A 121,896-nucleotide genomic window follows, 5' to 3' on the forward strand; every position below is an offset into this window, starting at 1 on the left:
TCTGGTGCGTTATGGCCGCAACATACCACTCATGTTATGCACTGAAATGTCTAATTTTGTGACTATGCATAGTCGTTCTTGGGTAATGTATTGTTAAGCCATAACGGAAATGTACTGTTGACTGGGAGACCACCTTGGGGTTTGTTCGGCCACGTGGTGCAAGTCTTTCTAATATACGTCGTTTCGGCGTCTTGCACGTCTGATGGAGATGACGGGAGGTGATTAGGAAACACGAACACTCAGAACCGAGGGTAGAAAATCTCCGAGCCGACTGGGAATCGAACTCGGGACGCCGCGGCGTAGAGGCAGCAACGCTAAACATTGGACGGCAGACTTGTGACATTAAGCCACAAACACGAAAGAAAGGTGGTACCTCTGCTAGTGCGACACATGTTTTCAATCGTTTTAACGAAAGTTTTTCGATACGAGAAACAAGAAGGAAGCCTTGCTCGCAGAAGCTCCTTTGTGAAGCCAGCGAAAACTTTTCCAGAGACAAGACAAACTTTTTGGTCCAGCGTAAACATTTCTTCGTCCATTTCTGAAAAATTAATATCACGGGAAACTCTGCATCGCTCGCCACCCTCGGATTTAGTGGTAAGATGACCCAGTGGCCAGCCCGTCAAAATCTGAACACACGTCAAGCACAAAACCAGTCAGAAGTTGTACTGAACTGTGGAAAAAAAAAAGCAAAATGAAAACAGTGAACGGTCCAGGAACATGAAGTGCAATGCAGAGCAGCCTGACACAGCAATGGCGGGCGAGTCGTGTTCAGAATTCTCTCCAGCCGTTTATTTTCATTTCATTTTTTCACAACGTTGCCAACTGTCCGTCCGGTCACTGAAATGTCTGTTCTCTTTCTGTAGTCTTGGCAGTTCTCTTACTATTCACTGGTTACAGAATATGAGTCATGTGTTAAGTATACGTTACCGTCGCAGGTAAATGTGATGAATCGTGAAAGCAGGCGATATACCACACAGATGTCTCACAGAGATGAAAACAACAAATGAACGGGTGTGAACTACGTTACAACAAAGAAATTCAAGAGTAGACACTTCCAAAAACGGAACGCGACTTCAAAAACGTTAAAAACGTACGTTTTGACAGAGCACGGAGAAATTGTATGATTGTGAAACTGTTGCCTTCATTTGTTGCAGTTATGTGATGATCTGTTATGTTTTCATCATATCCGTGGGAGTGATCATATTCACATTCACACGAACACCTAAATCGGGGAACTTGCTGTATGTCGCTAATGCCTTGTATGACACACCAGACGCGTTTTCCAATGGAGGATTCTGTTGACTTGTTGCCTTGTCATCAAACGTTTGCGGTTCTCATTCGAAAGCTACTTCGTTTCGGCTGCTAATAGAGTAGTTGCGCAGAATCAACTGTCATAGTCATACGTTACACCTCGCCGTTGCACATGGGCGTTACACCACGAGACAGACAGAAATTTGAATACAGCGAAAAAAAAATGGCGCTAGGGAGGTTTGAAAACGGCTTCCCGGCTGGCAGTCCTACTCTGTGCTCACTTATTTTTGTGTTGTTTAAGCCTGAGAGGAGGGTCGGAAGCAAAGAGGGCAGAGGTCTCTCAGCCACGACGCCTTGCTGTATCAGGCTGCCCTATATTGCACTTCTTTTCCTTGGTCCGTTCACTGATTCTATTTTGCTGTTCAGTTCACCTTTTTCCTGTTTTCGTGCTTGATCTGTGTCCAATTTTTGACGGGCTGCCCACTGGGCAGACTCTAAATCTGAGGGAGGGAAGGGGGGTGCTATGGGGAGTTTCCCTTGTAAGAGGTGTAAGTGACCTATATTTCGCAGAATAATCGCAGAGTATTTCTGGTTTAGATACAGGAGATATGTAAGGTACTTTTTTATCCTCGGAAAACTTTCTGGTGTTGAACAAATTATCCTCAAAGTCACTAAGTTACCTGCGGATGCTAGTACCAGGGTTTTAGTAAACTTCTGCCACTTTTTAAAAGTTGGAAGAAGAGTCACCTCCTAAAAGGGAAAAGATAAATAAATAAAAAGAGAGCTTTAGTGTGGCACAGCCAAGTTAAGGAGCTTCAAAGTGAAATTCAGTATTTTACCTCTAGCAACATTTAAGTAAACATCGTTGAGGAAGCCTTTATGTCTAGTTCTACAGCCAGCAATTTCTCCACGTGTGAAGTGCGTACTGTGCTGGGCTGGGCTGAGGTACCATAGAGTGACAAATCCCCCCACCCTTACCCCCTTTCCTTACTTTTCCGCTACATTCGTCATTTTTCTCAATATGTACGAATTTCTCTCATTTTATCTTCTTAGTCAATAAGAAAGATTTACGTTGGTGGTGGTAACATCACCCCAGATAAAGCATGGGGTCTCGTGAGTTCCGAGAACGTAATTCTCCGCATTTCGCAATGACTACCATGCGGTGTCTCCCATCGGGATTTATTCGGCAGTTCTGTGGCGATGTCGCTGTGCATTAACGAACGCATCAAAAATCATGGAACACTTCTTTGAATCTTCTCTATGTTTTCCGTTAACCTAAGTTAAATACGGTGTCATGACATCTTATATATATATCGAGGCTCAGCTACCAATTTTTGCACCAACGTCTCATCTCTTGCATGCCTCTCTACATTTCGCAAAATTTTGTAACGGCGTGACCTCCCTGTATGCAGATACACCAGATGGTCAGAGGTATCCGAACACTCCTGTGTTACGCAGAGTTGGCTACTAGATGATACGAGATGCGCAGCCGCCAGTGTAAATGGGGCACGGAGTACTGTGTTGTCGGCAAAGAAACGATAACGGCAGAATGAGTCGATCAGCAAACTTCAGGGACTTCAAACGTGAACTAGTCATTGGACCTGAGCAACAAATCCATCAGGGACGTTTCAACCTTTGTGAAGCAACCCAAGTCGACTATTGGTGACGTGACTGCGAAACTGCAGTCGCGAAGGAACAATTACAGCTGGACCGAGACCAGGCAGTCTCATGTAGTTACGGGCAGGGATCATCAAGCATTGCGGAGGGTGGCTGAAAAAAGTAGCATGTAATCAGAGGAAGGAATCACTTGAGAGTTCCAAAGTGCTACCAACAGTCGAAAAATCACATCACTTGGGCAGGGAGTTAAAAAGAATGTAGTACAATATACGTGCCACTCCTCATAAGCCACACGTTTCTGCACTCGGAGATAACCGATGCTTGAAAAGCTCTAAGGAGCGACTCCACTCAATAGTGGGTAACTGGAAACGATTGATTTGGAGAGATGAATCACACTACACCCTCCGGCAATCTGAAGGAAGGATTTGGCTTTTGGAGACAGTTACCTGCCGCCATGATTAATGGAGGATATGACGTTGCGGTATGTGGGTGTTTTTCGTGGTTACGGTGTGGTCCCCTTGTTGCTCTTAACAAAACGCTCTTTGGAGAAAGATATGAACATATTTTCCAGCATTGTGTGGTGCTTACAGTAGAGGAAGTGTTCAGAGGCGATTGTTTGTATCAACATGACAGTGCACTGTGTCCTAAAGCTGCTTGTGTAAGGCAATAGTTTGTGGGCAATAACGTTCTTGAAATAGACTGGTCTGCCCACAGTCCTCACTTGAACTCACTGGCACATCTTTGAGAAGAGCTATGACGATTTCTTCACTTCAGGCACCAGCGTCCAACATTATTATGTTGACTGGTTTCGGCTCTTGAGAGAGAATGGGTTGCCATTCTTCCACAAACATTCAGATACATCATCGAAAGTGTCCGCAGTTGAGTTCAAGCCACCACAAACCCGAAGTGTGGACACTCTCCATATTAATGCCCACTAATGGATGACCAGACAGTTGTGATCAGATAGTGCACACTGTAGGTTAACAGATGCAGACATTGTATGCCGTCCGTTTATCCACGTTCTTATCATGTATTACGCAAGCATGTATTATACAGAACGTTTCCAGGACGACTGCACAAACTTTCAAGGATGATGGAAACCGCCAGATGTATCAGTTTGAGATAAAAAATAATCTGGTCTGGAAAAGAATGAATTGAAAGTTACTAAACCAAACATGTGGCATATTTCAGGCAGTGGATTCCGTGAAAATAATGCGGAATGTCAAAGAGTTACATAGGAGCATATTTCACCCCTTTCTGTGCCAAAGTTAGATTCATGAAAGGAAAATCTTTTTCTTCTTGATGTTGTACTTGTGAACATCTCTGTTACGCCCTAAGTCAGCTAGACTATGGATAACAGTCCGCAACTCGTGGTCTTGCGGTAGCGTTCTCGCTTTCCGCGCCCGGGGTCCCGGGTTTGATTCCCGGCGGGGTCAGGGATTTTCTCTGCCTTGTGATGACTGGGTGTTGTGTGTTCTTCATCATCATTGACGCACGCAAGTCGCCGAAGTGGCGTCAAATAAAAAGAATTTGCAATACGGCGGCCGAACTTCCCCGCTTGGGGCCTCCCAGCCAACAATGCCATACGATCATTCATTTTGTGGATAACAAATTTCATGAGTAAATAAATTTACTCTTGTTAATATCCTTAGCTGCTTACAAAGGTGCCTGCAAGATGCACGTGTGGAAACCCTGCAGATAATCTAATTACTTTCTTTTTGTGAAATGAATACTTTTGTGAAATTTAGGATTTATCAGGGAATATTACACCAGATGGCATCAGTGAATGAAATTATTAAAAATATGTTAACTTACAGACTTTTATTATTCTTACAGAAAAAGCAGCCAAACTTACACGGTTTATCACGCCCGGTCTACGGTTATCTCAGTTCAAATTTTCATCGATTTGCACACAGCATAGAAATTTCTATCCTCTTTATCATTTCCAGTCTGTATACTAGGTTAATAAGACATGCTATGTATCTCACAGTACAAAAACGGACGAGCAGTGTTTATTCAAATTACAAAGGTAGCCCATTGGTGGAAAAGCAAAAAGTCACTTTCACAAAAAAAAATCTTTTACTGCTTTCGGTGTTTATGTTTCTTTTGTCAGCTTTTCAACAGTGCTAGTTTTATCTGCTAATAGAAATAATTCGGCCTCCTGCCACTTGCAGGCTGTAATGTAACAAACCGAGAAGTAGATACTGTAGGATACGATACGTATGTTTAATGTATTACACGATACATGGACGCAAGTATTTTAATGTCTTGTAACTACAGTTTCCATTTTGTCATTTGGGGTACACGTATAAGGGAAGTTCAAAAAGTTTCCGTTCGAAGGCCTCACTCTCCTTGCCTACATGTCGGTGCTTATACACCCGCATGAGGCTCGCGCTAGGTTGCATATCCACTGCAAAAATGGTTCAAATGGCTCTGAGCACTATGGGACTTAACATCTGAGGTCATCAGTCCCCTAGAACTTAGAACTACTTAAACATAACTAACCTAAGTACATCACACACATCCATTCCCGAGGCAGGATTCGAACTTGCGGCCGTAGCGGTTGCGCGGTTACAGATTGAAGCGCCTAGAGCCGCTCGGCCACAGCGGCCGGCCATATCCACTGCTCTCAGTATATAAATGGCATCAGACTTAAAATTATATTGATACGTGGGTAGCGGCAAGTGGTTGCCTGAGGGCGTGGAAGAACCAGAGAGGCAAATCTGCAGAACCCAGGAGCGAGGCGTGAGCTGTAGACCCTCACCGCACGGCTCACTATTATTTCGGTGCTGCAGTACCGCCAATTTTGTGTAAAATTACTGCTTAAAACTCTGTCAAACGACATAACATCATCTTTGATAATGAACAGAGGTCGAAGCAATGAATTAACATTTGCACCAAAGCCGGGATTCCATCCACGTCGCCTGCTAATTAGGCAATTGCGTTATCTGGTACGCTACCGTGCAGCTTACTCTGAGACAACAGTGGTTAGCACATATGCTACAAGAAACTCCTTGAGTGTGCGGCCACAAGACCAGTCTTTAGTAAGGATAATTTGAGAGCATTGTGTTAACAATCATGACAGGAAAAATATTAGCTGCTAATGACTCACCACATACCACAGTAGCGCTACAGAAAATCAGTATCCGGAAGGTGCAGAGTTCCACTAACTTGCACCATGAACACCGAATGGAAAATGTATTTATCCAACTGTGCACAAAGTACAGCTTCTATATACATATAAGAATGTATAATACTCCTTTCAGTACTGCCAGTATCCTCCTTCGTACTTGAGTTCACTAACACACGTCTGTGCGGTTGCGCTTGACTCGAAGTTGGTGATGCCTGAAATTTTCAATCCCCATATTTGGTCGGCAAGGGAAGGAGAGGCTGTGGCGTGAACTTTCTGATCACCAGACCGCGCACCAGTGCCCTGGGTTAAATCAGAAACGTCTCCACATTGTCTCACGAACTGAGAGCACATGACGCTGATGATGTAGATCCGCCCGAGTGACAGGAATGTTGAGCTCGACGGCCTCTTGGTGCTGTTCGAGAGGAGTAGACTATTTGCGGTCCCCGATTTGCACCCTCTCGCTTCTGCTATCATCATCGCTTCATCATCATCATCTTCATCACTATACAGCGCAAACACAACTGCACACCATTTACCCTCGTCTACACTCCACAAATAAACACAAGACGCAACTCTCACACGTCCGCAAGGAAAGGATCCATTACGCGCGGCGGAATGGATGAATCTCTTCCCGACTTGGCGGTTGGAACTACCCGGTGCGACCTCGCAGCCAACAGTGACACAAGACTTTATTTACTGTTAGTGCCGTCAGTTAACGCTAATGTTTATTCACCAGTTCAAGGCGAGACTTCAACTTCTTTCGATATCGATGTTTGTCAAATATATGCATGCCCATGTCGCATGTGAATTTCACGATGCAGAAACATCCTAACCCATCTGCTGACACTGGCACACTTTAAAATAAAAGATATTGAAGCATTAAATCGTTGACTTTTTCGCGCACTATCTAATCAATCGTAGCCCGTGGCATCCAGTCAGTTGTCAGGGCTGACAATGCGCCTGCAGTCGAAAACAATAATGGGAATAGCGTGTCTGGTAGTTGTGGTGGCTGGCCATTTCGGGTGTAGGGCGCTGCGGTGCGCCCTTCTGGGTGTGCAGTCATCAGGTGAGCATACACACAGCTGTGGCAACTCGTCTTCGATTGGTTGGCGCGGCGAGAGGCGGCAACATGGCACAGCCCATCACTGTACGTCGGGAACCGCACAGACTCGTTACCGAACGGCTTACGGAAGTGCACGGATGCTCGGTTGGGGTAGCCGTACCGCTCAGTGCCCTCGTCTACTACCGAACGGTCGGCTGAGCGACCGAACGATACAGAAGAGGCTGCAGAAGCAGGCAGAGCCATTTAAACCTGCTGGAATGTTCCGTGTGAAGAAAGCCACAGACATTTGACCTCGCCACCTGCGGCATTCTGCTCGTCGCTGTCAGCCCCTCTTCCTCCCACAGCTGCATGGACCTCCAACTCACCAGCGAAATGACAGAATGCAGGGGAATGGCACACTGTCTAACGTCATGTTCCCTGCAGACCTCCTTGGTGATTTTGTCTGCCTGTTCATTTCCACAAATTTCCATGTGGCCTAGTACCCAGCAAAAGGATACCTGTTTCTTCCGCAACTTTAGAACATAGAGTCATCGAGGCACTTCAAAAACTAGTGTTACGTGTGTGTGTATGTGTGCGTGTGTGTGCGTGTGTTAGTGTGTGTGTGTGTGTGTGTGTGTGAGAGAGAGAGAGAGAGAGAGAGAGAGAGAGAGATAGAGACTTCCTGAAGGACGAAAATGCGAGGTCATCAGTCCCTAGACTTACACACTACTTAAACTATCTTACACGAAGAACAACACACACACACACCCATGCTCGACGAAGGACTCGAACCTCCTGTGGGACGGGCAGAGCAATCACTGACATGCCGCCTCTAAATGTGCGGCCACACTGAGCAGCTTTATACCTGTCTTCCCACGCTAAAACCGTTGTGCAACAATCGTCTTGCACGTCATGGTTTTTGAAGACAAAATTCTGGATCAGTACTGATAACACATGCATCACAGTGTGGGAGTGAAATGTTGGTGCAACTGCAAATGTTCTCCAAAGCTGAAATACGTGGATCAGTGTGATTCTTGTCGAGAAAACATCTTAATTGCACGAAGATTGGCCGTGAATTTCTGGCGATATATAGACTAAACGTAATGTCATGTCCAGTTGTAGTGAAATGGTGCCAACAATTTGGGCAAAGCCACGCAGACATGGACAATGCTGATTGGGATGGAAGGCCATCGACAGAAGTCACAGATGACAATGTCGAGGAAACTGGCAAACTCAAAGAACATCTGGAGAAAAAGAATTCCCAACGATGAGAATGTAAACACAATGGTTCCGGAAGGGTCACATGACCAAGGAGTGGATTTCTATCGTTGACGAATTCAAGGAATAGTAGAATTTTTCGACTGTTGTTTACAGAGACATGGTAACTATGTTGGCAATTGGTGTCATGAGGCTCTATCACTTTGAAATGTAGTGCAAATTCAATAAAAGTCACTTGACCTGCCATAGTAATGTGTAACTTACTTTTTGGAGTTCCCTCGTACATTCCGAATGAGAACATGCTGACGGAAAGCAAACCATTGACATTTTCGAGTATTTAACAATGCCTTAAGCCATTATTTTTCCACAGTGAGATGTACAGAGTGTTTCACAACTCATGTTACACACTTCTGGAGGTTGTAAAGCGGACCTGATCTAAGTTTTACATAGAAACCCATGTCCGGAAACGTCATTCAACGACGCTACAGAGTATCAAAGTTATAGGCGCTGGCGTCTGTAAATGTAAGGGTAATTCCGTGATGACGTTAAAACCTTCCTAGGGTGATGCAGAATGATAAATGTGTGAATTTGAGGTACGGGTCCCTGTACTGGAAACGAACGAGTCTAAAGTTATATGCGAAAATCGTTTTGATACCATTGAAACTAAAATGCATCTACCAGTGCTGTTCTTGCTAAGATTATAGGGTAAGCAACTTTCAGAGGTGCAGTATGGATGGAAACAAGAAAAAATGTCTTTTAAACATAGGCTTCCTAGGTATGCATTTTAGAGCCCATGTTTACTGGACTCGTTTCCTTGTTTTGTCCATACTGCCACCTCTTGAAGCTGCCTTCCCGATAGTCTTAAGAGTAACAGTATCGGTCCATGTATTCCACTGTCAGTGGTGTCAAAAAGGTGTTCGATTATAGCTTTCCGCTCGTTCGTTTCCGGTAAAGGGGGCCCTTACCTCAAATTCACACATTTATCCAGGTCTATCATCGCAGAAAGTTTGTAACATATTCACGGAATCTTCCCGCATATACAAGGCGGCGCTTACAACTTTGAAGCTCTGAAGCGTAGTTTGATGTCGTTTCCGGACATGGGTTCCTGTGTAAAACGTGATCTGCTGAGTCCGCTCTACAGCCTCTAGAAGAGCGTAACTCGAGCTGTACACAAAAAACTACGAAAAATCACAATACTAACAAAGCAACGCAGAATTAATGAAACTATACACTATGTTAATCTATGCAACTAAATGAATTTGTATAAAAATTCGGACAGTATCTACACAGTCAAAGAATCGCATTCTCAGACCGAAAGGGGAAGACGCATCCAGTTAGCGAAGTGTGGCAACCAAGTACCAGAGCCAGCGAGACCAAAAGTCTTCTACCATTTGTGTAAGAAACACGAGCGAGGTGTCTCTACGACGGCAGAGGGGGGGAGGGGAAGACGGTTGCACCTGCTGGAAAAGCGAGCTCTTCTACGTCCGGGATGACATATCTATGGGGAACAACTCCGATTGCACAACGCACGCACTCTTTGCTGTACTGCTGAAGCCTCCATTTTCCTGTTTTCAGTACGACTGGGTGTCGTGGGTGTGCTTCTGTGTCCCTCTAGGCAAGAGTGTGGGGCCTCGGCGCTCGCATAGGGACCACACCGTGTTCCGTAGGCAATGGCATTGCGATCCCTTCAGCAGTTCCCATTTTACAGCCCCCAGCTCGATTAGTTTTTAAATGCACCTGATACAATGGTCCCGAATATGTTTAAAAATCGAATGAAACCGGTGTTCATTATAAACACAAATGCGATTGTACACTCCCATAAAAGTATTACAATAACAGTTGTCACTGATGTATAGCTTCACTTGACATTATGTCATGCTTTTACTAAAATAATTACGCTAGATCATTTTCTTGCTTTGCATTTCACAAAATTTTTAACTGTCTCATCACAACTGATAAGCTGAAGGAAACTGGACATCTAAAGAGAACTTTTAAAGTTGTTTGTGGAGGTCCCCAGGAGCTGCAGTCTGCCGCCAGATCCACCGCTGTGTGAATCCTTCTCTTTGGCATAATTCCTTGACACTGCATATTACTTTGAGAAAGGAAGTGCTACAGTTGTTAAATGACTTCGGTGTAATTACTTTTCTTTCATCTGATCTACTACTCACACCTTTCTTACTTATTATCTACACTTATACACAGTCGCGGCTCGTGGGTATACCTTCTGGGTGTTCACAATTTCAGATAAATTTGAGAGTGTGAAATTAACAACATCTGGTGTATAACATGCTTATTAACAGGCTTATACAATTACAGTCACTGTCAATAATAATAATAATAATAATAATAATAATAATAATAATAATAATAATAACAATAACATGATGCATAACTTTCCTAACAAAAAAGAATTTTTTGTTTTGTACGTAATTAAGTTACAATTTAGGGCAAGATCGAAATACTATGTAAGCTTTCGCAACTCTCCGTTTCACATTTGTTCAAAATGGTTCAAATGGCTCTGAGCACTATGCGGCTTAACTTCTGAGGTCGTCAGTCGCCTAGAACTTAGAACTAATTAAACCTAACTAACCTAAGGACATTACACACATCCATGCCCGAGGCAGGATTCGAACCTGCGACAGTAGCGGTAGCTCGGTTCCAGACTGCAGCGCCCAGAACCGCACGGCCACTTCGGCCGGCTTCACGTTTGTGTGTAAGTGAGAGTTTTCATGCTTTTCCTTTTCGGACAAATGTACAAGATCCTTAACAGATGCATTAATCGACGAATTTACTCCCGGGATGAAAAACAGATATTGTTACGTTGCACCCACACAAAAACTTATGGTAATTGTAAACTTCCTTGTTAACTGTTCACTTGTAGTCACGCTTATTTGATTTTGTCACTCTCTCAATCAACGGAGGTGGTTTTGGAGGTCATAGTTCCTTTGCGGCTAACTTTTCCTGGTAATTTACTTTTCTGTTCCAGAATGAGATATTCACTCCACACCTGAGTATGCACTGATATCAAAATTTCTTGCAGATTAAAACTGTATGCGAGACCTAGACTCGTACTTGGGACTCTTTGCGGACAGGTACCCTACCGACGGAGCTACCCAAGCAAAACTGAAGATTGGCCCTCATAGCTTTATTTTTCTGCTAGCGTTTAAAATAGAATCAACACAGTTCATGTTTACGCTGCACACGAAAGCCGATCCCTGCACAGTAAACAACCAGCTCCAAGCACAAACTGCCGTTAATGGAAAATTCCAAAAATTTGACTGCAGAGGTCATCGGTCCCTAAGCCTACACACTACTTAATCTAACTTAAACTAACTTACGTTATCGACAACACACACACCCATGTAGGAGGGAGGTCTCGAACCTCTGACGGGGGGAGCCGCACGAACCGTGACAAGGCGCCCAAGACCGCGCGGATACACCGCGCGGCGCCATTTATGGAAATGATTCAACTCGAGTAGTAACGTCTACCGACATGGTCACTGTAGTAACCACAACCAACAGCGGGAACGCCTTGGGCTGCGGATCGGAGCCGCCAGGCGGGGAAGCCGCCGGCGGTGGAGCAAGCACCACCGGGTAAACACAGGTCGAGTCGGACGACAGGCCAACGACAACTGACAACAACCGACCACGACCGACTATGACCGACACAACAAGGAAGAGATAAACAACGGAGGCTTGTGGAAACCACAACACCAAACGTAAATCCACTCGGAACCAGAGCCAGGCAAATGTCAACAACGAGCAACAACCAGAACGCAGTACCGCCGACATAGAAACGAAATCCAGAGCGAGTACCAGACTGGCTGGACTAGGGATTTTTTTTTTCGTTATTGATTTTCAATTCCCCCCGAAGGGGGCGGGCTGGCAGCAGCTTAGTACGCTGCTCTACAGCCTACAGACTTTGTTTTTAAAAACGGAAGAAGAAAAGAAACAAGAAAAACAGGCGATAAAACGGTGACTTAAAGTGTAAAATAGCGGAAAAATGCGGAAAGTTAAAACAGAAAGCAAAAGGGGTTGGCAATGTTAATAAAAGACACAGGAATCAGACAAATAACATAGTACACCCACAATTAAAAAACACGGCGACAGTTTGGTTTCTGTTCGCAAGAGATAAAAGGCATACCCAGCGACAGTATGATGGCCGTTCGCAACTTCCCAAAAAACACAACACGGAACACTCACTGTAAAACACGCACTGTAGAACACTCACTGTAGAACACTGCACGAAAGTGGCGGTACAAAGATGACACTCCCGAGCCAAAGACAGATGGGGGGGGGGGACCTGGCAGAGGGGGAAGAACAAGGGGGGAGGAAGGAAAAAAACGAAAAAGGGGGGGGGGAACCAAGGAGAGAGAGGGCTAATAAGGGGGGAGAAGGCAAATGCGAGAGGGAATGAGAGGAGGCAGAGGAGGGAAATGTAAGAGGACTCGGGGGAGAGAAGGGGGCAAAGAGAGGGGAGGTGGGGAAGAAAGAGGATGGAAGGGGGGAGAGAGGGTGCCCAGGAAAAGGACAGAGGAAAGGAGGGGGAGTGAGGATCAGAGTTGATAGGAGGGATAAATGGAGGGAGAGAGGGCATCATCCGGGAGGGGGAGTTGATAGAAGCCACCTTGGGAAAGGAGATGAAAGGTGTAGAGATGGAGAGTAGAGGGGACACAACAGTGAAGGCGTGGCAGGGGGCGGGGATGGGAGAGGAGTGGACTAGGGCAGAGCGGATCCCTATACACGAAACCGGAGGGAGCGGCTATTGGCCGCTGTCTGCACGTGGCTTAGCGGTGGCGCCCTCGCTGCGCGGAATAGCCGCCGCGGAGGCGGAGCCCTCTATGGGCTGACTACGTCCGTTTGTTCTGGCGCGTGTTCGACTTTTGCGGCGGAAGGTACTAGAGTCACTTAACTAGAATACAAACAAGGCGCTGACGTCCGTAAGGGCCTAAAGCACACAAGTACATTTGAGTGAGTATCAGAGAAACCAGTGATCAGCTTTTCGTGAATTTTCATACATAAAATGTGGATCTACACCACAAATAAGCCTGACTCAAAGTAAGAAAGGAGTTCAGAGGCATGAATAAGTGCTACAATCTCTCAATCGACTGTGAAGTGCTTTAGGGCCTTATGACACTCAGAGTTCAACCAGATTACTATACGATGAAGTTCAAAACTTTATATACTATAACTCATTCAGAAACCCACAAAATAGGTTTTTCTGTCAGTATAACTATAACATATACTGACATCCGATCTAATTTTACTATATAGTGAGTGAATTGGCATGTCTGAGGAATGTGCTATCATCTAGCGGGATTTATGCCGGGCGAACAGGGGTAACTCTCTGCCACAATGCACCACCAAGATCTACACAGTGGCACTGACGTAAACCAGCAGTTGTGCGCATCGCGAACTGTTTACGTTGTTTATCAATTCCGTATCTATTCCACCCGTACGGCAATTACGTCACCCCAATTGCACATGTGCGTAAGCCCCTTAAAATGTGCACAACTGCAGGTATGCTCGCGACCCTGATGCCAAGTTTCATGGAGTCTAGAGGAGCAGTAACGCTGTAGATCAAGTGCTCCACTTTTCAGATTGCAGCATCTATGTTACGTTTAACAGCATCAAAGAAAAATAACCAATAAATCCGCAAGATGTCGAAAGTTAGGGTGTTCATGTACTCTTGTGCCTTTACTCAACAGCCGTCACTGCTTACACACTAGTCTATGTTATTCTTGCCTTCTACATGTTTACACTACTGGTTGTGGGATATTACTTGTTTTCTTTTTCATTATACTCTTGTACGACTGACTAGTAATTTTAAAGTAAAACTTTTACTCTCATCTAGTATCTAGGATCAACGCTTTATGTGCACCAGGTGAACACAAATTTAGCATTGGAGGGCAGCGTGGAGGGTAAAAATCGTAGAGGGAGACCAAGAGATGAATACACTAAGCAGATTCAGAAGGATGTAGGTTGCAGTAGGTACTGGGAGATGAAGAAGCTTGCACAGGATAGAGTAGCATCGAGAGCTGCATCAAACCAGTCTCAGGACTGAAGACCACAACAACAACAACAACAACACATATTAGTAGGTGGAAGGTTGAATTCGCAAACCTGTACGTGGAAGTCAAGATTTATGCATAATGGGCGGTGGAAAAACTGTATTTAGGAAACGAAGGTTTCATGCAAATCGGTTTACCAACAAAAAAAAAGAGGAAGCAACTCGAAATGAAGAACATAAGCTCTCATCTTCAGCATCGAAACTTAGGACAGGAGAATTGTGTAGGTGCGTGAATGATGTTGATATAGATTCCACTGGATTCAGACTTATTGATTTAGAGCTTCTCTGCCAGGCTATAAAGTTTTCATGTTCGTGTGTTAACTGTAAAAATACGGAATGCATGTTAGTTGTTGAAGAAAGAAGAGTGGGAATAACTTGTGATTTTACACTAATTTGTAATTCGTGTGGCTATGAATTTTCATTTTTCTCCTCCAAAAAAACTGACACTGGTACCAATGAAAGCAATTTTAGGTTAGCATATGCTCTAAGATGCCTTGGCCGGGGCAGGGAAGGAGGTAATTCATTGTGTGGTTCTCTGAACATGCCTCCACCTTGTGAAAGGTTTGAAAAACCGTACGCGATACTGCCAAAGAATCTATGAAGAAAATTGAGGAGGAATTGGTGGTAATAAACCAAATATAAATAGAGCCCGAGGTATATATTCATGATAGTGATTCTTCTACAAATGTTACTGACCTGTGTGTGTCTGTAGATGGGACCTGGACGAAAAGGGGTCACACATCTATCCAATGACCAATCATCAATGCACAATCTGTTATTGGTTTTGACTCAGGTAAAGTTTTAGATGTAGAAATTACGTCTAAATACTGCCACCAGTGTGCAAGAAGGAAAATGTCCAACAATAGACAGTGAGCAACTGTGGCATGAAAAGCATGCAGTGGTATGCTCTAAAAATTATAGTGACTCAGGTGGGGGCATGGAGGCTGCTGTTGTTAGAATGTTCTCCAGATCTGAGGACCAGTATCATGTTAGATATACTAAATACCTTGGTGATGGCACTCCTCTTCGTTCAGAGCTGTAACAGATAAAAATCAGTACAATACAACAATAGAAAAGTTGGAATGTGTTGGCCACATCAAGAGAGGCTTGGTGGTAGGCTTCGCCGCTTGCTGAAAGAGAAGATAGGTGAATTACTTTATGATGGAAAACCACTAGGTGGAAAATACAGGCTTACTCTGAAAGGAACTGATTCTCTTAAGTTATTTTAAGGGAGAGCTATCAAGAAAATCACACATAATTTAGAGGCAATGAGGCGTGCTGTGTGGGCAATTTTCTTCCACAAACTATCCACTGATCAAACACCAATGCACAATCGGTGTCCGAAAGAGGATTGGTGTAAGTTCAACAACAGAAATGAGACGTATTCACATAAACACTCATTACCAGAACCTGTTATGAACGCAATTAAGCCCACATTCAGGTTTATTGTAAACACTGATTTATTGAGGAAGTGTCTTCACGGAAAGACATAATGTGCAAATGAAAGCCTCAATAATTTAATTTGGACTAGATGCTCAAAAAGGACATTCAGTGGACTTGACTTACTCAAAATAGGTGTCTGTGATGCAGTTTTATGTCACAATAACGGAAATAATGGCAGAATTGAAGTGCTGAAGAGAGTTGGTATACATCCTCGTGTGTTTACAACAAAAGCGTTTTACACCATCGACGAGAACAGGGTCAAGAAAGCTAACACATCAGTGTGTTACCTGCAAATACAGGCCAGGCAGATTCGAAGAGGAGAGAAGAGAAACCTGGAAGATGAGGAGAATCAGTATGGAGGATTTTAAAATTGAGGTAAGCTTATTACATGTAGAAATATGAGAAAAAAATCTTTGACCTCATTTTCTCTGTTTTACATTTTTTACGTTATTAGGAGCATTTTCTCAAAAAGTATATGCGCTAATGCTATGAAATTTTCAGGAACTGTTTGCAACGTATTTCTGTCTCCCTGGAACTAAACAAATACGAGATCCTGCAATTACATTCTGATTTTTAAATGACTGTATGCAGAGAAAAAGTTAATTTTGGATGTGCAAATTAAAAACTCTGTTAATGATACAGTTTGTACCATAAATTATTAACTGTAGTTCAGTGGTCTTATAACCTTCTCAGGACACTACAATAAAATTTTCATATTAATTGCGTGATTAGAATTTGAGTTATGGATTTTTACAAAAAAGACAATAAAAAAATTAAAAATTCAAATATCTGGCAAAATATTAATCCCGCATATTTTATTACATTTTTGTGTTAAACAAAACTCTTTTGCTTTACATATGCAAAATTTTAGATTTGAACATTAATAAGTATGGCTGTAATAATTTTTAAAATAAATGTTTACATTTTCCGTTACATCCCCCCTTAACTTATATCACATTATGTAACTGGATTTTGTGCATTTCTAGTTGTTTCATTCTTTGTTTTTATGTATGAAGATATCGTGATGATGATGTAAGCCATAATCGGTAGTTATAATAAAAGACAAACGGCTGAGTGTCATGCATAAAAAAATACGTTACGGCAAACGCCTTCAAATAATGTTCAAGAGACTTTTTTCTTTTCTAGATGATGGTTGCTCAATTATGTTATTATCTTATTTTCACACTTTTTAAGCATAACTATCTTCCTAAGTTAACAACTTGGTGTTCAACTTCAGTACTACCACTGCCTTGTGGTTGCTGATGGCTATTTGTACATTCACTGAGTCGATAATTTCGGACATACTTGCTGCTATCAGATCTAACGTTACCTTCGCTATTAAGGTATCTAATCAACTGCTGAGATAATTTTCGAAAGAGACAAAGAAACTTTTCCCTGCCATCCGTTCCGAAGGCTCTGTCGATATTTCTGTACCGTTACGCTTTACTGTACTCTCTTCGTTATCATTCTTATCTGGTAGATAGCGCGCTGTGCGGATGAGTTCTACTGTCTAGTGGCATGCCAAGTCCACGGGAAGCCCTGCATCGTTCCCATCGGCTGACCTCCTCAAGCAATGAATGCGCTGTTGCGCAATGACAGCGTGGTCTCTTGCTTTTACCGTGTCAGGAATTCTTCACAAAGACTGGTTTTCCCTTATGATCACTCCCTAACAAAAGACGGCTATCTCCTAAGTACAGTGAATTACCAGGGTTGTAAGAGGTGGCAATGACCAATCACTTTGCCTAGAGCTGTCGTCTGATAAAAAGGTAACCATAAAAGAACGGTGCGATGTCCGCTTAGTGCAGTTCCTTCGTTTACCAAGATGCTGCTGCTCTCGTTAGTAATGAGCGCCCTAGCGCTGGTGGTGCATGCGCAGAACGCCACCTTCCCAAACGACTTCCTCTTCGCCGTATCGTCTGCAGCCTATGAAATAGAAGGAGGCTGGGACGCAGATGGTGAGCACTAGCCTAGTTCGTCTCATGCACTCTGCTGTTTTGTTAGCTAATGAGAGACATGTTGAGCAGGAATATTCATGAAAAGTGAACCAGATTGAGATGGCTTGTTTCGAAATAGTGTTGAAACCCGTAGTCTGGGGTAAAGATCTGCCTCTGAAATTCCTTCCCCAATCAGAATTTGTACCCTGTCGCAGAAGGGATGTTAAGCACTGCTCCATTCCTTTTGTTCTAATTTCACAATGCTTTCTTAGGATATCTTTAGTTAAGATATTCAAAGCAAATAGATAATGAACAAGGAAACACTTTGAACGCAAGCTCACTGCATACGGACACACAACTACACTGAAGCGTCAAAGAAACTGGTATAGGCATGCGTATTCAAATACAGAGACTTGTAAACATACAGAATACGGTCCTGAGGACGGCAAGGCATATGTAAGAGAACAAGTGTCTGGCGCAGTTGTTAGATAGGTTACTGTTGCTACAATGGAAAGTTATCAAGATTTAAATGAGTCTGAACGTGGTATTACAGTCGGTGCACGAGCGATGGGACACAGCATACCCGAGGTAGCGATGAACTGGGGTTTCCCATACGACCATTTCACGAATGTACCCTGAATATCAGGAAACTGGTAAAACATCAAATGTCCGACACCGCTGAGGCCGGAAAAAGATCCTGCAAGAAGGGGGCCAACGACGACTGAAGAAAATCGTTCAGTGTGACAGAAGTGCCATCCTTCCACAAATTGATGCAGATTTCAATGCTGAGCCATCAAAAAGTGTCAGCAGTCGAACCATTCAAAGAAACATCATCGATATGGGCTTTCCAAGCCGAAGGTCCACTCGTCTACTATTGATGGCTGCACGACACAAAGCTTTACGCCTCACCTGGCCCGTCAACACCGACATTGGACTGTTGATGACTGGAAACATGTTGCCTGGTCGAACGAGTCTCGTTTCAAATTGTATCGAGCGGTTCAAATGGTTCAAATGGCCCTAAGCACTATGGGACTTAACATCTGAGGTCATCAGTCCCATAGAACTACTTAAACCTAACTAACCTAAGGACAACACACACATCCATGCCCGAGGCAGGATTCGAACCTGCGACCGTAGTGTATCGAGCGGATGGGCGCGTACGGGCATAGAGACAACGTCATGAATACATGGACCCTGCCTGTCAGCAGGGGACTGTTCAAGCTGGTGGAGGCTCTGTAATGGTGTGGGGCGAGTGTAGTTGGAGTGATATCCCTGATACGTCTTGATACGACTCTGACAGGCGACGCGTACGTAAGCATCCTGTCTGATCCCCTGGATCCATTCATGTCCACTGTGCATTTCGACGGACTTGGGCAATTCCAGCAGGACAATGCGACACCCCACACGTCCAGTATTGCTACATAGTGGCTCCAGGAACACTCTTCTGGTTTGAAACACTTCCGCTGGCCACCAAACTCTTCAAGCAAGAACGGTATTGAGCATATCCAGCCCTTCACGATATTAGGCAGGTGTACTAGTTTCTTTGGCTCTTCAGTGTATAAAGTAGTTGTCGAAAGACAGGCCCTCTCAGATCTAACAATGGTCTACTTTTCATACGCCCATTCCACAGTAACTGTGCACAAGATATTAACGGCTTATCTTTCTCAGCACATTTATGTTTTGGTGTATTAAACAGAAACATACCCTCGTGTGAAAGATTTACAAAACGTTTTTGTCATAGCTGTTTTTTGTTTTTTACTGGCTCACCATCGGAGTTCTTGATATTTGAGCAGAGGCTTTTGTTTTTCCCAAGCTCGTCTTTCACTCTCCCATAGCCAACACTTGTCTTTCCTCCTATAGCCTTGCATTTGACCTCTAGCCACACCTGCTTTGCCGTTTTGCACTTCCCGTCAATCTATATTTTTATACTGTATTTCCTTCTTTCGTCAGTTAAATTCAGTATCTCGTGCCTTACGCAGGGATTTCCACTGAGCCCTGTCCTTTTTTCTGTATGATTCTTTACTTCGTTCACTATTTCATCTGTTAAGGGTACTCATTCTTCTATTGCATTCCTTTCCCTCGTCTCGGTCAATCGTTGCCTCAAGCTCTCTTCGAACTGTCAAGGAGTTCTTTCAATTTATCCAGGCCCTGTCTCCTTAATTTCCCATCTTTTGTGCAGTATCTCTAGCTTTAATCTGCATTTCATGACCAGTAAATTATGGCCAGAGTCCAGATCTGCTCCTGGAAATATTTAAAATTTATTTTCATAGTCCCTGTCCTACCAATATGTAATCTATTTGAAACTTATCCACTACTCCATGTCTTTTACACATATACAACCTTGTTTCATGATATTACCAATCTAGGAAGTCCCCCTACGGAAATATACGACCGGCTAATTAAGAACATTATTCAAATTTCACAAGCTGCGACATAGTCGTGAATATAAACAGTGACTGTGCGGCTGGTCCCGGTGGAGGTTCGAGTCCTCCCTCGGGCATGGGTGTGTGTCTTTGTCCTTAGGATAATTTAGGTTAAGTAGTGTGTAAGCTTAGGGACTGATGGCCTTAGCAGTTAAGTCCCATAAGATTTCACACACATTTGAACATTTTTTTTAAGTGATCCAGGTACTGTCAAATGTTTTTTATTCCAGTCTTTCATCACAATTTTAAGTTCTTCGACGGTGAGCGGTTTCAGTCAGTAATGACCATCTTCAGATCTGTTCTACACCATGTCCTAATGTGACGATGCTTTGCTGAGTATATTTCTACGTTTTGACGATGCCATTACGGCTTTATCACATTAGGACATGGTTTGGAACAGATCTGAAGATAGACTGAAACCATCCATCGTCGAAGAACTTAATATTGTGATCAAAGAGTGGAATAAAAGACATTTGACATGTCTCAAACGTTCAAAAGGATGTGTCAGTTCAGCGTAGTAGCGAAGTACATACGGAGTGTTATTACGCAGAACAGCAATATATGAATTAGTGATGCTGTTTATTATGGCTGTCGTATCTCTATGAGCCTAAAACTGTTGGTATAGCTGATCTACGCTTATCATAATCTTCGTTGTCCTCTACCGAATCTGAAGGTTGCCTGTGCGTAGTAACAGACTGTTGTCTCACTCTACAATAAACACATGAGCGAACTTCTAAACGACACCATGTTTATGAACCTGGGCTGTCTCCTGTCTCACAATGGTCTACCATCTAGGTTCGTTCAATAAATGAAATCTCTACACTGCTCGACCAATGTCGCTATACCATAGCGGCCACTGTCATCATACTGAAAAACGTCCTGTAATGTCCCGTGTATAGATGAAGCAGCCACTGTCATCATACTGAAAAACGTCCTGTAATGTCCCCGAGTATAGATGAAGCAAACAGATTGCAGGGTCGTTACTGGTTTCCTTCACTATTACTACGGTAACCATAATATTGTCAACTGCTTTGCGTTTTCCCTGGTTATTGCTGTTTCTCTGGATTTTACCGCATGCACTGACGCAACTCCATTTAACTCAGAAGCAAGCTCCCCTCTTTTGGAACATTCTGTCCGCAGTTGCACTCTTTCTGCTTTCGGACTGGTCAGATTTTCGGTTGAGGATCAAGTATTCACTGTACGTTCCTTATTAACTCTGTCCATAGGAACATTCCTGACGTTGTACATTTTCACTGGATATTGTGGGATCTCCTGAGTACAGATGGGAAAGTTCACAGAACAAGGAGTTGATACAGTTTGCTAGCGATATGTGATCTAAGGAAACACTACATGCTCCGCCACTGTCTTTGATGCTAGATGGTTCCTTGATTATGTTTAAAGATATCTGTTCTGGTATTTGGGGTGTGGCTGTTGCTGACAAACTCTTTGTGAACTGGATCACTGTGTAGAGTCGATCTTCGCCAATAGTTATTTACAGGATAACTGTAGTTCCTGCGGAGCTGAATGGAGAATAAATGAAGAAACACCGTTTGGATCAGATTTTTTTTAGGGACTACAGCCTTTGATGTGCGCTGTGTATCAGCTTCAGGACTGGCACTGCAACGTGCTGCTTGTTAACAGCTGGTGTGAGTAACATAAAAATAACTGGGGGAATCTACTGAACCAGGTCTTGGAGTTGTTCACTCCAACATCCTGGAAGATATGCCATTAATAATCTGCCCCTAACAATAGTGTGAAGTTGAGTAAGTGCTACCAGAATATCTTTGTTATGCTAGAAGTGCCACTGAAGCATATTTTGCGGTAACACAGCAATGGTTATACGGGAAAAGTACACAGACTAAGTTACGAGATACCAGTCGAGATACCAGTCGACGTACAAGGTTTGTTTTTCTGTTTCATGTAATATTATATTTAGTGTACATAACGTAATAAGTTACTCACCCGTTTACCAATGAATTTTATAATTCAGTATCAGATTACTCGATAACGAGCAATAGGAGTACAGTGATTTCTTATTTCACAACACGTAGCCAACTGTGTTAATATCATCTGAATGTATATAGGTACAGCGGGTAGCGCTCAATTCACAACAAGTGAGGCAAACGTGACTTCATTTTGAAGGCACACATTGTATCGAAGGCGGCGGGAGCCGTCTATCGACATTTGTCGTCGTTTGGAACTTGGGAGATGATGTATTGGATTTGTAGCTCTTTAGCTGAGGCTAGTAGTGGATTTTATACAATAACTTATGCCCTTTGGATAAACGCGGTTTCAAAACGCATCAAATTGAGGATCTCCCGAAAATGCGACGGTATTGGTACAATTTGTTGCAATAAAATGACAAGAAATGTTACGTTGGTGATTCAGGAATTTTCGTATTTCGCTGTTTACTTAGTATAACTTGTGTTTTGTCAAAGTAGAGAGTAGCACAAGTTTACTCTGGTGTACTGGATAGTTGCGCCCTGCGTATCGTATAGCGAGCAGGTTATTCCTACTTTCGCCTGTATAAAAAATGGCTCTAAGCACTATGGGACTTAACATCTGAGGTCATCAGTCCCCTAGAACTTGGAACTACTTGAACCTAACTAACCTAAGGACATCACATACATCTATGCCCGAGGCAGCATTCGAACCTGTGACCGTAGCAGCAGCGCGGTTCTGGAAAGAAGCGCCTAGAACCGATCGGACACAGCGGCCGGCCCGTCTGTATAGCAGTGCAGCGCCGCTTGTGTCGAATTTGGTGTACTCAGTCTTGTGTGTATATCAGCCGGTGTCACATCGCGTTCACTGCTCGCATCATATCTGTCGAGTCTCCCAGAACTATTCGCCGTTTAAGTTTTGGCTAGAGTACGCGTCATGTGCAACCTGGATCTTAGAAATACACGATTGGTTAGGTGATACGGTTTGAGTTGCATCTGATCAGATAGATACCATTCCTTTTGTTCTGATTTGTATGCATTTTTGTCGAGTTTCACGATCTCTTGCAAGCAGACCGGCTTCTCTCTCGGTGTGGTTCTCAGGCGATGTTTACACATCGTGATGGTTCCGTTAGTCCAGTCCTTCATGCAAATGCGGCGATCCAGTAGAGTTTACAGTCTTCCATCCGGTGGACGATTCATTTCTTAAGGCAGCGTTGCTTTCTTAGGGAGTCGTTCGGCATATCCGGCAGGAACGCTGGTATGATCAACATCGTTTACAATGTTACAGTGGTATTCGAACTGTAGAAATGTGTGTTCAAAAGAAGTTTCCTCCACACCTGAATGTTAATGGTTAGCGGATTCACGTTCGGTATGAAGGATAACAAGGAACCTACTTCCTTTGTGGTGAAAGTGGCCATCCCAGGTCCAATTGCCCGCGCAGCGTTGCGGCTTTACAGTCGTCCTATGAAAAACGTCGTCCGTTGGCATTAGCTGAATTAGTGTTTGCAATCTGCTGCCAATACTTCTCCAGCTTTAGAGGACACCTTCCTCCCCCCCCCCCCCCCCCCCCCCACTTCCCGCGATTCCGCTGATACCGGCAAGTTCAGATGCGGCCCCAGTTGTCGTTAAGGCGCCGGCATCTGTTGCGCAAGTTAAACGCCGGCGGACTCAGGATGGCGAATATTTTCAAGTCGCCCCTCTCCAGTCTTGCCTCTCCGAGAAGACGCTGGTAGAAGGTGCTTCTTCCAGTGGTGACGCTTTGAATACTGACGATAATAACTGTTCTTGTTCCGCAGGGATAACTAGGCTTTTTCTGTCGATAGGAACGTCCGTTCCGGTGGGTTCCGATGATTTAACGGAGACATCGTCTGCTGTTCTGCCTTCACAGTGCTCTAGTAAAATGCGATCACTTAGTCTGACATGACAGAGCAAAAAGTTACTGCGGATTCTCGTCCGGGTCGTCAGATGATGCAGACATCTTCAGACGCAGCACTGCCTGTCTCTTCTTTATCTGATGATCATGTTCATCGCTCCCGGTTGTGATTCCCGCATTCCGCTGAGTGGAGTAGGGACGCCTCCCTCCCCGCAGCCAATCTTGGCGAGCCCGCTACATTTCCGCGTTCACAAGTTACGCTGTCACGGAGTGGTGTGAGACAACTTTTCAACCTGAGCGGGCAGCGTCACTACGAAATAAAAAGAAAGTGTGGTGTCCGCACCTTCTGGTGGAGGGGATTCAAATCCTGTACCTTCGCCGTCTACCGGTGTTGTCATGAGCGGGACGTGATGCGTAAATTTTTTTCCTAGTTCTACTTTCGTGCCTCGCATGTGTTAACTAAGGCAGGTGTACACGTTTCTTGCCAAATTGGTTCAAATGACTCTATTCACTATGGGACTTAACAGCTGAGGTCATCAGTGCCCTAGACTTAGAACTACTTAAACCTAACAGACCTAATGACATCACACACATCCATGCCCGAGGCAGGATTCGAACCTGCGACCGTAGCAGCAGCGCGGTTCCGGACTGAAGCGCCTAGAACCGCTCGGCCACAACCGCCGGCCGTTTCTTACCCCGAATATTAACAGGATAAGCTCTCCATCACAACCTGCTGCGTCACGACAGTTTATGATTCCCAAGTGATGTTGTGTGTTTGTAAGAAGTGTTATTTCATGTGTTTTGTCTACCTGGGTATTCCATGTTCTACATCTACTTCTAGTAGTCGAATTGGCGTTTTTTATTTGTTTACTTCCCTATGCAGCCAACTTTTTTCAATTGATGTAATTGCTACCAGCTTCACTGACCACTAAGATGTTTCAATGACTCTTAACCATCGCCCGCAGCGGGTAAACCTTTCTCGCCCTTTTTGGGAGCTAAATAATTTGCATCCGGTGGATTTTCTTGTTCCTAAAAGACTGACGTTACACTTCCGTGGCCGCTCACTTCACAACACGTGACGCGAACGTGACGTTCCAAGCAGTAAAAGTGAACTGCCGCATTTTGTTTACCAAAAGGTACGTTAACCTCGAAATTAAGATTTTTCTTTTATAAATGTGTTAAGTTCCACATTCATGTGATGGACCCGCAGATAAGTGAGAGGCTAAAACGTCGGCAAAAATAATTTCGAAATTAACTGAAAATGTTGTACTATCTATTTTTCCTATTACGCCTGCATCAGCCTCGAAAATTAGGCGTCTTGCTGGTTTACAAGCAAAAAATGAGTTGATCCCAGCCATAATTGAATGCAATAACGTAAATACGAGTATTCAACAACGTCAGTACATTTTTAGAAAAACTGAAAAAATGGTTTCAGAAGTTGGTCTATAATTGGAAAGTGTAATCCCTCAAATGAAAAAGTGAGAAACAGTGCCACCTATTATTAACAACATAGGCCGTGCTTTCCTCAGTTTGTAGACGATACCAGTTTCTGATGAAAGTAGACATTTCCGATGGACTCTGGAGGAATTTCAGTTGTATGTTTGGGAACGACATTATAATGTTGCAAAGGACGAACTGAATTCCACGTGAGAGAAGAACGTGGATGAATGATCACGGAAGTCGATAACAGGTCCTTCAATCTTCGATAGAGGATGTAACGTCAAAACGACATCACTTTTATCGCAAGTGTTGTCAATTGAGTGTGATATTATTGCACTTGGTCTGCCGTGACCGTTATTGGAAATAAGTGATCACGTTAAACAAGTACATTTTTGACTGTACGCAACTATTATTAAGATCTGTGAAGGTCTTCTCAACAATGAAGTTACTGTTTGCTACCTAATTGTTTGTTTCATCTCGCTACGCTCGTAAAATAAACCTCCAGACTATTGCGTTGTCTTCGGGGTCTGATAGGGGGTTTCTGTCGCCCTACATTGTCTTATACGTATACGCTCGTGCTACCTCTAACCCACTTGTTCGTCCGCTACAATGAAATTACTCTTCCCCTCCCTTGCATTTCCCGACCTGCGCATACAATTGTCCTTCTGTGATTACGTAAGTGTAAAGTGTCGTAGGTCCCACACCGGTAAAGTGTGTTTCACCATCTTCGACGCTGTGTCGGCGAGCAGACAGTTGTGAAGGCAACCGCCAGATAGCAGCAGCTCCCGCATATCGGACAGTCGATTCAGACGGTACTGCGGCAGTTGCCACCAGGAACCGCTTCTATCTTATTGTTGGAAGAGAGCCGTAATGTATTCCAAAAAACGAAGGAAAATTGGGGAAAAACTCGTGTAGTTTCAAATTTTTGTACTGTGGAAGGATTGATTGCTATGAACAACATACTAAAAATCCTGAACGTTGGGGTTTCATGGTTGAGGGAGGACTGTGTTTTTCTTGAAAAACTCGAAGTTAAATTGGCTTAAATTTCCCAGATAAAAGCTGCTATTTATTTGTTCTCTATGACCAATAGTTTCCACATTGAGGGGGATAGAAAATCGCAGATTATTAAAAATATTGTTTTGATGGAATAAAGTTAATATTTAATTTTAAAACAAATGTTGAATGTGTATTAAGTGATAAATTGTGTTCTGGGGTGAAACAGAGTGAAAGGGGGGGGGGGGGGGGGGGATGGAGGGCGGAAGTGTGGGGTAGAAGCGGAAGGGAAGGCAGGTCGCTGAATAGTGTTCAGGCACTTTCCTCCTTCATAGAAGTGCAAACTGAAGACCGAGTAGGTGACTTTCCACTCCATTGAAAACTGAAGGTCGAGCAGGTTATTCCCCACTCCAGCTACCCTACTATATTACGAGAAATAACTACATAGCGTTTTACATTGTTATACCCGACCCTCGAGAGCGCGACTTATGAATCAATGGCGACACAGAACGTAGACGTGTCAGGGGGTTTGTTAATTTTCGGCAAAGAGCGTTAACACCACATGGAATACAGATATGAGTTACTAATAATATTAACGCAAGTAACACATATCTGGAAAATCTACGTAACTCATTGTGAACTGATGTACACTGCTGTAGGGGAAAGTTGAGTCTTAGTCATCCTGGATGGCAAATGGCTCTGAGCACTATGGGACTTAACATCTGAGGTCATCAGTCCCCTAGTCTTGGAACTACTTAAGCCTAACTAACCTAAGGACATCTCACACATCCATGCTCGAGGCAGGATTCGAACCTGCGACCGTAGCAGCAGCGCGGTTCCGGGACTGAAGCGCCTAGAACCGCTCAGTGCACAACGGCCGGCTCTGAATGTCAGTTGGAGTGTCTTCCGGAAAAGGCGACTTCCTCCATCACCGAGCGCTGATTCGATTTTTTTGTTTTCAGAGTTTCCTCTCTAGTTACAGGTATCTTTTGTGAATAGATCAGGTAACTTCTCTGACCATGTGTTTGCGTAGTGGTGTGTTATTTTCAGTTCATTAAATGCATACTTATTTGCAGCTGTTCAGGGAGGCCTTTCTGTAAAATACGATCCTGTAAACAACGGCTGATAGCTGTTTAATTTGTAAGTACATCGGTAACAGCATTTCATAAAGCTATGTAATTGCACTGTGGTCACCAGGTGTGAATAAATGAAAGAACAGAAAGTTATTGCATTTTTCTCGGCCATTAACTGTGTTAATGGTAGACTGTAAAAACCTTTTCTATTGAGGAATTGCTACCACTTGTAGAGTGGTCTGCACTAAGTGGGAGACACTTACCACGCATACAAAGTATGTCTTACAAGACGTGTGTGAATATGTCTGATGGAGTGGCGACAGATCATGTCGGAAGTCTAGAACAATAATCAATTGGAATGCGTTATTCGACTTCCGTTGAATTATCTGAATTTGTAAGGAGCGATGTTTCCCTTGCCTAGCTGTTGGTGCTCATATAACAGCATCGCAGCTTGTGCTGGGCTGCGTAAACGCTGCAAACAACGCTCTCAAACGGAAACTTTTTGATCTCCCCTTATAACACCCAGGCGACCAATCTCTGTTGCGGAGGGAGACTATTTAATCCTTTGGGCCGCTTTTTATGTTGGGGTGGGAGAGCTGAGGTTGTGGTGATGCAGTATCCCTCATTCTGTGATGAATATTCCAGACACTGATGGTGGAGACCATGAAATAGACTTTGTCGAATACATATTGACAGCTTGGTACACTTAGGGCAAGCTCTTCGATGTGGAAGACAGATGACAGATCCGTCGTTCGAGCGTTTCTTCAGAAGAGCTCGGTTAACAACTGCAAATGTGTATTCACGCAATTAACGAAAATAGCTCCACTATATAATGTGTCTCGAAACTCGATACTAAAACTTCAAGAATGGATTCATCATATAACAAGAAGAGAGAAAAGGGCTATGCCAGTATAGGTCTTCAAATCCAGCGTTACAGATTTATGCGACCTTTAGTTCCTACAAACCGACCTGTACGTCTGTAACGCCAGCCAGTACACTCTGGTTACTTGTCAGAGGAATGTTCAAAGTGAACTACACCCGCGTGAATATATGCCTCCATTCGACGCTTCACTGAAAACCGCACGCGATCTAAAATGCCTACTGTAGTTCGTACTGTCTGAAAGACTGCCACAACGCGTGCATGCAGAGTAGGTTCATCCACAACAGTAGTCGAACAAACGGGAGACTTTATGTTTGTCCACAGGTGGAAGTCCCAGGGGCTTAAGTAAGGTGAGCGGCGTGGCCAAGCGGTCAGTCCACCCCTACCAACCGAGCCCTCAGGAAACTTTGCATTCAGATTCCCCCACACACAGACTGAATGTACGGGAACACTTGAGAGCAGGCTGCGCATCTAACCACAGATAATCCAAAAGCTATTCATTTAACTGGCGATGACTGTAATTCCTCTGAGCATGCAGAAGGATATACAGGATAAATCACGCTGATCCACTATCAGACAATTTGGGTAACGCTTGTAACCAGCGTTGTACATTTTTCTCCGGCAAACAGCTCTTTTGTCAGGGTGCACTGCGTAACAGCAACATGCTCGAATAACTTGGTAACTATGCAATTCCGGATGCATATTGACACAGCCTTTTATTCTTCTTGTTATACGAGGGAAGCAATTACTGATATTTTGCCATTGAGTTCTGAAACACCTGTATAAACACGAACTCAGTGACGTTATTTTGTCTTCTCTGATACTAGAACTGGACAAGAAAATGCTATGGAGTTATAGCCTACCTGAAGACTGAAAAGCGTGTAGCGCTCTCATTGTGGGAAAGTTGCCTTACACGAGAGAGCGCCCTGTAGTCGCTTCTTGTGATGTTGCTGGGTAGACAGAATGGGGAATCACCTGCTCGATCTTCACTCTACAGACCTTTGAAAGGTGGAAATGCGAGTCCACAATCCAGTGACCTACCTTCCCACGTGCTTCTATCGCACATGCACCCCCCCCCCCCCCCCCCCCCTCCCCCCGACAAACCCATCTCAACCGTGTTTCACCTTCGGAACACAGTTAATCGGTTTAATACAGCTCTGCTGTATTTACACGTAGACATACATTTACCATCTGTTTTCAATCCACTTCATTTAAAGATAAACATTTGAGTTATACGGTTAAAGCATTATATTTAATAATCTACGGTTTTTACATCCCCTGCAACACGGACACTATTAGTCGTAGAGAGATAAAAATGAATAGGAAATCTTAACGAAGTTCTATTTCGTCCTGGGAAACAATTTCGCAAAAATCAGCGCTTTTCGGAATTAATCAAGGAAACACAAAAAGTGACCTTTTAACCCCTTCTCCTCTCACCCAACGCTCGCACCCCATATGTCATTGTTTTTAGTTATGTTGTTCATGGCTCTTACTCCTACCCCTACATAAAGATTTATGACTATACGAATTTTTCCCCACAGGCGTCCTATTTTTGGTATTCGTTAAGTGTCCTAATTGAAGCTGTTGGTTTTCTGACGGGTGGTTACGACCTGTTGACCTATGGTGAAGACATTTGCGCGTTTGAGGAGCAGGTAGCAATCAGTTTCAACGTGGTCGTTTTATGTCTGATGCGTAGGGTGGAATCATAGAGCCAAAGAATCTGGTACACCTGATTAATACCGTGTATGGTCCCCTGTGGGCAAAGCACAAGTGTCGCACAATTGACTAATATCTGAATTACTGCTAGAGGGAATTGACACCATGAATACTGCAGGGCTGCCCATAAATCCGTAAGAGTACGAGGGGGTGGATATCTCTTCTGAACAGCATGTTGCAAGGTATCCCAGATGCGCTCAATGATGTTCATATCTGGGGAGTTTGGTGCCCAGTGGGGCTGTTTAAACTCAGAATGTTCCTGCAGCTACTTGCATGGGGGCTTAATTATTAAATTTGAAAATCACTTTTTATTTTTGGTAGCTGTATGTCCGATTGCGCTGTGTCTCGTAAACGGTTGGCCCTGACTAGTATTATTGCGCAATCTGTCTGCATAGAACAACAACAAAGAATGAAATGAAAATTTTCGTTAACACAATTAAATAATTAAGTCCCCAGCAACTATAAAACCTACGAAACCAAAGCACAAGTGTAATTGTTCTGTGTGTGGGAGTGTGACTCAACGTACACATCTGGCACGGTTCTTCTTCAACAAGACAAGAAATTTTAAATACCATTTTATACTGACGCTGATTAAAAAAAATTAGAAATACTATAAATCCGCAAGAAAACCAGAATTACACTCTAATACAAGAACACACGCCAGATGCTTTGTTGACTGAACCTGTAATGCTGCATTATTTAAGACATTGAGATAATAAAAAGAAAAGGAAACATTTTTTTCTTTTACCTTCATATATTGACGAAAATCACTCTAATCATTACTATATATCTCCACACCGACTCGCTACTACCACATCTCAACAAGAACTTTTCAGTACCACATCTCAGCAAGCACTCCCTGCTACGAGTTCTCAACAAGCACTTTTCACTAGCACATCTCAACAAGCACTACTTACTACGAGTTCTCCCCAAGCACTGCCAGTGGAGGCGGCCTGAATAATAGTCATGGCGCAATCTCTGGCGCAGTGGCTCAGTGTAGCCACCTTTCATATGCCCCTCATCCACGGGCCAGAATTTGATGGTATTTTTGCCAGCATTGGTGGTGAAAATACCACCAAATTCGTCCACAAAAATACAGACAAAAATAAAAGATAATATTAATACGTAAATATCACATAATTAGATGAAATTTGGGCTTTGCACTAACCTTTCAATAACCTAATATATAAAATACAGTAAGCAATACAATTTCTTTCATACATGTGACTTTACATAGTAGTTCACACAATACACAAAAAATCAGTTTATACAAATGTTCACATAAAATGCTTTCAATGATTAGTTCCAGCAGTAGCACCCAGCAATGGTCAACAGGTGCAGACACCAACAAGTGACATTATTTCAGTAGAAGCAGTTCATCAGTGTCACCCAGTAATGTTGACAGGTGCAGACACCAACAAGTGACATTATTTCAGTAGAAGCAGTCCATCAGTGGCACCCAGCAATGTTGAACAGGTGCACACAGCAACAGGTGACATCATTTCAGTAGAAGCAGTTAATCAGTGGCACCCAGCAATGTTGAGCAGGTGCAGACAGCAACAAGTGACATTATTTCAGTAGAAGCAGTCCATCAGTGGCACCCAGTAATGTTGAGCAGGTGCAGACAGCAACAAGTGACATCATTTCAATAAAAGCAGTTCCATCAGTTGCACCCAGCAATGTTGAACAGGTGCAGACACCAACAAGTGACATTATCTCAGTACAAGCAGTCCATCAGTGGCACCCAGCAATGTTGAGCAGGTGCAGACAGCAACAAGTGACATTATTTCACTAGAAGCAGTTCCGTCTTTGGCACCCAACAAAGTTGAGTAGGTCCAGAGAGCAGTCCATAATATTCACTATCACTGATCACACTGTTCATCAGAGTTTATAAGCAGAAATTAAACATGTCCTAGTGGCACCAATCATGTAAAAAAGTACAAGTAACAGTCCATAATATTCACTATCCTAATCACACAGTTCATCAGCAGAAATTAATCATTTCTAAGTGGCACCCATTATGTTGAAAAAGTGCAGGTAACAGTCCATAATATTCACTATCACTAATCACACAGTTCATCAGCAGAAATTAAACATTTCTAAGTGGCACCCATCAATGTTGAACAAGTGCAGGTAACAGTTCATAATATTCACCATCACTAATCAGACAGTTCAGGCATGAACAATAGTTTGAATACACATACAAATGCTTTTACACACTAAACATACAAATCATAACAAACACACAAATGATGTCAGATACTTGTCATTTTAACTATTACAAATACTCAAATATCAGTAAACCTATAATATTTATGGGTGTCAGTGCAAGCCACTACAAACAAATAAAATAATATTTAGGAGATAGGTGGGTAGGATTAGGAAAGGAAAACACACAAAACACACTCACTCATCTTTCATCCACATTAAGTACTACTGTGTAATTGAATAGTGTCAACTGTGTAAATGCAATTTTGCCAAAATTTGATGTTCATCTTGTGTATCAAGTAGTAGTGGCAGCAATGTATAACAGTCAATAATAGTTAAGTCAACGTCATAGTCATCATGTCAAGACCAATGTTTGCCAAGCCAGATCAAAATGTACGGTTGCTGAACAACTGTCAGTGAGCCAAGATATGCAATTACTTCCTCTCTCCAAAAAAAATATATACTGCTTATTGACTTAACAAAGTGTGTGTAGACAATCTTCCTTCTACTTGAGTGTTCTAGTTTGCTATCTTCATCCTCCTTGTTCCATATAGACCAACAAAAAAACTATGCACCTCACTTACTTTACCTCTTATCCACCAAAACTCCAATAATCATCAGCATCACATAATCTCAATACTTCAATAATACCTCTTACGTCGATACATATAAATCTTATCATCAATATCATTTACCTTACCTCTTGTCCACAAAAACTCCAATAATTATCAACTTCACATAATCTCAATAATACCTCAATAATATCTCTTCAATACGTCGACACATATAAACCTTATCGCCAATATAATTTCACTTCCATAACAACTCTTTCCTCTAGTCAGTCTCCTCGAACAAGTACAGATAAAATCCTAATGCAAACCTCATCATCCTATACAATCCGAAGACACACTGTCAACACACAACCTCTGTGTAATCCATCTGACCCAAATCTTCTACTCATTATGAATTATAAACAAAAGAAATGCATACATGACCTCTAACAGACTTAGTTCGAATAACTCTCAGTAATTAAGTACGATTACGGAGTGTGAATGATCATAATATTTCACAGTGTGTACACCACTTCAAGAATTATGGCAAACAGAAGCGAACATGTGGAGTATTTCTTGTGTCAAGTGTCACTTCCTATTTCAATTGCTCACGAAAAAAGCAGTGTAATAACTGTCAATGGTCTAAACCTAGTTTTGGTATGTCATGTCGTTAGCTTCCTTCCTATTAGCATATATTTATACAGCTTTCATAAAACCTCCAGCTCATGTGATTTCTATGAAGTTTCTTGTACTAATGTCGTTTATGTCGAATTATAGCAGTTCATTTTCTTATCTTAAAAAATAAAAGGCACTGAGCGTAAGCAAAACATGCAATAGCGAGTAAATATACCAGTAGAGAACAGAATGTCAACAAGTGGATGCAGCACAATTCTTACAACGAGGCTCCGTCAAGCGAACAATCTATAATTAATACAATAGTGTGACCTAAACTCTATGTTCATACACAGTATATCAGCATTTCTATATACCAAATTAAAGAGTAGTTATGACAACAAAACAGAAATGTGTAAATATGCAATCCATAAGCAAGGCAGCAAATACGTTATCTAACATAATAAACAGGTCATTAGCATCATATCAGCATAAGCAAATAAATGTTCATATGTAATCTTAATAAGTAAACATGAAGGCGCAAGCAGATAAATCACAAAGTATAACTTACATACATAATCACAGTCAGCACAATTAATCAGGTTACAATTATAATTTAAATAAATAAGCACAGCAGGCACATAATAGAAAAATATGACATCAGTGAAAAAGCAGTGCAGCCAAGCGATGCATAATATACACAAGTTACAACCCAGTTCATTAATAATCATTGTCAAAATCAGTTAACGTACGCAAGCACGTCGCTTCACAAGTAATTTCATAGAACATGAAATTTAGCACAAAGTATGAATCACGTAATCGCGAGCAGCAAATTACGTCTAAAGTACGTACCTAAGTGGAAATATGTTACCTGGAAAATAAACTCAATTAATAGTTACCTTTTTAGTTTATTAGTTTCTTCTTGGAAATTACATTCTTTCTGAAATTTTCTCGATAGTAAGTCCTCTTAACGTCGGAGACACACAGAATTTACCTGAAGTTCTTAAATATTTTATAAAACCGTATCCTGAAAAATACTGAATGTTAATAACATAATTCATCAAGTCACTATAGCTTTATACTGAATTTAATCGGAGGAATTAAACTGTGTATTTGTTTACGGCTGTCAGTGCATTCGCACTGAGCGCTCGATCGGCTGTAGGCTCGTGACGTAGGAAGTAATTGTTTGCGGTCAACGACTGCCTTGTGCGGCGCGCAGACTTGACTGTTGCTTTGAGTATGTGCCGCCGCCAAAACACAGCGCGGTATCCTTGTATTCTCTGCATGTTTACAGGTAGCTGTTAGTTTCTCTAAAGTACGTCATTCCACAAAAATTTTAACGTTAGATATATGATGTATTCCCTTAGAGCGTCGTGATTTAAGAGTTTCTACTTCAACAGTGTTATCATGTATAATTTTGCGAATTCTATATGGACCGTTATAAAGCAGAAAAAAATTGCGACACAAGCCCTTTCCTTTCTGAGACAAACGGTGAGACTTAATTAACACCTTCTGACCAACTGACAAGATTTTTAAACGACCAGGATGTTTAGCTGATTTTTTTCTTCTAGCAGCCGCAGATGCAATATTTTGCAGAGCCATGTTCACAACTTCAGAATGCCCCAGTTTCCGTGAAGGCGGAAAAGGAACGATTTCAGATATGCGATTTGTCGGTGCTTTGTTTTTTAATATCAGTATTGGCGGTAAAGAAGTTGAGTCATTAGGAAGTTCATTCAGAATGTTTTGAAAAATATGAAGATACTGATCCCACATTCTGTGATTCTGATGACAATAAAGACGACACAATTTATTGATTTCCTTCATCCATCTCTCTGAAGCGTTAGATTGAGGGTGAAAAAGTGAAATGAAAATTGGTTTAATTTTACGACGCCGTAGAGTACGAAGCCAAATTTTAGAACGAAACTGTGATCCCTTATCTGATATAACCTTATCAACATGACCAACTTCTTTAAGAAAATGGTTAATGAAAGCATTAGATACTGAACGAGCTGTTGCTTTGCGTAAAGGTGTAAAACACACATATTTTGATATCAGCTCCACTGCTACGAAAATGTACGCAAAACCATTAGTAGAACGAACCACTGGACCGAACAAATCGACTGCAGCCATGTCCTTTAATTTCGCTGGAATGATAGGAAACAACGGTGCTCTGTGAGAAATTGTTGGCGGCTTAGCCTTTGACATACTTTGCATTTGGCCAGAACAGATCGAATACGTTTTTCCATATTACTGAAGTAGCAATTTTCCCGTAATTTATGAAAGCATTTTCTGGGGCCAAAGTGTGCATAACTGAAATGCGTATACCAAATCAGCTTATTAACCCACTCATTAGGAATACAAACTAACCAAACAGAGTTGTCGACCGATTTTCGTTTAAAAAGAATGTCATTGCGAACTAAATAATGCTGTCTGATCGCTACGCTTTCCTTTCTCCTCCACTTCCCCTTAATGTCCTTCCAGATTGGATCCTTATTTTGCTCCTTAGCAATGTCCTGGAGCGAAGACGAAATAAAGTTCTCAAACGCAACACCTTGAATATACATCAAACAATAATTGTTTTCTATGCAGTCCTCTTCAGCACTTTGTTTCAAACCCATAGGTGCACGTGATAAAGCATCAGCAACAATATTTGAAGAACCCTGTATGTAAACAATACTAAAATCAAATTCCTGTAGGTACAACGCCCATCGTGACAATCTGCCATGAGTTAATTTTGTCGACATAAGAAATTCCAGAGCTCGATGATCGGTGTAAACCTTGGTATGTCTGCCAAACAAAAATGTCCGAAATTTTGTAAAAGCCCAAACAACAGCCAAAGCTTCAAGTTCCGTAATCGAATAATTCTTTTCTGATTTAGAGAGAACACGACTTCCAAATGCAATAGTCTTCTGCACTACAACGCCGTTTTCTTCTATCTCTTGAAATAAATGAGCACCTAGGCCTTTGTATGATGAGTCCGTCGCCAAACAAAAATCTTTAGATAAATCCGGATGTGAAAGAAGTGGAGCAGCAACTAAAGCATCACGAAGCTGTTCAAATTCTGACTGAGCTTCCTTATCCCAACACCAATTACATTTCTTTCCAGATAGTTCACATAAACGAGGTGTGGCCAAATTGTCCAACCTAACAAAGCGTCTAAGAAACTTACAGACACCAAGGAAACTACGAACATCACGTTTTGTGGTAGGAACAGCATAATTACGAATAGCGTCTAATTTCTCTGGATCAGGGAGAATACCTTCTGTAGAAATAATGTGACCGAGAAATTTCACCTGAGAACGACCAAATTCAGATTTTTCCAAGTTCACTGTAATGCCAACTCGTGCAAAAATACGTAATAATGAATCCAAAATTTTGTTGTGTTCACTCCAAGAACGTTTAGCAATAAGAATATCGTCAACATATGAAGTAATATTGTCACGAAGATAAACAGGTAAGATTTCGTTTAAACTACGAATGAATGCTACAGAAGATACAGTAAGTCCAAACGGTAATTTCCGAAATCACTTTTAGGTAAAATAGTCATATCCGGTTATTGTTTATCTACTGTCTAGATAGATTGATAGTCGAAGAGTTGTTTTGACAGATGCAAAGAATAGTAAAAGAGTAGGCAGCGGTGCAGAAAACTAAAAGGGAAATAGCACCACTACAGCTCGGGGCCCTATGCACGCTACGGCACATATTAACTTAGTGTAGTGAATCCCCTGAGACTTTAATAGCCGCACATAATTTCCAGTTTGTGACTTAGTGGCCAGTTCCGTGGAAGTGCGTACATAAATTGATCTAACCATGAACATGGATGTATGTCATTCTTAGAATTACGAAAGATCTTAAATTTCCGAACAGTCAAAAAGTGCTTATAGTCAAAGTTTTCGCCTCGTGGCGACAAAGACCTACCGCGTCTGTCCCAGTCCCAATGACGATTATTGTTAAATTCACGCGACTGGCGCTCTCTTGTTGCATCCCGTAAATGAAACAAATTATTTTCTTCAAACCCCTCTGGTATCTGTGATTCTAAATTTCTTTTGCTGTCTTTTCCTACTATTTCGCCTTCAATTTGTTTGACTTGCTTTTTTAATGCCTCAAATTCCCTTTTCACGCGTTCATTAAATTTTCCCTGATTTTCAACATGCTTATTTATGTTCTGATACTCTTCGGTTTCTGCAAATGGCAATGGTGCTGTAACATCTGAATCTCTGTCCCCATTTAAACTAAGACTTGTGAGTTTATCTGAAATCTCCTCAACTCTTTCCGATAAATCACCTATTTGTTCTTTCTGTTTATTTACGTCTTCCGTAAGTGTCGCGACTCGGGTTTCAGTATTAACACATTTGGTAGTTAACTGTTCATATTGTTGTGTTAGGTTATTTATTCTGTCATTTGGTACGGATTCCTCAATTCTCTCAAATATTTCTTCCTTATCGTGCGCGCGTTGTAAATTTAACTCTGAAAATTTCTGTACTATCACGCGATCTCTTTCCTCCTGTTCTCTATCCTGTTCCTTTTGTCTGATTTCTACTGCAATTAATCTATTATTGTGAGCATTCAAAATTGGTTGTACTTCTTCTCTGATTTCTTTCTTTAATTCATCTTTCATATTTTTGAAACATGTCCCTATTCGTGAATCTAACCGTGTTTCCATTGATCCCATCTCAGTTCTAATTGTTCCTATCTGTGATCCCACTGAGTCTAACCGTGTTTCCATTGTTCCCATACCAGTTGTAATTGTTCCTATCTCTGTTTTAATTGTTCCTATTTGTGAGTCTAACCGTGTTGCCAAAGTTCCCATCTCTGTTTTAATTGTTCCTATTTGTGAATCTAACCGTGTTTCCATTCGTGCTCCCAAATTTAATATAGCACTCATCAACTGCTCCATAACTTCTGTCGTTAATCACGTATTCTGTGCATTTTCAGATTGAGAAAAATTTTGAAATGGTTCCGGACTATCTTCCCGACTTATTAAATTGTCTTCAACACCATTATTCATGATACTGTTGTCCTGTGTTGGCGAGTTCGCCATGTCAACAATTTCGTCATTCTCACTATTCATCATTTTCGCCTTTTTCATCATCGCGTAATCATTTACAAAACATACAAAACTCGTCACAATACGAAAATTACAGAGAATATAACATGTTATCACCAACAATACCATTCACACGATATGCTTCCCTCAAACACGATTAACGAACAATTGAAATAATTGCACTAAATTATCAAACCCGTAGACAAGACAACAACAAAAAATAAATTTTGAAAAATACCATTAGAAGAATGCCAATTACCAAATCTACACATGCAATATAGACTACAATTACTAAACTACAAATTACTACAACAATACTACTGTCTACTATTTTTACAATCAGAAGATTCCAAGGGACGATCCGAAGCAGCGGTTGGCACGTGCATGGGGGCTTAATTATTATTAAATTTGAAAATAATTTTTAATTTTGGTGGCTGTAAGTCCGATTACGCTGTTTCGTAAACGGTTGGCCCTGACTAGTTTTATTACGCAATCTGACTGCATAGAACAACCACAAAGAATGAAATGAAAATTTTCGTTAACACAATTAATTAATTAAGTCCCCAGCAACTATAAAACCTACGAAACCAAAGCACAAGTGTAATTGTTCTGTGTGTGGGAGTGTGACTCAACATACACATCTGGCACGGTTCTTCTTCAACAAGACAAGAAATTTTAAATACCATTTATACTGACGTGATAAAAAAAAATTAGAAATACTATAATTGCGCAAGAAAACCAGAATTACACTCTAATACAAGAACACACGCCAGATGCTTTGTTGACTGAACCTGTAATGCTGCATTATTTAAGACATTGAGATAATAAAAAGAAAAGGAAAAATTTTTTTCTTTTACCTTCGTATATTGACGAAAATCACTCTAACCATTACAATATATCTCCACACCGACTCGCTACTACCACATCTCAACAAGAACTTTTCAGTACCACATCTCAGCAAGCACTCCCTGCTACGAGTTCTCAACAAGCACTTTTCACTAGCACATCTCAACAAGCACTACTTACTACGAGTTCTCCCCAAGCACTGCCAGTGGAGGCGGCTGAATAATACTCTTTGGTGCAATCTCTGGCGCAGTGGCTCAGTGTAGCCACCTTTCATACTCTGTAGCAATTCTGGACGTATGGGATGTCGCATTGTCCTGCTGGAACTGCCCATGTCCGTCGGAATGCACAATGGACATGAATGGGTGCAGGTGATCAGACGTACGTGCTTACGTGCATTTCACCTGTCAGAGTCATATCTAGACGTATCAGGGGTCCCAATCAACTGCACGCATCGCACACCATTACAGACCCTCCACCAGCTTGAACAGTCCACAGCTGACATCCATGGTCCATGGATTCATGAGGTTGTCTCCATACACATACACGTTAATCCGCTCTATACAATTTGAAACGAGACTCGTCCGACAAGGCAATATATTACCACCCATCGACAGTCCAATGTCGGTGTTGACAGGCCCAGGCGAGGCACAAAACTTTGCGTCGTGCAGTCATCAAGGGTACACAAGTGGCTTTCGGCTCCGAAAGCCCTTATCGATGATGTTTCGTTGAATCGTACGACCGCTGACACTTGTTAATGGCCCAGCATTGAAATCTGCAGCTATTTGTGGAAGGATGGCACTTCTGTCACATTGAACGATTCTCTTCAGTCTTCGTTGGTCCCGTTCTTGCAGGATCTTTTTCCGGCCGCAGCGGTGTCGGAGATTTGATGTTTTACCAGATTCCTGATACATTGATGAAATGGCCGTACGGGAAAATCCCCATTCCATCGCTACCTCGGAGATACTGTGTCCCATCGCTCTTGCGCCGACTATAAATGACGTTCAAACTCATTTAGGTCTTGATAACCTGCCATTGTAGCAGTAGTAACCGATCTGACAACTGTGCCAGACTCTTGTTGTCTTATATAGGCGTTGCCGACCGCAGCACCGTATTCTGGCTGTTTATGTATCTCTGTATTTGGATATGCATGCCTATACCACTTTCTCTGGCGTTTCAGTGCACATCTGTGGACAGGTATAGCTATACATGTCATGCATTCGTGATTTTCTTTTATCCTGAACAGTCGATCATGGACAAATAATCCAGAAGTATCTAAACCAAAAACAATGTACATCTGTGGAATATCATGCTCGTATAAGTGGAAATGCTACAGAATGACTAATCAGTGTCCGGCAGACCAATCATTGTTCCCCTGTGAACTTAATCACGTGATGACCTTTCACTGTTGGACACCGAAGCGAAACACTGGCGCTTAGCATCAGGTTTCCTCATCGTTTGACGTCCCTTCACTCCTCTTGAGTGTTACTTCGGTCGCCTAATCCGTAAGGGTTTACTTCATAGTGATACAACGAATAGTCTCTCATCTTGCGGAGAGTCAGTCTTAAGAAATACATTCGACTTTATTGGTATAAGAAAAATGGTAGTGTGGTCACGCTCTACATCAAAGGAGGGCATGTTTAGATACGTTCCAGTATCTTTGCAATATTTATCTGTATGGTAACATCAACGAATGTAGTTCGGTGGAAAAAGCAAAGAAAAGGAGATAAGAAATAATTATTTTCCTCATTATCAGCGCCAAGAATGCTACAACATTATCCTGTTTGCTTCCTGTCAGGGACTATTTAGTCGTAGTTGCTTTTCTTCGCCTTGGAATAACACTCATTAACATTCTCGGTTGTTTGTTGTTATTTATTTTCCCCTATATTTTAACACTCAGTTGTTCCCTCCAGTACAGATAAATTATTCCGTAATTTCTCAAAACCTATAGTGTCATCCTGTCATTTTTTCTGCTTCTTTTTGTCGACACATTCCTTCCCTCAGCGATTCTGCGGAGAACCTCCTTATTTCTTATTTTCTCAGTCCACCGTCCTCCTGAAACATTCTGTGTTTCTGACAGTCCAAGATTCATTTTGATACACTTGCATCAACAAAAATTTCTTTATCGAATTAATCTCAATTATCGATACTAGCAGAATTCTTATAATGAAGAATACACTGAGGTGGCAAAGTCATGGGATACCTCCTAATATTGTGCTGGACCTCCTTTTGCCCGGCATAGGGCAGCAAGTCGACGCAGCGTGGACTCAACAAGTCGTTGGAAGTCAGCTGCAGAAATATTGAGCCATATTGTCTCCGTAAGCGTCCCTAATTGCGGATTTTGAGACCTCTTGATTATGTCTCATAAATATTCGATGAGATTCGTGTTGGGAGATCTGGGGGGGAGGGCAGACCATTCTCTCGATTTGTTCAAAATTTTCTTCAAACCATCGCGAACATTTGTGGCGCGGTGACATGACTTACTGGCATCTGTGAAGGAGGAGGAGGATATTAGTGTTTAACGTCCCGTCGACAACGAGGTCATGAGAGACGGAGCGCAAGCTCGGGTGAGGGAAGGATGGGGAAGGAAATCGGCCGTGCCCTTTCAAAGGAACCATCCCGACATTTGCCTGAAGCGATTTAGGGAAATCACGGAAAACCTAAATCAGGATGGCCGGAGACGGGATTGAACCGTCGTCCTCCCGAATGCGAGTCCAGTGTGCTAACCACTGCGCCACCTCGCTCGGTGGCATCTGTGAAAACTGCGTCGGTGTTTGCGAATACGAAGTCAATCAATGGTTGCAAGTGGTCTCCAGCCAGCCGAGCATTAACATTTCCAATCAATTGTCGGTTCAGCTGTACCAAAGAACTCAGTCCATTCCATGTAAACAGATCTCACCCAATTCTGGAGTCATCGTCAGCTTGCACAGTGCCTTGTTGACAACATGTGTCCATGGCTTCGTGAGCTCTGAGCCACACTCGAACCCTGCCATGAGTTGTTACCAACTGAAATCGGAACTCATCTGACCAGGCCACGGTTTTGCTGTCGTCCAGGGGCCAACTGATGTGATCACGAGTCCAGGAGAGGCGTTGCAGGCGACGTCGTGCAGTTAGCAAGGGCAGTCACGTCGGTCGTCTGTTGCCAGAGCCCCATAACGCCAAATTTCGCTGCCAAATTTCGTCTGACGATGATTCCTCCGGTTGTTTCACACAGTGTTGCTTGTCTGTTAGCTCTGTCTACTCGAAGCAAACACTACTATTCTCGGTCGTTAAGTGAAGGCCGTCGGCCCCTGCATTGTCCGTGGTTCGAGGTAATGCCTGAAATTTGTTATTCTCGGCACACTTTTAACACGGTGAATCTCAGAATACTGAATTCAATAACAATTTCCGAAATGGAATCTCCCATGCGTCTAGCTCCAACTACCATTCCGCAGCCGCGTGGGATTGGCCGAGCGGTCTACAGCGCTGCAGTCACGGGCTGTGCGGCTGGTCCCTGCGGAGGTTCGAGTACTCCGTCGGGCATGGGTGTGTGTGTTTGTCCTTAGGGTAATTTAGGTTAAGTAGTGTGTAAGCTTAGGGACTGATGACCTTAGCAGTTAAGTCCCATAAGATTTCACACACATTTGAACATTTGAACCATTCCGCATTCAAAGTCTGTTAATTCCCTCCGTGCGGCCATAATCACGTCGTAAATCTTTTCATGTGACTCACCGAGTAAAATGACAGCTCCGCTGATGGACGGCCCTTTTATTCATCGTTCACGCAATACTACCACCATCCGCAAACGTGCATATCGCTACCACATGAATATTGTCACCTGAGTGTAACACTGATGGTTATCCTAATTCGCAATTGCGAATTCATTTAATGTGAATTTAATTTAGTTTCTTGTTAAAATATCCTTTTACGTGTTTCTTGCTGTACTTGTAAAGCATTACTTTGCTTCCTAGATAGCAGAATTTCTTCATTTCGTCTAATACATGGTTCACACATTTTATGTTAAGACTGTCAGAAGTCTCATTTCTGCTGCTACTCAAGACTTTACTCTTTCTTTGCTGTGCCCTCAATTCGTCTTTTGGCCGGTCACGATGACCGAGCGGTTCTAGGCGCTACAGTCTGGAACCGCGCGACCGCTACGGTCGCAGGTTCGAATCCTGCCTCGGGCATGGATGTGTGTCAAGTCCTTAGGCTACTTAGGTTTAAGTAGTTTAAAGTTCTAGGGGACTGATAACCTCAGAAGTTAACTCCCATAGCGCTCAGAGCCATTTGAACTATTTTGAATTCGTCTTTTGTGCTCAGTAGATTGTTGATTAAATTCTACAATTTCTGTACTCTACCTCACTTTCACACGGTGGAAAACTGACTTGGGTGATTTTTATGATTAAATCCGTTAATCCTCAATTATAACCCCACCTCTGAATCTTTCTTTCTTTACCTCTGCCACAAGTAGACTGAATACCACAGGAGTGAGACTGCATCCCTGAATCATCTCTCTTTTAATCCGACCACTTTGGCAGTCCGTTCCTGTGTTTCCCATTAAGATCTTGCACGTATTGAATTACCAGCGGAAAATACTCCTAGAGCACAAAAAAAGGAATATTCTGTTGAAACTTTCTGGCAGATTAATACTGTGTGCCCGACCGAGACTCGAACTCGGGACGCCGGCCGTGGTGGTCTCGCGGTTCTAGGCGCTCAGTCCGGAACCGCGCGACTGCTACGGTCGCAGGTTCGAATCCTGCCTCGGGCATGGATGTGTGTGATGTCCTTAGGTTAGTTAGGTTTAAGTAGTTCTAAGTTCTAGGGGACTGATGGCCACAGATGTTAAGTCCCATAGTGCTCAGAGCCATTTGAACCATTTTTTTTTGAACTCGGTACCTTTGCCTTTCGCGGGCAAGTGCTCTACCATCTGAGCTCCCGAAGCTGTGAGGACCGGGCGTGAGTCGTGCTTCGGTAGCTCAGATGGTAGAGCACTTGCCCGCGAAAGGCAAAGGTCCCGAGTTCGAGTCTCGGTCGGGCACACAGTTTTAATCTGCCAGGAAGTTTCATATCAGCGCACACTCCGCTGCAGAGTGAAAATCTCATTCTGGAATATTCTGTTGTTTAAAAGGCTCTGACTGAAAAGTGGTGTACCAGCTGCCTCATTACCTTCCTCGCCACTTTAAAAATTTTCCAAAAATTTCGGTATGGGGACGTATTCGCGCTCTTTTTAACATGCAGCTCACCTCTCATTCTCGCGAGCTCCCTTAAGTGTGACTCGCTCACGCCTACTAGTTCATCGCAGTAAGTCGCTCATACCCACCCTCTCCCACTCTTATCCGTTCTCCCTCACTCATTCAACCTAACTCATTGTCATCATTTCTTTGTGTCTCTCTGTCACTGTCTCCTGCCTACTGTCTGCTGTCCTACTACTGCTGGCTCGCCTCACTGTCACCATCTCACTCCAGCTCTCTCTTATCGCTACTATCTCATTCATTCCTTCCCCGTTGGTTTCTTCTCACTGTCACTATCTCGCTCCTACTCATTCTCATTGCCGTAGATTGTTGTCACTCTTTATCACTGGCTCTCTCCTTCTCTTTATTCTGCTCCCAATAGCACTGTGCCCTATACTCTTCTCCTAGCACCAGCACTGTTCTCTCACTGTCAACTATGTTCCACTGCATCCCTGTCTTTCTCTCACACTGCCATTGTCTCCTTCGCTGTTTCTATACTACAATCGCAGTCTAATATCTTCCAGTATTTCTTACTTTTAAGTCTCTTTCACACTGACACTGTCTGCTTCAAAAATGTACAAATATGTTTGCATACCATAATTTTTGAGAAAATTTTTAAAAGTGCAGAGGACGGTAGAACGAGATAGATGGAATCCCACTTTTGAGTCAGAACCTTTTAAATAGCATATTCGTCTTATTTGTTAACAGATAGGCGTATTTTTGGACTGAATGCCTTCTTTTTCTTTCTACAGCTGGGCATGTCACTCATATGAAAAGAAATTTACCGGTCAGTAAAACTCTGATAGTTTACTTACGTGAAATTGAAATAACACAAACAAAAATTTTGCGTGTGCCTTATGACTACAACTCAGGATTCCAAGAACAATTATGATGATAACAGAGACGCTTTGCATCACATTTCTCCGTGTTACGACGCTTTACAAACCACGTTCTCGTCTCACACCGGATTTACCTGCGTATTTTACGTGTACATGAAATGTAACTTTGAACCTCCGTGCCCCGGAAAAGAATGAAGATATCAAGAAAATTTTCAAGGATCTTCGAGATCGAGACCCTAGGAACATATCGTAAAAATTACAGTCATTTGCTATGCGTGACCGTCTTGGAAATAACTGCTCGGTTTTGATACCCAAAAACCATGTTTTTGGGATATTTCTCGATATCGGATAAAGATTTTAGAAAATGCTTAGAGAATATACCGTTAACATTTGAGTAATCTTTTGCTGCTAGTTATCTCGCTATTCGCTACTGACGATGAAATATGGTGAAAGATGCTTTTTTCGTGTTTTCTCAGAAACCGTAAATGAACTAAATGGTACCTCCATGAGACTCCAGCGTAGGCTACATCCAATGAAGAAAGAACCAACCGATTTGTTTCATTTACCTAATCTGGAGGAAGTGTGTAATGATCAAACTTTGGCCCACTACTATAGGGTAGCTACGATAAGACGATCCTTCTGTTGGGTATGCAAATGATCCCCAGTCCAAATGGCTATCCAAAACAACTTGATCATCCGTTTCCATCACCAACAGAGCACCAGATCTGCGCCCCGGGAATATCCCGCTTTTATGCTCGGCATTTTGGAACATAAGTTTCTTTAATTTGCGTCTATGGTCACAATCGTTTTTGTTTAACAGATTACCGGTTTCGGTCTTTAATGACCATCATCAGATCTGCAGCAAAAATAGGAAAAATATGAATACACTCGCAAACTGTATACAGCTTAAGAACAATACATAGAGCATATTGAAAAGTAGTACCGACAAAATTTACATTTGTGCGCTTTAAATATGAAGAGGCATACTTGTTTCATAAAATCATTGTCCTAATGTACTGCAGCTATAGTGGAGTCGTCAAATGTTAAATGCGGAATCAGCACCAGCATCGTCAAATACATATAAACCACATCACATGCACGAGGCATGTTGTCAATAGCACTACTGTTTAAAACAAGCTGCCGTACAGTAACCACAAGATGTTTGTGTTGCAAGTTGACCAGATGTCGCTAATGTCGGCATACACTAGTTCTCAATAATTAATTGACACAGCGAAAATAAAAGGGAGATACAATAGTTAAAGTCTGTAATAAGCTTATAAAGCATAAAAGGTGTTACAGTAATAAAAAGCAATAAAAAGAAGAACACGACAAAAGTAATATTGTTAAAAAGACGAAGAGTTAAAAAACGGTGGTTGACATACGCTCTATTGTCAATATTCTAGACAATGACATAAATATTAAACACCATTGATATTGCATCGGGTAATATTAAACAACATAAAACAAATCGCTAAAGGAGCCACAAATGAAAGAAAATATAGTTCCGCACATAATCAGCGCCCTCTGTTAGCGCTAACGCCAGAATTCCGCACAGGCGGGAAGTAGTTGGAGGAACGTGAACCGGCAGAGGGTCCTTGGACCCTGCGGTACTCTGTTGCAAGAATAGAACGATAAAAGTCCGTAACAGTGGATGATCTACATTATCTGATTAATACAGTCTATGAAATGAATAAAGAAGGAACAAGAACCTACTAGAGTCATGCGTAAAACGTATGAAAACGAAGTAAATATGTGATGCGCTCAATAATAGGTGAACTTGCGAACACACTATATATAACAAAGGCGTGCAGTGATTAGGGCAAAACAATTATTGCTGTTACGATACCGCAGCTTCTGAAATTTTGGAACATATTGGTAGCATACGTCTGTGTGTCAAAGGATTTGAAACATCTTGCATCTCCTTATATTGCTGGACACTTCTCTACACTGATAAATCCTATGAAAACAATTAGTTTCCCTTGAGTCTTTCCACCATTATCCAATACGACCCCAGGACTTTTTCTCTCTGTTACCTCTACTTTCTCTAACAGATCGTCATCTGTATATTCTCCCGATCAGAAATGTGGCTGCGTGGTCTGTCAAACTTACGCAGTAGTTCGTACATTCATCTGCCCTCGCTAGCTTTCTTCGAGATTGTGTAAATGATCTCTTTCTCTCTCTCTCTCTCTCTCTCTCTCTCTATATATATATATATATATATATACACTCCTGGAAATTGAAATAAGAACACCGTGAATTCATTGTCCCAGGAAGGGGAAACTTTATTGACACATTCCTGGGGTCAGATACATCACATGATCACACAGACAGAACCACAGGCACATAGACACAGGCAACAGAGCATGCACAATGTCGGCACTAGTACAGTGTATATCCACCTTTCGCAGCAATGCAGACTGCTATTCTCCCATGGAGACGATAGTAGAGATGCTGGATGTAATCCTGTGGAACGGCTTGCCATGCCATTTCCACCTGGCGCCTCAGTTGGACCAGCGTTCGTGCTGGACGTGCAGACCGCGTGAGACGACGCTTCATCCAGTCCCAAACATGCTCAATGGGGGACAGATCCGGAGATCTTGCTGGCCAGGGTAGTTGACTTACACCTTCTAGAGCACGTTGGGTGGCACGGGATACATGCGGACGTGCATTGTCCTGTTGGAACAGCAAGTTCCCTTGCCGGTCTAGGAATGGTAGAACGATGGGTTCGATGACGGTTTGGATGTACCGTGCACTATTCAGTGTCCCCTCGACGATCACCAGTGGTGTACGGCCAGTGTAGGAGATCGCTCCCCACACCATGATGCCGGGTGTTGGCCCTGTGTGCCTCGATCGTATGCAGTCCTGATTGTGGCGCTCACCTGCACGGCGCCAAACACGCATACGACCATCATTGGCACCAAGGCAGAAGCGACTCTCATCGCTGAAGACAACACGTCTCCATTCCTCCATTCACGCCTGTCGCGACACCACTGGAGGCGGGCTGCACGATGTTGGGGCGTGAGCGGAAGATGGCCTAACGGTGTGCGGGACCGTAGCCCAGCTTCATGGAGACGGTTGCGAATGGTCCTCGCCGATACCCCAGGAGCAACAGTGTCCCTAATTTGCTGGGAAGTGGCGGTGCGGTCCCCTACGGCACTGCGTAGGAGCCTACGGTCTTGGCGTGCATCCGTGCGTCGCTGCGGTCCGGTCCCAGGTCGACGGGCACGTGCACCTTCCGCCGACCACTGGCGACAACATCGATGTACTGTGGAGACCTCACGCCCCACGTGTTGAGCAATTCGGCGGTACGTCCACCCGGCCTCCCGCATGCCCACTATACGTCCTCGCTCAAAGTCCGTCAACTGCACATACGGTTCACGTCCACGCTGTCGCGGCATGCTACCAGTGTTAAAGACTGCGATGGAGCTCCGTATGCCACGGCAAACTGGCTGACACTGACGGCGGCGGTGCACAAATGCTGCGCAGCTAGCGCCATTCGACGGCCAACACCGCGGTTCCTGGTGTGTCCGCTGTGCCGTGCGTGTGATCATTGCTTGTACAGCCCTCTCGCAGTGTCCGGAGCAAATATGGTGGGTCTGACACACCGGTGTCAATATGTTCTTTTTTCCATTTCCAGGAGTGTATATATATATATATATATATATATATATATATATATATATATATATATATATATAAAATGAATGTGCTGACGATAAATAAATAATGGCACTAAATGAATTAGTCTAATTTAAAATTATTACTGTTTCTTTGGAAGGCAATTTGTACTCCTACGTGCGCCCTCTATATTTCTGTACCTCGCTCCTTTCTAAACGGAAATTAGACTCATCGAAGATTTTTTTCAAGTTTTCTCTCTTGTAATACCTATGTCTAGTTATTCTAGCACACTAAAGAGGCAGCCTTACCGATTGATACTTAAGAAACTGAAATTTGGACCAACTCTTACAATGTACCATTGCTGCAAACAGTATTCTGACATTTGTTTAGGACTGTACCCGTATACAGCAGAAATATTTTACGGTGATTGCTGCGACGTGTTGCAGGCAAAGGAGTGAGCATCTGGGACACCTTGACGCACGACAGCTCGCAGTACATTAACGACGGATCCAACGGCGACGTAGCGAGCGACTCCTACCACAAGTATGAGGAGGACGTGCAGCTGGTCAGAGCTTTAGGGGTGAGCTGAGCACACGTGGTGCATTACATGCGTGCGGAATATGTCTGGTGTTGCTTAGTCGTTATTGCTTTTATTATTATTGGTAGTACTCTGAGGCACAGTTTGGTCATCAATTACAAAACGAAAAGCTCTACAAAAACTTGTGAGCTCTAGCTATTATACAAATACAGACAACATTTACTCTCTTCTCAAGCAAAGTATTAAGTTATAGTAATAACATGCAGCCGAATGCCTGGATTTAACTAAGACAGGACAAACAAAAAGTATAGAAAAGAATGCGAGGAATAGCCTGTGAAGAATATTTATCTCAATAAAATACATCGGCATGATTTATTTTTTGGAGGAGTGTGCGCTGATTTGAAACTTCCTGGCAGAGACTCGAACGTGCTGCGTCATCAATTGTTACATTTACTGTGGACATAATTGAATGTGTTTGCTCATCATTAGGATTAAAGTCATTACTAGTGGTCGGTACGCACTGATTATCTGTAACTACACGATTATCACTATTGCACTGAGTGTCGCTAGTATGATCGGTCAAATTATTCGAGTCGGCTTTTTCACTCATTGCACATCGCGATGTACTGTTAGCAGTTTTTCGCGGCATTATCATAAATCAAAGTTAAGCACAAAATGAAACAAAGACAAAGCAAAAATGGAACAAATACAATTACAACAAAGAGCAATAAATTGCCGATGATATATGAAGGAAAGAGTGACAAATTAGTAAATGCGTTGCGCCAGGTGCAAACTACATTTAATATTAAGTAAATAAGAGCAGATATATAACTGACTACCTCTCAGAAATTCGCAAAGAAAATACGATCCTGGCCGGTTGTCGACAAGTGTAACCTCCCCACAAAATAAATTCCGTAACCTCCCAACAGTAAAAACAGTAATTATTTATATCATTCACACTTAGCGTAACCTTCCAATAATATAATGTGACTAATCTATCAATAATAAAAAATGTGACTCATTTATAACCTTTCAATAATATAATTGACTGTGAATTTAAACTGGTAAATTTAGAACGTCAGCAGTGCTGCGTCATGGCGCTGAAAATTCATTCTGAATAAATTGAAAAATCTTACCTCAATAAGGTCGCCGGATAACGCGTATATATCTGCTCCTATAAGAAATTTTTGTGGCATAGCCCAGTGCAATGCTGGCCGATAGATTTGTCATGTATAAAAAGAAACAACTGATTTTTCCTTTCAATAATCGGGATGACCAAGGATTGGAGAAATTAGTAAAATCTTTAAATTGAAATGAATGATCGTCAAAAGTTACTTTTTATGAGAAAGATTATTATTAAGAGATTATTTTTAAAACATTTACATGGGACTTGAGATAACAATACTACATATGCGCGAGGCTGCTTTTACCTTATACACTCCTGGAAATTGAAATAAGAACACCGTGAATTCATTGTCCCAGGAAGGGGAAACTTTATTGACACATTCCTGGGGTCAGATACATCACATGATCACACTGACAGAACCACAGGCACATAGACACAGGCAACAGAGCATGCACAATGTCGGCACTAGTACAGTGTATATCCACCTTTCGCAGCAATGCAGGCTGCTATTCTCCCATGGAGACGATCGTAGAGATGCTGAATGTAGTCCTGTGGAACGGCTTGCCATGCCATTTCCACCTGGCGCCTCAGTTGGACCAGCGTTCGTGCTGGAGGTGCAGACCGCGTGAGACGACGCTTCATCCAGTCCCAAACATGCTCAATGGGGGACAGATCCGGAGATCTTGCTGGCCAGGGTAGTTGACTTACACCTTCTAGAGCACGTTGGGTGGCACGGGATACATGCGGACGTGCATTGTCCTGTTGGAACAGCAAGTTCCCTTGCCGGTCTAGGAATGGTAGAACGATGGGTTCGATGACGGTTTGGATGTACCGTGCACTATTCAGTGTCCCCTCGACGATCACCAGTGGTGTACGGCCAGTGGTGGAGATCGCTCCCCACCCCACACCATGATGCCGGGTGTTGGCCCTGTGTGCCTCGGTCGTATGCAGTCCTGATTGTGGCGCTCACCTGCACGGCGCCAAACACGCATACGACCATCATTGGCACCAAGGCAGAAGCGACTCTCATCGCTGAAGACGACACGTCTCCATTCGTCCCTCCATTCACGCCTGTCGCGACACCACTGGAGGCGGGCTGCACGATGTTGGGGCGTGAGCGGAAGACGGCCTAACGGTGTGCGGGACCGTAGCCCAGCTTCATGGAGACGGTTGCGAATGGTCCTCGCCGATACCCCAGGAGCAACAGTGTCCCTAATTTGCTGGGAAGTGGCGGTGCGGTCCCCTACGGCACTGCGTAGGATCCTACGGTCTTGGCGTGCATCCGTGCGTCGCTGCGGTCCGGTCCCAGGTCGACGGGCACGTGCACCTTCCGCCGACCACTGGCGACAACATCGATGTACTGTGGAGACCTCACGCCCCACGTGTTGAGCAATTCGGCGGTACGTCCACACGGCCTCCCGCATGCCCACTATACGCCCTCGCTCAAAGTCCGTCAACTGCACATACGGTTCACGTCCACGCTGTCGCGGCATGCTACCAGTGTTAAAGACTGCGATGGAGCTCCGTATGCCACGGCAAACTGGCTGACACTGACGGCGGCGGTGCACAAATGCTGCGCAGCTAGCGCCATTCGACGGCCAACACCGCGATTCCTGGTGTGTCCGCTGTGTCGTGCGTGTGATCATTGCTTGTACAGCCCTCTCGCAGTGTCCGGAGCAAGTATGGTGGGTCTGACACACCGGTGTCAATGTGTTCTTTTTTCCATTTCCAGGAGTGTATTACAACGCTCAGGCTCCGCCATCGCTCCACCACGACCGGCCCAGCTAACACGATACACCAGACAGCTCGCTAGCAACTACTTACTCCTCTTGCAGTCAACACTGCTCTTTGGTCTGAGATTCTCTTATAGCTTACATATCGCAGGCAGCGCGTGAGCAATACATCGAAATTACATCTGCTCGAGTGCGCTAGCAACAAAAATCTTTAATCATGGACCTCTTACAGGTGGTCAGCACACCGCTCTTCCGGCCGCTGTCAACTTTTATGACCGGAGGCGCCATGTCTCAATCAAGCAGCTCGTTAATCCTGTGGTGCATGAATTTCACTGCAGTGGACAACTTTTAATGGTCAATTCTCTGGCGTTTTCAGTCAGTCATGACGCTGAAAATGCATGCAGGACACAACACCAGTAGGGAGTGCTCACTGCAGTAAACTGTGTGCATTTGCAGCCTTATGACTGACTGAAAATGCCAAAGAAACGACCATTAACAGACGTCCACTGTAGTGGACGCTATGCTCCACAGGGTTAACTTGCGTCACAGGGGATGAGTACACCCCGCTTTCCAGCAGCGCTCCGCAGATTCGGACGGTGATCCATCCAAGTGATAGCCAAGTCCGAAAGCGCTTAACTTCTATGAACTGATGGAAACTGGTGTTACCACTGCGGCAAGGCCGTTGGCAGAGAGTATAATAACTGATTATTTTTTCAAGAGATTCGTGGAGATATTGCACTCTACTACCGCTGTTCCACACGATAATATTGATAAACCGGACTTACGCTATTTTCCGTAACAATTAAGATGCCTGGAAAGAAATGGACGAGGGTCTTGCTTTAGTTTTCATTTTGAAATAGCAGCAAATACCATAATACAACTATACAGTACGTGAAAGACAAGCTCTCAAAAGTTCCGAATCTCAGTCGATAAAAACGGAACTCTCACTGCACCACTTTGTTTTCCGTCTGTCTGACTGTCTGTCTTTCTGTCTGTCAGGCTGTTAAAAACAGTTCTTCTCAGAAACGGGTAGGAGTATCAACTTGAACTTTATACCAGATAATGAGGTCTATCATCGCTTGGCGGTGTAAAATATTGAAACTTCCAAGTCGATGCAATAAAAGGATACGGCCATTTTTGATACTCACCAGCTCGCTCATCAAAACCTATAGGGTACTTCCCGTTAGCCCAGAATCATGAAATTTGACAAGAATCAAGGTTTCACAGTATAAGTAAAGAAAAAAATTCTAAAATTGTTCATTTGTAACTACACCACACGAAAATAAATATTTCGTTTGTCATTTGCTATCCGACATCAGACTTGAAATTAAAACAGTGAGTATTTCCGCATTCAGGCTGACAGCGTCGCAGTGGTAAAAGTCAAATATCAAGCAAGGAATGACTTTATTGCTCACATGACGAGTTCCGGATTTATCCATCATCTGAGAACCAGGAGCAATCACTGCACGTAGATATGGCATTTTAAGTGGTATGTGAAACACACATTCGAAGACTAGTCTGCAATGAGCGGTGACATTTAATGTTCGACATTTAGCATTGCGATCCAGTCAGCCTGAATGGATAACCAGTGAGTATTATAATAATGGTCGTCTGCCTCCGTCATTTATATTATTGAAATTAAAACATTCTCGAAAACCTTGCAGTTCCTAGGTCAGATCTCGCCCCCATGCGGGTCCGGGGGTTAGAATAAGCCAGAGGTATTCCTGCCTGTCGTAAGACGCGACTAAGAGTCACACATGTTTCGGCCTTTATGTGATGGTCCCCTGTACGGTTTGACCTCCATTTTACAAAATTTTCCCGAAGAGCAAGCCCATTGAGGAAGGGCGCCTTACATAATGCATCATGCGCTGAGACCTCTCGCATCCTCCGTCGACGCGGATCTGCACTTCCGTTCATTCTCCAGCTGTTGGGCGATGTCACTCTCCTGGGGGCGTTTTCTTCCGTCCTCTGTGCAGTATCGCTTTCTGCGCTGTTGACGAAAACGGACTTCTTAGCTCGTTTGCGCCTGATATCTAGCACAGTAGCACGTCCGTTGTGGTGGGGCCACCATGTACCCTGTTGGTTGTAGGCCCCTGACCACACAGGGATCGCTCTGCTGATGCCTGCCCCGTTAACTCACCGCGTATGCCAAGGAGTAGGTGCTCGTCACCCTGGGGTATCGGGACTCCCGGCAATGGCCATCCTGCCAGGTAGCCTTTACTACGGCTGGGTGGCGCCCATGGGGAGGGCCCCTGGTTCGAGTGGGTGGCATCAGGTTGGACATCGTCCCTCCCCCCCCTCCCCCCTTACCTGGCCACACCATGGAAGAAACGCCAGGCTAAGGATGGCAACGAAGCTTATTCACGCCGGTTCCTCGTATGTACGAGAGTTGATAGGGAATCTTTCTTGTCAACGAAACTTCATTTTTCGTGGAGAATTTAGAGGACAAGTTTGGGGAGGTGGACAGCTTGTCCAAAATGTGGACAGGGTCGGTCTTGATCAAAACAGCATCCTCTGCCCAGACAAGGGCGCTACTCGCCTGTGACAAGCTAGGGGATGTTTCTGTTTCCATCACGCCCCATAAGAGCTTAAATATGGTCCAGGGTATCATATTTCACAGAGACATTGTTTTGCAATCTGACGATGAGCTGCGCCCCAATTTAGAGCGGCGAGGTGTTCATTTCGTCCGGCACTTCCACCGGGGTCCGACGGATAATCAGGTTGCCACCAGGGCCTTCATCTTGGCCTTCGAGGGTGACACGTTTCCCGAGAAGGTCAAGGTGATGTTCTACCACTGTAACGTAAAGCCATATATCCCTCCCCCGATGCCGTGCTTTAAGTGCTGGAAGTTCGGCCATATGTCTTCCTGCTGTACGTCCAGAGTCACCTGTCGGCATTGTGGACGTCCTTCACATCCCAATACTCCATGTGTCCCGCCTCCCATCTGTGTCAACTGCGGAAAGCATCATTCGCCTTGCTCGCCAGACTGCAGGATTCTCCAGAAAGAAAGACAGAAAACTGAATACAAAACCCTGGACAGACTGACCTACACTGAGGCTAAGAGAAAATATAAGAGGCCGCTACAACAAAGGTTCTACCATCTTCCGTTCTGCTGCGTACAGTTGGCTCTCAGAGACGTAAAACTCCACCTGCTCCCCTGATGGTGGAGGGCACTTCCCTCCATGTTGCTGCTCCTGCAGAACCTACTTCAGGAGCAACACCCCCACAACCATCAGGGATGTCAGTCCCACTTCTCAGCTAGATAAGCGTAAGTCTCCTTCGGCTCCTCTCGCCAGGAAGGGATCTCTTAGGTCAGTCCCTTCGCAGGTTCCTATGAGTGGCAAAGCTGACACCCACCAGTGGCTGAAGCAAGCACAGGTAGCTGATCATAGGGCTTCACGTTCCTCCTGAGACTGAATCAGTGAAGCCCTCCCAGCTGGGCAAACCTAAGGAGCAGCGAGAGAAACCTAAATAGAAAAAGACCCTCAAGAACCAAGGCACTGCAGTGGCACCCACAACCCCACTACCTACAAGCTCCGTGTCTAAGGATGAGGTGGAGATTCTGGCGTCCGCTGAGGACCTACTAGATATCGCTGGGCCCTCAGACACAATGGATGTCGATCGCACAGGCCTCACTGAGTGTTTCATGGCTTCCCAGTCTGACGATCACGTAATCCTCCAATGGAATTGCGGCGGTTTCTTCCACCACCTCGCTGAGCTACGGCAACTGTTAAGCTTCACACCTGCTTTCTGCATTGCCCTCCAGGAAACCTGGTTTCCAGCAATGCGGACTCCTGCCCTCTGTGGCTATAAGGGATATTACAGGAACCGTAGCGATTATAATAGTCAGGTGGAGTTTGCGTCTATGTCCTGAACTCAGTATGTAGTGAACCTATGCCCCTTCAAACCCCTCTTGAAGCTAATGCTGTCAGGAGAAGAACGATGGAGGAAATAACTGTCTGCAATGTGTATCTTCCTCCAGATGGTGCAGTATCACCGAACGTATTGGCTGCACTGATTGATCAACTTCTTCTTTTCCTTCTTTTGGGAGATGTTAACGCACATAACCCCTCGTGGAGTGGCGCCATACTTACTGGCCGAGGTAGGGAGGTCGAAAATTTACTTTCACAACTCGACCTCTGCCTCTTAAATGCAGGTACCCCCACGCATCTCACTGTGGCACATTGCACATATTCGGCCATTGATCTCTCGGCTTGCAGTCCTGGACTTCTCCCCTTCTATCCATTGGAGAGCACATGACGACCTGTGTGATAGTGACCGCTTCCCCATCTTCCTGTCACTCTCACAGCGTCATGTCCATGGACGTCTACCCAGATGGGCTTTAAACAAGGTAGACTGGGAAACCTTCTGCTCTGCTGTGACCGCTGAGTCTGCTCCATATGGTGCTATCCATGTTGTCGTTGAGCAGGAAACTACAACGATCGTTTCTGCGGCGGTAAACGCGATCCCTCGTACTTTAGCGTGCCCCTGGCGAAAGACAGTCCCTTGTTGATCGCTGGAAAACGCTGAGGCAATTAAAGTGTGTCGGAGAGCTCTACAGCGACATAAGCAGTACCCTTCCCTAGAGCACCTAATAGTCTTTAAGTAGCTCCATTCCCGTCTTCGCCAGCTTATAAAACTACGGTAGCAGGAGTGTTGGGAGAGGTACATGTCGACCATTGGGTGCCATACGTCACCTTCCCAAGTCTGGACAAAGATCTGACGTCTTTTTGGGTACCAGAACCCAACAGGTGTCCCTGGCATTAACATCAATGGCGTGTTATCTAGCGTCGCAAATGCGATTACCGAGCACTTTGCTGAGAACTATGCTCGAGCCTCTGCGTCGAAGAACTACCCCCCCCCCCCCCCCCCAGCCTTTCGCATCGTCAGACGGCGGATGGAAAGAAAAGTCCTCTCGTTCACTACACGCCACAGTGAACCCTATAACGTCCCATTTACAGAGAGGGAGCTTCTCAGCGCCGTTGCACATTGCCCCGACACAGCTCCTGGGCCGGATCGGATCCGCAGTCAGATGATTGAACATCTCTCGTCTGACTACAAGTAACGTCTTCTCGTCATCTTCAACCGGATGTGGTACGATGGCGTCTTTCCATCGCAATGGCGGGAGAGCACCATCATTCTGGGGCTCAAACCCCGTCAAAACACGCTTGATGTGTATAGCTACCGGCCCATCAGCCTCACCAACTTTATTTGTAAGCTGCTGGAACACATGGTGTGTCAGAAGTTGGGTTGGGTCCTGAAGTCACGTAGCCTACTGGCTCCATGTCAGGGTGGCTTCCCCCAGGGTCGCTCTACCACTGATAATCTTGTGTCCCCCGAGTTTGCCATTTGAACAGCCTTTTCCAGACGCCAATATCAGGTTGCCGTCTTTTTTGACTTACGTAAAGCATACATGACCTGGCGACATCATAACCTTGCTACATTGTATGAGAGGGTTCTCCGGAGCCCACTCCCGATTTTCATACAAAACTTACTGTCGCTCAATACTTTCCATGTCCAAGTCGGTACCTCCCATAGTTCCCCCCACATTCAGGAGAATGACGTTCCACAGGGCTCCATATTGAGTGTCTTTCTATTTTTGGTGGCTATAAACGGTCTAGCAACAGCTGTGGGGCCGTCGGTCTCACCTTCTCTGTATGCAAAGGGCTTCTGCATTTCGTATTACTCCTCCAGTACTGGTGTTGCTGAGCGGCGCCTACAGGGACCCATTCACAAGGTGCAGTCATGGGCTCTAGTCGACAGCTTCCAGTTTTCAGCTGCGAAGTCATGTATCATGCATTTCTGTCGGTGTCGAACCGTTCAGCCCCAGAACTTTACCTTAATGACGATTCACTCACTGTAGTGGAGACATTGATTCTTAGGACTGGTTTTCGACGCCCAATTGACTTGACTACCTCACCTTCGTCAGCTTAAGCGGAAGCACCTCAATGCCCTCCGCTGCTTGAGCAACACCAACTGCGGTGCAGATCGCTCTACGCTGCTGCAGCTCTACAGAGACCTTATTCAATCCCGCCTTGACTTTGGGAGTCTGGTTTACAGTTTGGCAGCGCCCTCAGCGTTGCGTTTACTTGACCCAGTGCACCACTGTGGCGTTCGCCGAGCGACGGGTGCTTTTAGAACGAGTCCACTGACCAGTGTCTTCGTGGTGGCCGGAGTCCCTCCGTTGAAGGTTAGGCGTGCACAACTGCTGGCCAGTTACGTTGCACGCGTTTGTAGTTCTCCTGCGCATCCGAATTATCGTCTCCTTTTCCCAACCACGGCGGTTCATCTCCCGCATTGGCGGCCCAGGTCAGGGCTTACGATTGCGGTTTACGTCCAGTCCCTTCTGTCTGAATTGGAGTCCTTCCTGTTACCACCTCTCCTCAAGGTCCATTCACGTACAGCTACATGGTGCTCGCCTACGCCGCAGATTCTTCTGGACTTTTCACATGGCCCTAAGGACCCCGTTAACCCTGCGGCTCTCCACTATCACTTCCTCTCGATTCTCGACGTGTACCGGGGCCATGAAGTGGTTTACACCGACGGCTCGATGGCTGACTCTCACGTAGGCTTCGCGTATGTTCCTGGAGGACATATTGAACAGCACTCCTTGCCAGATGGCTGCAGTGTTTTCACTGCAGACCTGGCGACCATATCTCTTACTCTTGAGCACATCCGCACATGCCCTGTCCAGTCATTTCTCCTGTGTACTGACTCCTTGAGCAGCCTACAAGCTATCGACCAGTCCTACCCTCGCCATCCTTTGGTAGTGTCCATTCAGGAGTCCATCTATGCCCTGGAACGGTCCCGCCGTTCAGTGGTGTTAGTGTGGACCCCATGACACGTCGGAATCCCAGGCAACGAACTTGTCGACAGGCTGGCCAAACAGGCTATGCGAAAACCGCTTCTGGAGATGGGCATCTCCGAAACTGACCTTCGTTCTGCCTTACGCCACAGGGTTTTTCAGTTTTGGGAGACGGAATGGCTTAACAGTACGCACAATAAACTACATGTAGTTGAGGTGTCTACGAATGTGTGGAAGTCTTCCATGCGGTCCTCGTGATTACGAATGTATGGAAGTCTTCCATGCAGTCCTCTCAGTGTTGCTGTGGCTCACGAATGACGGGTGTCCAACTCTTGCTGGACTGCCCACTTTTAGGCCGCTTTGTGGCGGACTTTTAACTTTCCCAGCACCCTGCCTTCGGTGTTAGGAGACAATGCCTCAACAGCAGCTTTAGTTTTACGTTTTATTCGTGAGGGTGGGTTTTTTCATTTGATCTTTTAGTGCATGTCCTTTGTCCCTCTGTGTCCTCCACCGAGTGGTTGGCTGACCATGACAATAAAAAGGAGAAGCCAGCCACACATTAAAATCCCCACCCTAAAAGGTTTTGTTTTGGTCTCTTCTACATGTTTCTTGCATCCCTCTGTGGTTTTCTTGTCCAATTTTGTCCATTCTAGTGTTTATTGCCCTTCTGTCATTCTTGTGGTTTACTTCTTTCTTCCATGTGTGTTTTGTATGTATGAATTATTTCTCTCCCACCCTTGTGGAATTATTTTAATCGGTACGGGGGACCGATGACCCCCTACCCCCCTCTTTTAAAACAACCAACCGAATTTCACTGGTGTCAGTGTCGACAACAGGTCTAAATGGCCGAGGTACTCGATCCCCAGAACTGGATGAACTGCCTGTATACGTAATTAAGTCTGAACTGAACCCTCAGTGCGGGCATCCTACTCGTAGTTGGCCATTTTTTTTTGAATCTAGTGCCAGTACTTTTGTTTAAAGAACCGCCGAAAGAGGATGCATTCCTTGTGCCGGAATTTGGCCACTGTTAGTCGGACAAGAGAATAGAAAAGTGGTACATCAAGTTCCAGGAGAATAGTTGTTTTGGCAATGAAAAAGTAATGAGAATCTCAATGAGGAATTTGAAACTTTCAGCTCAGGTCAGAAGCGTGTAGAGGAACCCTGGCTCAAGTTTAAAAGAATAGCTGACCTCGCACTAGACAGAATGTATCCAGTAGAACAGTTCATACTCGGAGAGAACTTCCATGGTATACAGTCACTGCAGAGTAGCTTCTACGAAAACCAAGATTACTGCATAATAACTGTAAAACAAAACGTAGAGCTACAGACAGAGAGATGCTGAATGAAACGCGTTGGCCTGTCAAGAGAGCAATGCCTTCAATGACTACCGTAGCGGAATACTGTCAAATGACACTTCAAAAAATCCAAAGATACTCTAGTCGAATGCAAAGGCTGTTAGTAGCACCAAAGTTAGTCTCTAGTCCCTATCGAATGACACAGGAACTGAAATTGAGGGTAGGAAAGCAAAGCCGAAATGCTTAACTCCGTTTTCAAATGTTCCTTTACAAAAGAAAACGGAGGAGCGTTGCCCCAGTTTAGCCCTCGTACCACTAAAAAGATGAGTGAAGTCAGCGTTAGTTTCAGTGGTATTGAGAAACAGCGGAAATTGTTAAATTCGGACAAAGCTCCAGGGATCGATGGAATCCTTATCGGATTCTATAGTGAATTTGCGGCTTAGTTAGCCCCTCTTCTCGCTATAATCTGTCGTAGATTCCTCGAACAAAAAAGAAAAACCGTGCCCAATTCTTGGAAAAAGGTACAGGTCACACCCGTCTACAGGAGGGGTAGCAGAAGTGATCGACAAAACTACCGTCCAATATCCTTGACATCTTAGAACATAGTCTGAGCTCAAACACAATGAGGTATCTTGAACAGAATGATCTCTTCAATGCCAGCCAGCATTGTTTTCGAAAACATGGGCATGTGAAACCCAACTCGCATTTTTCGAACATGGCTTTGGATCGAGGAAACCAGGTAGACACAGTGTTTCTTGATTTCCAAAAAGCATTTCACTCAGTACTGGACCAACGCTTATTGTCTAAAGTACGGTCATATGAGGTATCAAGTGAAATTTGTGACTGCCTTGAGGACTTTTTGGTAGGGGGGACACAGCATATTATCTTGGACGAAGAGTCATCGTCAGATGTAGAAGTAACTTCGGGTGTGCCCCAGAGTGGTGTGTTGGGACCGTTGCTGTTCATGTTGTATATTAATGGCCTTGCAGACAATATTAATAGTAATTCTGCAGGTGATGCAGTTATCTACAATGAAGTACTATGTGAGAGAAGCTGCATAAATATTCAGTCAGATCTTGATAAGATTTCACCATGGTGCAGGGATTGGCAACTTGCTCTAAATATTCAGAAATGTAAAATTGTGCACTTCAAAAAACCAAAAAACATAGTACCCTATGATTAAAATATCAGTGAGTCACTGTTGGAATTGGCCAACACATAGAAATACCTGAGTGTAACGCTCTGCAGGGATATGAATTGGAATTATCACATAGTGTGTGAAGCACGTGGTAGACTTCGGATTATTGATAGAATACTGGCGAATTGCAATCAGTCTACTAAAGAGATTGCTTACAAATCGCTCGTGCGACCCATCCTGGAATGGACCCGTACCAGATAGGACTAACAGGGGATACTGAACGCATACAGAGAAGGGCAGCACGAATGGTCACAGGTTTGTTTAATCAGTGGGAGAGTGTCACAGAAATACTGATGGAAATGAAATGGCAGACTCTTGAAGACAAAAGTAAACTATTAAGAAAGCTGTGTTTGAGTTAAGAAATTTTCGAGAACCGGCTTTAAATGATATACTACAATCTCCTAAGTGTCTCTCACACAGGGATCGTGAAGTTAAGCTTAGAATAATTACTGCACGCACAGAGACATTCAAACAATTATTCTTCCCGCGCTTCATATGTGCATGGAACAGGAAGAAATCCTAATAACTGGTACAACGGGACGTACCGTCTACCATGCACCTCACGGTGGTTTGCAGAGTACAGAGTATGTAGATGTAGATATAGATGCAGAAAACGTTTGGGCCGACCACGAGCAGACGTGACGTGTCAGAACGGACAGTAGACCGTGCGAGGGACGTGATATTGCGAAGTTCAACAAACTCTACCCCTCGAGGTAGTGGAGAATTGAACGTTCCTCAGCCAAAAGTGTGAAAAATCCTTCGTAAGCGATTAGGAGTGCTCCGTACAAATTATGGCTCCTGTAAACCATAAGCTACGATGACAAATTCCGTTGTTCTGTACTGAAATGCAGAACCGTATCGAAAATTAAGACTTTGCAAGCAAATTAAACTTCAACGGCGAAGCTACTTCTCATCTTTCCGGAATGAGTCTGTCACAAGACTCGCATAAGTGGGAGAGAGACCCCACATGCAGCTGTCGAACTGGACTAAGTTCCGAGGAGTTTAACGCACTCTGTGCTGTGTCCAACAAGGCGGCGTATGGACTCTTCTTCTTCACAGAGGTAACTGTCAGTGGTATCATCTATTTCGACAGGCTGCAGCTGTGACTCTTGCCACAACGTGAAAGCTGCGACTCTTGCCACAACGTGAAACTTAAAGCTGGTGTTTCATTTTTCAACAAGACAATGTCCCTCCTCATTGCGACAGTTGTGTACGAGATGACATGAACGAAACGTCGCCACGTCGCTGAACAGGTCGTGTTGTGGCCGATGACCTGGCGCCACCCGAGTAGCCACCACGGTTGCGGGACTTGAGAATTTTTGCGTATTTGTTTATATCGAGGACAGCGTGTTTGTTCCACCTGCACCCCAGAACCTTGAAGGCCTACCACACGACATTGCAAAAGCTGTTCTTACCGTTACACCTGATACGATGGGTCGGGTATGGCAAGACTTAGTCTACTGATTAGAGGTCTGCTGTGTGATTCCAGGAGGACACAGAATATTTATAAACATGGTAAAATAAATTTCGAGCATTTGTCTTTCATACACTACATCATATCGTACGTTGTACTTGGCCAATTTTCTGTACCGATTTTTTTGGAGTGTTTTATAGACTTTATAACCACGCTGTAAATGAACGGGTTTCGTAATGGTTCTTAAGGGTCCACTCTCTTCAGTCAGTCTATAAAATAAGGAAATTTTACGATTTAGTTTGGAAACACCAATGAAGCAATCAACGTAAACCTTTTTACGCATGATTAATTGATTCTTGGACAACATTTTCGCATTTCTGTAACAACTTCAGTCATCATTACGCCCCCGCACCCGAGGAGTTAAAGCTGCTCTATCCAAAATGAAGTTTGTCAATGGCGGAAGTCTCGCAGTCGGTAAATCTTATCCGAAACAAAAAACGCGTTCTTAATCTTTATAATACTACGCACCGAGTAATAACACAGCTTTTTGAAATTAGTAAAAAATAGTAAAATAGCGAAGGTTTGTAACACAGATGTAGTTTTCTCATGTATTTTTGGTCACGTTTTTTCCAATAACTGACGAATACATTAAAGCAAAGAATTATCCGTTAGACCTTGCTGGCAAATACGTTGCATCTCAACATGACGGAATGAATTGCGTTCACACAAACAAAGATATCTTTCTGAAATTTGGCTGAATTAGTTCGCGGGTTTGTGCGCAAATAGTAATGGGCTATTTTTTATTTTAATTTATTCACTAGTTATTGCAAAAAAATGTGACCAAAAACATACGACTAAACTACATCTCTGTTTCAAGTGACCACCACGTTATTATTTTTTCAAATTTCAAAACACCGTGCTATTAAACCGTTCGTAATATCCTATATATTAAGAAAATCGTTTGTGTTTTGACCTCATACAAGATTTACAGATTGCGGTACTTCCCTCATAGAGACACCTCATTTTGAACTGAGCAGCTTCAACTCCTCGGATGGAGGGGGGCCTTAATGATGACTGAATTTCTTACAAAAATCAGAAAATGTTGTCCACCAATCATTATATAATGTTAAAAAAACTTTACGTTGAATGCTTCGTTAGTTTTTCAAAAAAAAAAAAAAAAAAAAAAGGTACAAATCGCTTATTGTATATGCCGAATGAGGAAATTAACCCCTAAACTGATTAATGAAGCACAAACGGGTAACTGGTATGGATCTGCTTCTGTGAATGCACTGGAAGCAGTGTAAGAATACGACATTCTCCGTGTAAAATAAAAGCTACTTTTTTACTATCTTTACTACGCGAAACATTCTTGTTATGCTTACTAAAGTCTTCCCTTTTTGGTAGGCAGCATGTTTACTTATCTTTCAACGCCAGTTTTTCCAGTTTAGCGGAGACTAGCAATCTTGTTTGCAGTGTTCTGCCATCTCTAATTATATCGACAGTATGACAACGTAGCACCATTACCATAGCGTATGTAACCACTGGTGCAGGTCTGAGGATGTGTCTACACGAGGGGCGTTTTTTGTGCGACCTATTTTGTTCCCATAGCAAAACGTAGAAAGGCCAGACATAAATTGAATGTAGGAGTTGGTACCCTCATATATCTTGTGACGTATATGACTGCAAGACCAGCCATTTACAGCCTCGGGGCCCTGTTCGCCTGTTCGTCTGACCAACTTACTATTTAAAATAGTGTGGGATATTCTGAAAGTTCTACACCGTCTGCAGAAAGACAGCGTGATAGGGCCGCCTCTGTTGGAGGTATACGATTCTAAACGACCTACCAAATGACTTCTGTAGCCCCGTGAAGCTGTGCGCAAAGAATGCAGTTTGGTACTGGCAGGTGCTATCATTGGAATATTGTTGTGAAGGACCGAGGGACTTGCAGTTTATCATCTCCGGGTACAGCTGATTCTAAGCATTAATAAACGCAATGTAATGTGAACAAACGGATGAAACGATTGTCTGTCACCCAAAGGCAGTTACATATGATAAGCATTTAGGGTTACCCGTTTCGAATGATTTCTGGTGTAACGGTCTAGCCGTGGGCATGGCGGATTACGACATCCTCAGATTTATTACAAGACTCCTAAGGAAGTGTATTACACGCACTAACGAAGTCGCTTACGACACAGATTTGATTCACATAAGACCTGCACGATACTTCAGGGGTGCTTTAAGGCTGTGAAAAAGTTATTGATACTGAAAAAATTTCTTAGACGGAGACACTGGGCGTTTCACATTGCTGAAAGGCTTACTCACAAAAGTACAGAACAAGTCAGGAAACTACATCTACATCTACATTGATACTCCGCAAGCCACCCAACGGTGTGTGGCGGAGGGCACTTTACGTGCCACTGTCATTACCTCCCTTTCCTGTTCCAGTCGCGTATGGTTCGCGGGAAGAACGACTGTCTGAAAGCCTCCGTGCGCGCTCTAATCTCTCTAATTTTACATTCGTGATCTCCTCGGGAGGTATAAGTAGGAGGAAGCAATATATTCGATACCTCATCCAGAAACGCACCCTCTCGAAACCTGGCGAGCAAGCTACACCGCGATGCAGAGCGCCTCTCTTGCAGAGTCTGCCACTTGAGTTTATTAAACATCTCCGTAACGCTATCACGGTTACCAAATAACCCTGTGACGAAACGCGCCGCTCTTCTTTGGATCTTCTTTATCTCCTCCGTCAGACCGATCTGGTACGGATCCCACACTGATGAGCAATACTCAAGTATAGGTCGAACGAGTGTTTTGTAAGCCACCTCCTTTGTTGATGGACTACATTTTGTAAGCACTCTCCCAATGAATCTCAATCTGGTACCCGCCTTACCAACAATTAATTTTATATGATCATTCCACTTCAAATCGTTCCGCACGCATACTCCCAGATATTTTACAGAAGTAACTGCTACCAGTGTTTGTTCCGCTATCATATAATCATACAATAAAGGATCCTTCTTTCTATGTATTCGCAATACATTACATTTGTCTATGTTAAGGGTCAGTTGTCACTCCCTGCACCAAGTGCCTATCCGCTGCAGATCTTCCTGCATTTCGCTACAATTTTCTAATGCTGCAACTTCTCTGTATACTACAGCATCATCCGCGAAAAGCCGCATGGAACTTCCGACACTATCTACTAAGTCATTTATATATATTGTGAAAAGCAATGGTCCCATAACACTCCCCTGTGGCACGCCAGAGGTTACTTTAACGTCTGTAGACGTCTCTCCATTGATAACAACATGCTGTGTTCTGTTTGCTAAAAACTCTTCAATCCAGCCACACAGCTGGTCTGATATTCCGTAGGCTCTTACTTTGTTTATCAGGCGACAGTGCGGAACTGTGTCGAACGCCTTCCGGAAGTCAAGAAAAATAGCATCTACCTGGGAGCCTGTATCTAATATTTTCTGGGTCTCATGAACAAATAAGACGAGTTGGGTCTCACACGATCGCTGTTTCCGGAATCCATGTTGATTCCTACATAGTAGATTCTGGGTTTCCAGAAATGACATGATACGCGAGTAAAAACATGTTCTAAAATTCTACAAGAGATCGACGTAAGAGATATAGGTCTATAGTTTTGCGCATCTGCTCGACGACCCTTCTTGAAGACTGGGACTATCTGTGCTCTTTTCCAATCATTTGGAACCCTCCGTTCCTCTAGAGACTTGCGGTACACGGCTGTTAGAAGGGGGGCAAGTTCTTTCGCGTACTCTGTGTAGAATCGAATTGGTATCCCGTCAGGTCCAGTGGACTTTCCTCTACTGAGTGATTCCAGTTGCTTTTCTATTCCTTGGACACTTATTTCGATGTCAGCCATTTTTTCGTTTGTGCGAGGATTTAGAGAAGGAACTGCAGTGCGGTCTTCCTCTGTGAAACAGCTTTGGAAAAAGGTGTTTAGTATTTCAGCTTTACGCGTGTCATCCTCTGTTTCAATGCCATCATCATCCCGTAGTGTCTGGATATGCGGTTTCGAGCCACTTACTGATTTAACGTAAGACCAGAACTTCCTAGGATTTTCTGTCAAGTCGGTACATAAAATTTCACTTTCGAATTCAACGAACGCTTCACGCATAGCCCTCCTTACGCTAACTTTGACATCGTTTAGCTTCTGTTTGTCTGAGAGGTTTTGGCTGCGTTTAAACTTGGAGTGGAGCTCTCTTTGCTTTCGCAGTAGTTTCCTGACTTTGTTGTTGTACCACGGTGGGTTTTTCCCGTCCCTCACAGTTTTACTCGGCACGTACCTGTCTAAAACGCATTTTACGATTGCCTTGAACTTTTTCCATAAACACTCAACATTGTCAGTGTCGGAACAGAAATTTTCGTTTTGATCTGTTAGGTAGTCTGAAATCTGCCTTCTATTACTCTTGCTAAACAGATAAACCTTCCTCCCTTTTTTTATATTCCTATTAACTTCCATATTCAGGGATGCTGCAACGGCCTTATGATCACTGATTCCCTGTTCTGTACATACAGAGTCGAAAAGTTCGGGTCTGTTTGTTATCAGTAGGTCCAAGATGTTATCTCCACGAGTCGGTTCTCTGTTTAATTGCTCGAGGTAATTTTCGGATAGTGCACTCAGTGTAATGTCACTCGATGCTCTGTCCCTACCACCCGTCCTAAACATCTGAGTGTCCCAGTCTATATCTGGTAAATTGAAATCTCCACCTAAGACTATAACATGATGAGAAAGTTTATGTGAAATGTATTCCAAATTTTCTCTCAGTTGTTCTGCCACTAATGCTGCTGAGTCGGGAGGTCGGTAAAAGGAGCCAATTATTAACCTAGTTCGGTTGTTTAGTGTAACCTCCACCCATAATAATTCACAGGAACTATCCACTTATACTTCACTACAGGATAAACTACTACTAACAGCGACGAACACTCCACCACCGGTTGCATGCAATCTATCCTTTCTAAACACCGTCTGTACCTTTGTAAAAATTTCGGCAGAATTTATCTCTGGCTTAAGCCAGCTTTCTGTACCTATAACGATTTCAGCTTCGGTGCTTTCTATCAGCGCTTGAAGTTCCGGTACTTTACCAACGCAGCTTCGACAGTTGACAATTATAATACCGATTGCTGCTTGGTCCCCGCATGTCCTGACTTTGCCCCGCACCCGTTGAGGCTGTTGCCCTTTCTGTACTTGCCCAAGGCCATCTAACCTAAAAAACCGCCCAGCCCACGCCACACAACCCCTGCTACCCGTGTAGCCGCATGTTGCGTGTAGTGGACTCCTGACCTATCCAGCGGAACCCGAAACCCCACCACCCTATGGCGCAAGTCGAGGAATCTGCAGCCCACACGGTCGCAGAACCGTCTCAGCCTCTGATTCAGACCCTCCACTCGGCTCTGTACCAAAGGTCCGCAGTCAGTCCTGTCGACGATGCTGCAGATGGTGAGCTCTGCTTTCATCCCGCTAGCGAGACTGGCAGTCTTCACCAAATCAGATAGCCGCCGGAAGCCAGAGAGGATTTCCTCCGATCCATAGCGACACACATCATTGGTGCCGACATGAGCGACCACCTGCAGATGGGTGCACCCTGTACCCTTCATGGCATCCGGAAGGACCCTTTCCACACCTGGAATGACTCCCCCCGGTATGCACACGGAGTGCACATTGGTTTTCTTCCCCCCTCTTGCTGCCAACGTGCTGATTGCTCCAAAATATGTCCCGTACCGTGAGCAGAAAGTTAAAATAAGAGAAATTCGGGCTAATGCAGAGGAGTACGACCCTGTCTTTCTTCCTGTACACTAATGCAAACCAACTGCCCCTGTGGCAGATGATGTATGTTGTGTTTTCTGTCCTAAGGTGCGTTAAATATGTTCCGGGTCGCTTTCATTTTAGCCACCCTGTAGATACAGACAAATAACCTACGCAGTAGTTCGGTAAGTGACGATCAAAGACTCGTAACGTACTCATCCAGCTCAGTTTGAGTGTATGAAGTTGAAATACGGACCTGTACGTCTCATGTACCCGTCGTTACGTTTTGCATTGAGGACAACACACACGCATTCATATACGGGTGACTGAATATATACAAAGTGAGTCACGCAATGTCCGTTTTATTTTGTGAACAGTTACAGATATCGAAACGATGTTTTCGGCAAATGATAGTACGCTAAGAGACATGCACTTCGGTGTGTGATAAAGAGTCTTATCCCCTGTATCAATCAAGACATTAAAGCAAGTGCGATTGTTTAAAGCGGAGTGATATAGCTTATTTAACGGCATCCGAAATAGCTTGAAAAGATGAATACAATGTTATAAGTCTTGTTAATTTTGAGGTTGAAACTCTTCGCTAAAGAATCCGAGAAATGTTCTAAAATTGGCATGCAATGCTGCTAGAGTCGGCTATTGCGTTGTAAACACCGCCAGGCAGAGTTTTCGTGCCAGGCTCTATCATTACATGCAACAAGATACAACTACACTACTAAGAAAAACCTTATTTCGTATACGACATAGATACAGGGCCAGCTGTGACTTTTGTGTATGAATATATGGCAAATGTCAGTTTCCGGCGCATCAGATGGATATTAAAAAAAAAAAGCACTGCGTCGTCAGGCCACGAGTGGCCAACCGGGACCATCCGACGGCCGTGTCATCCTCAGTGGAGGATGCAGATAGGAGGGGCGTGGGGTCAGCACACCGTTCTCCCGGTCATAAGATGGTATTCTTGACCGAAGCCGCTACTATTCGGTTGGCATCACGAGGCTGAGTGCACCCCGAAAAATTGGCAACAGCGCATGGCGGCCTGGATGGTCACCCATGCAAGTGCCGACCACGCCCGACAGCGCTTAACTTCGGTGATCTCACGGGAAGCGGTGTATCCACTGCGCCAAGGCCGTTTCCGTCAGATGGATATTAGGGAAATTATTTCAATTGTGTTTAGATTTCCAGGTTTTTGTGGAAACAACTACAGTTTCGCCAGACAGATTCCTATTTAAACCCTCCTCGTTGTTGCTTAGTTAGAAGGCAAAGCCGAAGAAGAAAAGTAGGTTGTTCACTTCATTCTGATATACAACCTTATTCCCGAAAAACACTGGTTTATGAACTTTCTTAGGTTAATAGTAATAATAATAATAATAATAATAAAACAAGAACAACTGATGTCTCTTTGCCTGGAGACGCCTGAAAGCTTCTCAAAAATTTAACACCTGCAGTGGATAAGTGTCTACTCGAAATTATAAGTAGATGGAATGTACTTTAAATAAACTAAACTTTTTATTTAGACTGACAGAAGACATGTCACCCACAAAATAATTACTTTTCTTAACGAAACATAGTTTTTCATGTATTGTTTACTACCAGCTGCAAGGCATATTTGAAATCGCCGTTGGATAGAGATGGGCAGATGAAAGTACACTAGATGATAGGGCGTTGTATGCTGTGACTATGCGACGGCGCATAGTGTAGTTGGGGCTTCATAGACTGCGTCTTTCAGTTATCCCAACAGAAAAAAATCAAGAGGAGTCAAACTGGGGGACCTGGTCTGCCATTGTACTGAAGCACTCCTTTGTATCCAGCGGTCAGGAAACTTCTGTTCAGAATTGGTGTTGCAACACGGGGAACGTGACATAAACCAAATACACTGTCGCTTAACCAGCGGCACCTCTTCTAGAAAAAAGGTAGAATGTTCGTAACAAAGTGTCCGTACGTATTTCTATTCAACAACCATAGGATTAAATGAGGTCCCACAACGGAATTGACTACCGTGCCACGCTATTAGTTTATGTTCCACGTTCGTTGGCGTTGTACCTGGCGAAGCCATCACGGATTTTCAGTGCAAGCTACATTACCATGATTCGTAAACATTGCTTCACTGGCAAAGAACTCACGTTCTTCGGAATCACGTCCTCCGAGTGGCTGGTGTAGTGGCAGATGACAAGGGTGTAATGTGTGTAGATGCAAGACAAGCATGGCACTCGTCCTGCTGATCCCATGGAGATTCACAAGCGTCGTAACCAGAACAGCTTCTTGATGTGCACTTCCAGTTGCTGTAGTCGTCCTCGTCCCGTGTTAAACGCTGAAGTTGGCCCGACAAGCAGCGACGATCAGGATGGACACTCCTCTAGCGCCGTAGCGTTTCGACAGCATTTTTTTGACATTTGACGTATGAAACTACCACGTTTAACCTCTCATTGCTGTACATGTCTGCATGCAAAGAACACTGAGCAGCAATGAGCAGCCGATTGACGATACAGTTCCTGCTAGTTCTCCACTGCAGACATGCAAACAATCAAGGGCTTCGTACAACGATGTAGTTTAAGAAACATCTCGGATTCTTTCATTCTCAAAATTAACAAGCATTATATAACGCCTTTTCGCTCGCCTTCAGATGCCATTAAAAAGATATCATTCCATTAAAAAACCATACTTCCTTCAGTATCTCGATCGATACAAGTGTCAAAATTCTATCAAACATCCAAAGTACCTGCTGCTTAGTGCACTTTCATTTGCCGAAAACCTCGTTTCAGTATCTGAAACTTTTCACAAAATACAACAGCTGTTACGTTTCACTTGATTTTCCCTGTATACCGGGTGAACAAAAATAATACTGACAAGCTGCAGGGACAGATCCAGAAAAGGTCCTGTGAACAAGTGTCCGGAAATGGACGGTGTGCGTGCAGCGACAACAAATTGTGTCAGCGAACTGCAATGATAAAATGGGGTAATTTGGAAGTGGAACGGTGCTTCGTCATGCAGAAACAATATAACCTTTGATATTTCCGAAGGCACATTCTTAAGCAGTCCAGAGTATTCCGCAATAAGTCCGAGTACATTCCTCCGTCGAGACGTTGCGGGATAATAACTGGTCCAAGGATGTGGTCGCCAAGAATCCGTGCCCACACATTGGTGCTGAACCGATGCTGATGAGATGCCTCAGCCATTCCTCGAAGATTGTCTGTAGCCCACAGATGCCGGATATGCAGATCGATGATGCTAGTTCTGGTAAAGGTTGCTTCGTCAGTGAAGCCAACAGATGAGTGAAATCCCATAATTGTGTTGGTCTGCTGCAAAAGCTATCGACAAAAGCGCTCCCTTAGAAGGAACTCTGCTCCTGGTAATCCTTCAGGTGATAGGGATGATAGCGGTTATCATGCACGATATATATAATTGTACTTTGGCTTACACCATACTGGTGGGCCACTCGCCTGGATCTTTTACTAATGTTCGTCTCTATATCCTATTGAACCCGGTCCTCTAAATCCGGTGTATGCACAATCTACCGCTTCCATGCACGTTCGTCTCTCTGGAAGTACCCACTATCACACAAACGCCCAAAAATGGCTATAAATGTTGTGGGATATGGTTGGTGTTTGTGAGGGTACTTGTTTTTGTACAGCCCTGCTGCCTCTCGACTGTTTCTATCTGCTTGACCATACACGAGCATCGTCTCAGAGTGTTCCCCACATGAATACCGGACTATTCTGCGTTTACGGTAGGTTGCACCAATCGCAAAGGTGCAACACGTAAGGAACACACGATGGACTTGTTAGGTTGTAAAAGTCGTGTGTACCTCCGGTGTTCTGTACATCTTTCTTGGACAGTACGAGTTGTTTGTCCGATGTAAGAAAGGCCACATTCACATGGAATTTTGTAAACTCCAGATTTTCGGAGCAGCAAATCATCTTTCACGGAGCCCACGAGTGTAGTTGTCTTTGGGTGGAGGACGAAGACTTTTATTTTGTGTCTGCCGAGAATGCGTCCTATTTTTGATGAGAGGCTGCCCACATATGGCAGGAAGTTTCTTCTGTTCCCACAAACACGTTGCAAATTTTACTACCTGATGTTTTCTGCATGGTTGTAATTGCACTACTAAGTGGGCTTCGCCTGTCAGTTTAGACTAACCATTTTGTGTCCCTGCATCCACACTTCAACACTTGACCTGCAGGGCAGGAGAAAATAAGAATTAATGACCTGCTGTTGTCAAATGTACTTGGAGGTACCAATCAACCTTAAAACATACGACTTGTAATAACTAGAATTATTAGTCTGTAAATGAGGTAAATTATTATGCAATGTTATTCAGTCCACTGTCCTCAGTCACCAGTATAAATATCTGCACTTACATCCGTTGCACCCTGTACAGCGGATGCCGTCCTGAGAGTTGTCACACACAGTTTCTCTGATGTTTGCAATTGTGTTTTCGCAGTGTGTAACAGGAGCTAGCCCAAATAAATCATCTTGTCTTATATAGGAGTTTTAAAGCGGAATTTTATATGCCTGTTGGATGGAGCGGTGCAACATTAATCTGTTACATTTGCTTTATATGTAAGTACTGAAAGGGGCAGTAAAACAAAAAGAACAGGCAGTACTCCAGTAGCGATTGAGCAGCGCTTGTGCATGGCAGCAGCAGTCACAGTGGCCCAGAGCGGTTCTGTGGCTGCTGGGATACTGGTTATTCTTCGTTTTTTACTGTCCATGTCAATGTGTTTCGAAAAAACGAATATCGCACCAAAATAATTTGGGGCCAATTCATCGAATGGCCACGGAAAATTCCACTTTAAATTGTTTTTTGTTTCTAGCATTTCCATTGACAGTAGACGTCGTGTGTAACATATGATGAACAATATTTGTTTCGGCTTACTCCAGATACACACAGCAAAAACGAAATTAAGAAAATTTTCCTAAGAAACAGAGAAAACAGGCGTGGCAACTCTTAGTTATGTGTTTTTGTGAGAGTGTACAGATACAAATGTGCCTACTATTTCTTCAAATCATTTCTCCACACCCACCCAGTCACCCACCCACCCACACACACACACACACATTCACAAACAAACATACTGAGAAAGGTTTATAGAGTTTCATTCAACAATACACCAACCAAAGTTCCTAAGATTTGTTGCGCAGCGAGTCTCAGACGTTCAACACCAAAGAAAGAACGTAAGGGTTTAGCGTCCCGTCGACATGGAGATGGAAGACAAATTTGGATTGGATCAAAAGTCCCCATCTTGGCATTTCCCTTGAGCGATTTAAGGAAACTACGGGAGGTCTAAATCAGGATGACCCGACGAGTTCAAGGTCTAAACCGCTGCGCAATGTCGCTCTGATTTAGCACCACACAGCACCAAGACTAGCAGACCACTTTCGTATAATATACTGTTTCTCACTCAGGGAAACTTCGTAGTTCCTTATTACTAAAAGGAAATTCTTTTATGGAGAAGGAAGGGCGCTGGTTGTTCTACGATAACTTGGATGAAAAGATTCTAGTTATCACTGAATATTGACTTCGCCACGTGTTTCAGGTGGACATATATAGATTCTCCATCTCTTGGGTCAGAGTTCTTCCTGTGGGTGATGTCAGCCAAATCAATCAAGCAGGAGTGGATTACTACAACAACCTCATCGATTTGTTGATTGCAAATGGCATTCAGCCTATGGTAAGTGAAGCTATACACAGTTTTTACAGTTATGAATGTTATAGTTTTTATGACTGATTGTAACGTATGGTTTTGTCTATGAGGTAGCTCTGGAAACACCTACGAATCAAATTTCCTTTCACTGCCGCAGCTGTATCTATGACTGCCTCTGTTCATCTTCCTGAAATACTCTAACTTACCCATAAATTCAAATTTAGGGACTGAATTCTCTGTTGCGTAAAGTATAAGGAATTTCATGGTTGGACCCCGTGTTGGTAAGGGGTACGTCTCACCGACAACGTTCTGTTCTAGACTATCGTGTATTAGCTTGACTGTTTTATACTCTCAGCGTGTGATTATTCCAAGCCTATATTAAAAAAAATATCGATAGTTTTTTAAGAAATAATTATTTTCATAGCATCAATAAAATATTTCACTCGTACATAAACAGATATATTTGCACTGTACATTAAAATGTAGACTCCATGAAAATTTTTCTGTGAATTGGGTACTGTACACAGTTTCGTGAAAGATATAATCTAGAACGTTATGGCCGTTCTGATCGACTCGTCGCCCTCTCGCAGGTGACCATGTACCACTACGACCTGCCGCAGCCGCTGCAGCTCCTGGGCGGCTGGACGAACCCCGTGGTGGCACAGTACTTCCGGGAGTACGCTCGCTTCCTCTTCCAGACGTTTGGAGACAGGGTGAGTTAAAGTAATTTATAAGTGGATTTAAGAGTTTGGTTTCCAGCAAATAACAGTGGCCTCGACAAAAACTACTGTAGCCAACATGAACTACAGCCTTAACTGTTTGTCTGTGGCAGTATTTGATGAGTTGTCCTCGATGGTGAGTGTTCATCGGAGGTGAGGGTATCATCTGGAGAGCCCCAGGGAAGTGTGGTAGGTCTGCTGTTGTTTTCTATCCACATAAATGATCTATTGGGTGGGGTGGATAGCAATGTGCGGCTGTTTGCTGATGATGCTGTGGTGTACGGGAAGGTGTCGTCGTTGAGTGACTGTAGGAGGATACGAGATGACTTGGACAGGATTTGTGATTGGTGTAAAGAATGACAGCTAACTCTAAATATAGATAAATGTAAATTAATGCAGATGAATAGGAAAAAGAATCCCGTAATGTTGGAATACTCCATTAGTAGTGTAGCGCTTGACACAGTCACGTCGATTAAATGTTTGGGCGTAACATTGCAGAGCGATATGACGTGGGACACGCATGTAATGGCAGTTGTGGGGAAGGCGGATAGTCGTCTTCGGTTCATTGGTAGAATTTTGGGAAGATGTGATTCACCTGTAAAGGAAACCGCTTATAAAACACTAATACGACCTATTCTTGAGTACTGCTCGAGCGTTTGGGATCCCTATCAGGTCGAATTGAGGGAGGACATAGAAGCAATTCAGAGGCAGGCTACTAGATTTGTTACTGGTAGGTTTGATCATCACGCGAGTGTTACGGAAATGCTTCAGGAACTCGGGTGGGAGTCTCTAGAGGAAAGGAGGCGTTCTTTTCGTGCATCGCTACTGAGGAAATTTAGAGAACCAGCATCTGAGGGTGACTGCAGTACAATTTTACTGCCGCCAACTTATATTTCGCGGAAAGACCACAAAGATAAGAGAGATTACGGCTCGTACAGAGGCATATAGGCAGTCATTTTTCCCTCGTTCTGTTTGGGAGTGAAACAGGGAGAGAAGATGCTAGTTGTGGTACGAGGTACCCTCCGCCACGCACCGTATGGTGGATTGCGGGGGTATGTATGTAGATGTAGAGTTTCTGTCTGTGGTTGGGCAGATCATATTCGGTTACTCATAAGTACGTACGGGTTTTCAATGGACGACTGAAGGAAAACTATATGGCATACAGAAAAATTACACGTAACAGTGGATAGAGCACCACTCCAAGTTTTTAACTCAGCTTACGATTGCTCAGTATCGGCACAATTTGTGACACAGCAAACGGCAATACGTGAGTGCAAGTTATTCAGGTCATTTGCATGATTTGCCTTGGAAGGCGGGACAGCAGCTCACGGTGAAAATCTGTTTATTAAATTGCCTTCCCGCAGGCGCGAACAAATTTACTGGGGCAATATAGAGTGGATTACTTATCGACATATTCTTAAATGCCGGCCCCTAGTACAAATACGCCACGGGACGTCTTACGAATCGAAGCTTGCAAACTGCCCTGCCTACTGAAATGCATCACTTTTTAATAGAACTTGTAGTTTTCACACAGTTGTCTTGTGTAACCCAGGGGCTACTTACGAATAATGCTGAACTTCCCTGGTGTTGTTACCTAGCTCGTATACAGTGTCTGTATCCTTAGTGACATTCATCTATACAGGGTCTTTTAGGAAGAATATTAAATGTTTTGAGAGATAGTAGCATAGACTAAATCGAATGAAACCTTCCGCACAACACATGGGTCCACGTTTTGTTGGTACACAGATACATCTGTTAGAATGCAACACACGGAGGGTACTAAGCAAAGGCAAATGATTAAGTTCAAATATAATTTTCACAAATTCTACTTCCTTCTTCAGTGCACTTCCGAATTCTCTTGACAACAGCCCGTATAGCTCTTTTGAGGTCGTCTTGCTGTTCTTTGATGAGGGCACCGCTATTACAGCAGTTCTAAAATTAGTTGAGTCAATCGATCATATTCTAACCCCTCTCAGGGATGTACATTGCCTACCACACACGTGGGAGGCCATGTGGCTCCAATACCAGTCACAAACAAAACAACTAAAATATTCATTATAAAACAATAAAGCCACGCTAACTGAGCTTCTTTTCCCTTGGTAATTGTTTAACTATCTCTAGGAGCTGTTTTCAAAAAATATCGCGAAACACGTGGTCGCAAATAAAGCGTAAACAGAATGACACTAAAATTTCCAGGAAAAGTACTTTAAGCCTACAGCAAGTATTCAAGAATGATAAACCACCGTAATACCATGAATTTCGCAAGATTAAATTTCGCTTACACAACTGGCGTGAATTTGTTCATCACCAAATTACAAAAGAAAACCACAAAATTCCAAAAATGATCCAATAAAACACCCTGTCTGACTTTCTGTTATTTACAACAATCGCTAAATATCGATAAAAACTCCCAAACCTCGAATTTCATTTGCTTAAGGCTCACTTACACCTTTGTCACGAACATGTACTCAGTACTAAGACAAAAAGAGATGACCATTAAAAACTATACCACACGTAGAGATACATTACATTGTCTGTCCTCTCAACCGAGCAGATTTCAACTACTGATATACACAAATAGAGGTGCTAAGGTGATGGCCACCAGCCCCAAGTTGTCTTGGTTGTGACCACATTTGCTTAATATATACTTAATATGTCAAAATTTACGAGAACTACCACTTCTTCGAACATTTCCCCATGAATACTAACTTTAAACAATACATTCTTGATTATTGCTCTAGTATTTTGGAATAAAGAAAGACATCGAAGTAATTTAGAGACGCACTGCTAGACATATTAGCTGCTGATTTGACCAGACAGCGAGTATCATGGAAATGAATTTAAGTGGGAATCGCTGGCTGGAAAAAGATGTTCTTTTTGTGAAACATTATTGGGAAATTTTAGAGAACTGGCATTTGAGACTAACTGCAGAACGATTCTACTGCCACCAATGTACACCTAGCGTAAGGACCGTGAACCAAAAAGGAGAAATCAGGACTTTTACTGAGGTGTATAGGTATTCGTCTTTCTCTCACTTGGCATTTACGAGTGGAATAGGAAAGAGAATGAGTGGTTGAGGTACAAGATATCCTCTGCCTTTTACCGCTTGGTGGCTTGCGGAGATGCATGTGTAGATAGAGACACCTGTAACACTTTTGTCAACCGGATGAGTTCCCGCTTCTCTGTATGGCAGGTGAAGTGGTGGGTGACGTTCAACGAGCCGACGACGATCGCATTCGGCTACAGCTCCACGGACACTAACGCACCGGCCATCGGCGCCCACGGCTTCGGCGACTACACGGCGGCCCACTGCATTCTGCGTGCGCATGCCATGGCCTACAGGCTCTACGACCAGCAGTTCAGGGCCGCCCAAGGAGGTGAGTCACCGCTACAGGGAGTTTAAGTCGGCCGTTCAGCTCCCCGGGCTCGATTCGGTACGGGACGGTAGGCGTCGGCTGGTAGTCACCTGTTTTTATCTGCAGTCAATGCCACCCATCTGACAGTAGCGTGTGAGGCAGCGTTTGTTGTCTGTTATTTTACATTGTTGTACTTCATTATGCTTCAAACTGTTTCCTTTCCCTGTAATAAGTGTACCTAATTGTTGCAGTTAGTATCTTTAGTGAACGTGGCAGTACATGAAACGATGTCAGTTTTGATTATGAAGAACACTGAAGCAGTTTTTACCTCCTAGCGTGGCTTTTGCATCTGTGGAAGCATGTAACAGAACTTGAGATGCCTGCTTTGCGTGCCTCGTTTTCCCGTGCACAGCTGCTCTTGTGGGGGCCAGGCTTGCTAACTCCGCTACCCGCAACACCCATTGGCAGTTGGCCAACTTGACACTTTGTAGTGTTGCAGATCCAGTTTGCAGAAAATCATGACTGAAGGGCTGGTGGTTTAAAAGATTTGTGGAGCAAGGACTTAAAAATTCGGAACACAAAATTAAGATGTAAATTTTCAATCATTAAATCAATATTTTCTTACAATATATTATGAGCAGAATTAGTACACTGGTACTGTTGCATTCAAATATACTGATCTGTTCATCAAAATTACAAATTTAGGCTTATAGCAAAAAATATTTGCACTTATTAGTATTTAATTAGTCTTCCTGAGATATCATATGAGTCTTAAGCTCATATGAAAAAAAAAAAAAATCTTTACACAGTAAAACCGCACATTGAAGGGTTAAATGTGAAGAAAAGCAATCATAATAAAGTATAGCATGCTTTGCATATAATTGGAAATCTAATTAAACATAGAACTTTAATATGGATCAATGTCTAGGTTCCATAGTGTAGTTACCTAACACACCTAAGTAACACACGCTGCTTCATTCATATTCTTTGCATTTACCCGTATTGTCTTTCGAAACAGCTGTATATTCTATCAGTTACTTAGTGTTTCTACTGAGTGAATGGATTGGGAATGTCAATGGGCATTGTTCACACATTTTAAAATCGCCTACCTCCCGCGTTTTTTATTTTAAAATTTTTTTTCTTGGAATCTCATTACACATGAAAACATAACACGAACAAGTGGGCGGACACAACGGGCAGTTCCCACTGTGGAAAGCAAGTAAGGTACTAACTGGCCTGCCAAAAGAACTCGCGGCCGCTTAATTGCCAAGAGGGAGGCAGAGAGACTTTTAACCACTCTGCAGAAAGCAACGGTGTGGGTGTTAATTAAACAACAACTTAAGTCACCCGGTTTGGCGTTCGGGCATGTGCCGAGGCCTCCCTGTTGTACATTGACTGATTGCCACCTCTCGACGCAACATTTCTTTCTCGTTCACCGCCATCTACGCATTCAGAAACTCACTTCGGAACTTTGATGACTCGACCATTTCTGAACACGTGATATACTGATATTTGGTATTGTTAGCCGTAAGGTCGGGATATTTGGTGCCCCGGGGAAGCCTTACACGGGATGGTACAGACACCCCTTAATACGGGGACGTCGCGTGGAACTCGGCACATCTGGAAGCGCTTGTCACCAGCTGCAGCAGCACACACTGCACGACGGCAGTTCCAGCTGTAGGCCTGTGAAAGTAACGACTTACATTTTAACCGTATGAATTAGGTACTGTCGAGCACTCTACACGTTAGAAAATATTCAGTAATCGTTCGTTTCTTACTAACCATGTCTGTGGTGTGATTGGCTGGTGCAGAACACATGGGAACTTGCCACACTTGATTTCATACTTCCTAAGCCAAAGTGAGTCACTTTGAGGCTTTTGAATTAAAGTTAGTGTGCAGAAAAAAAACTGTTTGTAGACACTGACGCATTAAATATCCATCGGAAAAGCGATATCTAGAACATTCCGTTGTGGAATCTTCTGTATTGCACTGCAAATACGGTTAGTATATGTTTCAATGATTAATGCTTTTAATTTTGTTTTTTCTTCAGAGTGAAGATTCGTCTTCAAATTGCTACCGCTGAGACAAAGCATCAAGTATGCCACCAAATTTAATATCAGTATCCATTGCGTATATATTATTCTGATGAGACGTTATGTATCATTGTTTATAAGTGGTGTACATACTATTTGTTAAACAAATTGGTAGATTAAGCCTTCTAATTTAATAAAACTGCCCTATCATTGTAAGAAATGGGCACACTTTAACTGCTGGGAAACTGCATTGTTTACAGGGTACGTCAGTATTGCTCTTAACTCAAACTTCTATGTGCCAGCCACCAATTCCACTGAAGACTCAGAAGCGGCGGAAAGGGCCTTACAATTTTTCGTAAGTCAAATGTCATTATACTACATTTTACCAGAGTTATTAGACAGAGTAGTTCAGCAATTGATGTATAACAATAGCAAGAAACTAATTCTGTATATTATGTTAACAGTTAACTGTAACCAATCTACTACATTCCGTCTTTACCTACTCATTCTGCAATGAAAAACCTTGTGTATAATAATAACTATAATTCATCTTTTGCAACTGAATTTTATTGTTATCAGTTAATCACATGTTCTCTGCTTCTAGTACTAAACATATTTAACAGACTATAAAGGTAGGATTAATATTTTTAAGGTGATTTCGAATATTATGTTTTGATTCATTTGGTGTAGATATAAATGCTTCATAACAACACTTTTATAATATCTCATTATTACATCAGTTTTAGATAAACTACATGCAATAAGGATTTTCTCTTACATTCAATGTTGGTCCTGCAGGTCTTCTATCAGCAGTTTTGAAATTATACTTCCCTATGTAAAAGTTTCCATTGATCTGTCTTTTTTACTATACAGGGCTAATTGCTCTTGACCCTGCTGCCAACATAAATAATACAATAAATTTATTACCTTGAAAAATAAGAAATGCTACATCTTTGTCAGTGAAACTGATTAAAAGATGAACGTTTAATTTAAGTGTAAGCCAATGTAATGACTTAAATCTATTAAGTATTATAATCTTAAAGTGCTAATAGGGATTTATATTAATTAATAAAATAGTTATGTAAATCCTTGCTGAGATGCTCGTTACATAGCAATAAGAATTTCTAAAGTATCATTGCCATTCACTCTTCAACTCCAATTATTAAGATGACACATAATATACTGTGTCACGTTGTTGAACACAAGTGCATTCACTTGCTAGACTACTTTCCGTATTAACTTAAACTGTTGATGATTATGTAGGGATTGTTATTGGTGCTACTAATACACTATCACTTTGTAGTTTTCTTATGAGAAAACTGACGTGCTTGTACTGGTAATGACATAAGACATTCCGAAATCTATTACGAAAATTATTTTGAACAAAGCAGGTTTCAATAGGACATTCAATTAGTAATATTAGCTATCATTCCTAGAGCACATTTATTTATTCTGAAAATGTGTTCTCTGTAAGCACAGCCTGCTCCCCTCACCTCTTCCCAAAAATTATGCTGTAGCATCAGTTAATGAAGACATTAAGAATAAACTAATTTCTTCGAATTATGACCACCTATAGTTGCAATAACATGTATTGAAAACGTAGTTGAACTAAGATATTTCAATAAGTCTAGGGCTTGTGTGTCTCAATACATATTGTTGTAATCTTCAGTCAGAAGACGGTTTGATGCAGATCTCCACATTTGTCTATCATATGCAGATTCCTTCATCTCTGCACACCTGCTATAGTGGTACAGCGTACATCTTAGTTACTCGATTCACCCACCTAATCTTAATCATTTTTCTGTAACACCACATTTCAAAAGCTTATATTCTTTTCTTGTCTGAACAGTTAAATGTCTAAGTTTTATTTCCATATGATGCCACACTCCAGACAAATACATTTAAAAATACTTCCTACTATTTAAAATTATATTCAGCTTTAGCAACTTTCCTTTTTCCAAAAAAGTCTTTTCTTGCTATTTTCGATTGGTATTTTATGTCACCTGTAGTTCAGCTCTTTACTTCCTGCCAATATAGCAACTCATCTATTATTTTTAGTGCCTCGTTTTGTAATCTGATTGTATTATAATCATGTTATTTAACTCGATTCCATTCCATCACCCTTTTTTTTTTTACTTTCATTAACGCTCATCTTTTCAAAATGCTATCCATTCCATTCAATTTTCTTCGAAGTAATTCACTGTCTCTGATAGAATTACAGTAGTCTGTGTTTTTATTTCTTCTTCTTAAACTTCAGTTCCCTTTGCAAATTCCTCCTTGGTTCTCTTTAGCACTTTCGAAGTGCACAGGATAACATTGGGATTAGGCTTGAACTCTGACTTACTCCATTATCAACTACTGCTTTGCTCACATTTCATTCCATTCTTATACCTACACCCTGGTTTCTGTGTGAATTGTGTATAATTTTTATCCCTAGTAATTTCAGAATTTCAAAGAGTTGTTGTAGTCAACACTGCCAAAATCTATTTCTGAATCTACAAATGCTGTAAATGAAGGTCTGTCTTTCTTCAGTCTACCTTCTATGACAAATTATAGACTGATTATTGCTTAACGTATTCATTTATTTCTCTGGAGCCCAAACCGATCACATGATGTGATCTATTTGCAGTCTCAAGATCTAAAGACCATGTGTTGTTGTTGTTGTGGTCTTCAGTCCTGAGACTGGTTTGATGCAGCTCTCCATGCTCATACAGTAAAGCTGCATGCCCTTGGGAAAAATTACGGCTGTAGTTTCCCCTTGCTTTCAGCCATTCGCAGTACCAGCACAGCAAGGCCGTTTTGGTTATTGTTACAAGGCCAGATCAGTCAATCATCCAGACTGTTGCCCTTGCAACTACTGAAAAGGCTGCTGCCCCTTTTCAGGAACCACACGTTTGTCTGGCCTCTCAACAGATACCCCTCCGTTGTGGTTGCACCTACGGTACGGCCATCTGTATCGCTGAGGCACGCAAGCCTCCCCACCAACGGCAAGGTCCATGCTTCATGGGGGGAGGCCATCTGCTTCTAAAATTTGAGAGAGTTGTAATAGGTTTTGATTATAGGGTTCAGAGTTCTGTGAGGAGTGCTGAACTGCATGTACCAAGAACTATAAAAATTTGACGACAGTCCATTTGCAGTGAACCATTTGCTGGCATTTTCAAGTACTATATCAGTTGGATTTTTGTTTAGAGGATCAGTATCGAATTTTAATTTCACATATGCATCGTGCTCAAAAAGGAAAGAAAAATCTAAAAACATCTGATCCTAGAGTAACTTGGAAATGATTAATGTATATTACAGACAGTGGAAGATGGAAGTTAGACCATTACACAGGCCCATTTTCATTAGATTCTGAATACCTGTCACTGCATGATGATTAGACCAATATTGTGGATTACACTATACTTTTTTTAGCTATTGTTGAGGATATCGTGGCTCACACAAGCAAAACCGTTCACTAAATCACAAATATTTTCAATTGCAAAAATCTCTGATTGGCTGACAGTAATGTATCATGTCAAGGCGAATATACTCATCTTTTCGAAATCCAGATTGTCAGTGTAATTTCTTTTCCTGTTCTAAGTGTTTATGAATTGTATTTTTTTCAATCTGGCGCTAATTATGTTGTGGACCAATCAGTATTTGGATATTGTTGCTCTTTACCTCTTTATTATGTTATTTATGAACTGGTTTGACACCATCTTTACATCTCTCTGTGGAAATACAGTATTCCCATAAAGGGGATAATTAATGACATAAATTGTTATACACAAGGATCAGTTGACTAATATTTGATTATTTTACTACTGAATTCATCATTAGCAGTATAATATTTATCTTTCAGATAACTGGTGATATAAAAAAATTCTTTTAATTGATTTGTAGGCTATAGCTGAATTTTATCAAGCTCATTTTTGTATGCTATTAGGAACTGTAGATCAATCGCTAAAGAGATTTTGTAATCAAAATTATCCCTAGCGAACATGAAAGGTATCTGATATTTGTGTACGATGTGTCATCAATAAATTACTTTCCTTTCAAGAAATTTATTCTGTCCTCTGATTTATGTTTTATGTTATATTTCTATTAAAACAGTTTTTATCTTAGTGTTTGTGAAGCGTATTTTGCCTTAAAAATAAAGGCATTTTGATAGTTGTTTAAAACTCTGAAATTCAATTTTTGATGTGAGTTCACCTCTTGGTTTTCTGTGTCCCATACTTTTAAATATAGTCTCCTCTAACTTTGTTGTTCTGATACCAATGCAAACCAGTGCTTGGAAACATTTAATTTAGTAAACCAATGTTTTACAAGTAGAGTGTGACCGTATTAGAGCATATCCTGTATTTTAAATTTTTGTTGAGTGTACTGAATTCTTTTTACAGTATGTCTTTCACAAATAGTCCTTAGATCATCAGCTCCACTCTTCATTTACTACCCTTGCAAATTCCTATGTCCTGTTATTATTTTAATGATGTACCATGTATTTACATATCAGCAGTCAAATATCATGATGCCAGAGAGACAATTAAGCAGTGGAATTGTATAACTGTTTCCAGTTCGGATTTGACTACACGTTGTTGTCAATGGGAATATTACTATTCCCAAAACTCTGGTTGAAAATTGTATAAAGAAATTAAATTACGTGAACTATCAGTGTATTTTATTTTGAAACTGAAGTCGCTATATTCCACGAAATTCAAGTCTTTCCCTACTATCCTCTTAAGTAATGAAAACGTGAGCAATGCATCACATTATTTCGTGAATAGTTAGATTCATCTTTTAAAAAGCTTTATACTGTGACTGTTACTATTAACCTTCCATGAATTTACATTGACGTACACGAAGTTTAGTAAGTCAACAATTAGGAATCTGAAGAATATCCTTGCTATGCTGGACCACGTAAATTGCATTAGCAGCCCCACACGTCTTCCATTGCTACTATCTTGTTGAAAACATGAGTGGTTTTTGTATTAAGTGGTAATATTTTTTACTGTTTCAAGACCCAGTTTTCCATTTTTTAAATAGATATTTTTACGTATGTTGGCTTGATAATGAGAAAGTAGTGTAAACTATTCGTGACTTAGTAGTAATTCTGTTGAATATTAAACCAGTCAGGAAAAATAGTTTCATCTGATAAACTTTGAGGAAGAATGAGAAATTCAATCCAGGACATATTTAAAAAGTAAAACTGTGGATTTGACTTGCAATTATTTATCAACGCATTTTGTTTCCTCTTCAATATGCTTGGTCCAGCAGTTTATAAGCTTAAGTATTCCTGCTATAGTAAACGCCAGAGCGGCAGACCTCTGTGGTGGTTGGTGGAAACGAGAAGCCAGGATCACCAGGCTAGGGTACGCATTTTTTTTTTTTTTTTTTTTTTTTTTTGTTTTGAGTCGTCAGTCGTCTGATGGTTTGATGCGGCGGGCCGCTAAGAATTCATCTCGTGCACCAAGCTCTTCGTCTCAGGGTAGCATATGATCCCTATGTCAAGGGACTATCCAAACAGACCAACCACCCTACGTCCTCAATTGTTTCTTGGTTGTCTTCAGATCTCTGTCTTCTCGTACAGTTTTTATCTTCTACACCTCTCTCTAGTGTCATGGAGGTTATTTCCTGATTTTCCGTTTGTCCCTTTTCTTTGCCGATTTTGTGGAGAACCACCTCATTCTTTATCGTGTCAGTCCAACTCATTTTCTACATTCCTCTGTAAGAGGGTAAGTCAATTATTATCCGAAATGTAGGTATTTTTTGTTTATTTTTTAGCACTGTCGTTTTACGTTGATGATGCATGCTTTGTTAATTTGTTGTTATATCTTTGCAATTTTCAAGTTGATACGTTAGTTTCGTTATCGCTCCGCTGTCTATTTGCACCAAAGAAGAGCAACGTCCAGTGCTCCATTTTTTGTGTCGGAAGTCGTATCAGGGGCCGAAATTCATCGAATATTTTCGGTACAGTACGGGAACAGTGTTCTGCCACAACGGAGTGTCTACAAATTGATTCAATGATTCCGAAATGATCGTGCAAGTGTTACGCACGATGAAGGAGCAGGATGACCGTTTACCGCCACAAACGAAGAAACCATTGAGCGTTCACGTGAAATGATTTTCTTAGACAGTCGATCAACTATTGTCAAAGTGGCACATCATCTGCAAATCAGTCACAGTTCTGCCTACGAAATCATCCACAACAGAATTGGGTTTCATGAAGTTTGTGCAAGATGGGTCCCAAAACAACTCACACAGATGCAGAAACAAACGCGCTTGGACACCTGCAACAAACATTTGGATCGCTATGGTAATAAAGGGGATAACTTCTTAGATAGGATCATTACTGGTGACGAAACATGGATGAATCATTACGAGCCGGAGAGTAGACGGCAGAGTATGGAATGGAAACGTCTAAATTCGCCATGTACGAAAAAGTTAAAGACCCAACAGTCCGCAGGAAAACTGATGCTTGAGGCTTTTTGGGACGCACAAGGTAAAGTATTATGAGGAAAGGGGCACAACAAAAAACTGTGTTTGTTACAGTGAGATGCTTACTGCCAGGCTAAGGCCTGCAATCCGCAGCACACGCCGAGGATTGCTGTCAAAAGATGTTGTGCACGACAATGCCCGTCCGCATACTGCTGCCCACACTGCTGAATCGCTCCAGAAACTCAAATTTGAAGTACTGGATCATCCTCCATATAGTCCAGATCTTGCCCCTCCTATCACTTGTTTGGTCCATTCAAACTGGCATTAAGGGGCCGTCTATTTGCCTCTGACGAAGCAGTGAAAGAAGCGGCGCATTCTTGGCTCGCAGCTCAACCGAGAACCTTCTTTTACGAGCTCATCAGGAAGCTTGTACAACGATGGACCAAGTTCATTGAAACGCAAGGAGACAATGTTGAAAAATGATGTTCTTGTAAGTTTCCTATTTGATTATAATAAAATTTTGTAACTACTTTGCGGATAATAATTGACTTACCCTCATACCATCATATCTCAAACGCTTCGATTCTCTTCTGATTTTCCCGCTGTCCATGGTTCACTACCATACGATGCTGAGCTCGAAACGTACGTTCTCAGAAATTTCTTCTACAAATTGAGGCCTATGTTTGATACTAGTAGACTTCTTTTGGCCAGGGATGCCTATGCTAGTCTACTTTTTATGTCCTCCTTTCATCGCAGGCTATTTTGCTTCAAAGAGGACAGTGTCGTAGCAGCCCCTTACCAGTTAGAGGGCCCGCACAACAGACAAACAAGGTGATCTGCCGACCTCCCTTCTAGAGCTCAGATCAAAACATCGTCAGTGGATGTAAACATCAAAAGACTTTCCACACAAACGCGGCACTACTTCGTGAAAAACCATGTGACAGTGATCCACCAATTGGAACTAATGTGACTACGGTGTTATAAGCACGCCAGGAGAGTCAGACTGGCGGTGTGTACCTACAGCTAGGAGCTCTCTGGCCAATACCTACTCTCGTTCTAATCTAGTAGACACTTGCCGTAGCCTTCAGTAGAAAGTTGTATCTTGTTGGTCGTAACGCCACTTTGTATACCGTAGTATTTGCGTTATTTCTTTTCGTGGTCTTGTACTCTAATCTTTGGTATCATTTAGCATAGTATCCACATTCTTAGCGAACTTCAAATGCGTCTCTTCATTCCTCTGTACTTCAGTGTCTCACTCCTTTCACACTTATTCTACCAGACGATTCTCTTAAACTTCGTGTACTCTTCATAGTTACTAAATTGTGATCTGGATTTACATCTCTATATGGTTACGCCTTACAATCCAATATCTGATTTTGTAATCTCTATCTGACCATGACGTGATAGAGCTGGAATCTTTCCATGTCTCCGGGGCTTTTCCCACTATACCTTCCCTTCCATGAACTGGTTATTCGCTATTATCATCTGAAATTTATCGCACAGCTTAGTCTTTCTGCTCTTTCATTTCTACTCTCAAGCCCATATCCTCCCATAACCATTTCTTCTATCCCTTCCTCTACAACCGCGACCCATTTCCCGATGATTATTAGATTACAATCTCCGTTTACATACTGAATTACTTGTTCAGTATCTTCATACATTTTCTCTAATTTTTCATCTTCTGCTTCCGAGTTGACATACGCACCTGAAATATCGCTGTCATCATTGGTTTGATGTCGAATCCGACGAGAACAAGCGTACCACTGAACTGTTCACAGTAGCTCACTCTCTGCCCTGCTATACTATTCATAGCGAATTCACTCCCGTTTCATCAATTTCTGCCGCTGTTGATATTACGCTATATTCGTCTGACCAGAAATCCTTATATTCCTCCCCTTTAAATTCACTGAATCCTACTATATCTAGACTGATACTTTGCCGTTCACTGTCCAGATTTTCTAGCTTTCCTATTACGTTTGAACTCCTGCCATTACATGCTCCGATTAGTAGAATGTTATCCCGTCGTTGGTTATTTCATATTTTTCTCATGGTCACCTCCCCGTTGGCAGTCACCTCTTAGGTACCCGAGTGGGGGACTAGCTCAGAATCTTTTGCCTGTGAAGTGATCATCGTGAAACTTCTTGAATTACAGATCGCATGTCCTCTGGATACATATTGTGTGTCTTTAACGATATAGGGTACTTTTCTGGCTCAATATTATGTAAAAATCAGCACCTATTTCTTTCAGGCACTGTTTATAACATACATGTTATACAGATTTTTTGTTGATATCAGGTAATGCAGCACACTTTCTAATCAAATTAGAAATATTTTGAATATTTTTGAACCTGCTTACGGTTATTGAAAAAATTACAAAGAAACTGATGCAATTTTTTTCCAAAATGCTTCCTCAAATTGGGGTACCATTTAATCCAATGTTACACATTTGAAGGAGACCAAATTCTTACCAGATATGCATGACATGATGGCTGAGGTACCAGACCTATTTAATTCCACCCATAATGTATATTACAAGGATAAAAAATATCACATCTTCCATTATAATTTTTTTCCTAATAAAAATGTTATTTTTTCTTTAATTTAGTTGATTCTGTAATAAAGCTTAGATATACTACATAAATATTGACTATTGCAAGTTACAGAAAAAAATTAGAGCAATGCTTTATGAACTTTGGGAAATATTTATACGTGAATTCTGAAAAATACAGCTTGTGGGAAATTGTGAATGAAGATATGAGTCCCATTAAACTGTTCCTCAGAACATTCCTGAAGCTGTCTTCATCATGCAGCGTTCGTTCATCTTCAAGCTTCCTCTTCGCATTCCTTTTAGCACTTCTTGCTTCTTTGGTTACTTGAAGAGCGAATCTTTGAGGTTCATGCACCTGTTGTCTGTCACACACAACCAATTGATCTTCCATATTAGAGCCTCATTTTATGCCTAAATTTCTCAGGACTTCAAACCTTCCTATCACTCCATCATTGAAACATAACACTGCAGCTAGTACACCAATTTTTAATGTATTTAGTCCTACAAAACATTCTTGGGCGATCTTTCCCACATTCAATGGTAGAAACTTTTATTGTATTCTGAGTGCCCCCATGAAGACATACTAAGCAAAACAGGGTCACTCAGCTCTCTAAAAATTGGTTTTATTTCATTCACATTAGTTCCAGGAAGAGAATGCTTATGATGATATTTTTGATCACTTTCTCTTGCTTTTTGGTAACCACACCAAGAATCTGCTCCTTTAGAGCAAAGTCTATGAACACGGTGGTCATCTGTGAACAACGTATGAAAGTAGGTGCCCCATACAGCTTTTACCATTGCTGTAACATAATTCAGAGGTGCAGGCCGATCATCTAATGGCCAGTCCATAATAACTCTGAAGAAGGTCTATTTCAGTTTCTGTCAATCTGCCTCGGCCAGCCAAATTTTCCATCAGATAGCAGCTTTCCTTTCATTTTTCCTCGTAGCTTCCTCAATATAGCACCCATCCCCGTTTGTACATGTCCACAGCACTCAAGTTTTGTTAACATTGTGTGACCATAAACGTTGAACTCATTAATTTTATTGAAAGCTTTAGAGTCCCCATCACCTATGTGCTTCGTATATCTAACGTTATAAACGGGCACCGACCTCCGAAATATTTTTAGAGCTCCATCACATTCCATATCTCCACCGTAGCCATCATAATTCTTAGAACACTGATGTTCAGTATGTCCTTCAGTGTTACCATGGCAGGTGTGGCAGTACTTAGACAAGCACTCAACATCAATAACTTTTCCATTCTCCTGAGAAGTAGCACTTACACCATTCAAGGAACGATGTCCTCGACGTTGCCATGTCCCATCAAGTGCAACAGCAATGTCCCTGGTTCCACTGATATTTAAAGTTTCTTCTGCTGCACGTTTCATAGATGCTTTAGACACAACCGTCAAGGCACCTAAAAGTATTTTTATGTCTTGCTGAACCGACTGGGAGGAGGAGGAAGGTCCATAAAATCACAAAACATTGAAACAGCATTTTTCTTTTACCTATTCCACTCATTGCATACACTAACTTCAAATTCACATCATATGAATTATGCCCAATCTTCTAAGTCATTTTCTAGGTAGATTTATTGCAGGATCTACACAGAACAACTGATTTTGACGCTAAACCCTTCCTGCTACTTTGTTGTTCAGTTATTTCCAGACAGCCTACACCATCACATTGTTTACATTTCACCGCTTCCTTCATCAAAGAAGATAAGATGCCCACATCAACAACAACAAATCCACTACAAACAGCTTCATTGTTAACACAAAAATTTGAATCACCAGGAGGCGAGCTATGTGAGAGTTTCTTCTCTGAAGAACTGGTACATAGGTTACTTTCAACATTGTGGCTTGCCTGGTTTGTGAACTGGTTACCACGGAATTTCCTTTTATTGAATTTCTTGATGCGTGGCATAGTTAGCATTTATTGCACACTATAGGATATGCACTTTCACAAATATATGTAGCACTTGGGCAACAAACTTTCAGTAACACGTGAACAAAGTGCTTCAGCGGAACAAAAGTAAATACTACCAACGATAATCATTTACAGACACTAGAAACCTCCACTATTACCAACATACTCAATGTATCATGCATATAATCGCTGGAAACAGAAAGTTCAGAGTTCTTTTCGAAATAATACTGGGTTCTGTAACAGAAATAAAGGGGGCGTGGCGACACGCCTGAACGTAACTTTAAAATTTGGTTTGTATAGGTCATTTTTCATTTGAAACCCTATAATGTATATGTCAATGTAATCAGAAAAGACTATAGAATTCAATAAAGTCATAAAAATATCGATTTTTCCACCATTTATAAGTACCCTGTACCCTTAATGCAGTGGTTTCCATTCCGTTCTGCTGCCTCATGCTGTTTACTGTTCCTGAATCTTGCAGCATTTAGGGACAGGGGAGACGACATGTTTACGCTGACTCTGACAAATAAAACTGAGGTGATCGGCTTTGAATGACGCTTATGTGACCACAGTGGTACCAACTATAAGTGTGCATGCACAGAACGCAGCGTCAGAATTTTAAAGGTGTGTTATGACTATAATGTGGATATTTATTAACTCTAACGATTACATGGATGATTAGCGTCAAATTTCGTGAAATTTAGTATTCATCGTTTAGTCGTACAAATCTAGGAAGGTATCCCACGGGTGGCCACTGAGGTTCAGACGCACAAATTCTTGTTTCTGTTTTTACTTCATTACTTTCGTTTTAAACCATCAAAACAATATATGGCATATTGAATCATAACTGATGTGGTTGATCTGTGTAGTTTTACTCTCACCTTAATTTGTTTTCAAATACGCCTTTAAAGATGTTTTCGTCAACAGTTATATTGGCCAAAAGCACACTTGTTTCCCTAACGTGCACGTGCCGCCTCTGTTGCAGCTGGGTTGGTTTGCTCACCCGATCTACACGGAGGAGGGCGGATACCCCCTGGTGATGCAAGAACGCATCTGGGAGGACTGCATCAACGACAACATCTGGATCTCGCGGCTACCCGAGTTTAGCGCCCAGGAACTAGTCGACCTCAGAGGTAAGTTCTCTGTCCTAACGTATATTCTCTCTCAGCCGTAAAAACAATAATCCATTGAAGCAATGACTGTTTTTCTCTGTCCTTCCTGCAGCCAGGTCCTGAATACGCACTTTTGCTTGCGTGTCCTGTTCTAGGAGAGGCGCAGTACGAATATTGTATTCTAATGAAACTTTGGACTTACAATGACAAATATACTGAAGCGCCAAAAAACTGGTATAGGTATGCGTATTTAAATAAAGAGATATGTAAAAAGGGACAATATGTCGCTGCGGTCAGGAAAGCCTACATAAGACAACTGTCTGGCGCAGTTGTTAGATCGGTTATTGTTGCTACAATGGAGGATCAACAGGATATAACTGAGTTTTAACGAGCTGTTATAGTCGGTGCACGAGCGATGGGACACAGCATCTCCGAGGTAGCGATGATTTAGGGATTTTCCATACGACCATTTCACGAGTGTACGGTGAATATCAGGAATCCGGTGAAACATCAAATCTTCGACAACGCTGCGGCTGAAAAAAGATCCTGCAAGAACGGGACCAACGACGGCTGAAGGGAAACATTCAGAGTGACAGAAGTGCAACCCTTCCGCAAATTGCTGCAGATACCAATTCTAGGCCATCAACAAGCGTTTGTGTGCGCACCATTCAAAGAAACATCATTGATATGGACTTTTTGAGTCAAAGGCCCACTCATGTCCCCTTTATGACTGCATGACACAAAGCTTTATGCCTCACCTGGGCCCGTGACCACTGACATTGGAATGCTGATGACTGGAAACATGTTGCCTGGTCGGACAAGTCTCGTTTCAAATTGTATCGAGCAGATGGACGTGTACGGGTATGGAGAAAACCTCATGAATTCAATGGACCCTGCATGTCAGCAGGAGACTGTTGAAGCTGGTGGAGGGTCTGTAACGGTATGTTGCGCCTGCCGTTGGAATGATGTGGGACCCCTGACGTGGCTAGATACGACTCCGGCAGGTGACACATACATAAGCATCCTATTTGATCACCTGTATCCATTGATGTCCATTGCGCATTCCAACAGACTTCGGGAATTTCAGCAGGACAATGCGACACCCCACACTTCCAGAATTGCTACAGAGTGGCTCCAGGAACACTCCTCTGAGTGTAAACACTTCTGCTGGCCACCAAACTGTTCAGACATGAACGTTATTGAGCATAACTGGGATGCCTGGCAACTTGATTTTCAGAAGTGATCCCCATCCCCTCGTACTCTTACAGATTTATGGGCAGTCCTGCAAAGTTCATGGTGTTAGTTCCCTCCAGCACTACTTCAGATATTAGTTGAGTCCATGCCACGTCGTACTGCGGCGCTTCTGCGTGCTTGCGGGGGCCCTATATGATATTTACGAGGTGTACCAGTTTCTTTGGCTCTTCAGTGTAAACTTTCTAACATTTTTGTTGTGCCAAATAGTACTACAGTATAGTTATCGTCTATAGTAATACAAACCTGAAAATTACTGAGTGAGGATACTTTTGTTGATGACTGAATTATGGTTACGTGAATATCTGGAGAAATGAAAGTTTCTTTTCCTGAAAGGCTGTTGGGTGTGAGTAGAGATGCAATATCTGAGACAGAATGTAAATCGTTTCTACTGACTTCCTGCAATATTTCCATAATAATGAGATAAAATGCGTCAAGACGCTTATGGAAGCATACGGATCACTATATTTCCTTCTGTGTCCAAAAATGGATCAGCAAACGATGAGAAGCGACATTGTTATGAAATACAATGTCTAAGAATACAGGATGTTTCTGTGATGATAAACTTTCTTGGGTTATGGAAGAGAAAATTATTGTAAAATGTAAAGGTTCATGGCTGGAAATACGATAGTTAATAACATATTCCGGGATATTACGCCGTGATCGGATGGATCTCACACGAAAACCCAACGTTGCGTCCCCATCTGGAGAGGAAATTTTTATGGGGGATCTCAGCTTCTTTGAGCGTCCAGTTCACTGCCTAGCTGACTACTACTAGACTTCAGCGCAAAATTTCGTTTACGCGACCTCCTTCGCAGTCACTTGATGTCACATGCTTTGAAAACCGAGGGGCAGTTGGCCGTTCGTGGTTACCGTCATCCGCTGTTCCTACCACCCCATGGTGGAAGACTCGTATACATGTTCTTTAGTACCGGGATCTAGATATCATTCAGTTTCACGCCTTTCTCCTTCCAAATCAAATTCCTGCGGTGTTTAACAATCTCTGTGACCTCTCTTCGTAACCTTCCATGGCATCCGCTTGTGGCTGCGAGTACTTGAGTCATATCAAAATGAATATGGTACTCTCCTGGCTCCATATCACGTTCCACAACAGCTGATCTCTTAATCTCTCCACTTCAAGAGTTGCAATTGTGCTCTTCTAGTCTTTCCCGACAGTTCTTTCTGTAGTCCCCACAACTACAATGAATCCTATAAATTCCGCAGATGGGGACGAAACGTTGGGTTTTAATGTGAAACCCATCCGACCACGGTATAAATGCTGGGAATATTTCATTACCTGTGAGACAAAATGATGTAATTTAGGGTAGGAAAAAAAAAACGATCAATATATGAGTGCTCATCACATGAAGTTGAGATAAATCTCCTGTGATGCATTGCACAACATTCAAGTATACACTGCACTCTGAATGGAAATGTTGAAGTATAAGAACTATCAGTCCAAGTGAAGTGGCGTTGAGCACAGTTTCTGAATTAGCAGACATGATTTTCGTGTACATATGAGCAAATGTAAAATGCAAGGAAGCTGTAAGATTGTGTCACGTCAAGTATCCACATAGGAGACCCCGGACGCACACCGTTCCCAAGACTGTTTTTGCAGGTAATGGAAACAGGAAAAATGGTATGGTATTTATTGATTTGCGATGTGTTGGGCTCTGTGGTAAACTGTAGAGGAGCAATTCCTGTGCTGTAGGAAAATGGTGTTTGGCTTTTCCACCTGAGCGTTGTAGGTCGATGGGCTGAGTGGGACTACAGGAATCCGTTGGTAATGGTGGATGTGTTGGTCAGGAATCTTCGTCTATCATTCAAATATGGAATACATAGTTCAGGAGTGGAATACTCAATGCCATGCACGACCTCAATGAGCCCGTCCAACGAATGCCAGAGGAGACAAACTTACAGGGTTATTAATATATAACTCCGTTATTTCAGAAGACGACTGTGTGAAAAACTACATATGTGAGTGAATAGAGCGTCTTTCCAAGTTCGTAATTCACATTACAGGTGCTGATGTGAGCACCACTTGTGACGAGGAAGAGCACGAGGTTGCAACTCATTGGAGTGTCTGCTGTCTGGGATTGGCAATGGCAGCAGACCGTTTTGGAAGTTTGTTCATTGGATTGCCTATCTACAGGCGCGAACTAATTTAACGCCACATTACAGAGTGGATGACCGGTTTACAGGATCCCACATGGTGCGTTCTGCAGCTACATCATCACAGTTGATACGAACAGAAATTTGGAGAGCTGCAGTATCTTCTGATTCGTGCCTTTTTTTAAAAAATGTATTGTAGTTTTCAGTGTCAGTGTATTATTTCAAAACCGCTTTCAAGCCTTTTGAATGAACAACATTCTGGCTTTGCTACACATTACTACAGAATAAAACTATTGTAGCTTGCCTTGTCAGATGGAGTGCTAAAGACGACATGTTAAAGTACTCCAGAATACTCTTCATATCTCTGATACGATCAATAAACAGAAGTACCATTATGTCTACCTTTTACAGGGTGTTTCAAAAATGACCAGTATATTTGAAACGGCAATAAAAACTAAACGAGCAGCGATAGAAATAAACCGTTTGTTGCAATATGCTTGGGACAACAGTACATTTTCAGGCAGACAAACTTTCGAAATTACAATAGTTACAATTTTCAACAACAGATGGCGCTGCGGTCTGGGAAACTCTATAGTACGATATTTTCCACATATCCACCATGCGTAGCAATAATATGGCGTAGTCTCGGAATGAAATTACCCGAAACCTTTGACAATGTGTCTGGCGGAATAGATGCAGATGAGATGTACTGATTCAGCTGTTCAATTGTTTCTGGATTCTGGCGGTACACCTGGTCTTTCAAGTGTCCCCACAGAAAGAAGTCACAGGGGTTCATGTCTGGCGAATAGGGAGGCCAATCCACGCCGCCTCCTGTATGTTTCGGATAGCCCAAAGCAATCACACGATCATCGAAATATTAATTCAGGAAATTAAAGACGTCGGCCGTGCGATGTGGCCGGGCACCATCTTGCATAAACCACGAGGTGTTCGCAGTGTCGTCTAAGGCAGTTTGTACCGCCACAAATTCACGAAGAATGTCCAGATAGCGTGATGCAGTAATCGTTTCGGATCTGAAAAATGGGCCAATGATTCCTTTGGAAGAAATGGCGGCCGAGACCAGTACTTTTTGAGAATGCAGAGACGATGGGACTGCAACATGGGGCTTTTCGGTTCCCCATATGCGCCAGTTCTGTTTATTGACGAAGCCATCCAGGTAAAAATAAGCTTCGTCAGTAAACCAAATGCTGCCCACATGCATATCGCCGTCATCAATCCTGTGCACTATATCGTTAGCGAATGTCTCTCGTGCAGCAATGGTAGCGGCGCTGAGGGGTTGCCGCATTTGAATTTTGTATGGATAGAGGTGTAAACTCTGGCGCATGAGACGATACGTGGACGTTGGCGTCACTTGGACCGCAGCTGCAACACGGCGAACAGAAACCCGAGGCCGCTGTCGGATCACCTGCTGCACTAGCTGCGCGTTGCCCTCTGTGGTTGCCATACGCGGTCGCCCTACCTTTCCAGCACGTTCATCCGTCACGTTCCCAGTCTGTTGAAATTTTTGAAACAGATCCTTTATTGTATCGCTTTTCGGTCCTTTGGTTACATTAAACCTCCGTTGAAAACTTCGTCTTGTTGCAACAACACTGTGTTCTAGGCGGTGGAATTCCAACACCAGAAAAATCCTCTGTTCTAAGGAATAAACCATGTTGTCCACAGCACACTTGCACGTTGTGAATAGCACACGCTTACAGCCGAAAGACGACGTACAGAATGGCGCACCCACAGACTGCGTTGTCTTCTATATCTTTCACATCACTTGCAGCGCCATCTGTTGTTGAAAATTGTAACTACTGTAATTTCGAAAGTTTGTCCGCCTGAAAATGTACTGTTGTCCCAAGCATATTGCAACAAACGGTGTATTTCTATCGCCGCTCGTTTAGTTTTTATTGCCGTTTCAAATACACCGGTCATTTTTGAAACACCCTGTAGCAGCACACTTGAAGTATAGTGTAGTATTGCGAAACCTCATAGACCTGTAAAAATGTCTCATCCATGGCAGTGATACAATAGAGACGACTTTCATTAGTGGAAATGGTAGTTATTACTTGTTCGAATCACTTGCTTCAAATACAACACAAATACTCAATTTATTGCAGAGCGCCACACAACATTACGTCCCACTTTCTCTCCCAGCAGGCTACTCTTCACAGTATTTTCTGTCTGCGGTGTACCTCTTCAGAAACCCTGGAGATTCCTATTAATAGCCCTGTATTGTTCACCGGGCCACGACATATTGTAAAAAAAAACGTCAAGTATGTTGATTCATTAAATGAGCTTGTATGGAGGTAGCCAGGTATGCAGGCACACAATGCGGCACGGCCGGTGCACCATAGTTGCGATATAGAGGGCGATACAGCAGCAGGGAGGGACGTGCCGGAAGTAGCCCGCCTACCGACAACACTGTACACAGGAGTGCGGCAACGGTCCGTGATTTGAGAACAGTCCCAGTTCTGGGCACAGCATCACGATGCATGTGTCCATGTATGAACTCTCCGGGAAAAGCGAACGTTGCCATATTGCATTCGACATTGTCATACAAGCGCAGCACCTGGTGTGATGGTACTGGATGACATTAGGTAGAAAATACTATCACCTAGTGAGCTGGACAGCAGCCGTTACTCTTCTAGCATGTTGATGGAGGTTGGCTGATGTCTATGTTCGATATCTTCGTCAATTTACACTTCCGGCCATTAAAATTGCTACACCAAGAAGATATGCAGATGATAAACGGGTATTCGTTGGACAAATATATTATACTAGAACTGACATGTGATTACATTTTCACGCAATTTGGGTGCGTAGATCCCGAGAAATCAGTACCCAGAATAACCACCTCTGGCCATAATAACGGCCTTGATACGCCTGGGCATTGAGTCAAACAAAGCTTGGATGGCGTGTGCAGGTACAGCTGCCCATGCAGCTTCAACACGTATTGTGACGAGCCAGTTGCTCTGCCACCATTGACCAGACATTTCAATTGGTGAGAGATCTGGAGAATGTGCTGGCCAGGGTAGCACTCGAACATTTTCTGTATCCAGAAAGGCCCGTACAGGACCTACAACATGCGGTAGTGCATTATCCTGCTGAAATGAAGGATTTCGCAGGGATCGAATGAAGGGTAGAGCCACAGTTCGTAACACATGTGAAATGTAACGTCCACTGTTCAAAGTGCCGTCAATGCGAACAAGAGGTGACCGAGACGTGTAACCAATGGCACCCCATACCATCACGCAGGGTGATACGCCAGTATGGCGATGACGAATACACGCTTCCAGTCTGCGTTCACCACGATGTCGTCAAAAACGGATGCGACCATCATGATGCTGCAAACAGAACCTGGATTCATCCGAAAAAATGACGTTTTTGGCTGTTGTCTTGCAAACGTCCCCATCTGTTGACTCAGGGATCGAGACGTGGCTGCACGATCCGTTACAGCCATGCGGATAAGATGCCTGTCATCTCGATTGTTAGTGATACGAGGCCTTTGGGATCCGGCACGGCGTTCTGTATTGCCCTCCTGAAGCCACCGATTCCATATCCTGCTAACAGTCATTGGATCTCGACCAACGTGAGCAGCAATGTCGCGATACGATAAACTGCAATCGCAATAGGCTACAATCCGACCTTTATCATGTCGGAAACGTGATGTGACACATTTCTCCTCCTTACAGGAGGCATCACAACAACGTTTCACCAGGCAACGCCGGTCAGCTGCTGTTTGTTTATGAGAAAGCGGTTGGAAACTTTCCTCATGTCAGCACATTGTAGGTGTCGACACCGGAGCCAGCCTTGTGTGAATGCTCTGAAAAGCTAATCATTTGCATATCACAGCATCTTCTTCCTGTCGGTTAAATTTCGCGTCTGTACCACGTCATCTTTATGGTGTAGCAACTTTAATGGCCATTAGTGTCTATTTCAGCAAGATAACGCTAAATCGCATGTTGCTTGTGTTCGTTCTGACTCACCTGGCAATAGACGTGTTCGATTGTTGACCCGGCCAACACGTTCTCCAGATCTCTTGGTCATGGAAAACGTGTGGCCATGGGTTGCAGAGAGACTGTCGCTCCATCATGCGCAAGCACCAGTCTGGCACTGAGTTAAAGAAGCATGGAATGTCGTTCCTCTACCTGCTGTCGAAGATCGATCCCAGCCTCGCTAGAGTTGTTGTTGCTACTAAAGCTGGGAGTCGCGTATACACTCATATATTCTTGGAACTACACTGCATATGTACCACAAGTAATATTTCTTGAATTCTTCCTGGTGTTGCAATGGTAATGGCAAACTGATTACTTCTCTCACACGAACCCAGTGTTATCAGAGATTAAATGATAAACGGTCACAATAGTCGCATATTGGTCATTGAGAATGCGTAGGATCCTGTCGTGAGGAGCCACCAAAAGAGATTAGCTGCGAAATGGTGGCGGGCGTAGTGAGCGACTGGCTAATTGGTCCGTAGCTGCTTCCCCTCCGTTTGATTCGATCACTGCCTTGTGCTTTTACAGATGTATTTCTCACACTGTCTTAATATATACCATGTCACCTTCGAGCATATCTCATACCGACATAATGGATCTACAGCTAACTATGCACTTCGAGCTCGTGAAGGCTTGCTTCAGTCGTTCACTAAAACGTGGATGCAAAGGGGCCAAGTAGGTCGTCCCATCTCGCTCTAGTTGACTTCGTCCTCTGGGGTCAAGTGGAAAACCTGGCTTTCTTGGAAAGTGAAGAGGATCCCCTCGTAATAATGCGCCTGTCTGTGTCATTGCACGAACGATACCAGAGGTGATGGGTCAGGTACGGCTGAACTTCGTGCGCTAGTGTGATGACGCTGGTGGACACCTCTTTGAACATTTATTGTAAATGTAGCCTTTGTGTAGGTAAAAAAAAGTCATTACAAAAGTATTTCCGCTTCGATGCTTACAGTCGTAAAAAAGGCGCAACTTTTATATTTTGAATTTTCGCATGTACCTTTCGCATCAGTATTTTCTAGACCAGCATTCCCTGTTTCCGAGTGACACATCGTCCTCCAGTATCATCGCTAACATTTTTATCATAATCATCCAAACTATTCGTTTATAATAAATCGCTATTAAGATGTTGTGTGGCGCTAAAGACAGTCATCAAGTTCCAAGTGACTCAAACGTTTTTCAGCTTCTATTTCTGTATGTCCAGGAGCAGCAGACTTCTTTGCCCTGAACCATTTCACGACGCAACTGGCATCGAACGGTCAGCAAGCTTACTTCCACCCGTCGCACGACTGGGACACGGGCGCCATCTTGTCTTTTGACGACAGTTGGGCGGCCACAGCCGACGACAACATAAAGGTTTGTCTTCGCAATATACATTTATTAGTTTTGGTTTACAGATCCATAGCGAAAAGCACTTTTCGTTTACCAGTAACCAATGCGTAAACTACAGGAAACTTTGTTCACGTAACAGCTGAGCTCAGCTGTCAGCTGGTGGGTGCCGCAGCAGCAGCCTGCGTCGTGGTTCTACGATCACGCCGAGGCAGTTGACGCCCCACGCGGTGCTTTCATCCCAGTTCCGATCGTTTCTTTTGAGTGGCAACAGATACGTGCTCCGTTACAGGATGATCTCAAAGAAGTTGTTCGCCTTTGCTTCTAAATTTTATGTTTCCCGGTTTGAAAAGTCCAAGAAAGCACCACAAAGACCGAAGTACCAACCCTCCACTAGTTTTTCTTTTTAACATTTATCTCTATAGATAAAAGGAAATATCTTGACTGACTCGCTGACTCATAATCATCCATCCCAAACCGCTAAGGATAGAAACTTGAAACTTGTACAGGATGTTTGCCTTATACTGCAGACATCGTCTAAGAAGGTGATTTTCGAAATTCCACGTCTAAGGGGGTGAAATAGGGATGAAATGCTTATGGAAATATGCCGTTATTAAGGCATTTTTGAAGCTAGAACTATGATAATTGCTATTTGGCTTCTCGGTCAGAAATAAAGAAATACATCTTCAGCATTTTTATGGCAGTTCGATCACTAACGGTGTAAAGCAGTGAGTGAATGTCGTTTTTCGCGCATTATTAAAGTACTAAATTATTAAAATTATTAAAGCACTACTAAAAGATTTTTACATCTATGAAAATTTGTATTTCACTTCCGGGTTAGAAATAAAAAAAATACGTGTTTCAGTGTTTTGGAAATTCAGCAGCTAAGGGTGTGACAGCTGTGGATGAAAGACTTTATGAAAATATTTCATTACAAAAGAATTTTTAAAGATAGATCTGTGAAAATTTGTACTTGGCTTCTCGGTTGGAAAGAAAGAAATGTACATTTCACTGTTCTTGGGAACTCAACCTTTAAGGGGGATGTAATAGATTCTGACTGATTCACTAACCCATCATCGTCCAGCCCAGAACACGAAGGAAACAAACATAAAATTTCGAAAGGGTGTTGATGTTAGACTGTAGGTATTATTTAATAAGGGATTGTTGTAAACTCCAGCCGTAAGGGGGTGAAGTACGGAATGAAAGGATTTTTGAAATAACGCTCGAAGGCAATAAAATTACACACCACGAAGGAATTATCTGAATGGGACGAAAATCGGTATATGTTATGTACATGAACAGACAAACAAAAGATTACACTTTCAAAAAATTAGATAATTTATTCATGAGAAAGGGCTTCATAAATTGGGCAAGTCAATAACGCATTGGTTCACCTCTGCTACTTTTGCAAGCAGTTATTCTCTTTGCCATTGTCTGATAGCGTTTTTGGATGTCCTCCTAAGGGATATCGTGCCAAAGTGTGTCCAAGTGATGTTAAATGTAAGTAACACTTCTCCTTCTACGTTCTTTTCGTCGGTTACTGGGAAGGTGGGATACATCCACTATTGTTTGTACCTTTTCCACACTTCCTTAGATAATAAACTAATTTGACTACTAGTGTCTAACAAAAACTCAAACTCCAATCCGTCCACATGAAAAGAAAGCACTCCGTCTTCAGGGCACGAGTGGCCTACCGGGACCATCCGACCGCCGTGTCATCCTCCAGGAAGATGCGGATAGGAGGGGCGTGGGATCAGCACACCGCTCTCCCGGTCGTTATGATGGTATTCTTGACAGAAGCCGCTACTATTCGGTCGTGTAGCTCCTCAATTGGCATCACGAGGCTGAGTGCACGCCGAAAAATGGCAACAGCGCATGGCGGCCTGGATGGTCACCCATCCAAGTGCCGACCACGCCCGACAGCGCTTAATTTCGGTGATCTCACGGGAGCCGCAAATGTTCCTCACTCATTGCTTGCCTGTCTCGGTACCTTAAAAAAGCATTCTTATATTCTTGAGTATTGTCACGAGAACCACCATGCATAGGAATGGGCTAATTATCCTCGGATACCTCCTGTATAACTACTCCATTATGCTTATGGCTTGCTCTACCATTACTAACGTGTTCCAGATTATTGCTATTCTTATTATTATTATCAGTACTATTCACAGTTACAGTTCTCTGTTCACAATTTTGATTTTTCGGTGGACCAGTTCTACGCCCGTTCAAGTCACTTCCATTGCACGGATTCCTCTTATCTCTATTCCTATTTCTCTAGTTAACGTAATTCTTATTACAACTACGTGAACCATTATTATTATTACGCCACCTATTATCTCTGAACGTATTTCTAGTTCGTTCTTGGCCTTGCAGACTTCGTCTTACATCTACCCATATAGCAACTCATGTATCATTCTTTTCCCTTGACTAATATAAATAATTCCAATTGGTCCAATAATTCTAACAAGGATTGCGGTTGAGCCCAACGCTTACCTACCAACCGTCCTCTTACTTTATCTGGTAAACGTGTAATCAGTATTTCGATTAAGTGCATCTCATTTACTGGTTCGTCTAAATAACGACCGGTTCAAGTAATGTTCGGCGAAGTTGCGGTATCCGCCTCAACTACCAGTATAATGCTGTTGTCCAAACAGTTCTAATCTATACTTCCTCTGAGCATTATCTCACCAATATTTAGATTTAAAAGCTCACCAAAATTCCTACACAGTGTTAAAACGACTTAAATTCAGCATAGCCCAATGTAAGGCACCTTCTTCTAGATGGCTTACCATAAAACGAATGCTTCTTTTACTGTCCCAGGAAGCAGGCAAGGCTCCCTGAAATAAATTTATAAAGATTACTGGATGCACTCATCCTCTTGGGTTAAACTTAGGAAAGTTGCTACTGCCACTTTTAATACCAAGACGTGAGTATTCCACCAAATCACTATGAGTAGTTTCTGTTCTACAGGCATGTCCAATGATAATCTGTGAGTTTAACAACTCAGGAACCGCACTACTATCTTGTGAACGATTGGCTTCACGACTACATGGCGTCTAAGTTACATCCACCTGACTACAACCAGGTTCACACATAGATCAATTCTTCTATCAGTAACACTAACTTCTGATACAGAAGCTGATGTTGGCTTTAACGTCTTTACAACCCAAGTCTGTATCTTACTGATTTTGTAATCAACAGACTTGCTTAAACCTTTTAGATCCTCCTTTAACTCTTTCTGAAGTTTGTTATGGTCTCCAGCCATTTGATCAGATATATTTTTTACCAATAATTCAGTCAACATTTCCTGAGCCTCTTTCAACTTTTCTATTTCCTCAGGAAGTGCCGATAACTCCTGATAGTTTTGCTTCAAATTTAATACTTCATTCCTGAATTCTTCGTGCCCAACTTTAACTTACTTTTCAAATCCACTAACCTTTTATTTGTAGTATCCTTAAGCTCCTTCAAGTCATTGTTTGTATTCCCCTGGCCATTCTTAAGCCCTTTCAGATCTTCCCCAAACTTTCTTTAGCTGGCTAAAAGTTGCTCCAGATAGCCCTTTAAGTTTTCATCCATTTTGTTATTACTTTAAAAACCAACATGTGACAACAATTATCCTTCAAAGAAACTCAACACTCCCTACACCACGGTTTTCCCTGCTAACAAGACGTCCAACAAACCCTTCTAGTTCATACGAACACACAACACACGAACCAAGTTCAATAAAAGTAAACGGTTAGTAAAAAAATACGAAATTTTAAGATTTACTTCCTCCTCCAGCTCTATGCTGCGCTTGTATCGACGTCTAGGCTGAAGCAAGGGCTGGGCAGCAGTGTAGGCTCGGCTGCAGTGATGATACTGCTACTGCGATGTCTCAGCTGAAGCGATGTCTCGGCTGAAGCGATGTCTCGGCTGAAGAGATGGTTCAGCTGAAGAGAGGTCTGGACTGTGGCGATAGTTCAGCAGCAATGACGATGGGGTTGGATTTCCACTCAGCTCAGCTTAATCTGGTCAGCGAATCTGTACAGAACTTAATCCGTCTCCTAGCAACAGAATCCCGTCAGAGTATCCTCCAATAATGTCAAGACGTGCGACAGACTTCTGTCTACCAGCACACTTCTTGCTATTCAGGATGATCTCAGATTAGGCAAATCCTGAGCCAAGGGTCACCACAGACTGTAAAGCGCCCACTGGCGAGACTCAAAACGACAAGGGATCGTACTGTACCAACGTCGCGATGTAGCTTCCTGCCACACAAAATCTCTTGAGCGAACCAATCGACCACTACAGCAAGAATCAGGTACAGTTTTTGTATTGACAGTCGATGTTGTGACTGTGGATCGCTATCCGATCACAGAAGATTCTAGTAGTGGCCGAGCGCCTGGCAAACACTTGAAGCCTAGCTTGTACAGTAGTTGAACTCTTAGACAACAATTTGAGGACAAATCAACCATTTGGTGATCAGCAACTGCAACGATAATAAACACTGACGAGACAGCAGACTCAAATGCTAGATAATAACAAACAGCAGTTTCAATACACGCAAAAATCGAGGTCGTACAGCAATGCTACTGCATCACAAATAGATTCACCGAAATATCCAAATGATACCGACAAGCGCTATCTATCAGCAATGACGAGACTAGCAGAATACAGCGACAACACGTTATCTCCCTGTCGTCCAAAACAAGACACCAAAATTATTTCAATACGATACCTGTTTATATTATGCCCAGCTAAATCGTAAATCCAGCTCGCAATTGTTCTCATAAGCAACGACTTCCTTCCAACGCAGAACAATCTATTTGGGACCACCTCGTAACCTTTTAACAACTTTTAACGTTCATCTCAAATATGAAGTGAGTGGAACGATCGATTCATATTAAACTCGTATTTGGACAACGTTTATATGGGAATGAAGATAACTGAAGTGATAATTCTGTTTCTTTCTGTGTAGTCTAATGTTGATACTTAAATAATGATGCGTAATGTATTCCACAGATTAACAGCTACACATTTGTGAGTATGATCGCAAACTTCTCGTAACTACTACAAATAATTTCAGTTCTGATTATCAGTCACTTGGGAATTTTTCTTATGTAAATGTAGTCTTGTTAGCTTTTATCAGTATCGGACTCTTGTGTAGTCTGCGTGGACCAACGCAGTTCAGTGATTTTCACTGAAACCAAAACTTCCTAATACCAATTCGGAGTATGTTACGCAAGAAGCTAGTAATATCTCTGAAACTTAACTCTTTGCTTTCGTCGTTTTGTAAGAGTTTTTATAGATTCACCTTTACGTAATAATACTGTTTTCAGAGATTATTCATCACTCAGTTTCAACCAAAATAAGTTTCCCTTGTTCTCTGAAATTAAATATCCTTCAAACACGTCACTTTTAAGGTGACACTTGAACTTGCAATCTTGCAATTACAACACAATGAATTACATGCAACAGCTACCAAGTAACCACACGCAAAGGTTTATTTTGATCCAAGAAAACTCGTCTTACTTTGGGCTAGGATCTCAACACAAGTTCAGATCTCGTAAGTGATCGAGTGCCAGCAAAGACTACCCCCCCCCCCCCTTCCACAGAAACGGAAATTCAAGAACAAATAAAAATATAAACAAAAAAATCTATGCGCCATCGCCTCTTTTGTCTTAAGCTTAATTAACAAGTCAAACAAAACTGAGCCTCTTCAGGCGTTAGCACAACGCGACCCGCTAAAGTTCCCTAAATTAAATCAGGCCACTCGTCACTTCCACTAACCAAGTTTTTGCATATTTACGTGTTGCTCGTAAATGGTTCCTTTCTATTCCCGTCGGTTAACAACTCAACAATATCCAGGTGAAACTGTTCGAATGTACACGAGCCAATTCTAGATCCGCTGTACGATCGTGGCATCCAAATAACAACAGGGAAAAATGTGTTCGAGGCTTTGTCTTCTTGATACACATCAGTTACTACCAAACCACTCCCTAAAGCAGCTATCAACCCAGTTACCTCCGGGCAAGACGCAACCACTAATCATACAACACGGACAGGATATCTGGTTCTACCGATTCAATAAAAATCATCAAATGCAAATATCTCTCTATAACACGGCTTACGCTGTAACTATCACAGAAAAATAACCACTCTTTTCTCCCGAATTGTCCACAGGACGACAACCAATCGACCGCGCAAAAACACAATTTCGCAAACCAGTGTCTAATCTGCGACTACTTCAAAATTCCGGAAGCTACATATGTTCTGTAGCTCGGCCTTGGGAGGAAAACTACAGTCGCAGCTACGTCTATCAACAGGAACATAAATGACAAAGTTGCCACACTGTCTCCGTAAACTGCACAAAATTCTACACTGACTTCACCAGCCAAACTCCTTTACCTCTCCCAAATCTTAAACAGCAATTGCGGTGCCTCTACTGTATACAACACGCAGTGGGCCGGTACTACATCCGATCTAGACATACCCCGAGATTAACTTTATCGGTAAGAGGTCTACTGGGGAACTAACTATTTTCTGATGTCATACAATGGGTACCATTTACATGAACAAACACGCAACGCCACACCAAATTTTGACTGTTAAATTATTTATTATTCCTTTTGGCCGACGGCTAACGTAGATAGCGGCCGGCTGCGTCGCGTCACTGATGCAGCATCTCTGTAATCAGCGATGGCGAGTTGTTACATCGCTGAAGCGCACACCTTCACCACCTGTTTTCTCTGCGACACGCTCGGGTCATCTAGAACATGTTTTATCGCCTTTTAATACTCATACATATATGATTATTGCATTCACCAGGTGTTATTGCCCATTTGCCGGATCGGATGATCAGCAATTGCAATGGCGTACGAAATCCGTGCTTTTGACTCAGCACAATGTATTTTAGAATTATTAATTTTCGGCTGGTGACGGACAAATACAAGGGAAATGGATTAAAAAGACACAGATCACTTTTGTTTTCATGAAAAGTCCTGAAATCCATCACCTTGAATGTCTCTAATTTTTTTCTCACGCTGGTGCTCTCCATCGTATTAGTTACAAAGGTGACGTAAACTAAACCCCGTCCGAACAGGCCTTGGAAGGCCCAACGGTACCGACCGGCCGCCATGTCATCCTCAATCCATAATCGTCATTGGGTGCTGATATGGAGGGGCATGTGGTCAGCACACCGCTATCCCGGCCGTATGTCAGTTTCCGTGACCGGAGCCGCTACTTCTCAATCAAGTGGCTCCTCAGCTTTCGCCACAGGGGCTGAGTGCACCCTGCTTGCCATCAGTGCTCGGCAGACCGAATGGTCACCCATCCAAGTGCTAGCCCAGCCCAACAAAGCTTAACTTCGGTGATGCGACTGGAACCGGTGTTAGCACCGCCGTAAGGCGTTGGCACAGAGGTGACTTGCCCAACTGAAACTCGTTTTACCCTCTTTAAGGCATCCATACAATTCCCTGTTGCATCATAGCTAGTTGTCGTGTAAACAGAAGGTATATTGTAGTAATATTGGCTTCTCTAATATCCTCACCGGCCTCTCTTCCATGGAACAAAATATTCCCATTGATATTGGTTACATCCGATTCCCACACCACCAATCACACATGTTTCTGATTCGAATAATTGAAATAATTTAAAAATACTTCTGTCCCTCAATTCTGATCGAGGTTTTCGGGAAATTTCTCTGAGTTGTCAAGTAAATACGGGAACTGCAAATCCTTTCCTAAATATTTCGAATTGCGATTCCGTCTGCTCCAGACCCAACCTGCTGGTATATTTGACTTAAATAAGTTTTCACTCCAATAGAGAGCTAAACTTTCAAGACTGGCAGTAGCACATTTCCTGAGCCAATAAAATCTTCTCGGCTTACAATCCGCGTCACTTTGAGTGAAACACTCGAGTTACAGCTGTCTCCGCCATCGTCATGAGGAGTAAAGCAGACACTGGTGACGATGGCGCAAACACCCGAATAAAGCTCGTGGTTTTTAATCGAAGTGGCGCTGGTTGTGAGCCGAGAGGACCTTTCGATCAGGTGCGCCACCACGGAACGCTCCGAGGACACAGGTTTTCTTGACATTGATATTTGGATTACGCTTTTCGTATTTTTTATGTTTCAGGTCGTTCCGTGGGGCTTGCGCAGTCTGCTGAACTGGATCAACAACGAATACGACGTCAGAGGAGGGATCTTTGTAACAGGGAACGGTTTTCCAGACGCAGGAGAGCTAGAGGACAGTGGTCGGCAGGAGTACTACAGGGTAAGCGTGAAGGAGAAAAATACCATTGTCAGTGCCGCGGGTGAGTAGAGAGCTTGTGCGCTGAGACACTTCATTCGCTGTGACAACGCAGTGTTCACTGGTAAAGAGGAAACGTAAAGTGATTTCTGTATTCTAAATTCAGATTTAACGTTAACATGTGCAATGGCATTCATTGTGAAAAGGTAGGTGCTTAAGAGCTTATCAATCTCGTATATTAAAGATAACGGTAAGGGTGTTTTCTGTTTTCTCATTATTTAAGGAAGTTTACGGATACCTCAGTATAGGGAGTGAAAAGAAGGTTGTCATTAGACGGACGGTCAATTCCACAGGAGAAACATGAAATCTATATGTGGAGCTATGCAGATATACAGCTGAAATTATTTAATGAAGTGACATTAATCGTAAATCAAGAGCAACAGATATGAGAATGAATCTAGCTCGTTCAGTATAACAGTAGATTAAAGTAACATGCTCTCCACATCATCTGGTATGTGCCCACCTGCGTGCGTCATTTAACAATGTTACAACGATTAGGCTGGTGTAGCTCTGGCTGTTCTATTATATATAGTCCAGCAACGGGGTTATCAACAGTATTCGCGGTGTCAGTTCATGAATTTAGACTCTGCCAAACAGTCTATGAATCATGAATCTAGCATCCTAGTACGTATTTGTGTCTTAGTTAATGAAAAGTTTCATTTCCAGAACGAATTGTTCCAGAACGTTTGTGAAGTTTAGATATGAGATACTGCGTATATAAAGCTGTGACGACGGGTCTTGAGTCGTGCTAGGGCAGCTCAGTCAGTGCCCGGAGAAGGCAAAACTGTCGGGTTCGGTTCCCAGTTCGACACATAGTTTTAATCTGCCAGAAGCTTCGAAATTGTCGTTATTTATACGAGTTCACTCGAAAGGAACTACGATACTGACTTATGCATAAGACACAAAAGATGACTTCCACACTTGATAATGTTACAAACTTTCAGGGATGATGGGTAAAAATTGCAATTTGAGGTAAGGGACCCTGGTCTGGAAATCATCGAGTGAAAAGTTATTAGCGAAAATCATTCTGATACCTCTGTAATTGGTACCGGCAATGTTGCCGTTACGATTGTAGTGTAGAGGTAGTGTAGAGGTGGTGGTATGGACCAAAACAAGAAAAAAAAGTCTACATCTACATTTATACTCCGCAAGCCACCCAACGGTGTGTGGCGGAGGGCACTTTACGTGCCACTCTCATTACCTCCCTTTCCTGTTCCAGTCGCGTATGGTTTACGAGAAGAACGACTGCAGGTAAGCCTCCGTGCGCGCTCGAATCTATCTGATTTTACATTCGTGATCTCCTTGGGAGGTATAAGTAGGGGGAAGCAATATATTCGATACCTCATCCAGAAATGCACCCTCTCGAAATCTGGATAGTGAGCTACACCGCGATGCAGAGCGCCTTTCGTGCAGAGTCTGCCACTTGAGTCTGCTAAACATCTCCGTAACGCTATCACGCTTACCAAATAACCCTGTGACGAAACGCGCCGCTCTTCTTTGGATCTTCTCTATCTCCTCTGTCAACACGACCTAGTACGGATTCCACATTGATGAGCAGTACTCAAGTGTAGGTCGAACGAGTGTTTTGTAAGCCGCCTCCTTTGTTGATGGACTACATTTTCTAAGGACTCTCCCAATGAATCTCAACCTGGCACCCGCCTTACCAACATTTAATTTTATATGATCATTCCACTTCAAATCGTTCCGTACGCATACTCCCAGATATTTTACAGAAGTAACTGCTACCAGTGTTTGTTCTGCTATCTTATAATCATACAATAAAGGATCCTTCTTTCTATGTATTCGCAATACATTATATTTGTCTATGTTAAGGGTCAGTTGCCACTCCCTGCACCAAGTGCCTATCCGCTGCAGATCTTCCTGCAGGCCGGCCGGAGTGGCCGAGCGGTTCTAGGCGTTACAGTCTGGTACCGCGCGACCGCTACGGTCGCAGGTTCGAATCCTGCCTCGGGCATGGATATGTGTGATGTCCTTAGGTTAGTTAGGTTTAAGTAGTTCTAAGTTCTAGGGGACTGATGACCTCAGAAGTTACGTCCCATAGTGCTCAGAGCCATTTGAACCATCTTCCTGCATTTCGCTGCAATTTTCTAATGCTTCTCTGTATACTACAGCGTCACCCGCGAAAAGCCGCATGGAACTTCCGACACTATCTACTAGGTCATTTATATATATTGTGAAAAGCAATGGTCCCATAATACTACCCTGTGGCACGCCAGATGTTACTTTAACGTCTGCAGACGTCTGTCCATTAAGAACAACATGCTGTGTGAACATGGGGTCTAAAATGTATACCTCAAGAGCTGTGGGCACTTCTTCAGTAGAATAGATGCGCTGTATAGCAGATGCTCATGGCCCTTGTGGTATGCTCTTTAGAGCCCATATTGACTGAACATTTTTTTCCTTTCTGTGATTCATACTATAACCTCTGAAAGTTATCTACCCAGGAGGAACGATAAGTATTCGGGGATATGACAGGAACGACCGAAGCAAAATATGGAGACCAAAGTGAGTGTAGTAGAAGAGACGTGTTTCGAAGTATCGAATGTGTCAAGTACTCATAGCTAATCACAGGTGTTGTCCTCAGTGGCATGGAGTAACGAAACGAAAAGGAAAGTTAGTTCAGTGTTTAACACCCCGTCGACAACGAGGATATTAGAAGCGGAGCGCAAGCTCGCATTAAGACAGGATCGGCAAGAAAAGTCCATGTACTTTCAAAGACAATTCATAAGCGATGCAGGTAAAACTTAAATCTGGATGGTCGGACCGAATTCTAAACAGTCTCCTGAAAGCGAGCGCAGTGTTAGAACCACTGCGCCGTCTCGCTCGGTATGAAAGGAAACCAGGATGAATCGCTGTTTCTAGGATTCCGATAAGATTTTTCACTCAGTGGTACATCGAGACGTCTTAAGGCAACTGAGACAGCTAACTACGTTTGCCTCAGCTTCTGTATCGTCTGCATTTACTTTGTCGTTGACGGGACATTAAACACTAGACTTCCCATTTTTTAACCAGGTTTGCGACTGGTTCTAAAATATCGTGCTGCGCGCAAGTCACTTCTTTACGCCAGATGGTGGGTTGCCCGCGGGCATTGGCGTAATGTTAGGTGTGGGCCTGCGGAGAGTGACAGGATCTTTGTTGTTTGTGTTATACAGGCTTGGCAAAATTAAACCGGCTCGGAAAATATTAATAAGACTGACTTCAAACTGATTCTTGTTAAAGAAAAGGAGAACTGCCCATAACCTAAAATACGGTGATTTCGATGCACCAATCGGTTTCTGTTACCTGTCACCGCATGCGCGTCACCCGTTTCCTGTGCACCAAGCATTTAACTGTATTACATTTGAGTGACATGCGGCATTATATATCAGAAACTCCCAACACATTTTGAAGAGCTGATGCACAATCTCAACACTGTTGTTTGATGCGCCGTGTCTGTCGTTCGTAACGTAAGAAGATACTTTGAACGAACTCTTAGAGCTAAGAGGTATGTCCAGGAACTGCTTAATCCATAAGTGAATTAACTGACAAAAGATGAGCGGCTGTGTGGATCTTTTAAGCAATACTTAACAACGACACACACCCCCTTGACAACCTCTTCACGAATGCGTGAGGTGTTCTGTGAGGAGAGGTCAGTCCGGGGCAGCGAAGTCTCCTGGCCACCCAGTTCGCCTGATCTCTCTTCTTGTGATTTTTACCTGTGAGCCAAATTGAAGGGTCGCGTTCAATACTCAGGCACTGTAAGAGCTGCGGCACAACACTAGAAACAATATTGCTGCTATACCATAGAGCTGCTAGGCATGTCACATAGTTCGATAAATCGAACACAGCGCTGCAGCGACGTAATTAAGCGCGGATATTGTTATACATGGTACATTAATATGAGCACACATCATTGTGTAGGTTGTTTTTCTCTGCATCGAACGGTCTTCCCACAAACACATCACAGACTTTACGACCTAATATTTTCTGCACGGTCGTAACTGCACCACTGAGTGGAATACGCCTGCCGATATAGACTAACTGTGTTGCGTCCACGCGTCCACACTATACCACTTGACCTGCTGCTTGAGGGAAAACAACCATTAATGGCTTGCTCTTGTCACACATACTTAGAGATACTAATAAATCTAAAAACAGACGACTTATTATAGTTATGATCATTTGACTGCAAAAATATCGTAGATACTGATGTAATGTTATTCAGTACGCCGTCCTCAGTATAGAAATGTCTTCACTTGTACCGTTTACACCCTGTATTTGGGCCATGTTGTTTTCTCCTTCCTGTAGAAGACTGGGTTACTAGATTTTTGTTAATTACAATTCAGGTCATTCGCAGATGATAAATTTATTTATGGAGACATTCTATCCCATAATAATTGAAGTAATGTCCCTCTAGATCAATCTGGTGGCAAAGATACCAACCTTATCGCAATGTAGAGAAATGCAAAATAGTGCACTTCGCAGAACGTAAAAAAGGAGTGGTATCCTTTGGCTGTCGGGTTAATGAGTTACACCTGTATAAAATCACATAGGTCAAGGCAGGAGCTGACAGAGAGTGCCGAATCAAGTTCAGGCATCTCACAGAAGAACAGACTGAGATTTGACTGGAACGTTGGCGGTCGGGCAATAACACGTTGTCCAAGAATATATGTAGTGCAACATGCTTAACGGGGAACAGATTGATGACAGAAGTCAGGCGGGAGTGGAAGACAGATGGATAAGGTGCAAGACTGGTTCGTTCAGTTGTAGGAGTAAAGTGGGAGATCATGCTGCACTGAACGAGAAACAAGATCAAGATCACGGAAGCAGAACGACGAGGAATGGGCGACTGAAGAGATATTAGGAGGGAAGAAAATGTACTGAACAAAGCCAAATAAATATTAAACAGGAGGTGGAACGCCAATAGAGGCGCAGTTGTGTTATGCAAAGCACATGGTAGGAATCGATTCGTTGGTGGGATACTGGGAAACTGCAATTTGTCTCTAACGGAAACTGCACACTGAACACTTGTATGGGACATACTAGATTACTGCTCAAGTACGTGGATCAAATGTCAGCTCAAACTATTAGGGGTCTTGGGGCCTATACAAAGAACCGTCAATCGGACTGTTACAAGCTAGTCTGAGTGGCGACAGAGCGGAACAGAAGTGCTGAAATATTTCAAGTTGCAGGCAGTCGAAGAGAGACGCGATACACACTTTAAGGACTTGCTCGTATAATATCAAACGACTGAAAGCAAATCTGTCTTTTTAACTAACTTTATGTGTAGATTTCAAAACTGTTTTTAGTTTTCTTCTATGACGTACAGTTTTTTCATAATGAAATGAAGTTTATTTTATTTTTGACTATATGAATTTTATTAGGGCAGCAAGCTGAACACATGAAAGTACCCTGGTTTTTATATGAATGTGATCACTGGAAAAATATAAAGTATTGGACTGCAAAGATTTGGCCAAATCGGAAACATTTTGTTCCTGGTGCTACAATCAGAAACCGCTAATAGGCCAAAAAAAAAAAAAAAAAATGCTTCCGCAAATGCATGTGAAATTGGATCTGATGAATCAGTTCGCAGAGGTTCTTCCATATGATAGACCCTGCTTTAAATAGCTTTCTATGAAATTTCCCCTCATTAGTCAAGAAAAACTGAAAGCTGTCCTTTTGGGGTTAGTCCTCAAAGCACAGATTGATGAAAGGCCTCAAATTTGAGAACATGATGAATATTACAGACAAAGGTGCAATGACGTCTATCAAGCCTGTTACAGAAAAATTTCTGGGGAATATAACATCCAGATCATAAGAAAAGTGCAAAAAAAAAAAGTTGGAAAATTTCATGTATTTGGATTGTAACATGAGCATAAAGGTCGACTTCTTGCACACACATACCGACTATTCTCCCTAAAATCTGGGAAATTATAGCGATAAGCAAGGAGACCGCTTCCGCCAGGGCGTTAAGAAGATGGAGAAGAGATACCAGGGAAGACGGTATAAAAGCATGGTGGCCAGTTATTGCTGGATGTTGTGAAGCAACAATAAAGATGAATGTTATGTGAGAAGATAAAATTAAAAAAAATTGAGAAAGTTTGAAGATTAAATGTAACAGAGTACCCGTTATGTTGTTAAGATAATTGTTAATGTAGTATTTTTAATGTGAGCCTGTAGACAGAAAACAATAGTTGTAAAAATGTATAACTGATTGCAATTTTAATATTTGTGTTTCTGTTACTTAAATCTAAAAATATGAGACATTATTTTGCGAAAGATCCTTACGTGACAGATCAAAATGAAAACTATTTTCTGAATTAGAACCAATTCTAGAATACCTATTTTTTAGAAATAATCTAAATAAATGTTAAAATTGCAGGACTATATATTTATTGAGTGCGGAGATATTGTAACCTAAACATTGGAGTGATAATGTGTATCTGTTCGCTCTTTATCTTGGTAAATTGTCGATGGTCAGATAGAAAACAATGACTTACACAAACAGTGACTGAACCGATTGCGACAAATATCAATTTCTTTTGGGGTGCCAGTCACACTCACACTCATCGCAGTTTGTATTTTGATAGTAGTAACGGTACATTTACAAATTTATTTAAATGGAATTCACTCACCGGCCATTACACGCTATGCTAACTACGAACACTTTGCGCAGGCTTACCTGGCGGAGATACTGAATGCCATTCATGAAGATGGTATCAACTTGATTGGTTACACAGGATGGAGCCTGCTTGACGGTTTCGAGTGGATTAGAGGATACACGTAAGTATAATAAATTATTACATTCTCTTCGTGTTATAGTCACTTCCTGAGTGGTGCTGTGAAAACTTTGGGTTTGCTGTTAACTACTGACAAATAAGTGAAAACCATAACAGAACAATCTGACAGAAATGGTAACTACACTTACTATCGGATCGAGGACACTGAAAAGGTGTTAGTTATGATCAAATTTTACCTGTGAAATACTACTTAGGAAATATGTATGACCGAGATAGAAACGAAACAATGCTAATTAGAATAACATATCTGAAAAGCTAGAACAAACATCAGAGTAAATTAAGATAAACGACATAATCAGATAATTTATAATGATAATTTGGTGGTGATAAGTAAATTAGCGAAAATAAGGGCCTTCTCGGCGAATTTCACTGATGATAATTTCTGACACTGATGATAGTTGCTCACTCTGACTATAATTTCACTACTTATCAGCCGACTCTTAAAGCAACAGTCCGATAAATTCCTTAATCGTTTTCTTCCAGCGAAATTTTTCATATCAATGCTGTTGCTCGCTTTACTGGTCCAGTTAATTTTACTGGTAAATGTGTGTGAAGCACGAAACGTTTCGTAAGGTACTGGAAGAAATGAGAAAGAAAGAAAGCATTAAAGACAGAAACATGTCTCAAATGAAAACATCAGGCATTAACAACATTCTAGAAATCGAATGATGCAATGTGGTTCGATGACTGTAGCCATTCGCCAATGTGTGTAAAATCTCCTAAATTAACATGAGCTTTTTGATTCTGCTGACAATGAACTATGAATTTCGAAACAGTTAACCGCAACTGTAGTGAAAGACTGTACCTCCTTTTCGCGCGGATGGTTACTCATATGGACAGCCGTAAAACGTTTTTTTGTAGAAACTGAAACAGGCCTTATTGAGTAGTGTCTTAGGAATCTACTGTGGTCTATACAACAACGCTACGCCTACGACGTGATCAACTAAAACTGAAACAGTTTTCTCGTCTGTGAAACTTTGGCAGTCTTCTGAAAGTGTTTCTTGTAGATATTTTGAACATAAATACGTTACGTAGTTTTTCATTTTTTTATTTTTGTTATTTTTTGCAGTGTGAAATATGGCTTTTATCAAGTGGACTTCAGTGATCAGAATAGGACCCGAACACCGAAGCCGTCAGCAACCATGTTTCAAGAGATCGTGGCGACACGACAGCTTCCTACCCGCGCTGCAAAGCCAGCCTTCACGTAGCGTCCTTTGTGGAAGACTTAGACCGTGGAGAACTTCTCACTTTGTCAACTGCGGATACTTCTGACGATATAGAGCAGCAGAAACTTAGAAGACTCTATGCTCTTTTATTTTTGTGTACTATATGCATTCCAAGAATGACTGTCCACTAATGCAAATAAAAATACAATGTTATAAATTCTCTGTTCTACTCCCCACACCTTTGAAATTTAATTACGATACTGTGTTTTAGTATGAAACTGGTTTCTGGTAAGGAAATAGAATCACGACATAAACTCTAATTTTGTGTCTGCTGTGTTGAACAGTTTTCAGTTACTTCAACACATACGTGGTGTGTAATTAAACAGCGATGCATAGCTCTTTAAAAAAATTACAATTATTGGGTTCTGTAGCTTCAGATCTTAAAGGGAACTTGAGACACTTGTTACATGATAGGTCATGAAATAAAAAGAAAGTGAGTGAGGCTAATATAACGTTAACCAGTTTCCAATTAATATTGCATCAACCAGAATGCACCACCACCGTGAGTACTATTCTTGGACGTGTAATGGCTTAGCTGCTGTTCTTAAACAGCTGTAAAGCTCTGTGACAGCTTTCTAACAAATGGAAGCTGCTTCGAATGAGTTTGCTAGGTAAATGACGTGTTACAGAGATAGGAGAGGTATCTGAAATACTATCCTCTCAAATGGATGCTCTCTGCCATGCAGGTAGTACAGAATTTATCACCACTCATCCACTTTACTGGTGGTCGGTCTGGGCGTCCTGTACAGGGAAGATGGGGACCAGGAATAGTTCAGGGTCTTACATGTATCCTCGTAATCAACAGGTTTGAGGCGCTGTATTCCACTGCCACAGATTTCACGTGTTGTGAAGCTTGGCGTGGCAAGTGTTAGGGGGAATGAAGAACAAAATGACAGTGGTATCTTCATCGTCAGCAATTGAGACTTATGGCGAATAAAGATACCGCTTACGGAAACGGCAGCAAGGAGTGGCAAGAATCCCTCTGTGTGTATGATTAGCTAGCTCATTACACATGTCAAAGAGGCTGTTACGTCAACCATTTAGGGAACAACTGCAGATTGTAGCACGTGCAGAAATAAACGATGCCTGTCGTCTGGAGTCCAAGATCGTATTTGATCAATTCCAACGACTGGCAGAGGTAGTTGAGAAGGCCAAACTTGATCATGGGTTTTCAACGAAGTTCACAGTTTTCAGCAGTGTCCCAAGAAGTGATCGAGGACCTCTGGTTTCTAGCCGGGCAGAAGGCCTAACCAAACATCGACAAGCTAGCCTGTTACTTACTGGACGTGCGCCATGGAATTGAGAACTGTAGCACCCTACTAAATGTTTGAGGTGTGCTACACGTCAGACGCTGCCACCTACGTGGTGATCTGTGTGTGGGGTTTACACAAGGTTTTTCACCCAATCCAGATAATGGTAAGTCGTCACTGGAAAACTAATCATCCAACAGTCAGTTTCGATATGCAGTTTTGTAAGTGGTGAGTGTTACAAAATATTCCCAAAACATTAATAAATGCCTTCTCTTAAACCTATACAAATATTTCGGAAGTCCATTTGTGCTTGAAATGTATTAAATCTCTCGCAAACAAATAAACTCGACATCTTTGAAGATGTCCTCGTGGAAATTGATATCAGTGACTACGAGCCAGCTGCAGCGACAATGATTACTTTTACAAATGGCAACTAAAATGAATAGGAAGTTTTATATGTTCAGTAAACTAGATATAAAAGCATCAGTGGCATATCTGGAAAAGGGACCGAAAACATTAACTTGGGCGGGAGAATGTACGGGAACTGCAGCGCAGATCTAAAATAATAGTTGACCGCGCACTTAGAGATGTACTCGTACCTAGTAGAAAACTTCGGGTTTGGGGCGACGCTCTACGGTATACCGCAAATTGTAAAGAAACATCTTTCATTGCATAATAAATGTAAAACAAGAATAGATCTAGAGATAGGGAGATGCTGAATGAAACACGTTTGGCTTTTAAGATATATATATACACTCCTGGAAATGGAAAAAAGAACACATTGACACCGGTGTGTCAGACCCACCATACTTGCTCCGGACACTGCGAGAGGGCTGTACAAGCAATGATCACACACACGGCACAGCGGACACACCAGGAACCGCGGTTTTGGCCGTCGAATGGCGCTAGCTGCGCAGCATTTGTGCACCGCCGCCGTCAGTGTCAGCCAGTTTGCCGTGGCATACGGAGCTCCATCGCAGTCTTTAACACTGGTAGCATGCCGCGACAGCGTGGACGTGAACCGTATGTGCAGTTGACGGACTTTGAGCGAGGGCGTATAGTGGGCATGCGGGAGGCCGGGTGGACGTACTGCCTAATTGCTCAACACGTGGGGCGTGAGGTCTCCACAGTACATCGATGTTGTCGCCAGTGGTCGGCGGAAGGTGCACGTGCCCGTCGACCTGGGACCGGACCGCAGCGACGCACGGATGCACGCCAAGACCGTAGGATCCTACGCAGTGCCGTAGGGGACCGCACCGCCACTTCCCAGCAAATTAGGGACACTGTTGCTCCTGGGGTATCGGCGAGGACCATTCGCAACCGTCTCCATGAAGCTGGGCTACGGTCCCGCACACCGTTAGGCCGTCTTCTGCTCACGCCCCAACATCGTGCAGCCCGCCTCCAGTGGTGTCGCGACAGGCGTGAATGGAGGGACGAATGGAGACGTGTCGTCTTCAGCGATGAGAGTCGCTTCTGCCTTGGTGCCAATGATGGTCGTATGCGTGTTTGGCGCCGTGCAGGTGAGCGCCACAATCAGGACTGCATACGACCGAGGCACACAGGGCCAACACCCGGCATCATGGTGTGGGGAGCGATCTCCTACACTGGCCGTACACCACTGGTGATCGTCGAGGGGACACTGAATAGTGCACGGTACATCCAAACCGTCATCGAACCCATCGTTCTACCATTCCTAGACCGGCAAGGGAACTTGCTGTTCCAACAGGACAATGCACGTCCGCATGTATCCCGTGCCACCCAACGTGCTCTAGAAGGTGTAAGTCAACTACCCTGGCCAGCAAGATCTCCGGATCTGTCCCCCATTGAGCATGTTTGGGACTGGATGAAGCTTCGTCTCACGCGGTCTGCACGTCCAGCACGAACGCTGGTCCAACTGAGGCGCCAGGTGGAAATGGCATGGCAAGCCGTTCCACAGGACTACATCCAGCATCTCTACGATCGTCTCCATGGGAGAATAGCAGCCTGCATTGCTGCGAAAGGTGGATATACACTGTACTAGTGCCGACATTGTGCATGCTCTGTTGCCTGTTATGTGCCTGTGGTTCTGTCAGTGTGATCATGTGATGTATCTGACCCCAGGAATGTGTCAATAAGGTTTCCCCTTCCTGGGGCAATGAATTCACGGTGTTCTTATTTCAATTTCCAGGAGTGTATATATATATATATATATATATATATATATATATATATATATATATATATATATATATATACCATCGATCACACAAGAACTGAATTTGAGTGTAGAAAAGCAAAAGCAGAAATGGTGAGAAATGGTGGACTCTGCTTTCAAGTGTTCCTTCTCTGACGAAGACACACGTGTACCGCTCAGTTTACTTCCGGTAACACTACAATAAGAAGTGATATTGAAATTAGTGTCAGTGTCGCACAGAAAAGTTATAATCGCTAAAATTAAACAAGGTTCCAGGATTCGATAGAACCTCTGATGTTCAGCACAGAATTTGCACCTGAATTAGCTCCCATAAACTACAATATTACTCTGCCTACATCTAACAAAAAAAAGTGGCCAGTGAGTGGAAGAAAACACAGATTACGCCCATTTAGAAGAAGGATGGCAGACGTATAAGTACAATGTGTTTGCATTAGTATTTGTCCGTGAGTTCCACATCAAATTTCCGTGATTAAAGATGCCCTCTTCATTAAGTGAATAAAGTCCAAAGAGGTAATATTTTTTAGCGATCTGACTGTCCTTCAGGTATAATTCGAAACAGGCACACATACTTAGTGCATTTAATTTATTTGGTATCTGAGATGATTTGCTATCGTTAACAGAGCAAGTTTCTTATCACTGAGTCTAATGTTGGGTCCCATATGCGACATGTTGATAAGGTCTTCATTGTGGATTCAGTTATGGCCTATAACATTTGACTGTTTCTGTCACGTAATACATCGTTCACAAAAAAACATTTTATCAGTACACTGTAGTAACTGCTGTATTGGAATTCTCGAAACAGATTTACTTTCTAAAATCTGAAACAAATTATT

The 121,896-nt window shown here is 42.8% G+C and overlaps 1 protein-coding gene across 1 annotated transcript; it reads left to right on the top strand.

Moving 5' to 3' along the window:
* Window positions 1–17,596: 17,596 nt before the first annotated feature.
* LOC126413214 (myrosinase 1-like) lies at window positions 17,597–117,601 on the top strand. Its single transcript, XM_050083111.1, has 11 exons — window positions 17,597–17,729; window positions 49,421–49,554; window positions 74,400–74,534; window positions 75,098–75,220; window positions 78,420–78,603; window positions 80,876–80,970; window positions 92,495–92,642; window positions 101,181–101,332; window positions 109,420–109,557; window positions 116,270–116,376; window positions 117,463–117,601. Exons 1-11 carry the CDS (start codon window positions 17,597–17,599, stop codon window positions 117,599–117,601), a joined length of 1,488 nt encoding a protein of 495 aa, XP_049939068.1.
* The last annotated feature ends 4,295 nt before the right edge of the window (window positions 117,602–121,896 follow it).

This window comes from Schistocerca serialis, chromosome 7 (assembly GCF_023864345.2).
Source record: "Schistocerca serialis cubense isolate TAMUIC-IGC-003099 chromosome 7, iqSchSeri2.2, whole genome shotgun sequence".
NCBI lineage: Eukaryota > Metazoa > Arthropoda > Insecta > Orthoptera > Acrididae > Schistocerca > Schistocerca serialis.

Coding starts and splice junctions, on each gene's coding strand:
- LOC126413214 (XM_050083111.1), top strand. CDS start 17,597: ATGCTGCTGCTCTCGTTAGTAATGAGCGCCCTAGCGCTGGTGGTGCAT. Junction 75,221..78,419: donor TCCAGACGTTTGGAGACAGG/GTGAGTTAAAGT, acceptor TCTGTATGGCAG/GTGAAGTGGTGGGTGACGTT. Junction 92,643..101,180: donor GGAACTAGTCGACCTCAGAG/GTAAGTTCTCTG, acceptor CTGTATGTCCAG/GAGCAGCAGACTTCTTTGCC.